Source organism: Sminthopsis crassicaudata, chromosome 4 (genome assembly GCF_048593235.1).
Source record: "Sminthopsis crassicaudata isolate SCR6 chromosome 4, ASM4859323v1, whole genome shotgun sequence".
NCBI classification, from domain to species: Eukaryota; Metazoa; Chordata; class Mammalia; order Dasyuromorphia; family Dasyuridae; genus Sminthopsis; species Sminthopsis crassicaudata.
Window position 1 is genome coordinate 34,483,765 of NC_133620.1, and position 143,056 is coordinate 34,626,820.

Genomic DNA, 143,056 nt, shown 5'->3' on the forward strand with positions numbered 1-143,056 from the left:
GCTTTGCTTAAAGAAATAAGTGGTTTTCCTAGATCCTCTGTACCTTAGAAAAATGAATCTCCTTGGATTTGGAGTCCCCAGTTACACGATATAAAACAATTGTACGTCATACATTCCATGAATAGAAAACTTTGGGGTAGATTCTTTAAATGAGGCTTTGGGGAAAAATGGGAAGAAGGGAAAAGATTTTTAAAGAGCATGCAAGTTTTTCACCTCTCCCAAATACCCTGTTCTAGAGTTTGTGCAATGGCCTAAGGCAGGAGATTTGTCAATGTTCCTCACTTTTTCTCTCCTGCAGTGAAAAGAAGAGTAAGGAAGACTCAACCAATGAAAAGAAGTTAAGTGTTAAGAGGTGAAAAAAAATCCACCTCTTCAACAAGACATCCAGGCTAATATGCTTTAAGAATATTAATCAAAGTCAATGGTGAGGTCATTTCCAGACACTTATCTTGATGATCTTGGTCTTAAATGTGAAAAGAGAGAGAAAGCCATTTAAAACCAGAGATCTCAGATGGGTAATTGGGAAGGGGAGGGGAAGAATCCCACTCAGCTGTTCCAGTTCCAAAGACAAGTTGGGGATGGCTTCAATGGCCGCCTCTTCCCACATCATCATAGGCCTGTCCTATGTGGAGCAGCTCAGGGAGTTAAAGGGTGATTATTCCCCCAAAGCACATACTCTTCAGTGTTATTCTTTTTACCTGTGGGGTTTAGGGCTGGCCGAGGCATTGTGTGTATGTGTCTGATGCATAGATCCTCCCTATTTTCAACTAAAAAAAAAGACATTAAAAAAAACCCAATTTTTCCAAGTCCCAAAGGATGTATTTTTTTCATAATTATTTTGAGACATAATGAATTTCCTTCTTTAGATCAACATTTATCCAAGCATGTCTGCAACCTTTCTGTGGGGGGAGGAGATAGAGTATTCAGCAGGTTTTCTTCAGCAAGCACACAGCTCCGCTTTAGGGACGGGCATGCTTCCAGCTCTGGAGGGAGGACCTCGAGGTGGTTTCCAATGAGCTCCAACTGTGTCAGGTTTGTCAACTCCCCAATGAGAGGGGGCAGAGTCATCAAGCTATTCCTCCCCAAGAGTAAGGTCTGCAGCTTTTTGCACTGAAACAATCCACTTGGCAACGTTTCAATCTAAGAAGAAAAAAAAAAAAGGTCAGCAACTGATCACTCAGCTCATGAAGGGTCTCCCTTGCTATACCTGATGCTTCAGGAAAGATACTCCCCCAGAGAAACCCCTGGAGCATATCTTAACTGCAGGGTCTGGGAACTTTTAAAAAATACATATTTCAATAGCTGAATTTCAATATAATTGGTTTCCTTCATAGTCCTTTGTATTTTACTTTCTGAATCTAAAAACAAGTTCACAGGGATCCATGATGATATAAGATCTCTATCATGAATCTTTCTTTTCTCAAACAGGGATTGATCCAAAAAGCTGAAAGGGCAGGCTTGTGTGTTAGTCAGTACCTAGAAGTCAGGTACTGAAGAGCTTAACTGAACTCATACCTAGTACCAATCCCTTGCCTCCTCTTTCCATGTTTACTGTATATCATTTTCTGGTACACATTTTGTGTTCTAGACATAGGCTGGACTCGTGGCTATTCCTCATATGAGTTATTCCATTTCCTGCCTCCATCCTTTTACAAGGTTGAACCCAATTTTCTTCTGTACTACCTCCTCCTCTCTCAGAGTGAGTGTAAATCACAGTTGTTTCTGTTGTCCCGAAACTCTGAGAATCCTTCAAGACAGATTTTTTTTTTGACTAGGTAGAAGAGGCCTTTATTTTCCTCATTTCTTACCTAGCCTTAATCACTGGTTGGGCATTGCTTCAGATAAAGACCTGTTAAAGATCTTAGTTTCCCACTGCATCGAGGGTCATTTCTAGTCATCCTGATCTATATCTTGTCACTAGACCTTACGGCTCCAGAGAATAAGGCTGGTGATTGCACAATCCTCCCTCACTTAAATCCAATTCGCTTGCAAATCATGACATCAGCTCCTCGATGCCACGGTCCTCTTTAAGAATGAGGGACAAACAGCCAACAACCACCTCCTCACTTCCAACTTCTTTTAAGGCTCAGTAAAAGGTTACTTTCTATGAGACTTGTTCTGGTCTTTTCCCACCCATTACTGATGTTCCATCCCATCTCAAAATTACTATGAATCAGCCTTCAAAAAGTGTTGGGCAAACCTGTGATTTCATTAGTTGAAAGTGAGGGACTTGCTTCACCAATGTCATTAGGGACTCCCTCTGCAATTTAAAGTCAAAGTTAGCTCTAAGCTTGAGAAATTAAATCAGAAACAAGACTTGAGAGTGCCTTCTGTCTCCAAGGCCAGTTTTTATCCACTACTCTGTGCTCTCTCTGAACTATGGTTGAGGTAGACAAGTCCCAACTTTGACTTTCTGTTTCCATGAGATTCATCCAGCACCTGCTGAGGCAGAAATCTGCTCCTTTTTCTTTATTTCCCCATATCCTCATCTTTATCCACAGCAGCCTTCCCTCTCCAGTTAACATCCTCTTCCAGCCTCCCTTTGCTTTGTGTACTCCAGAATTCCTGAACAAGCTCCACTTCATCTGGAATCTCATCATTTCATCATCTATCATCTTGTGGTAATGGAAACCTATTCTTCTCTAGAAGCCCCGACTACCATCTTGAATGTTAGCTTGGCTCATCTCTTAAAGTGGGCCAAGACACATTGGATCAAAAGTGGTTGAGCCATTCCATGCTCTTCATGACTATATTTCGTCTTTCTTTCTGGTACCATCACTCAGGAACTTTTCTTCTAAGAGGGGCACTCCATTTATAAGCAACTAAGAGGTACAGTGGATAGAGAGTACCAGACCTGGAATTAGGAAAGCCCCAGTTCAAATCTGGCCTTGGACATTTACTAACTCTACAGCCCTGGGCAAATAACTCAATTGTACTTGCCTCAGTTTTTTCATTGTAAAATTAGTTAAGAAGAAAATGGCAAAAACACTCCAGTATCTTTGCCAAGAAAATCTCATGGACAAAAGTTCATGGGTCATGTAGTTTGACATGATTGAATGATTGAGCAACAACAACATCCAGTCCAGCTTGAAAACACAGTCATTTATAATCCTGTGTCACTCTTCTTAACCCTTTCACTTCTACACCTCCCTTTTAGCTCCTTACAATCTGATGTCTTTAAAGGATTTTCAAATTCACTATGTCTGGCCTTCTGTAATGTGCATAGGGAGAGAGTTCAAAACTTAAAATGCAACATAAAAATAAAAAAAATCAAATTAAAAACAAATTCAACATGTCTAAAACAGATATTATTAACATTTCCATTAAACCCACTCTCCCAAACTTCCTTATTTTTGCTGAGGGCACCATCACCTTTCTAGTTACTTAGATTTGCAACACTGACACCCTTATCCATTTTCTGACAGGAGGCAAATTGTTGTATTTTGTCTTCTTAACTATCTGGCTACTCTTTTATGTTTTATTGAGGAGTTTAATCAATAACCAAAGTTATAATTGTTAGATATTTATTTTCTTCTATTTAATTATCTTGTATTGATTTTCTACCTTCCTAAGTCAGTACATAGTGTGTGTGATTAGCTTTGCTTAGGATAATTTGATCCCAGTTCCTACTCCCAGGCTTTCCCTATCTTCCCCTTCTGTATTCTTGTTGTATCCCAAGTTCCTTAAATTTATTTAAGTTTTTCTTTCTTTATCATTATAATTTCCTTGCTTTTCAAGAGTCTGGTATAATTCAGAATTCTTAACATCTCATTCCATTTCTATCTAGTCAATTATTCCTTTTACATTGAGCAACATTCATTTGTGTAAGTGTTCCAATAAGTATTAATTTACTTCTCAGTTTTTATTTCTTCTTTCTTCTAGTCTAAGCTGAAATCTAGTTTGTAATTCACATCATGATAGGACCATAGATTTAGTTTATTCTGAGAAACCTGCCTTCTAAGATATACACCCCTCCCCAAACAAAATATATTTTAATCTCCCTTTTCCCTATTCTCAGGCAGGTCAAGGTATCCAAAAGATGGGAGCGATTGCCTTTCCATACCACCTTGCCTTTGAGAATAGACTTGACAGTATCTCCATGTAATTTCTATTTCTTACCTCCTTTCTTCCAACCTGAGGAATTTTCCTTAGAGTTAATGTCCCACACATTTGAAGCATTTCTAACTCCAGGCCTAGTACTCTATGCCCTATGGTGCCATCTAGCTGCCCAATCTTGACCTTACAGTTAATTAATTCAATTTACAAGTTGTCTTTTGCTCTTGCACTTCTTACCCCTCTTTCTTATCACAGATCAGCAGCTGTGAATTACTGCCACCATATGCTCTTCCATTCTAGCACTCATGTGCTGAATCAAGCTAGACATCATACAACTGTAATTACTGCGTATACTACAAATCCACATTCATCCAACTTTGACTGGGTCCTTTATACAGTAAGGCAATTCTTTTAGAGCTCAACTGATTTGCTGCTTTGTTTCCTAAAGATGCTATGTAAAACCTTCTCTTTTCTCCTTTCAATTACTGACTCTCTGACCTCACCTTCTCTTCTTCCTTAACCTCCATTTCTTCTCCTCAATCCTTTGTAATCTGGCTTCTTACCTTATCATTCACCTGAAATGCTTTTTCCAAAGTTATTTTCTCTCAATAATTTGATGATATTTTCTCAGTTCTCATAATTAAAGAAATCCCCAAACCTCTTGTGTTTTTCCTGTTCTTCCTCAATTCTAGTGCATTCCATTTGAGATTATCTTCAGTGTATTTTATACATACAAAATTATTTGCAGATTGTTTCTCCCATTAGATTGTGAGCTCCCTGGGCTCAGACAGAGACCGTCTGTATCCTTAGCGCTTATTACAGTACCTAGTACACAGTAGTTGCCTAATAGATGCTTGGTGATTTGACTCTGCACTAGCAACTGGGGCCAGGATGTGGGACTGAGGACATGAGGGGTCTAAAATTGGGACATCATCAATCAGGGGTGTGAAAGTGGGGACAGGAATGGGGCTAAAATTGGTACATCATCAATGTCTACAAAAACAAATTCCAAACGTGAAGGTTGGTTGCTGATCGGTACAGAATGATGAAGGATGTTCAGTTGCTTCAGGCTAATCAGGGAAAACTCCTAAGAGAAGCAGATTTTTAGCCAATTTATCAAAGATAAAAATGTACAAAAGTAGCAAGAAAGCTGGCACTTGGAGAAGAACACTGACCTTGGAGAGGAGAACAGCAGATAAATTGTAGGGAAGAAATGGCTGGGACAGGGGGGGGGGAAGGAAAGGGGGTGAAGAGTGTCTTCAAGCACCATTTACTCTATGTATCTAGTGTATACTCAGTTGTGTACACATTGTCTCTTCCATGAACATAAATTCCTTGAAAGCAGAATCTATTTTTGCCTCTTTAAATTTTGTCCAGAACATAGCAGGGTGCCTTGCCACACTCAGTGGGTGCTTAGCAAATGACTGATTGACTGCATGGCTCTGTATAGACAGATCTATTCTATTTCTCTATATAATCTCCTATACATAACATTTATTAAATATCAGCTTCATGTAAGTACAGTGTTCAGTCCGGGGGCTAATGTGAAATCATAAAGAAAAGGTGCCCCCTGTTCTCCTGCAACTGAAGGGCTTCTAAAGAGCCCGTGTTCCTAAGGAGAATCCTACCAGTGGGGAATAGAGTTATTCTGACAAATAAGAGTCCACTTGAACAAAAGAACCTCATATGTTCAAGGTACTATTTGTTTCCACTGAATATATCTGGATCCTATTCCCATGACTCACTCATAGAACATAAAAGCACATACTCTGATGGCCAATTCATTTTTGAGTCTTTGAATTTCCAGGCTTGGCAAATGTTAACTACTCCTTGGGCTAAACTCAGCCTGGACTCAAATAACAAGTAAATCAATTGTGATCTATGAATTCTGCCCTCAATGACACTAAGCCACGTTTTGGGGAGTTTCTTATAAGGTCATTCTCAGTTCCTCTTGGGAAGTAGTGTGTATATCTATCCATCTATCTATATGTCCATCCATCTATTTGTATATATGTGTATATATATGTGCATATATATTTATATGTGTATATATATATATATATATATATATATATATACACATGTATGCATGCATGCAGATATATATGTATTTGTAAGAGGATATATCTTAATACTTAAGCTTCCTTGGCCAGGAACCTCTCTCCAGCCAGTCCTAAGTAGGACCATAAAACCCTATAATCTTTTAAACACTTGAGATTTCCTTCCATTTTCAGAACCCTTTTTCTTTCTTTCATAAGGGACCAACATGTCAAAGTGATGGATAACCTAACATACTTATCTTGCCTTAAAAAAAATCAATGTTATTACTTGCCTTCCCAATTTTCTGGTAAATCTCTAATGCTCCATGTTATTCTCAAAGTAACTGCATGGAGACTGATGCACTTTTTAAAATCCAAACCCCATAGAAGAAAGTACAATAAAGATGGCTTAAAAAAGGAAATTCTGGAAGACAGAACAAGATGACATTTTTTTCTCTTTTCTTTTTTTGCATCTTTGAACTCTTCATTCTTTTTCTTTTTTTTTTGCTGAGGCAATTGGGGTAAGTGACTTGCCCAGGGTCACACAGCTAGGAAGTATTAAGTGTCTGAGACTAGATTTGAACTCAGGTCCTCCTGACTTCAGGGCTGGTGCTTTATCCACTGGGCCATCTAGCTGCCCCTAACAAGGTGACATTTTATAAAAAAGGGAAAACAACAATGATCAATTGTCAGGTCTGGGATTCCTTTACTGTAAGAATTGGAATTCTATGATTTTTCTACTGATGGATAGAACTTAAATAAGAGTACTTATCGGCATGTACTCTAGGCTGTGACCAGAATGGATTTCTTGCTGTCCTCACTGCATCACCATCTAGCTGTCACAATGAAGAGAATACTAGTCCTGGAGTCAGAAACACCTGCACTCAAATAAAGCCTCACATTGTCTGATCTTGGACAAGTCACTTCATTTATGCCTACCTCAGTTTCCACATCTGTAAAATAGAGATAACAGAAGCACCTACCTCCCACAGTATTGTTGTGAAGATCAAATAAGATAATGTTCATAAAGTGCTTTTCAAACCTCAAAGCACTATATAATTACTAGCTCTCATCAGCTCTTAATTGAACAGCTCTCAAATTCAATGTCTCCAAAACACAGCTCATTATCTTCCCCTCTCTACTATCCTACTCCTAACTCCACTCTGTCTTTTCAAAAAACCCTCATCCTTTCAGTTATCCAGGTTTTCAACCTTGGGAGTCATCATCCTCAAATCTTCCCTCTTCCTCCTCCCTCATATCCAATCAGATGCCAAGTTTTGGCAATTCTTGCTCCAAAATAAATCTCAGTCTCTTCCCCTCTCTTCACCCTCTTTCTGGCGTACTGTCATAATCCTCCTAAGAGAACATCCTGAATCTAATCTCCATCAACCCTTCTTCATTTCATCGTCCAATTCAACACAAAGTTATTCTTTCTTTCTTTTTCTTTTTTTTTTTTTTTTACAAAGTTATTCCTAAAGCAAAAAGTCTGGATGGAAAATGCCATCCACATCCAGAGACAGAGAGCAAGCTATGGAGACTGAATGTGAATTGAAGCATAGCATTTTTACCTTTTTTGTTGTTGCTGTTGTTTATTTGCTTGTTTTTTCCCCTGTCATGATTTTTCCTTTTTTTGTTCTGACTTTTCTTGCACAACATGACAAATATAGAAATGTGTTTAAAAGGATTGCATTGAATCTATATCAGATTGCATGCTGTCTTGGGGAGGGGGGAGGTAAGGAAGAAAGAGAGAAAAATTTGGAACACAAAAGTTTTACAAAAGTGAACATTCAAAGCATTCTTTACATGTTTTGGGGAAAATAAAATACTATTGGAAAAAAATAAGGCCTGATCACATTGCTTTCCCTGATCAAAAAAATTCCAGTGCCTTCCTCTTGTTCCTTGGACAGAGCATCCCCCAATTTGGCCTAAGCATCTGTTGCTGTGGTTCAGTTGTTTTTCAGGTGAGTTTGATTCTTGGGGTTTTCTCGGTAAAGACACTGAAATGGTTTGCCATTTTCTCCTCCAGATCATTTTACATATGAGGAAACTGAGGAAAACAGGGTTCAGTGAGCTAGGAGGTATCTGAGTCCAGATTTAAATTCAGATCTTCTCGACTCTAGGCCTGGCACACTATGTACTATGGTGCCACCTAGGTCGGCCCTTCTTGCACTTGATGTTCTGAGGCAAACAAGTCTAACTGTTGCACCTCCCAGGTGACGTTCCTTCTCTTACCTGGGCTTTTGCCCAGGCTGCCCCTATGCCCATAATATGATCTAATGTCCTTCTTAGCTCTAATGTCGCTTCCAGGAGAAATTCTATTCTGACCCCCTCCATTAATCAGTGCCCTCTGCCCAGAAATCACTTTGCATAAATTTTAACATACATGCTTCATACTGTTATCTCCTATGGCTGGTATACACTAAGTGCTTAATAAATGCAGATTGAAAAAATCTTCTGGGAATAGGCTCAGAATTTTCACATCTCACTACTACTGTTTTTTTCTGTCTGAGATGAATACATGTTCCCGGTGCTTTTCCTGCCCCATCTTTTTAAATCCTCCCCTGCTTCAAGACCTAGGTAATATTTCCTTCATAAGAAGTGATCTCTCCCTGAGTTGGACTTAGAGCACATTATCCTCCTTTTATGGCTTTGATCACATTCTGTCTTGCATCATCCTTGCACAAGTTCCCCAGCACCCTCACCAGAACGTAGCTTAGACTCCTAAGGCTGTGCCTGAATCTTTTTAAAAACAATTTGTATTCACATCAAGTCCTTTCTTCACAACAATCCTTTGAGTTATGTCAAATCTTCCCTCCTATTTTACACAGGATAAAACTAAGGTTCTGACAGTAAATTACCAATGGCTACACAAGGTTCCAAGTTCGAAATCTCACTCTTTTGACTCATTCATGTTCAGCCACCACTTATTGATTGACCCTCATCCCCAGTGGACAGAGCAGACAAATCACAGCAAACAAAGAAGGGCCTGGGCTTTCCACCTCCAACTAGAGCTCCCAGCCCAACTATGCCTCCAGGATAAAACGTAGGGAGCGGCTGGAAGCACATAAAGGCAAAGTGACTTATTCATAGTCACATAGTCAATGGCAGAAGTGGGGATTCAAATCTGGGTCTTACGGGGGCAAGCCCAGAACTCTAACTCATATGGCATGTCACCTCAATATCCACGACACATCTATGCACCAGAAAGGTTGTTTTGGGTCAGGACATGTGCTTTCATCGGTGGGAAAACTGCAGGTGAAGAAACTTCCTCTATGCATGTAGCTCTGCAAACTCTGGGCAACTTAAAAGTCTTATAGAGTGACTCAATATATATCAGAAGTTAGATTGAACCCAAGGGTTCCTAACTCCCAGGGCCAGATCTCTATTCATTATACCATTCAGTTTCTCATGTAGCATATACAGTAAGCACTATCTACTTGTCTATCCTTAGATTTACCTGTTCACCTGCTTACTTTTCTGTCAATTTATCTACCTCTCTTCCCACCTATCCACTTCCCACTCCACCTATCTGCTTCCCATCCCATTTATCTGCTTCTCTCTCCTATTTATTTGCCTCCCTCTCCTACTTATCTGCTTTCCTCCCATTCTATCTGCTTTCCTAACTTCCTTGCTCTCTTCCTGCTTCCCTGTCTCTCTTATCTGCCTTCCATCCCACCTGCCTCCCTCTCCCACTTCTCTGCCTCCTTTCCCAGTAATCTGCTCTCCCTATCTACTTTCCCACCTACCTCTCTCCTTCTCCCCCTACCTACTGAGATCCACCCATGTCTACCTTCCTTGGCCTTCTGATGATACAAGTCATGGAAAATGAAGTCAGAACACCGAGATGAGGAGTGACCCAATGCACTTACATAGTTGCTCGTCACCGCAAAATACAGCAGGTTTGTCAGAAACTGAATCTCCTCGGGAATGAAGGTCAGGTTGTTGTAGCTGAGATCCAGATGGGTCAGTTTGGTGCAGAGGAAGAGCTGCAGCGGCATATTCTCGATCTTGTTGTGGTCCAGGTAGAGCTGCTCTAGGTTGGAGAGGGCACCTATCTGGGCGGGAATGTAGGCGATGTGGTTGTGCCACAGTTTTAAGCATGAAAGGTTCTGGAGATGCTGGAAGCTGATGATCTCTTCGATGGTTTTAAGATTGTTTTCTTTTAAGTTTAATTCATGCAGATGGATGAGGCTGAAAATGGAGTGAGGAATACGCTCTAAATCACAATTGATGAGCTCCAGGCTTTTCAAATTTACCATCTTTTTCAAATTATTCAACACCACCAGTTTGTTTCCCTCGTTATCGAGGGACAACTTCTGCAGTGCCGGCAGCGTATCGGTGATCACCTGGGGGATCCGGGAGAGAGTGCTCTTTAAGTACAGTGTCCTCAGGTTCCTGAGGTCCTGAAAGCCTGGAGTGGGGCTCTGTACCGCGCTCAAGGAGCTCAGGGTGTCAGATATAATGTAGCCGGACAGATAAAGCTCCTTGAGGTTTTTTAGGTGAAATATCCAACGAGGAATCTTGCCCCTTTCCGTAAATTTCAGGCGGAGTATTTTCAAATTGTCCTCCAAGAAGTTCAGCGCGGGGCGGTCCACCAGGAGGGAGGAATGATAAAGATTCAGCTCTTTGAGGTTGATGAGTGTAGAGATGGCGGGGGGCAGCTTGACCTCAGGGATCAGCTCGAGAGTGAGCACCTCTATCTCGGTCAGCTCAAAGACATTATCTGGGAGCCCACTCAGCATAAAGAGATGGAGTTCCACTTTGTCCTGGCAATTTTTCACCAGCTTGTTTTTGAGCTTCTCCATCGTCCATTCGTTATTGAGGTTGATCTGTTTCAGCTTGTTCTCGCTCACCTCTGAGAGAAATATGGAGAAGCGCTTGGAGTAGAGCGGATCGTACTGGTCTGCAAGGTGAAGAATAAATGCAAAATCATTCTTAACATCGGGGATGTCGCTGTAGTTGCTTTTCTCTCTCAGCGCCTCAAAGGAGTATTCCTTCAGGGAACTCCTCAGCATCCACCACAAGCTGTACGAAGAGGTGAGGCCATAGAATAGAACCATAATCACATAAAACGAAGCGAGTACCTGAAATATCTCTGCTAAGGCATAGACGCAGTGGTAGCGTTTATATCCCGTGAAGGCCTGCATGTCAATGGGGCAGTCGATTTCTAGGGTGATATAGGTCAAAAAATATGGGACGTAAGCTATGATAATGAGAAATAAAATGACTTTGATTATGATCTGCTTCATGTAGACTCTGTAGATGACATCCTTCTGCTCCACATGCAATCGAAATCTTTTTACTTTTTCAAAAATGGCTTTCGCTTGCTCTCCTTCTTTTTTGTCTAGGACGCTGGAGGTTGGGCTTTCGAGACCGGTCTCCATGTTTGCCTGCCCGATGTGTAACGACTGCTTGCTAGCACTGGTGTTTGTAGATAAGCCAGAGGGTGAAAAAAGAACTCTGGACTTTCGGAGGGGGACACTTACAGACTGTTCAGCTACGGTTTCTGAAAGAGCGCGAGTGGTCCAGGGAGAATCAAAACACTTATGGAGGATGGAGACGAAATGCTCGATTCTAGAACTGGTGCTGGGGTAGTGAAGCCAGAAGTTACTGCACGCGGCAAAGATGAGGGTGTGCAAGAGCACCAGGTAAGGGAAGAACTTGGCGAACCAATGGAGCTGCTTTTCGTAGCACACCGCGTCAATATAGGCGTATTGCTGCTTGTGAAGGTCGTTCTGGATCCGGATGGGTGGCGTCACTTGGGACACAGAATTCGAGGGGGTGTTGTTGACTTTAAACATATCCAAAGGCACTACACAACGATCGTTGAGTTCTACTTTACAAGGAAGACAGCACAAGATTTTGGTATCAGCAAGCTGGAGAGCTCCAGACAACACCGCAACCAGCAACATAATCAGGGTGAGATAGTACCAGAAGACATCCCACCATGGTTTCAATATGTGACAGGATGACTGGGAGTCTGCTATATACTTGAGCTCTGATAGTGAGAGCATGGTGTTCACTTGGAAGAAGACAGCAACTGGAAAAGAACAGCGAAGAAAATCAGTCAAGCAGGGATCCCCAACAGCTGCTTTTAATCACACGACTCAATAGCTAGCATTTACAGAGCCCCTGAAGGTTGGCTTTAGAAATATTTTCTTACTCGATCCTCACAACAAGCTGGTTGGTAGGTGCTATTATTATTTCTATTTTTCAGATGGAGAAACTGAGGTTGAATGAGGTTTAATCATTTGCTCAAAGTCACAATGTTTTGAGGCTGAATTTAATTTTTCTGAATCTAAATCCAACAGTCTTATCCATTGTGTCATTTACCTATCATCATCATCATCATCATCATCATCACATTTATATTGTGTTTGGAAGTTTTAAAAATGTGCTTTAAAATATCATGACCTTTTATCCTCATAACAACCCTCATTTAACAGATGAGGAAACTGAGGCAGGCATTAAGTAAATTACCTCTTCAGGGTCACAGCACTAGGTTTTGAGGCTGAATTTGAACTCAAGTATTTCTGGTTCCAAATCCAGCAGTCTATCCATCATCATGTCATCCACCTGTCATCATCACCATCCTCATCCTCATATCCATTATCATTGATATCATCCTCATCACATTTATATAATGCTTGGAGGTTTTAAAAAGGTACTCCCAAAATAATATGACCTTTACCTCATAACGACCCTGGGAGGTAGGTGCTATTAGCACTCACTTGCTTTACAAATGAGGCAGGCAGAAGTGAATTAAATGACCTGTCCAGGGTCACACAGCTAATAAATGTTTTGAGGGTGGTTTTCCTGGCTCCATGGCAAGGGCACTCTATCCACTGCATCTTCTCCTTTGCTTCCTTTCAGTTTTTTTCCCCTGTAATGTCTGATTCTTTATGACTCCATTTAGCAGAGATAGTTGGATGGTTTGTCATTCCTTCTCCAGCCCATTTTACAGATAAGGAAATTGAGGCAAACAGGATTAAGTGGCTGGACCAAGGTGACACAGCTAGTAAGTGTTTGAGGCCATATCTGAACTCAGGAAGAGGAGTCTTCTTGAGGTCCAGCGCTCTATCCATTTCACCACTTACCTGCCTCTAAATAAAATCTTGGTGCCCAGAAGAGTGACAATGGGCAGACAAACAAGCTTCTTATCAAACATGCTGCCTTCTTAAGAAGGAATAGGTTGAAGGCAGGTGGATGGATTGACTGGTCAAAGAGAGACCCACTTACCTGATTTTTATTGGGACTCTCAAGGCAGGCCAAGTCCTTGGGAAGGAAGAGCACGGACTTGGTTTGGGGATCCTGGTACAGAGCTTTCCTTCCTGCCTAAATCCACACCTAAGCCTCTGTGAAAGCAGGGAAGAGATGCCACTCAATAAAGAACCATTTACCTTCATCAAATTGTCTTCAAAATTGAGCTTCTAAAGAAACCCAAGCCACCTTCTTTTAACTGACAGTGGGTACGTTGTTCTCAGAACATTTCCAGCCCACTTTCTCTTCCCCAAGGAATCTGAATAAAACCCTCAGAATTTGGAATTCATTCAACCCAGGGGATCTCCTTTGCCACACCCCATGGATAGAATTCTGGGAGGGCGTATGTGTCTGTGAACTTGAATAGGAAAAAAAAAAAAAAAAAACTTCACATGCATATTTCATCATAATCGGTTTCTTTGATAATTCTATGCTTTTCATTTTAGATATTTAAATACATTTTTCTTAAAGGGGATTCGTAGATTTCACAGGCTGTCAGAAGGCATTCAGGTCACAAAAATAGTTAAAAATTCTAACTCCAGGAAGCTTCATCTGGGACTTATCAATGTACTTTTAGCACATGGTCTCATTTAAACTCTACTCAGAGAAAATGTCACAGCTCTATTCTCCTTTAAGCAAGCTCTCTTTGAACAATATGGTTCCACATTGGACTTCAGAATCTTTGAAAGCTGGGCAACAACAGGGTCAGCCGCCAGGGTCAGAACTGTTCTGAATAAATAAATGGCCGCATTCTGAGAAATGTCTCTCGTGCACAAAATTATCTGCAGTTTTAAAGATGAGACCACTGCTTCTGAGTCACAGATTATGACAAATGATTAAGTGCTTGGCACAGCTGGACTGTATTCTATTATTTAAATGGTGTTTTCTCTTTAGGAAAACAAACTGAATTTTCCAGTCCAAAATTAGAAAGCTTTTTGTTCAATCCTAAAAGGAAAATGTTCTCTTTCCCCTTACTTCTTTCCTTGCTCTGCTTTGGACTCATTACTAAGCTCTTCCAAACTCATTAGTTCCTCAGGACAAAGACCACCACTCACTGGGATGTGGCAAGACCAGTAAAGTGGAACACGGGATGACCGGTGACCAAGTCTACACAAGTAGCTCAATTTGACCAAAGGCCTACAGAAGGGTCAGTGGGAGATGTAGGCTTGGTTAAGAACTTCCATCACAACTATGTTCTCAGAGGATGGGTGGTTACAGAGGGACTGAGATTTGCATCACATTCCCATGGAGAAGAAGATAAATCCCTTGGAGTTCTGCACTACCATCATTGATGAAGGGCTAAAATAGTGCTAACATTTTATTTTTCCTTCTTTGAAGCTACTGAGGGACTCTCGGATGAGATTTAAGATGTATAAAAGACTAAAGCAGGAACATTACCAAGGCCCAAATATCCTAATTTGACATTAACCTATACTACTAATACTGCCAGGAAGGCAAAAGCTTATGATGAGATAAGGCTTGTGAAAAATGACTTTCCAAATTAGTCTAGGAAGAAAGAAAACAAGTTTGTCTGGAACACCTACTATGAGCCAGTACTGGGTTAAATTCTTGGGTCCTCACAATGACCTTGGGAAGCAGACACTAATATTATCCCCATTTTACAGACAAGGACACTGAGGCAGACAGAAGTTAAGTGAACTGCTCAGGGTCATACATAAATCTAAGTCTGGATTTGAATCCAGGTTCAGTGTTCCACAATTATTGACATGAAATCGAAGCTGAAAAGTGGAGATAAAAGGGTAAGAGGGTGACCAGCCACTTTAAAAATATGCAAAGGTCTAATAATAGGTAGCATTTCCATAAAAGTTTAAGGTTTACCAAATTATATATGTGCACATGTACAAGTATGTATGTGTGTTCTTGTTTTAATAGCTTTAAGCTGTGCTAAGATTTTTGGGATACCCTATATGATCTCAATAAATGTCAAGCCCAGATAACTTGGGAACAATTGGAAAGACATCTTCAAGGGTTTGAAGGTCTGTCTTCTAGAAGAGAGATTAGATTTATTCCCTTTAGCCTCCCATTACAGAACGAGATACTAGTAGGAAATAGAACTCCATGTAAGAGAAACACATTGATTAATTTACATATCATGTCTTCCACCCCACTACCCAGATGATCTGGGAAAGATGGGAAAGACATTTCCAATTGTTAGCACTCCACCTACTCTTTATATTTCTTCTCTATGTATTTAACTGTGCACATGCTGATGCCTCCCAGAGGAAGGTAAGATGCTTGAAGATGAAGAATTATTTCATATTTTCTTTGCTACCTGGTACCTAAGTGCTTAGGAAATATTTACAAAATTGAAGGGAAATTTTCTACCCAAATTATTTAAGTTTGGAGGAACTGGTTGTCCTAAGGGGGCTCCTGTGCAATTGAGGTTGTCAAGTCAACTGGCTGGAAGCCCATTACAGATCCTTTCTAACTCCTTAATATCCTGCACTGTATCCTTATCCTGAAAATGGGGCACAACAAAACCGATCAGAAGATGCCATCAAGTAAGTACCATTGGGGGAAATTAGAGAGAATGGGAAAGATGCAGTTTTGTTGTTTAAATGAGGAAGTGAAATAACACTCCAGAAATTTCAGAATGGTAGTTTTGAGAACAGCTTCTGGGAAAAAAATCTATAAGGAAACAAGTTGATGAAAAAAAGGATATACCAAATTAATATCACTGGTCCCTCCTCTATGTCCCTATTTTTGGCATGGAGGCAACCTGGAATTTAGAAAAGGGAAAAGGAGAGTTCAGAAAACTTGAGAATGGTAATCTTGACATCCACCTCTAGAAAAATTCCAGAAGAGACTGGAACAGACTGACTACAAGATACCATGCTATGGCTTCTCAAAGCATGGAGTCCTAGCTTGGGATTCTAAAAGGTTAATGTCTAAGAAGTTTCAGCAGGGAGAGCTCTTATGACTTTCTAATCTAGGACAGACTGTGTGTCTACTCTCTAAGAAGCAGCCTGGCTATGCTCAGAGAGGTTAGATGCAAAGAGATGGCTTTTGATTTTGGCCACACTACTCTTGAAGGTCACTGAAAGTTTACAATCCTTACTGGGGGAGAGGAGACCCTGATTTTCAATTCTTCAAGGTTGGGCAATTTTGAAAATGTGGCTACTCCCTCTGTTAACACTGATCAAATCTACATCTAAACTGGAAAACTGCAAGACTACCAAAGATGCAGGGTCCTTGATTTAAACAAGATGTAGGAAAATGTCTTTCAGGGTATCTTTGTGGAAAAAGATGGAAAAATGTAGGGAAGAGAAGGCAAGACGCATTTCTTAATTGCATGTGGTATTAAGTGCTTTGCAAAGATTATTTTGTTTGTAAAAAGCACAATCAGCTGGAATTGGGTATCCACTTTTGGTTACCACTTTCCAAAAGGGTCACTGATAAACTAGAGTATGTAACAAAAGGATATTGGAAGACTCCAAATTACAGCCTTTATAAAATGGTTGAGCAAACAGGTATTTGTTGTGCAGTAGAGAATGCTTAAAAAGAAAGGCCTGGGAGAGCAAAATTGTCTTTAAATATCTGAAAGGCTGTTATATAGAAGGAACTGCAAGGCTTATTCCATATTTAAATACAGAGGGTACAAGTCAAAGGGGATTAACATCTCTAAAAGAGACCAAAGAGTTTTAAAATTGATACTCTTATATAACCCATATTAAATGTTTAATAATGGTTTTACAAAGTATTCCTGTATGTTATTGGAGTTTAGGACAGTACACATGGAAATGAAAATATAGAAATGTTATACTTACTACAATGATAAAAGGGGGAAAAGCAGATGGACTACTCTTCAGTCAGGAGGTCTACACCTTTTGAAGTTTCTTAGGCACACCATCTCTGCCTTTGTCTTCATTCTGCATGGAAAAAAATATAGGTATCTTGAAGGGCAACAACAGTTCCAATAGTTATCATTTCTATTGCAAGGCATCCCCTACACAAGACAGATAAGAACTCCTAACATCAGCTGACATTAGCAAACTCTTTTACTCAGCTATCCTTCCCAGATCAGCCTTAGTCTTCTGGTCTGCAGCTAGAATACAAGACTTATCAGCCATTTCCAGCCTCACAGAAGGTTGTAAAGATTAGATATTACCTAAAATGCACTTAAAGAGTTAGTAAGAAGTCAATATATGAACATACACACCAAAATAATACTATTTTTTTTTATTCATTTTTCCAAATTATCCCCTCCCTCCCTCCACTCCCTCCCCCCATGGCAGGTAATCCCATACATTTTACATGTGTTACAATATAACCTAGATACAATATATGTGTGTAAATACCATTTTCTTGTTGCACATTAAGTATTAGATTCCGAAGGTATAAGTAACCTGAGTAGATAGACAGTGGTGCTAACAATTTACATTCGCTTCCCAGTGTTCCTTCTCTGGGTGTAGTTATTTCTGTCCATCATTGATCAACTGGAAGTGAGTTGGAATAATACTATTTTTTAATTAAAAAAATTAAATCCTTTGAAGACACTTAATAAATGTTTATTGATTGGGCAACGTCTAACAAATTCAAAGCCTTAGCATAAAGAATAGCTAGGAAATTTTCAGGCCAATAAAAATTATTGATTTTCTTTTTGGTTATATAATTGGAAGTAAAAAAGAAGTCAACTTGGGCAGAACAGATGAGAATTAACTAGCTGGAAGTGACTGCTAGAATTAACATAAGCTAGATTATTTACTTTGAGGTCTCTAGGTCATTTTTTAAAGACATAGAGCAAAAGGCTCGTCTTTGAAAAGGTGAAGGAATTAGGCCCATCACTTTTTTTTTTCTCAAAAAGGGAAATAAGAGCTCTCTTTAAAATGAATCTTCATAATGAACTGTATTGTGTCTAAACATTGGCATCCCCCCATAGAGAGTTGCTCAGGGCTTTGGGGCTGTGGTTGTTTCCTTTGGGAACAGACCACTGCATTTCAGCAAGATCAACTAGATTCTGATGATTCCCTTAGTTGACAATGGAAGAATTCAATTTGACTCAACAAGCAGGGTTTTTTTTTTTTTTTTGGCACTTAATAGTATTTTTTCCCCAATTAGATGTAAAGATGGTTTCAACATTTATTTTTGTGAGATTATGAATTCCAAATTTTTTCCCTCTCTGTTCCTTGGGATAGTGAGCAATCTGATTCAAGTTTTACAAGTTCAATCATAACATATTTCATTCATTAGTCATTCAACAAACATTTATGAAGTGACTTCTGTATACAGTGCTGAAGAATGGGAATAAAAAACCCAAAAGAAAAAATCTTTGTCTTCAAAGAGCTTATGTTCTATTGGGAAGGAAAGAAGAGATACAACATTTACATGGATTAACAATAATAATAATTAGCATTTGTATAGCATTTTAGCTTGGGAAGCATTTTATAAACATATTTTTTCTTCAATATTATTTTATTTTCCCAAAATACATGTAAAGACAATTTTCAATATTCATTTTATAGGATTTTGTGTTCCAAATTTTTCTCCCTCCTTCCCTTACTTCCTCTTTCCTCAAGATACTTAGCAATCTGATACAGGTTATAGATGTACATTTCTTTTAGATATATTTCTCTGTCATATTGTGCAAGAAAAATCAGACCAAAAGAGAAAAAAATCATCAGAAATAAAAACAAAAAATAAAACAAGAATATAAACAAAACAAAACAAAACAAAAGGTGAAAATACTATGCTTGGATTCACATTCAGTCTCCATAATTCTCTGTCTGGCTACAGATGCTGTTTTCCATCCTAAGGCTATTGGAACTGTTTTGGACTACTTCCTTGTTGAGAAGATCTAAGTATATCATAATTGATCATCACATAATCTTTCAGATAAACAGTATTTTAAGTAAATAAAATAAGAACAATTTAATTTGAGTGTTCATTAATAACCAAAGGAGAATGGGAAAACCTTTCAGAAGTGGAGGCACCTGGGCTGAAGTCTTAAAAATCTAAAGATTCTAAGATTTCAAATGTGAGAGACACAACCTGGGCAAAGACCCTGAGGAAGTAGATGGGAAAATCTGCCATAGAAGTGGCAGACTTTGGGAAAAAATAGTTAGGCTAGGTTGGCTGCCCTGCTGAATTTGAAATAAGGAGTTGTGTGAATCCAATGTGGAAAGGCTTTTAAAATGCCAAGGCAAAGAGTTTATTCTTTTTTGTAAAGGCAAGAGAGGGATACTAAAGACTGTTCTTAAACAGAGGAGTGACAAAATCAGACCAATGCTTTAGGAAGATGATTTTGGCAGTTGTGTGGAGGATGGATTAGGGAAATCAGGCAGGTAATCCTTTTTTATTTAATAATAACCTACTATGTGCAAGACACTGTGCTAAGTAATGACACAAATATAAATAAAAATAATAATAGTCCCTGCCCTCAAGATACTTAAAATGTAACAAGGTGGTGGAAGAGAGAGAACATACAAAAGGAAACAAAGGGGGAAGAGGAAAAAGGTCCCTGAAGTCCTTAGGACCATATTAGAGAAGTCCAAAAAAGTTCTAAAGCAGTGGAGGTGGTGAGAAATGGAGAGAAGATTGGGCTGAGCTCCCTCCTTAAACAGAGAACCTGAAGCCTATGGCTCTGTCTTCTAGTCAGAAAGCCAGAGGGAGTTTAGGAGATGTTGAGTGAGAAGATGATGCAGAACCAGGACACTTCTTTGAGATAGAATCTCGCTAACCTCAATGTTGTTTGGAAATTACTCTACCTGCTTGCTTTCCTTTATAAGATTGGATCAAAGCAAGAGGGAAACTATACAGTTTATGAAAACAAAGTGTTTATTGGTTCTACATTCCTTCCAGGGTCTGAGGAAAGAGGTACTGATTATAAAACAACCAAAAACTAGTTAGAGTTTTATAACCGTTCCAAGGCCGATGCACAATGAGACCGCCACTGGAATAGTTCATGTAAGTGGTGGCTTATGGGCCTGTGTCCTTGTTTGCAGTAGCAATAATATTTTGGAACAGCTACTGCCATAGCCTCCTGCCTAAGGTTTTAACTCTGAGAAGTTTTATTTTCCATTTATAGAAAATAAGATAAAAATTTCTTAGGTTTGACCCTAAAAGGATGACTAGCCATAGAGTCTAAGATTTACATGTTAACTTAGCACAACCATCAACTGTGGTTAACATAGCACCATCTCATTTCACTACGTGAAAGAATGACCCCAGGCATAGATACACTTAGAAGCTAATAGTGCTGACTGCCCCAGAAGATGCAGTTCAGAAATGGACACCCTCCTTGGGCACAAGGGAAACTTCAGAACCAAGTGTAATGTATCTCTGGAGGATTCATTAAGGCAAATGGACAGTGTGACTTGAAAATTCTGTTAAAAATGTTAAGTGGCAAAAGATACAGTCACAAGAGAGGCTTTAGCAAAAGAAAAATGATACAGGCAAGCAAAGGAATGGTGGGGGAGACTCGATTTATGTGTTTCCCCTAGAGGGGATCGTGTTTGGAACAATCACAGGGATTTAAGGAAGAAAGAAATAGGTCAGAGTATTAACTATTTTCCTAACACAAGAGGAGTAATACACCTCTCACTATCTCAGAACACTACCAAGAAACCAAAGTGGTTGATGAAAATGATACATTTACTCCAGCTACACCCTCTCTTCTCTTGATGAACTCGTCTATACAAGGTTCTAGGGATTCCACAATCAAGCACTATCCAAAACAAACCAGTAATATCCATATAATAAAACCAAACTGTCTTGCCACTTTCCATCCTCCTCCTCAAGGCTACTGGCATAGGACTAGAGCCCTGGCAAGAGGGCAAAGGTATTGGTTATGACATGTTTGACTGTTAATAGCTCATAATTTCATGGAATTAGCTTAAAAAAACCCAAGGTCCAATCCCAAGCATGTATGGAGTGTGTGGTAAAGAAATTTTTGAGAGGACATTTGTTGCACATTATGTTCCATAATGGAAATCCAAGAAAATTAGGGCATGATTCTAAAGTCTGATTTGTTCTTTGCTTTCCCTTAATATATTTTGTTGAAATACTTTCTGCACTATGCTCAAAGGGCTATCAAATCATGCATACCCTTTGAACCAGCAGTGTCTCTACCGGGTCTATATGCCAAAGAGATCATAAAAAAGGGAAAAGGATTCACATGTGCAAAACTGTTGTGGCAGCCTTTTTTGTAGTGGCAAGGAACTGGAAATGGATGCCCATCAATTGGAGAATGGCTGAATAAGTTATAGTATGTAAATTTAATGGAATATTATTGTTCTATAAGAAACAACCAGCAGGATGATTTCAGAAAAACCTGGCGAGACTTACATGAACTGATGCTAAGTTAAGTGAGTAGAACCACGAGAACATTGTACACAGCAACAAGATTATGTGATGATCAACTGTGTAGATTTGGCTCTTTTCAATAATGGGGTAATTCAAGCCAATTCCAATAGACTTATGATGGAGAGAGCTATATGGGCACTGAGAGTGAATCACAACATAATATTTTCAGCTTTTTTATTGCTTTTTGTTTTCTTTCTTACTTTTTTCCTTTTTGATTTGTTTTTTCTTGTGCAATATGATGATTGTAGAAATACATATAAAATTACACATGTTTAACATATATTGGATGACTTGCTATCTAGGGAAGGGTTGGGGGGAAGGGAGGAAGAAAAATGTGGAACATAAAGGTGAATGTTGAGAACTAGCTTTGCATATATTTTTCCAAATTTTTTATTTTTTACTTTCAAAACATATATGCACAGATAAATTTTCAACATTGACCTTTGCATAACCTTGTATTTTAGATTTTCTCCTCCTTCCCCCACCCCCTCCCTAGATGGCAAGCAATCCAATTATGTTATACATGTTAAAATATATGTTAAATCCAATGTTCATAAACATATTTATACAATTATCTTATTGCACAAGAAAAATCAGATCAAAAAGGAAAGAAAATGAGTAAGAAAACAAAATTTTGCATATATTTTGAAAATAAAAAGCTTATTTTTAGAAAAAAAAGAAATATTTTCTCCAAAACATGATTTTCATTCTCTTCCTCTCCACAACCAATTGTGTTCAGTCTTTTTTTTTTTGCTGGCTCTTCACTTTTTTCATATTCCTCATCTCCTTTCCTTCTCTCTCTCTCTCTCTATATCCCTTCTCCCCTTCTTCTCGTCTTTCCTTCTTCTCTTGCCTCTCTCCCTCTCTTCTCCCCAAGTCTCTTTTTATCTCCATGTCTCTCTATGTCTGTCTCTGTCTCTCTTTTTCTCTCTCTGAAAATACAATAAACATTAATAAGAGGGAAATATGAGCTCCTAGAAACTGGTGATATTCTCAAATGATCTTAATGAGATCACACTGTAAACTGATCTCCCAGGGAACGGGATAGGAACAAACCCTGGGGGATGCAATCTGAGCATCAATTTTTTTTCCCCAAGTTTTCTTTTCACCAGGTGTTTTCGCATGTGTGTGTGTGTGTGTGTGTGTGTGTGTGTGTGTGTGTGTGTGTGGATTTGTGTGTGTGTATTTGTGTGTTGTGTATGTGTGTAGTAAGCTAAATTCCTACATTTGAACTCCTGTTGACATGATCTTTTATCACACAAGAAATCGCAAAAACCCAATATAAATTTCCCTGTTTCTATCAGGATTTAGCCAAATCAGTTGTTCCACATACAAGTCATGTTTATAGTATTCTTCTCTCATTAAAATAAGGGGAAAGGAAAGAGGGCTGTCATCTTTGGGACTCAACAATATGACATGATATGTTTTCTACTTCTAGAGAGGAGGAAAAGAATTTGGATGTTGTATTTCCTATGGTATGCCCAGACATAGGTATAGTATGAGGGATAGCATAGGCATTTAGGATGGTGGACTTTGGGACCAGGAACACCTAAGTCGACTTATTAGTTGTGTGCACCCTGGACAAGTCACTTAACTTCTGCCTGCCTTGGTTTCCTCATTTATAAAATTGGGGATAATAACAGAACCTATCTCCTAAGGTTGTAAGGATCAAATGAGATACCATTTGGGAAACACTTTATACTTGAAACATTTAAAAAAAAACTTTTCATAAATGCTAACTATCATTATTCTAATCTACAGTATGTTTTCTACTTTCTCAACATAGAACCATTGCTCTATTACAGAATTCCCATAAGTCTACAGTATTAAGATTTTTTATTTACCCTTCAGCATTGTGAAGATCAGGGTTTTTGTTGGTTTGGGGATTTCCTTTCACCAACACTGATCATCTCTTGCTATGAGCTTAGTAAAAGGTTTTTTATTTTTTTTTAGTTTTAAATTTTAAAATTTTCAGTTTGGCTGAAAGTTTCCTGTTCCTGAAAATGACCTGGCAATGAGTTCCTCTGACCTTCACTAGGCTGACTGGTCCTTGGACCACAGAGATATAATTCATTGCCAGGATCCTAGTAAAGGCTTTTTGAGCTTGGCATGGACTATCGGGTCTTGTGCTCTTCTTCTGGCATAGACTCTGAGGTGCCAAGTCTTTCTTATAGCTATGATCAGGGAACTGTGTGGATCTTTTATGGAGTCTCCAAAATTCTAACATTTAAAATTAGATCCCATCTGGATCTGATGATACATAACAAGTCTTAAAGACCCTTGTAATATAGACTTAATCTATAGACATATAGACATATGTAGTATGATACTTATTTCTCATTCCTGTGCTAGTTGGAGAATATTCAGAAAATACCCTTTTCTGCTCTTGATGCAGTTTAGTTCTGTGTTTTTAAGGCACTCCCTCCTTCTTCTCAGCCCCCAATGGTATCTTAGCAAACTACCAGGATTCAGTCCAAATCAGATCTTGGATTTGAATACATGGATATACTAAATCAGATCAAAGAAACAATGTGAAGTGAAAGCGGTTTTATGGTTTTAATCCCATTCCCTTTATTTTTTACCTTCATTACAAAGCCATAAAAGCTTTTCAAAGTGTATAAATTCCTTTAGCAATCTTACCTCTAAGTCTCTCAAACTGGAATAACAACAATAAAGAAAGGCATATTTATATCCCAGTAATCTTTACTTTATAGTTAAAGCTCTCTAAAATAATCAAAGAAAAGTACACAAATATGAATTACAAGTATTTATATTCATAAAATCCCAAGAGTTTGGGGCAACTTCAAAGATCACTTAAGTCTTGGTCCCTCGTTTCTAGTCATGACTACAACATAATAATTGGCATAATGGATATAGGTCTGGATTTTGGAGTCAGGAAAACCCGAGTGTGACCTCTATCTTGGACACTTCTTAGTTGTTTGACCTTAAACAAATCAATCAACCATTCTGTACTCAGTTTCCTTATCTGTAAAATGAAGTTGGAATAAATGGCCCCCTCCAGCTCAATCTATGAACCATCAAGAACTTTTATTATTTAGGAAGGTCTTAAAAGATTTCAATTTCTTTAGAAAAAGCTTATTGTCAAAAACTTTTCTTGTCTCATCCTATAACATTTCTCTAGACCATTCGTTTATCCCCATCCCTCCTTAATCTTTTTTCTTTCCAATAAATCATCAAGTATCCTGAAATCCATTTAATTTACTTCTCTTCTTTTTTTTCTCTCTACACATCTCCCAGTTATTCTCTTACCTTTCTCGATGACTTCTGGATTATGATGATGGTCTTTCCTCATTACCTCATCCATCCCTACCATTATTCTTGATCAACTTAAGTTTTCACATCAGTAACCCTGCTGCACAGCTCCAGTCCAATGACTTCCTTTTTCCATACCATTCTTCAGGATTTTAGACATGGATCATTAAAGTGATTAAAGTTCACTCTCTTACCTCCAAGACTCATAAAGCTGAAATGGCACTTTCTTCAATTGCAGCCTTTTAACATTTTTTTTGCTCTCTTATATTCTCACTTTAAGCTTGTTCTTTACCATTTCCACCCTAATCCCATATTCTAGTTTCATACTGGCTTACTTTTTGACCTCTGATTGCATGGGGGTATTCTCAGCACCATACATTTTTGCATATTGTTCTCTATCTTTAGTTCCCTCCCTCCCCCTAAATTACTACTCATTCTTCAAAGCTCAAGCCACATGCCAACAAGAGATTTTATAAAGTCCAAAGTCTACTGCCACCAAGATAAAATGTTTTACTGAACTTATGATCTTTTGGGCAGGAAGATGGAATGACTGAAGTAGTACATTCAATGGACTGGAATGGGAACAGACTGAAAGCAAGAGGGCCAAACAGGAGGTCAACAACAGAACAGCAAAAAGTTCAGGGCCTGAACTGAGGTGGTTTGTAGGAGGAGTTGGAAAAAAAGAAGCATGCTAGCCTTTGAGCAATGGCCAGTGCTCACTAATGTGACACCATCTCCATCCATTCCCAACCTCACAATATGAAGTCCTGTGAATATTATGAATTTCTGTTTTTAAAAGTAGAGTTAAGTTATGCATCAAACCAAGTGTTGATATTTTCTTTGCTCCAAAATTGAAAATGCAACCCACATTTTGGGAAATTAAGTTTTCCAAGCAGGAGAAACATTTGAATTAGGCAAAACTTATTGTAATAAATCACACAAAAGCAGCTGAGCAATTGAGTTGCTATCCATTCAAGATCTGTCTGGATTTAAGTCATCTCTGCAATAACATATTCTACTAGGATATATGCGAGTTGTGTATTGTTTTTTGCATTCACAATTTAGAGTAATGTTTACCATATGACTATTAACTCAAAAGAGCATTAGCTGCTAAATGTTGGGAAATGGCAGGAAAGTATGATTACCTCTTTAACTCATGAACTTTGAAAAATATAAGACTTAGTTAAGGCAGACAAGACTTCGAAGTGATGTGATTATACAGTGGGGGAGAAAAAAGTCAAATACACTTCTGAGCTTTTGAACCTGAATGATTTAAGGGGATGGAAGCACCATTGACAGAATAAGGGGAGTTCAGAGAAGGAATCATTTGAAGGTGAAAAATTTGGGATTTCTTGTGTTTGAGGTGCTAACAACATTAAGTAGGAATATTTAACAGATAGTTAGAAAGTTCAGTATAGGATCTCTAGGGAGATATCTGGGATGGGAATCGAGAGATGATAGAGCAATGAGAATATTTAAGATCTTTAAAGGAAAGAGAATGGCAAGAGAAGGACATTAATGACAGTAGCTTGGAGAAGCTATGATTTAAGAGATGGGGAAAGAATGAGAAACAAAGAAAAAGAAAGGAAAAACAATCACAGAGATAGGAGGAGAATGAATGCTCAGAGTGCCATGATAGGGAAGTCAAGGAAAACAGTGATATCAAGAACAAGGGCATGATCTACAATGGTGATTATTGTAGAGGGGCTCATCTTGAGAAGGCGATGGGTTTACTGATATGCAGGGCTTCATTCCACTTCAGAGAGGGGTCTTTTAGCAATTGTAGAGATGGGTATAGGAGTCCCATGACTGATGCAGAGCCATCTTATTAGAAGGCTGGCACTTGAAGGTGTGGGCACAATCAAGGAAAGAGTTTGTGTGTGTTTGTTTCTAAAACATGGAAAAATGGGAGAATATTTGCAAGCTGAGGTAAAAGAAAAATCAGCAGACAGAGATAGAGGGATCTTAGGAACAAAAAAAGCCAGATTAAAGGAAGATGATCATGGGCAGTGATAGAGAAAAATAATTATATTGAATTTATTATGTACTGGACACTGTGCTAAAAACTTCAGAAATATTATCTCATTTAATTCTCTCAACTCTTGAGAAATTGATACTATTCTTATTACTAATTTCACAACTGAAGAAACTGAGGCAGACAGAAGTTAAGTGACTTGCTCAGGTCTGAAGTTGAATCTGAATGGCACCCAATCCATTGTTAGAAGTTAGAAATGGGATGAGATGAGATGAGATGAGAAAAAGGGGATAGGGAACAGGATAAGTTTTTGTAAGGAGGAAAGTAAATTTTTCTCTAAGACTAGAAAAAAGGAAGAGAGAAAAGGTGAGGATACTTAGAGGATTGAGGAATAAAGGCAACAGTACATGTTGAATAGTCTCCGTCTCAGAACCAAAGGTAAGGAAAAGAGTTGGGTGCTTGAGGAGGGAAGATTTGGAATGGTATGAGTCAATACAATGTATAGTAGCCTCTAGTAGCCCAGGAGAGGAATAGAGGAGACCAATAAGAAGAGCTTCTTGGGACTGAAAGGTAGCAATACTGAAATGGCAGAAGTTCAAGGGAACAAGGAACTCAAGAGGTAAAAAGGAAGGGTATTACCCAAGTGGATGGCCACAGGGTCAAGAGCGGATAACAAAGAAACATGGCTGATAGATTGAGAGGACAGGGTGAAATTTAAGGGGGCAAATACTTTAATCAGGAATGGGGATGAGAGGAATGAGGGAGTGAAAGGTGAAGAGACAAGAGATTGTGGAGAAATGGGAACTTGGTGGTACAGAATTTTAGAGGCACAGCAATTTTGTGTGAAGGTGATATCACAGGAGGTGAGTTTTTAAAATTGTAAGAATAGGGTATGAGGAAGAATATTGAAGTCTTTAAAATTATTATTTTTGGTCTGTTTTATTAGGATTAAAATAATTAGCTCCATTAAACATTCTATGACTTTTTAATGCTGTTAGTAATATTGTCATCTAATATGTTATCCTACTTTGTGGCTTTTAAAAGTAGTTTTTAATTTTATTTTTAAAATATATTTAATATTTTCCCCATTTACATTTAAAAATGATTTTTTACATTTGTTTTTAAAACTTTTTTAAGTTCTGGATTCTCTCCCTTATCCCCACTCCCACTTAAGAAACCACAAGTGAAATAAAACAAAACATTTCCATAAAAGCCATGATGTGAAAGAAAACATAGATCCCCCACACTAATGAAATAACCCTCAAGAAAAATAAAGTAAGAGTCAAGAGATAGAGAATGCTTCAACCTCTAGAATACTGAAGTCTTAACAGTAACAGAAGGAACAGGAGTGACAAAGATAGTGCCAAATTCATAGAGAAAAATGAGATTGGAAAGTTGATAGAATATGGTAAGAATTAGGAGATGTTGGTTTACCCCAAAGATTTTTAATCTGGGATCCCTAAAGTTGTTTTTAAAAATAGTTTGATAACTGCATTTTCATAATTGATTTCCTTTGAAATTCTATGTATTTTTGTTAATTTTTAAAAAACCACTATGCTAAGAAGGGATCCATATGCTTCATCAGATTGCTGAAGAAGTTTGAGATGCAAAAAGTCTCTGCTCAACTGTATAAAAGAAAGGACAGTTGTAATCTTCTCCTTGTGTTGAAATGAGCTTTATATTTGATTCTCTATGTCTATGAATAGAACCCAAACTCACTGAAGCAGAGACTTTTTAAAATTTTGTGTCTACACTGCCCCATCCTTAGTAACTACTAAATTGATGTCTGTTGAACTGACAAACTGAAGTTCAATACAAGGAAAATGAGTAATGAGAAAGTTTAAACATTCAGAGTAAAAAAGCAGGGAACAGGGAAGGTTTCCCAGAGGAGACAGCAGGTAGCCGGAGCTCTTTCTTCCAATGAGTTATATTTATTACTAGTGTACAAATGGAGGTCCAAAAGAACCTCACCATTTTGTGATTTCTATCTCCATACCATTTGGAATGTTCTACTGTCGGTCTTGTTCATTTCCAGGTCTGGGCTCATAGTTTTTTCCATCTTCTTTCTTCACTTGCCTGAGCCTCAGTTTATTCATTTCTAAAATAAAAGGTTTGGACTAGTTGAGCAGTGCAGCCCCTTTAAGCTCTGGAATTTTTCAAACACTCTCCATTTCCCCAGCTGTAAAGATGCCGTCTTCCTGAGAATTTTTCAACTTTTCAATTCAAATTTTTCAATTTCAATTCATATTTTCAATTTTTCAAAAATTTCAAAATCACAATTCATGAAAATCTTTTACTAAGATATATTAGTATTATGATTTGCAATCATGGAAAACACCTATAAAATTAGAGTTCTTTCAATATAGAATTATTTTCTTATGCAGTTTTATTAGAATTACCATGCTGATTAATTTCCTAATACAGGTTTATTAGTTATTGCAGATAATTAATTTATCCAGTGATAGTACATCAGCTCTATATGCAAACTAACCATTGACCTGCCAAAGTGCTGCCTATAACATTTAGTCTTAGGAATTAACAGTGATCCCAACCTTCTGGTTGGTAGACTTTTAGAGTCTATTCTGAGCTACATTTCCTAAGATATATAAAATTCTGAGACATATTTGATTTTTCCTATTGTAAACATGGTCAACATTTAAAAAAATAACCAAGCTGTACATGTTTATAGAGAAAATCTTAGAGGCCTTTAGATATTTGCAGAGCTCCTGAGGAGCTCTCAGGATTCAGAGCAAAATCAGGCTTGTGACGCTCAATTATTTTTCATAAGCTGTTGGCACTTGAACACAACTTCCCAAAATGCTTGAAGCCAATGTATAAATTATTCATCATAAGAGATTACAAACTTCTGTCACAGAATTAAAGGCAAGATTTATCTTTCAAAACTTTAAAAGCAAAGTAAAGCTTTAAAGCAGTAAACCTAATGACCTAGGATTTATAATTTTCCATACCAGCCTCTAGAGCTAGAAGGCAAACCAATGGCTCTGGCAAAGAGCAATGCTTTTAAATCACATGAGTCATGGTGATAGGGGAGTTGATTCAGGTCTTTCTGACATTTTAAATTTCCCAGCATTTTAAATAACTTCTTCTTTTTTTTTTTTTTTTGGCTGAGGCAATTAGGGTTAAGTGACTTGCCTAAAGTCACACAGCTAGGAAGTATTAAGTGTCTGAGGTCACGATTTGAACTCAGGTCCTCCTGACTTTAGGAATAGATTTTAAATACTCTTAAAGCAAGTTTTCAAATGGGATGGCTTCTTGAAAATAAAGATCATGCAGCTGACTTCTTTACTGGATGACTTTTTTTTTTTTTTGGAACCTCAAGAGGTTTATTCAAAATTTCTTAAGCATAGTAATAACTATTATTAACTAATAGTAATAACTGAATGGTTAAAAAAAAACTAATCAATGATTTTTTTATGTCCTGAATTCTTTAAAATATCATAGGCTAGTCCTAGAGTTGGAAAAATTAAAGAAAAAAGGTAATACAGGTCCCTGTTCTCTAAGAGCTCGCACAATAATAGGGCAACAAGGATGTACACATAACAAAAAATAGAATGTAAGAAAAGTGACAGAACAGAATAGTAGGTGAAGGAAGCAAAAGATCTCTTCTAGGTAAGGGGGTGTGTGTGTGTGTGTGTGTGTGTGTGTAAGTTTTCAGGAAAGAAGCAGCATTTTGGCTGGGGCAATGGAGAGATTTTTATAAGTGAAGAGACAGCTGGAACAGGGTACAAAATTTGTGGGAATAGGAAAAACAATTGGACCACAGAATTTTAGGTAATCTAATTTGGCAATTATGAGTGATAAGGTAATAACCATTATAATAATAACCGACTTTTTTGCACAGTACTTTAAATACATAAAAGCAACATGGAGAGCTTGGCTGCAGCCAGATTGAAGACATCCTTAAAGGCCAAGCTAAAGAATTTGTACTCTCTCAGTAAAAATTGAGAGGTGAGCTCATCTGCTTGAATAGTGAATCTGGAGGTTCAACAAGAAGGGAAGTGATCTGGAACAATCAATGTGAAGAATTCATTACAAAGTCTATCAGAAGAAAACCCTAGATCAACCGAGTGAGGGCTCAGGGGAGATTAACTGAGACAATTTTTTAGTAGAACCAATGAGTAGTTTCATGACAGAGTTACAGAGCTGAAAGGCCCACTAAGAGATCATTTAGGACAATGTCTCTGAACAAGACTTGCGTCAATGAACAGTCATCCAGTTTGTTCTTGAAGACCTTCAGGGAGGGGGATAGCCACCATCATCTGAAGCCTATTACTCCACTTTTGGATAGCTCAAAAATCTTCACACTGAATCTAAATCTATCACTTAGTGAAACTTCTACTTTCTGGCTTCAGAAAATTAGAATATTCCCTCCTGAGCAAATAAGAATATAATCCTCCCACATAACAGTCCTTTGAATACTTGAAAACAATAACCAGAACTTTCTAAGTTCTTTTGTAGACTGAACAATTCCTGCCCTAAAAGAGCTTATATTCTCTCTGGAGAAACCTATATATACCTATAAGATGATTTTAAAAATATACAAAGTAAATATAAGATTTTTTTTTCAGGTGAGGGTAGGCATTCATAAAAAAGATAGTGTTTCAGCTGACCTTTGAAGGAGACCAAGGATTCTAAGATCTGAAAATGAAAAAGAGTGTGTCCCAGGCATGAAGGACAACTGGTGAAAGATCTTGGAGAAAGAATATAGAATATCATACATGACTGACAGCAAGTCGGTCAGTGTGACTACACTATGAAGTGTATGAAGTATGTGATAAATTTGGAAAGGCAAGTAAAAGCCAGTTAGAAAAGGCTTTCAAATGTCAAGCAAATTTTTATCGGAACTTGAGTCAATGGGAGTCACCGGATTTTCTTAAGCAACAGAAGAACATGATCTGACCTGTGCTTTAAGAATTGGCAACTATATAAATGGATTGGAGGGAGGAGAGATTTGAGGAAAGGGGACCAGTCAGTGAGCCATTATGATAGTCTACGTGAGACATGTCAAGGATCTGAAGTAGGGTGATGGTTGGTTGTGTGAGCATAAAAAAAGGAGACGGATGTGGAAAATGTTGTGAAGGAAGAATGAGATGACAACTGATTAGATGAGAAAGCTGAGGGAGTATGTGTTGAGGATAATTCCAAGGTTCCAAACCTAGATTATTAGGATGGTGCTGCCTTTAACAGAAATAGGAAAGTAGGAAAAGAAGGATGGGTTTGGGGGGAAATATGTTGAGCTATTTTGGACATAGTGAGTTTGAGATGTCTGGATGATCTAGTTGGTAAAGTCCAAAAGGCAACTGATGATGTGGAACTGTAGCTCAAAAGAGATCGTTCCTGGATTTGGGATACATCTGCTTAGAGATGGTAGTTGGATCAATGGGAATTGAAAAAATTGTCATGCACTGAGAGAATGTAAACAGATAAGAAGTTCAGGATATAGCTATGAGGTCCACCCACAGTTGGTGAGCCTTAGGTAATGATAAAGCAAAGGAAAGTGGAAAGGATTGGTCAGAAAGGTAGGAGGATAATCCAGAAAGGAGTGTTTCAAAACCCAGGAAGGAGAGAAGATCCAGGAGGACTATGTGGCCAATAGTGTCACATGCTAGAGATATTAAAAAAAAAAAAAAAAAGGCCCGAGAACAGACTATCCAATTTGGGAACTATTCTACTGGTAACTTCAGAGAGAGAGATTGCAATTGATTGTTGAGGTTAGACAAATTATAGCAAAAGGCTGAGAAGAGGAAATGGAAACAATCAGTATAGTTAACTCCCCCCCCCCCCCAGTTTTACTGTAAGAGTAAGTAGAGATAGGATGATATCTAGAATGGAAGATAAGTAGATCAAGTACCTTTATTTTTAAAGGATGGGGGAGACCTGGTTGTGCTTATAGGTAGAAGTAGTCAATAGGTAAAGAAAAAGCCTTCCTCTATTAGATTATAAAGACAAAGAGGTCAAGGACATATTGATCTTTGTTTCTCTCTCCAAGTATCTACAAATGTACAGGCTAAACTCGCAGCTAAACTAACACCTGCTTTTTTGCTGTATTTGTAGGTTCATGCAGAGTGGAGGGTGAATCATAGATATGTATTTCCTTGTCTTTTTTTCATTATCAGTGAGTACAAGGAAGTCAGATACAAATGACAGTGTAGGAATACTGACAGAATATTCCTAAACCTGACATATATTTAAGCTTCCTCATAGGCAAACAGTGAACCTGGGACTACAGATTCATTTCAAAATAGGTGAGGGTATATTCTGGAATGGAAAACATAATTTCTCTCCTGGTTCACAAGAGATCTTGACATTGTGATGTGAGGCTTCAGTTCTGCAGAAGATCATCAATGATGCAAGATCTGGGAACTCTGGCTAGGCAGACTTAGAAAGTTTACCTATCCTGAGGTAATTTTCCTTACTTCTAATAAACATACCATACTATTTCATTTCCGATTTATGTAATCTCCTTGTCCTCATAAATAAAATATAGCAGCACAGTTCTTCTGATCTTGAGCATGTGTTCTCAGGGATGTGAAGGGAAAGATGGTGAAGGGAAGGACTGAGTGTGAGCTTCTAGGGGCAGTAGCAGAAGTGGGGAAGTTTGGGTTTTGTCAGCTCTCTGGATGCAAAAAAGCTAAGCAGAGTCAGGAACTAAAAGTTTATGGAACCTAGATTCCTCTAGCTAGAGTTCAGGAATAATGGCAAAATGGCGGGGGGGAGGGGAAGGGAGAGTAAAAAGTAAATAGCCTTAGAGTCAAGATAAAAGTTCCCTTAATCAAGATGATTCCTTGGCAGAGGAAAATGCTTTTTCTTTTTCTCTTCAACCTAATATGCTGCTTTCTCCACAAAAGACACTTATTTATTAATAAGCATTTGTTGAATTTAAACTGAATGCCCAGAAAATAGGCTGAGACTTGAAAGCCCTAAAAGGTAAAACTAGATCCCTCCCAAAAGACCTTTTAGATCTTATCTGTCTATTTATCTGTGTCTATTCTTCTACTATTAAAAGGGCTTTTTTTTTCTTTTTTAACTCTTTTGGGGTCCAGTATTGGTCAGAGACATAGGAAGAGAGCAGACAAAAGATTAAAAGTGATTTTTGTGCTTTGGAAATCTTGGGACCCTAGAGAATATATAGGGGTGAGACTAGTTAGTAATGGATTACTCCAACAGATGGACAAGGCTGGGGGAAGTGTGAGTGTCAAGGCTCTAGTGGAAGTCTGAAGCTCAATCACAAGGAATACAATTTCCCCTTCCCTCAGTGGATTCCAAGTTCAGGCTGCTAGACTTACCCTCTGAATGCTGGTCAACAAGAACCTCAGCAATTACAGTTTCTGATGCAGGAATTCCTGAAGAGAAATCAGAGACATGTTGTTATAGTTTCTGTGTGCAGGAGAAATATCAAAGACAATTTCTTTTTCTGTTTTGTAAAAGTTTGCAACACCCAATATAAAACAGTTTTAATGATTTCTATTATTTTTAAAGAACTCACTACTTTAATTTTTTTTTAAGTTTTGGAAATGAATGACTTTCTGAATATACTGTGCCAATTTCACTATGTAAGAATTTTGCAAGTTTTATCATCAAAAAACTGAACTAAGACTCCATTATTCATGCAGAACATTACAACTAATAAAGTATGCATTATACACCTGAGGCCCAATCCATTCTGAAACTGCAGGGTCCAGCTGCTGTGCTCTCAAAACATTTATCCCTATCCACTGGGACATTTTGCTGGGAATATATGCATAATGAAGGCTCTCTCGTGGTGATGATAAACCATCATCCTGAGTTCCGGCTATTACTCTCCAATGGTAAAAACAATGAAATGTGGCTCCACTTTCCAATTAAGGTTAATATCATTTTAAAATGCTTTGTTGGCGCCTTTTGTCTGTACATCATAGTCATTAAAACTATTCTCTTCTCGACCCCTATGATCCTCCCCCAGGCTCACACACAGACTAAACTTTCCTTTATTCCATGGAATAAAAATAATTAAGGAGAAATGCTGGATATAATTAACCACATCTAGTTGGACATATAACATTCTGCTCAGTTAATACCCTATATAATTTAGCCTTGAGGAAGGAGACCATAAAAGCCATCTATCTAGCCATCACTCCTCTTTCTTTCTTCAGCGACACACATAAAATAAAAAGTGAGGAAAAATGAAAAGCTGCAAATGCTTAGTCAGACAAAAATGAGAAAAGGATACGTGGTTCTGAGAGAACCAACTGCCCGCACAGTCTGCCAAGATGGAGATTTTGTTGCCTGAATTGGAGTGAAGATTGCTGAAAAACTCGCTTTACCCAATTCATCAAATCCATCTCCTCTCCCCAAAGAAAACATCAAAGAATTAAAGGAGGTTAGGAGAGTGTTTGTTTTGTTCAGCTCTAAGAGACAATCTCCAAAATGACTAAATCACATGTATATTGGAGGACCTATAACTGATGATTAGAATGCTCCTCTTTTCAATTTATTACCTCCTATTCTTAAGTTTAAGTTGCCAAATGACACCCCAAAGAGAACAGCAGCTCTTTGCAACAGGCTAAGAAAGCCAAAGGAGGCTAATCTGCTTTTGAGTAGAACACAAAGCCCAGATGCCTTTATTGGAAAAACTGAGAGATCTGCCTTTGACACTCCACCTGCTTTCTTCTCACTAGCTGAGATCTTATGAATTAACCACATCTCCTGATATTTCAACAGTTATCTTTGGGGCAGAAATGCAAAACCCTGCTTTACATCTTGAAGTCTCGTAAACATTTGTCTTTTAGTTTGAGTTTGGAAAATCTTGCAAGACAGAGGACCAGAAGATCCATGAAAAAATCCAAAGAGACACTCTGAATGATATGCAAAGGATATGTCTCTTCCTCCATCTCTTCAGTCGGATTAGAATGAACAATCCTTCAGAGTTAACTCTTCTGGGCTCACCAATGGAGCTAAGCTTAGTATTTTCTAAGAAAATAATCTTCATGAATAATAACAAAAGGATTCCCAGACTAGCTCTATTAGATCATGGTGGGATGTTAGAATGAAGAGCTGAACTTTGAAAAAAAAATATGACTTCAAATTTCATCTCTACGTTTTAGGAACTACGTGATCTAGGCAAGCATCTCTCAAATCTTACTTTCTCATCTGTAAAATGGGGATAATAGTATCAAAGGGCAGGTATGGCTTAGCAGATAGAGAAGTGACATCAATTAAAAGACCTATGTTTAAGTTTCATCCACCACATATATAACCTCTTTGCCTCCTAGACAACTGTCTAAATTCCTCTAAGTTGCAAAGAGAGGACCAATTTGCATTGATAACAGAAATTTTCTTTGCTGGAAGTTCCTTCTACCAACAAAATCAGAGTTATAGTTTTAAAAATATATACCTGTAAAGTACCTGCCTCACAGTATTGTTGTGATGAGGAAATAAGATGATATCTCTAGGTTGTAAAAATTAATTCAGTAGAAATGTCTACCATTATTATTAGTGGGGAAGTTACCAACTGCCTGCCTTAGGCCAGGGCATTATACATCAAGCTATTTGCCAAAAACTTATAATCAATTAAAGGAAGTTTTGTTCTTAGCTGAGACTTAGGAATTTTAATCTGAGCCCTGTGAACTTTTAAAAATATATTTTGATAATTATATTTCACCTTTTGGTTTCTTATGTTATCATATATATTTTATGTAAGTCAAAATGTTATTATGAGGAGTACCTAGCCTTTAAAAAACTGCCCAAAGGGGTAGTGAAACAAAAAGAAAAAGTTAAGAACCCCTTGATTATTTTTATAAGCCATTAGTTTATTCTTGTTCTTTCTAAAACTCTAGAGGAGGAGGAGGAAGTTTTGGTTGCCTTATAGTAAAGCAAAGGAAAGAAAATTTGGTCTGGTTGCCCAGGTGCAAAGGGCCTGAGAAGGACAAATGCAGCTAGCTGATGATGCACCTTTCCCTTCCCCACTCCACCCCCAAAAGAGGAGTTTACTACAGCAGTCTGTAGTGGAGTTATTAGTGAAAACAAAAAAAGACCGAGGTTCTCCTTTCAGGCAAGGATGGAGTGAGAGCACAGAGAATTCTGTTGGCAAGCGTACTATGTGAAATGTTGGAGTTTCTAATGTGGTCAATAGCTCATGGCTATTCAGAATACTGGTGAGTCATTAAAGAGGCAGCAAGATCTGCTGGAAAGAACAGAATTTAGAGGCAGAGGATCGGAGTTCCAATTCTAAGCCCAACTCCTAAACCCATTCATTTATCTGACAAAAGGAGGACTTTGGATTAGATTACCTCTAAAATCCTTTGTAGCTCTAAGTCTACCATACCATGATCATTCTCTCTTAAGAGGCTCAAGGAATGACCTTCAGGTCTCTAGATTGTCAGGGAAAATGAAGTATTCCTTAAATCCGAATAAAACAGAAGCAGGAAAGGTTTCAATGTGAAAATGAGGAAGGGATGGAAGAGAATTCTGACCTATGTGAAATGGGCTGTGTGTATAGAAGAATGTGTCAGAGGAGGAAAAGAAGTAGTAAACATTTGGACCTAAGAAATAGATGAGGTTCTTCATGAAGAAGAGGGAATTGGTTCGTCTGATGAAGAAGCTGATGACTTTCAGGAAATGGTGATGAGGAGTCTATTACAAGTCTATTACAGTTGATCATCACATAATCTGTATAAAATGTTCTCTTGGTTCTACTTGGTTCTACTTGCTTCACTCAGCATCAGGTCAGGTAAATTTTTCCAAACTTTTCTGAAATCAGCCTGCTTATCATTTCTTATAGAACAGTAGTAGTATGTTCCTACACCATAACTTATTCAACCATTCCCCACTAATAGCATCCGCTCAATGGAAAAGGCTTCTTGTAGAAGATAGAATTTTAGTAGAGACTTGAAGGAAGCCAGAAATTGCCAGGAAGCAGAGATAAGAAAAAAGAGAATCCTGGGTAAAAGGAACATTGGATGAAAATGCATCAAGTCTGGAGATGAGAAGCTATGGAGACAAAACCAAAACCAAATGATTCTCATGAAAAGAGTACAAGGGAGTTGTCTAAAGAGACTGATATAAAATCACAGAGAATGCTTCAAACAACCTAGCTTTAAAAAGATATTGAAAGAAATGGAAGTCAAGGACAGTAACAGATGATGAATACTTTTTTTATTATATCTTTTTATTTACAGAACATATGCATCCATAATTTTTTCAAAATTGACCCTTGCAAAACTACCTGTTCCAAATTTTCCCTTCTTCCCCCCCTCCCACTCCCTCACCTAGATGGCAGGTAATCCAATACATGTTAAATAAATTATATGTCAGATCCAATATATGTAAATATATTTATACAATTATATTCTGCACAAGAAAAATTGGATCTAGAAAGAAAAAAAACCTGAGAAGGAAAACAAAAATGTAAGCAAACAATAACAGAAAGAGTGAAAAAGCTATGTTGTGGTGCACACTCCATTCTCATAGGTGTAGATGGCTCTTTTTATTAATGGACAATTGGGACTAGGTTGAATCAACACATTGTTGAAGAGAGCCACGTCCAGATGATGAATACTTTTGAAAGCACATCATAGTCCGGTGAAAACACATCAGCAATGCTACTGCTCACAAGGACTCACATGTGCATGTATGCATGTATGTGCACATGCTAGCGTAAATAAGAAAAAGAAAAGCTTCAGAGGAAAAAATAAGAAACTATGCCCAAGGTGATGAGAAACAACAGAGAGAAGATTGTGGCTCAAAAATTATCTTCTGTTTCCTGTCAAGAAGAATGATCTTTAATCCATAGAGAAAAGTTAAAAATGACTAATGGGCAGCTGAAACTCAAGATAAGTAGCGAGATGGTAAGAGAGCACTCAGTTGCCATAGTAAGGAAGCTTGATGAGTTCCTATGATGAATTCTCAGGTCTCCAGATGCAAATAAAATCATATCCTTTGGTATTAAAAGAACTGGCAGAAGGATATGAGTGCTGAGCCATTCTCGGGGGATATTGGAAGTATTGTCAAGAAGAGGAGAGGGTTTGAACAATTGGAGATGGACAATTGTCCTGATATATTGCCCACCCCCAATAGGGTGAGGGTGGAGCAGAGAAGAGATTCTACAAACCAAGATTTTTGAGTTTGATTTTAATTCTTGTTGCCACACAGTAGGTCCATGGGCTGAGACCCAGCAAAGATTGGGCCATTACAAACCAATCATTTTGTACAAAGAATGGGAGAATACAAAACTAACCATTATTTCCCACAAATCTGAAAGGATACTATCTATCAAAGTCAGTCCTAGTGGTTTCAGTAAGCCAATGGACTGAGCTGCATGTAGGACATTTGTGGATAGTCTATATAACCTAGCATGAAAATCAAGGTTAGGGAAATCCAGTGGCACACTAGGGCAATGAGGTGACAGTATATAGAGCACTGGGCCAAAAGTCAGGAAGATTCATCTTCCCGAGTTCAAATCTGGCCTTAGACACTTATGAGCTTTGTGATTCCAGGCAAGTCACTTAACTTGGTTAGCCTCAGTTTTCCTATCTGTAAAATGAGTTAGAAAAGGAAATGTCAAACCACTCCAATGTCTTTGCCAAGATCCAAATAGGATCACAAAGAGTCAAACATGATTGAACAACAATTATCAGAATAAATATGAAGGCAGCATTGATCCCATGTCCCAACAAATCATCTCAACTCATAGATTTCCTGAAAGTTCCAACCAAAATCCCACCTCCCAAGAGAAGCTTTTCCTGATCCCCCTTAATGCTACTAACTTTCCTTTGTTGATTACCTCCATTTTCTTGTCTCTTAATTTTTTTTTTTTATATACATAACTGGTGTTTTCATGATGTCTACTTCATTACATTGTGAGCTCTTTGAGAGCAGGTTTTGTTTTTTGCATTTCTGTGTATCCTCAGCATTTAACACATCATAAAAACTTAATCATCCTGGCTTTTCTAAGATATTGAAAACTGGCAGATCATATCAGAAACCGGGAGTCAAAAGAGACGATAGATATGATATAGTCCAACTCCTATCACATTCACAACAGCCATCTTATCACCATCATTTCTTCCCCCAAATGCTTCATGTGCTTATTCATTTATGCTAAATAGCATCTGATTCCCCAAGGATGAGGGAGTTACCACTTAAGCACGACACCTAGCACATAACAGATACTATGTAAATGTATATTTTCTTCGCTTCCCCTATATTCTGATGATGGAGAAGTAACAAATTTACTACCTCAGGAGTTGGCTCATTCTACTCTGGACAGCTCCAATGGTTAAGCCCTCATTTTCAGATCCTTGAATGTGGGTGTTTCTCCAAAAGTCTGCCCTTCACCTTTCTCACAGCAATTCCTTCTTTCTTTCTTATCTTTCTTTTCTCTCTCTATTTTTTGCCTCCCTCCCTCCCCTTCTTTTTTCTTTTCCTTTTCAAGACTGGGTCTCCCTATCTCACCCAGGCTGAAATGTAACAACCAATCCCACTACTGGCTGGCATAAAGCTTTGACCTTCTTCCTTTCTAACCTGATCTCATTTGCGTCAGCTTGGGCAGCCTAGTTTCCCCTTGTCCAACTCTTCCCTGCTCCCAGACTCTTATTATATCCATGCTAGATTGAATACAGATGTCTGTCTGACTTTGGTCCTATCCCAGCTTAGAATCACAGAGCTCAAGTGATCTACCAACTTTAGCCTCTCTAGAAGCAGGGATTACAAAAGTGGACCACCATTACTGGCTATGGCAGTACTTTTCACTTGCCATGGTCTCAACCACCACCTTACTGCAGATGATGCAAATTTTGACCTCAAGCCATGACTTACTTGAGCTACAGATGGTTTTCAAAACATATTCACCTAGATGTCTTTTAACTCCAATTCAGTGACTAAAAGAAACCCCCAAATCACTAAACTTCTTAGCATCTCCATTAACTCTTGTCCTCCTTCTCAAATGACTTTTTGTTAAACAGTGAATGCAATATCATTTTCCATGTTTGTATCCTCAGGAGGTCATGATTGTGACCCTTCTCTTCTTTCACTTCCATTCAACAAATACAGAATAAATATTTCTATTAAAAGCACTATTCAATTAACTCTTGTGTACAATTTTCAACATCAGTCTTTTCCTTTCTGGTCCTATGTCCACCACCTCAGGAAAGTTCTTCATTACCACCTGCCTAGACAATTTCAGACTTTTTGGTTTCAGGATTACTTGACAAGTTTAAAAACACTGAAGTCCTCAAAGAGCTTTGGTTTGTTCAGATTATATACATTGATATTTATCACATTTGAAAATAAAACATCTAAGTATTATTATTAAAATGGTCTTTGACCTTGGAAATATCACAGGAGTTCTTAGTCTTATTTTGGGAACCAATGATGTAGATTACTGACTCTTTAAAGCGCTTTCTGCCTCAATTCTCCTCCTACCTTCTTCCAATATGTCACGTATCAGCCTAACATACCAAGATGCTGTGTGCCTTTTTGTTAATAAATGACTGGAAAGAGTTTATTAAACATTTCTTATGTGCTATTTTTCTAAGCTTTGGTGATACAAACAGAAGAGGAAGACAGTCCCTATCCTCAGGGAACTTATGCTCTAATTTGGAGACAACCCATATAATAGTTTAACTGCTGAGAACCAAAACTTAAAAATCTTGTCACTCCCTATTAATGTCCAAGCCAAGTTCAACTTCCTTCCCCTGGCATTCAAGGCCTTTCACAATCTGGCACAACTCTACCATGGCTCCCCTCCAAGAATTTGACATCCTGCCAAACTGTATGACTTTGCTCTCTCTCATACTCCTGTGCTTATTACAGAATTCCTTTTTCCTAGAATGCTCTCCTTTTGACTTCTTTACTTGTTGAATTTCTATCTTTTAAACTTTTGGGGGGAGGCAACTGGGATTAAGTGACTTGCTGAGGGTCACACAGCTAGTACATTTCTAAGGGGAATTGAACTCAGATCCTCCTGACTTCAGGGTCAGTGCTCTAATCACCTACCTGCCTCTCATCCTTTACATTTGAATCAAAATGCTACCTCTTTCAAGAAGTCTTCCTAGCTTCCCTGGATCAGCTATGAACTTTTCACTTCAGATTTCCCATTGCGTACTGCCCTTCTCTAAGACTAAAGCAGGGCTCAGCAGATAAGTGGACCTGTTCAAAGGAAGACTTTAATTCAAAGTAAATCTCATATGAGGTCTAGTTATTAGCTATGTGAATTCAGGCAAGACCCTTAATCTCTCTGCCTCAATTTTTCCATCTGTTAAATGGTGCTAATAATAGCATCTACTTATTACTGTTATTGTGAAAATAAAATAGCAGTAAAATGTTTTGCAAATCTTAAGGTGCTACAGAAATTCTACCTCTTATTCTAGTGTGGTGCAGTGGTTTCAGCAATGGGCTTAGAATCAGGAAGATTCATCTTCGAATTCAAATTTGGCCTCAGACATTAAACAAGTTGTATGACTTTGAGTAAGTCACTTAACCCTGCTTGCCTCAGTTTCCTCATCTATCAAATGAGCTAGAAAAGGAAATGGCAAACCACTCTAGAATCTCTGCCAAGAAAACCCCAAATGGAGTCACAAATTGTGAGCATGACTGAAACTATAACAACAATAATTATTTTTATAATAGTTTTTTAATTTTCAAAATACAAGCAAAGATAGTTTTCAACATTCACCCTTGCAAAGTCTCATGTTCCCTACTTTTTTTCCTTTCCCATATCTTCCTTGCTAGAGAGCAAATAATCCAATATAGGTTGAACATGTACAATTTTTCTAAATGTACTTCCATATTTATCATGTTGCACAAGAAAAATCGTATCAAAAAACTCCCAAAAAACAGAAAAAGCAATCAAGCAAACAACAAAAGTGAAAATATTATGAACAATAAATCATGACACTAAGAGATAACTATCTCCTTTCCTTAACTGTAAGTTCCATGAGAACCAGGACTCAGTCTCCTGAATTTGGCATTTCCCTTTTATTTTGCACAATGCTCTCTCAGAAGTCAGAATAATAAATGTTTGTCATTATTTACTGTACTTTTTTGGCATTCCCCCAAAAGACCATGTACTGGAACTGCAAACAGTGAATGTTTAATTCATGTTGCTCAAAAGTTTGGCTTCTTGTGCCCACCCATCCAATGGAAGTAGGTGTATAAGGGTCTAACTCCCTGAGGGAAGGACTTTAATAGGTCCTTGGCTGGCAAACAGATCTCTTTTGCAAAATGGTTTGAACAAGAGGTTGTCTCTGACTAGGGGGCTTTATCTTGAAAGGCAACAAAATTATATGGAGAATAAATTTTATTTTCAAAACTTGATCTCCAAAGAAGGCAAAAGAATGAAGACCGATGACATCTCTGGGTCTAAACTCTTAGTTGTAGTCAAAAGAAACCTCCTAAGAGCTCAGTCTGAAAGAGAAGTTTCTTCTTTCATTGCTGAAAATTCTGGGCCATTTTGCTGCTCTTCAATCCAGTTATGCAGGGTAGTAGTAAAAAGTCATTAATTTTCTTTAAACATTTCCTTCAATCAGATGTATTCAAATCCACAAAATTTTCTGGCTCATCTGTCAATATTTCATGCACTTGTCATAAATGGATATTGGTCAGTCTCTCATAACTATGCCAGAAAAATCAAAGACTTTAAAAGCACTTTCCTGAAAAAAAAAATGCTCAAACCGATCCTTGCACATCAAGCTGACCAGTAGAGAGGATATACTGGACAACATAGGATAATGCAAAGGGTGCTGGATTTGAAGTCTGACAACCGGTGTTCAAATTATTCCTCTACCAGTTACTTGGACAAATCACTCAAACCTATCTGGGTTTAAAATAGGAGAGTTAGTTGAGATGCCCCTAAAGAACCCTTCCACCTTCAAACCTGTGACCCAGTGACACCAGCAGGAATTACTAAACAGATCAAGAAGGCATATTGGAAAGAGGCAGCACCCACAGAGAAGAGCTCACAACTCCATCAAGGTCCAAGGCTGTTGCAAATAAGGCAAAGTTGATCAAACCCTTCTTGACCACTTCTATGAGGAGAAAGATGGAGAGGTTCTGAGTATGAGCAGTGGGTTAGAATCTGGCCTTTGTGTGGAAAGAAAGTTCCTAGAGCAATTAAGTTTTTCTTCTCTTTTAATCAGTCAAAGCTACACAGATATCGCCTCTCTGCCTAATTTGCTTAATTCTGCTTCAATTTGTCAAAATCATGGGTTGTCATATTACTGCTCCTGTGGCGTCAAAAGTACTCCTGAAAAGCCTCCTAAAAGAGAGTCTAAGTTTTTCTCATTTTTTTTTAAAACGTCATGGCATGAAAATGATCTCATTTAAAGTTTTCTTAATTCAGAACAGCGGGTTCACTGAGGTGTTGTAAGTAGCACATGGAACATGGAGCCAGAAAGACGGGTTCAAATTCTGTGTTGGATATCTAATAGATGTGTACTCTTGAATGTTAAGAAACTCTTTGTGTTTCAGTTTCCCCAAATGCAAAATGAGAAGGTTGGACTAGCAGTCCCCTATGTTCTTTTTCAACTCTTAATCTATTATTCTTTAATCAATCCTAATCTGTAAGTCATTCTTTTTGAGACCACATCAAGGTCATCTCAATCATTGCTTAGTAGCTTTAATTATTTATTTATGCTACATAAAATCTGATCTCTCAAAGAGGCTGGTGGATGCAACTGCCATAGTCACCAAAGGCATCTGCTACAAGTTTAAGTGCACTAAAGCCCTTGTCTATACTGGCTTCCCTGAGAGTTCAAGAATAAGAGGAGAAAGAGACCTAGGAACATATTAGAAATGCAGAGTCATTTCTGTTATTTGTTTGGGACAAAACCAGCCCCACCTGACAGATGGGCAGAGTGATATTTATTCCTGTCAGGAAAACACAAGTAGTTGAACATCAAACCCAATTATACTGAACATCAGATGTCTGGATAAACTCTTAGATCTCTCTGTAGATGACTCCTAAATCTACCTATCTCACTCATCTCTCTCTCTCTTGAGCTCCATTAGCATATCTTCAACCACTGGCATGATACATCCCATAGGCATCTCAAATTCAATAGATCCAAACAAAATCTAGCATCTTTCTTATAAAACTCACTACTCCCTAACTTCCTCATTTCTGCCCAGGATACCATCCATGGTATCACCACTCTTCCAATCACTCAAGTTTACAACCTTGGAGTTCATCATTGATTTGTATTTTTAATCATCTCCACATCTAATCTATTGCCACGTTTGTCAATTCTGTATCCATAATTTCTCTTACATCTTTCCCTTTTCTCTCTGCTCTACCACATTCATTCAGTTCAATTCCCCTCTCTCATCTGCATTATTGTAAGTGGTTCCTTAATTCATCTCCCACTAGCACGTCCTCCACAAATGTCAAATTCTTATTCCTAAAGCCTAGATGTGCCCACTTTCTTGCTGACAAAGCCTTAGAGGTTCATTCTTGCCACTAGGATGAAGAATAAATTCCCCCTCACATTTAATGCTTTTAACAATATGACTCCAAACAATTTACCCAGGATAATTACATATCACCTCCCTCATGAGCTCTATATTCCACCAGATTAGCCCACCTGCTATTCTCCATATGTAACATTTCACCTCTATCCTCCATGACTTTGTCCAGACTGTGCCCTATGCCTGGACTATTTTCCATCCTTAAGTACCTTGAAACCTGAATCTTTAAGATTTAGTGCAAATTCCACCTTCTACCTAATGTTTAAGGGAATTGAGGGTATTGGAAGAGTGGGAATTGAATGAACCACACTTACCCATGTTATGACTCAGTACCGGAGCTAGCTCAGTTCTCATTCTATTCAATTATTCAGTTAAGGGTTTACTCTAATTATTGACCTATGAGAAAACTGGTCCACACTGATCAATCAGTTATTGTTTCCAAGTTACCTTGACAGTTTACAGCTATGTGGGGAGTGGGATACCTCTTTTTTTGCATTCAGGAAATTGTATCCCAACTTGGAAAGTACTTAATCTTTCATCCAAACAGAAACCAAGATTACCTAACCATGTCACCTTACATCCCCATTCAATAAAGTCCAGAAGCTCCCTGTCACCTCCAGGACCAAATATAAAAATTATCTGGTATTTAAGGCCTTAAATAACGGGGCCCCTTCCTAACTTCTAAGCTTCATCACACTGTCCTTCACTCTTGACTTAAACCAAATAGACCTTTATATTGCTCACATTCTTCTTCTGTCACCCTGTGTCCAGTGACCATTATCTATCACTGGACTGAACTCATCATTACTTACATTTGTTAGAAAATCCCTACTTCTTCCAACATTCAATTTAAGCACCACCTTCTGTATGAAGCCATTTCAGATTCCCCTAGATACGTTGTGACCCACTCCCCAAATTATATATATATATATATATATATATATATATATATATATATATATATATATATATATATATATATATACATATATATATATGCATATGTAACATATATTTGTGTGTGCATGCATATAAATACATATGTATGTATTTGTACACCTACATGTAGAATGTAAGTTCTTTGAGGCCAAGGATTGTTACATTTTTATCACTATTTCTTGAACCCAACATAGTATCTGGCACATAGCATGTGATTAATAAATTTTAATGGTTAATTTGCTGGTTCTGACTAACCAGCCACAACACATCACAATAGGTAGTTGGAAAAGAGAAAGTGCTTTCACTTCTAGGACTAAGCTGGGTTTTATGGATGTGGAATAAAGTGTATAGGAAGAGTATCTCCACTTGCACAATAAGTTAGTGATGTCCTTCCTTATAGAAAGCCAGGGAAGGTAGGCCTAACCTGGGAATGTAAGTATAGGATTTCAGAAAGAGGGCAAGATTTTGCTGTGGTGCAATGACCCAAATTACGTCAAGAAACACTAATGACAAAGTCCGGAAAATAATTTACCTTCCCTGGGAACTAATGTTCAGTGATTGCCTAAGAAACAGATGTATGAAGAATTGGAATTTTACCCTAAAATGGCTATGACATACTTTCTTCTGTTTTCCTTCTATAAAGTCTTGATTTTATAATCCATATTCAAGAAATATTTTTATATTTATATTTGAGAACACCATCTGTTTCTATTCTCCTTCTCCCAGAGGAAGAAAATGGCTGTGGAGGGTTGGCTTCATCTTTACAGACTGTTCTGATGGGATAGAGAACTGTATGTGTGAATCTCAAATATAACCAGTATCATAACATTGGGGGATTTTAGAATTGGAAAGACCTTGTAGAGAAGATGAGAACACCAAGTCCTAGCCAAATGAAGTGTCTTATTCTAGTTCCTCCAAGAATAAACGGCAAGACCAGAATTCAAATATAGGTCCTTTTGACATTGAATTTTGTGTTCTCCCACTAACCATTAAAATCTTCCAAAATTAAAATGGACTATGACTCAGGAGGTAGTGAGCATCCCATCACTGAAGATTTTCAATCACTGAAGGTCGCTTGCGTCAAAAAATACAGATCAAAGATTTGTGGGACACATCTGAACAACATTTATTATTCATGTTCAGTGCAGTAGGAGGAGAGAGGAGAAATCAGTCAATAAGCATTTATTAAGTGCCTATTCTATGCACAGACTTGACCCTGATAGAACATTACTTGCCATTATGAAACAGAGGATTGTAGTTTTAGAGCTGGAAGGTAACTTTAAGGCAGTCTTGTCCAATCTATTTATTTTCTAGAAGAAGATAATGGAGCTTTAAAAAAAAGGACCTGCCTAGCATCATACAATAGCAGACCTAGGATTTAAAATCAAGATACCTAAAGTCTCTGAATGCAGTGCTCTTTCCATTGCGATCCCATAGCACTAGAGTCTATATAGGGAGATATGAATGTGAATGAGAGAGCTGTAAAATAAAGCTGCTGTACCAGAGGGCTAAAGGAAAAATAAGAATTCAGCATCTAAAATGTATAGCGTGGGATCTGGGAGTCAAGAAAATTCATCTTTTTGAGTTCAAATCTGGTGTCAGACACTAGCTATGTGATCCTGAGCAAGTCACTTTACCTCATTTACCTGTTTTCTCATTTGTAAAATGATCTGGAGAAGAAAATGGCAAATCACTCCAGTGTTTCTACCAAGAAAACCCTAAATGGAGTCATAAAGGAAAGGTTCCACTGAAAAATTATTGAACAACAATAAGAATTCAATAGATAAAAAGAAAGGGAAAGATCCCCCTCCCCTAATTCAAAACAGCTGACAAAAAACCATGCAGTAACTGAAGATCTCCAGTGATGAGAAACTCACCACCTTCTAAAATAGTCCATTTCAATTTAGTACAACTGTAATGATTAGGAAATTTGTAACCATACCAAGATATGCTCCTAAACACAATAGATAACTCAAGAGCATCCAAGTATTTCATAATTTTAACCTCTTGCTGTATATCTATGTGTATGCATGCATGCACACATACATACATGTAAATCAATATGATGTATTTTTGCATGTGACAGTGCACACAAATATGCCATGTATGGGTGTGATGCATATGTGTATATATACATAATGCATGTTCACACATGCACATACACACACATATCACAACCAGTCATACCTTTACAAAGTAGACAGTATTTACAGGCAGCTTCCTATCTTCAAGAAACTAAGTATACTGGGAAAGCAAGGCATACATAAATGGCAAATAGGTCTCAAGTTTCCTCCTCTGTGAAAAAGGGGAAATAGTAGCACTCACAAGGCTCTTGTGAGGACCAGCTGAGATAAAAGGCTCTGCCATCCTGAAACTGCTCTACAAATGTTAGCAATTGTTATAGGAATGGGCTAGTTGGCTTCCAAGATCTCTTTTCAGCTCTAGAACCCTGGACTCGTGACCTCCGACTTCTAATAAATGAATTTTAAAAAAATTATTAAGCTCTTACTATGTGCTAAGGCTGGCAGAAACAAAAAGAAAAGTGAGAGTCCCTACCCTAAAGAGACTTACATTCTAACATCTCTAGATACATGAATCTCATCAGTTTCGCTCCCTTGCTCAAATATTTATGGCCAAACCATATAGGATAAACTACAAACTCCTTACCCTGACTTCCTAAAGCCTCTGAAATCTAGCTTCAGCTTCCATGTCCAACCACATCCATGTCCATGTTTCAACCTCATCCCCTTCATACATTTCAGGTGTTCCAGCTGAACAGGCTACTGTTAAAACTGATTGTTGTTCAAATGATGGTAAAATGTTAAAAGTTGGGTACTACTGCCAGAAATAATCTGGAAAGGATATCAGGGAAGAGATGACCAAGTTAAGCTTTGAGAAATGGTTAGAATCTGGATGGAGGAGAAAAGGAGGAAGGATGGCAGTGTGAAGCTCAAATGGCCATAGATTTTCAGTTGGAGAAAACTTTAGAGAACTACTTCTTTTTACAGATAAAATGAAGCCTAGAGAAACTAGATGACTTGCCTCAGATCAAATGGTTGAATCCAAATCCATTGCATCATGCTATTTTTTAGGGAGCAAGCATATGAGTAAAACCCCAAAGGGTATTCATTTGGCATCAAGCAGGACAGTTGGTTGGGAAAAGATTTCTATAGAAGGGAAACAAATTGTGGTAGAGGCACAGAATGGAAACAATAAAATGATGAAATTAGAGAAGCCTGCAAAGACTGATATAGACTAATGTGACTATAATGAAGTCAGCAGAGCCAAGAAACAAAATGCATTGTGACTGCTTTAATGTCAAGAGAAAAAAGGACTACAAAACAAATGAATCAATAAGCACTTAAAAAAATGAAAGAACAATTAAGCATTCAAATAAGTGTTTGCTAATTGATTGACTTGAACAAATGAAAATGCACATTGAAAAATTACAAAAAATTACATCTTAGTACCCCAGATAAGAAAAGACAATGTCTATCTTAGTGATGTAATATAGCTTCTAAGGGAAACAGCAATGATTTTGAAACCTTCTGATCTAAGAGTGCCATTATTCTGACAATCTGTCAATGATTGTAAATGTCTTCTAGCCTAGAATTAGTGATCCTGAGTTTCTCTGACCTTAGAGTCTAGATTACTCTAACAATCTGTCTGTCAATGCTCCTAAAGTCTTCTGGCCTTAGGATAGCCCTAGATCTGCTTGTCAGTGACAACCAAATTCCTGAGAGTACTCCTCAAACCTATCTGAAAGCCATAAAATTAGCAAATAACTAACATAAAGCTATCCCTTCTCTTGGGTATCTTGCAAATCCCTTCTGGAATTTAGCCCGCTATAGTTGGTGTTACAATTACGATAAAACTTTGCCCCTTCACTTGACTTGGGTTCAAGCCTGCAGTTTCTTTTGAGATACCTTGAGACATTTTGAGACACCAGCCTATGACCCCAAACTTTGAGGGGGCCCCTTTTCCAATCTCAACATTAGTCCACTCCTTTGTAAAGGTAAAGAAGCTCATAGCTATAGAACACTACATAGAACATCAGATGGATTTGATTGGCTTTCCTAAATATTTTTCTCTTAAAAAATCCCTTGCTATATAAAGGATGGCTCTCCAAGAAAGGAAGAAATGAGCATTCTTTTAGTGCCCATGTGCCAGATACTGTGCCAAGAAATTTACAGATATTAATCTCATTTGCCTCTCACAACCACCCTGGGAGGTAGATGTTATTAAAACCCCCATTTGGTAGTTGAAAGAAAGTTATTTGGATACAGGTGAAGTGATTTAGCCAGTGTCACAAAGGTATTTAAGTGCCTGAGGTTTGAATTGCAGTCATGTCTAACGGACTCTAGGCCCTGAGTTCTAACCATCTGGCAGACTACCTGCCTCATGTTAGGGGGAGAAATTGAGCCACAGAGGAAAAATTAGGTAATGTTAAGAAAAAAATTAACAAAATTTATTTTGAAAAGTTTTAAAATGAATTACAGGGATGGTCTGAAAATGTGATGTTCAGAAATTTGGCTTTTTCCTCTTTGGTGACAGGAAGCTACTGAAGTGTTTTCAATAGCAGGGTATCATAACCAAACATGAGGAAGATTTGGCTAGAAGGATGGATTTGAGCAGGTAGAGACTAAGGGAAGGAAGTGGGTCAGTGACATTAAGCTTAGAGGATCATAAAAATGACAATCTTGAAGGAGCCCCCAAAGTTTCTTAATGCCTTTGAACACAGCAAAATAGCTGTGCTATAAAAAAGTAAACTATAAAAATAGAAGGTTTTATTTGTTTGTTTTTTCTTTCCAAAACAGTATTTTAAAGCATCAGGTCCTTCTTCAGATGCTTCCTACCTGGATAATCTTGGATAACATTTTAGCCTATACAAATATAAAAGAAAAGTTCAGATTGGATGAGTTTGGAGTTTCTTTTTAGTTAAATCAGTCAGTAAACATATATTAAAGCACCTACTATGTTCTAAATACCAGGGAAACAAAAAAAGGCAAAAGACAGACCCAGGTCTTTAGGAGTTAATAGTCTACTGGGGAGGACAGCAGGGAAACAACTTTGTATAAACTAGATATAGATGTGATAAGTTGGAAATAAATCACAGAGGGATGTACCCTGAATTAAGGGGGACAGGAACAGCTTCTTATAGAAAGGGGGATTATATGTTCACTTTAAAACACTCATGGAGTTGATACAACCCCTCCCCAAATCCAATAAATCCAATACCCCCTAATTTCAAAAAATACTTAATAGCAACACATAGGTCATCTTTATTTTTACATGAATCACTGGACACTTGTCACCATGAAATACACTTTCCACAGCTTCCAGGATCAAGTTAGAGACATTGTAATTAGATAACCAACATTTTATTAGTTTCTGCAACTAGTGCTTCACCTAACAGCTGTCTGGAGGAAGTGATGATGATTTTACAAAGTAAAAGTACTTTACCTCAGGGCTCTAGAAGAGATTTCTTTTCATGTGGGGTTGGGTGGTTCAGATTACCCGCAGGTTGAATTCTGAAAAATTAGTGCAAATGCAGAAATCTAATTTGAACTATTTTGAGAAGTGAAAGAACAGTTCCCTTCATTATCTTACACATTCATTTCCCAGCAGGCTTGGGGGTAGGTTGGGGGTGGGGTGGAAACCAGGAAATGAAAACAGAAGAGGCTATCCATTGTGAAAGCCAAGTCAAATAAAAGAGGGCCATTTGAACGAGCTAAGTTGCTGTTAGATTCCTTTTAAAATCCATTTCCTTGGAAATATCAATTTAATTACAGCACTAATAAGACAGCTCTCAAAAGCCCAAGGTTTTGTTTTGTTGTTTTGGTAAATCTACTGCTGAGAAACATCCTTGAAAATTCTCTTTTCCCTGGCAAGCAGGCTCAGCTAGCATGCTGGAATTCTTTGGCCATCTTGGGTGTGGCCCTAGGTATCAACTTATTTTCTGATTCTATTGTGAATTTCCAGGAGAAGTCAACTCTAAAACTTAACATAAATAACTCATACTTATTTATACAGAGTTTTATGATTTACTAATCATTTTCCTTAATACAATATCTATCACCATTTATCAATCCCTGCCTACATCCAGGGCACTGTGTTAAGTGCTTATGGAGCAAAGACACAAATCAACATCCTAGCATAAAGACAGCATAATATAACCTAGACATGCGCAAAGCAAACACTACTTGTATTCACCCATCATAAAGACACTTTGTGACAATTGTTAACTCAACAAAGAATCTAGGAAGAAATACAGGTACATAACCCACTAGCCCCTTGTCACACAAATTCCCAGCACACTGAAGTACTGTCGATGAAAACTAAAGAAGAGAATTTCCTTGTTGCATTAGCAAATGGCTTACTAGAAGGAATACTAAAGAAGAGAACTAAGAATTACAGTCAATTGTGCAGTTTTCTTGCAAGAGAGATCAAAACACAAGACTTATCACTAAGAGCCTGATGGCAGAGGGACAGACCAATTAAGAGGTCACAAAACTTACCCAGGTACAAGAAAAATCTAGTTTAAAGTTGGAAGAGGTATGTGCCAAAATGTTTGTGGCAGCTCTTTTTGTTGTAGCTAGAAACTGGAAGGAAGTTGAATGGATGTCCATCAGTTGGAGAATGGTTGGGTAAATTGTGGTATATGAAGGTTATGGAATATTATTGCTCTGTAAGAAATGACCAGCAGGAGGAATACAGAGAGGCTTGGAGAGACTGACATCAACTGATGCTGAGTGAAATGAGCAGAACCAGAAGATCACTGTACACTGCAACAACAATACTGTATGAGGATGTATTCTGATGGAAGTGGAAATCTTCAACATAAAGAAGATCCAACTCACTTCCAGTTGATCAATGATGGACAGAGGTAGCTACACCCAGAGAAGAAACACTGGGAAGTGAATGTAAATTGTTAGCACTGCTGTCTATCTACCCAGGTTACTTATACCTTCGGAAGCTAATAATTAATGTGCAACAAGAAAATGGTATTTACACACATATATTGTATCTAGGTTATATTGTAACACATGTAAAATGTATGGGATTACCTGTCATGGGGGGGGGGAGGGAGTGGAGGGAGGGAGGGGATAATTTGGAAAAATGAATAAAAAAAAAAGAAAGAAAATAAAGGATGAACCACAAACAAAAAAAAATAAAGTTGGAAGAGATCTTCAGTATCACCTGCTCCACTGGACTCAAAATACATAGCTCTTTTCATTATATACTAATTTGTGTCTTCACTCGGGTTAGGATGGAAGCTATGGGAATAGAAAGGAAGGAAGTGGATCCAAAGAGATATTAGGAAGGATGACTTGGAGATAGATGAAATACTGGTTGGAAGGGGGGCAATGAAAGATTTTTTTTAAATGACTCCAAATTTTTCACCCCCAATGACTAGGAACATGAAGACAAATTTTAAAGGATAGAGATACATATACTATAGATATAGATGTATGTGTACTTATTATATATATATATATATATATATATACCCACATATGTGTATATTTATGCATGTATATAAGTATTTATGTATTGGCATAATATATTTATGTAGGCATGTATATATATATATATTTATATGTGTGTACATATGTATGTGTATATATTTGTATATGTTTCCATTTATGGTTACGTGATACACACACATATGCCAGGAAAGGCAGTGATTAAGTTCAATTTTAGACACTATAAATTTGAGCTGGAATAGGACTTCTAAGTAAACATACAAGGGGAATTTGACATACTGCTTTGCTAGTCTGCATAGAGAAAAATCCTGCAGACCAGGCAACAGTTTGGGGACCCTGGTATTGAGTCAATGAAGCTATGAATTATGGGGCTATCCCTTTAAGCTTGGTCAGCCAATGTGCAAAATGCACCTTTAATCTTAAGGGAAGAAAAGATAAATCCCTAATTTACTGGGGAAATGACCCAAAAGTCAGGTATTACAGAAGTCTTGCCATCCATCACAATGTAAAGGAGGAAAAGCAGGATGGTGCTTGAAGGGAGCACTGGACTTGCCAATAGAGGAGAAATAAGTCTATTGAATCAACTTGGTACCAAGTCACAGACTGTTGAAGGCCATATAGTCCAGTCTTCCCCCACCCTATTTTGCAGATGAGAAAACTCAGTCCTGGAGAGGTAAAGAGACTTCCTCTCCCCAAGAACACAAGTGGCAGGAGTTGAATCCTAGTCTTTGAGACGAAGTAGGGAACAAGGGTGCTAGATTTAGAGGCAGAACATCTGGGTTTAAATCCTAATTCTGACACTCCTCCAAGCCTCAGTTTCCCTTATGTGCAAAACGAGGAAGATGTGTACTGAATGGCCCCCAAGATCCCACCGCACTTTCTATCTATGTTTACATCATTACATTCCAGTAACTTAAAACTATTTAAGACTCAGTTTCCTTATGTGCCAAATAAACATGATTATGTAGTCTTTATTTAGAAAGCATCTTGTCAGGGATGAAATGCACCATAAACATGATTGTTATACAAGGTAGCACTTCCATTTTGTTCTTGCTTATAAAGGCAAAAGGATTTTTATGTTCACCTGGGCTATCAAATATGGGCAAGCCAGTATAATGACCTGGATACTAATCAAAATAGTCACATTTGGAGCACCAAGTCATGATTTTAAACCCTATTCTCAATGATGTTGCTTCCTTTCCTCCCTGCTTTTTTTGGCCTTTTCACTATAATGGTTACTGGAATTGGAAAGAATACACCTTCCACACCGCCTAAGGTTTAAGTTCTGGGAGTACAAGGCAACAGAGGTAATTAGAGATCAGATTTGATTGGCCCTGGGAGCTGCTGACTGTCAAACCCCATCAATCAGGAGAAGCTATCAAACTGAGGCAATCGGGAAAGGAGAGACTGGGGCATGCTTTAAAAAAAAGGGGGGGGGGAAATTCTCTCCTCATCTGGCTCTCTGAAACAGATTCTGCAGGACTGCCTCACTCTTACAGGCTCATCTATAGGTGCTCCCTACATCCCCTCCTCTCCTTAGTGACATATACATTTCCTTATTAGCTCCAAGGAATCTTGTTGAGATGAGGGTGTATGGACAGGCGGATCATGGCTAAGAGGTATTCTTGAGGATTGGAGACTCTAAAAGAAAGTGGGTGATGACTTATCCTAAGACATTAAGTTCCAATAGGACATTTTTAAATGAACAAGTCTCGAGTTTGTGACTTAACAGGGAAAGCAGTCTGTGCATGTGGGTGAGTGGGCATGTTTCAACTAATATAGCCAAAGGGTGTGAAAGGTACTGGAATATAACCCAGCCATATTTTAGTATCCCCCACTTCAGATTCTTACAGCTATAGAGGGAATTTTAACCTTTTTATATCACGGACCTCTTTGAGAGTCTAGTAAAAACTAGTGAAAAACAAAAACTTCAACATGAAAGCATGTGAGTGTCATGCTTCATAATTTGAAAGAATTCACAAAGATTCTCTTAAAGATTCTCTTATTTACCTCATAGTCTCTAAAGGAAGTCTAAAAAATTAGAAATAGTTTGGGAAGGCTTTATACATTGAAAATTTGGGGCTCAGCTAGCAGGCTAACAATGTACAAGGTTATAAAATTCTAGAGGAGAGATAAGGAGGAACAGTAGGATATTTTTTCCTCCAGGTGAGAAGACAGGATGTCTTTTAGCAAGGTATTGTCAATCAGAGAGAATGGATGTTTTGCAGAGGACAAATAAGGAGCAACAGACAAAGGGTTTTTTTGCTCCACATTTCTTAACTATGTATACAGTTTTGAGTAGATCATCAGCTCTGACCATTAACTCTCCCCTTTCTGTCTTTTGGGGAGAGGAAATTCTAGGGACAAGGGCTGGGGATCCCCATCAGAATGTTTTTAAATACATGTGCTGAAATACACAGAATAAACTTATTTAGAACACTGGGTCTGGAGTCAGGAAGATTTCAATTCAGATCCAGACTTCATGTCTATGGCTTTATCCCCTAAACTTAAAAAGGGGGCCATGAAAGAAAGAAATCACTAAGCTGAAACTTTCATAAAACTATGTTGCTAATGAATATGAAACTATTTTAAGAAGAGTTGCACATGTTTAATCTACATCTGATTGCTTGCTGTCTTGGAAGGGGGAGAGAAGAAGAGAGGAGAGAGAGAAAAATTTGGATCACAAGATTTTGCAGAGGTGAATGTTGAAAATATATCATTGCGTGTATTTGAAAAACAGAATGCTATTAAAAGAAAAAAATCAAAAAATTATAAAGCTCTACTGCACCATCTGGAACACCATCTCTTCCTGAATGAAACTGTTTCTATCTATGACAAATTCAAAATGACCGTCTTCACTGCCTAAAATAAACAAGCCTTACTGATTTTCCTTAGTACTGAAGCAGATTTCAGTCTCTTGCTCACTCAAATTTTGATGCCAAAATCTTTTGATAAGATCTTACTATGCAATTTGGAAGCCATTATTCTCTTAACTGGTTCACAGAGATGAAGCTGGGTTGGAAAGCTGATTCTCATCAGATAAAACCAGGACATTGCTATGTGTCATTTACCATCCCATTGGACCAAAGGAATCAAACTGCAGACTCCCTAGGGCACTGGGAGAAAAAAAATTAAAAATCAAAACAAACTAAAAAAATAAGCCATCTCTCTCTCTCTTCCCGCCCCATCTTTGCAAAGGGGATGGGTTTGGGGAGAGTTCATGTGGCAGATGTCAACCATGTATGCAGCACCAGCAGCCCTAAGCAGGAAGAAATGAAAGCAAGTTACTGCTCAGCTACCCAGAGCCACTCGACAGCTGTGAACCCCTTGGATTTATTTTCAGTTTAGCAGAACTGAATCGTTGCCAGAGGAAAGGAGCAGCACTAGGATAGTGGGAAGTGTGGATGTCAAGTGAATTGCCTTTTCTGCAGATGGCCTTAGCCTGCTCCAACAGACTGATGCATCTGGAAATGAGTCAGGCTATAAATTAAATTAAGGCTCCACTGGAAGAACTGAGGTCATAGCTTAGTTTACACACAGTCCGGGTTTTCAGAGAGCCCAGTGGGGCAACAGGTCTATCTAATTAGATGTATGGGCATTAGGGAGAACTGGAATGCATTTCTCCTGTCTCGTCAAGTGTAATCTGCTAACTTAATGGATGCATCTTTCTCTAACGTTCTTCGATCTACTTCCTGATAAGAAATTCATCATGTTGTGTGGTTTTCCAACCAGAAAAACTGACTTCTATAGATTGTACCCAGATAGATTCCAGTTACCTATGCAAAAAAGCATGCTGAGGTAGGAGTGGGATACTCTCTTTTAACTAGATAGAAATAAAATAAAATTAATTTGCAGCTTAAAGAATCAGGGCCATGGCTGTGAGAAAGAGATTTGAGACACTCATAGAGATATATATATATAAACAAGGAATCCTGACTACTCAACCATGATGGAGGTGGGGTAATAATGTGCCTCCATGATTAAGACAAAGAAAACTCTATTGTCAAGCAGCGAATGGGACAGCAAGAGTCGTGTTCAGGTCACCAGGATGGAGAGAGAAAGAAAGAAAAGTCAGGACATGGATTAAAGTAGATATGTGATCAGAAATGAGGTCAAGATCACTGGAAGTTAGAGTTCAGAGGGGAAAATGAAAGACCACAACAACCCAGAGTAGATAGAATATAATTGGTTGTTATTCAATTATGTCCAACTCTTCATGACCCCTTTTGGGATTTTCTTGGCAAAGAAACTAAAGTGGTTTGCCATTTTCTTCTCCAGATAATTTCACCAAAAATGAGAGCAGAGTGAAGTGACTTGTCTAGGATCTCATACCTAGTGGGTATCTAAGGCTAAATTTGAACTCAGAACTTCCTGACTCCAGACCCAACACCTTATCTACTCTGCCCTCTAGCTGTCCTTACAGAATAAGATAGGACCAGAGAAAACACACAAAGAAAATTTTAAGGTGCTCAGTTGCCTCAATAAGCAACTCTGTGGCTTAAAACACCATTGTGTGCTCTCTTACCTGCAGAGTGCTGGTACTATGACATATATAATTCCTTTACAACATATGAGGAGAAACTACAAGAGTTTATTAGAAAATGGAAGAAGAAATTAAATCAGAGCTGTAAAGGTCACCTATGTCCAAAAGAAATAGCTGTGGTGTCGTAGGAAAAAACCCAGCATGGGAGCCAAGGGACCATATTTCTAATCTCATCTGGAAACTGAGGGTGACCTTGGGCATTGCTTGGTTTTTCATCCTCCAAGCCATCTTGGGGTTTAGAGGATGTGATTTCTAAAATCCCTTTCAGTTTTATGATTTTAAGTCTAACTCACCATATGGTCAGTTGAATAATGGTATCTAAAATGATACAAGAAAACACCTGGTTTTAGAGGGGAAAAATCTGATCTTGGATTACCTAAAATATATTTTTCAGTTCATATTTATGAAAGAGAATGTTGCACATTTTAATTAAAAAATTTAAGCCTCAAAACATACTGGCTGAATTTGAGATGCTAGAAATTTTTCTAAAAATCTATTTAAAAAGTATTTCTTCTCAAGGATTCAAGGATCTTGTCTTAAGTACACTTTGTATCTTCTCCATGTTCCACAAACAGCAGGCCCCAATAAATGTCTGCTCCCGTGGTCTGTATGACAATCAATAATGTGAAAAATACAATAATGGTTCTCTAATGTCATTATAACAAACACAAGCTTCTTAGGCTTGGATTTACAGCCCTCCCTAATCTGGCTCTCCTTGACCTTTCTAGTCCTTTTTCCATTTTATTCCAGCACAAAGGACAGAGAATTCAGCCCTGGAGTCAGGAAGACCTGAATTCAAACCTCATATACTTCCTAGTTGTGTGGCCTTGGACAAATCATTGAATCTCTGTCCACCTCAGTTTCCTCATCTGTAAAATGGGGTTATTTCTAACAGCACCTCAGTTCTGAGGATCAAATGAGCTAATGTTTGTAAAATATTTTGCAAACCTAAAAGTGTTAAATGGATGCTCATTACGGATTACAATGATTCTCCTTTGAGTCCTCTTGGTTCTAGTCAACTCAACATGCTATTAGTTATATACCAAAGATGATGCTCCATCTTCCACCTCAATACCTCTGCATAAAGAGTCCTCTATATCTGGAACATACTCCAGTTTCACCTCTATCTCATATGATCTGCGGGATGTAAGGGGTGCATGCCCCTTTTCTAGGTGGCTTTTCTCAGGTGCCTTATTGGTTAGTGTTTCTTACCTCAGGAAATTGCTTTGTATTTAGTTTGCTTTGTCGTACAGATAAAATGAAAATGCAGAGTGCTTTATAAATTCAAAGGTGCTACATAAATGTTGGCTAGCAGCATTTATTGACTCCTGTACATGTACATCCCCTTAATAGAATGTAAATATATTCCAGGAGGCAGGGAGCCTGTAATAATAATAACAATAACAACTCACATATACATAGCCATTTAAGGTTTATAAGATACTTTACAAATGTTATCTCATTTGATCTAGATAACCCGAGAGAAAGATGTTTTTGATCTCCATTTTACATAAGAGGAAAGGTTAGGTGACATGTCCAGGGAGCATTGGAAGCTGAATTTGAACTCAGTTCTTCCTGACATCAGATCTGGTGCTCTAGCACAGTTGATTCCATCTAGCTGCCTTTATCAGAAGTCTCTTCCCATTCTGTGATGTTTTTACTTGAGGGAAGGAAGCTCTAATGTTTATATATTATCACTGCCTCATTACCACAGTTGTCAAGGTTAATATATTTGAATGCCTGTGTGCATATTTATACTAAAAAGCAAAGAAAAATTGCTTCCCATGGCATTATATGGTAGCAAAAATGTGGCATTTACAATAAACCCTAGAGTTTTAAATGCTTTCTATTTCTCATGTTGCTTCTAGATCAAGCTTAATCTAAGATCCTATTGTTTGAGGCAGTCCTCTGAGGCAGAGCACATTACATAGCTGATCCTGTTTCACTAAAAATAAATGATGTGGCTGACACAGATATTTTTTTTAAGATGTGAGCATATAACTATGTTACCAGAGCAATAAATGTTGAAAACTGAGCAATGGGAAGAGTTTACTTATTTATAACAAGTAAAACTTACCAATGTTAATCTCTTATTATTTTGTTGCACTATAATTAGGAATAGATAAAAACATTTCATAAATGATAACAGATTGTACAAAAGTAATTGTAACCCAAGAATTTCCTGGAGTTTTTTCTCTTCTTTTAAAATTTCCTCATTTTATAATCAGAGAGAATGTTGGAGAATTTCTCTTAATAACTTGTATACACTGAGATACATAAATTAAAAGATAATAATAGTAATTAAAATAATAACAAGCTTTTATGTAGTGCCTTAACAATTTGTAAAATATTTTACAAATATTATCTCAGTTTATCCTAACAACCTTGAGAGGTAGGTGCTATTATTATCCCCTTTTTGCAGCAGAGGAAACTGAGTCAGGGATAGGTTAAGTACCTTGCCTAGGGTCACATTGCTAGTTAAGTGTCTGAGACCAGACTTGAACTTAGGGCTTAGGGCTTCCAGAATCCAGGCCCAATACTCTATTTACTACGCTAACCAACTATTGCAAAGATAAAAGATCTTAGACTTACTATAACATCTAGGGTTCCCTTTCCTTTCAGGGGCCCAAAGACAAGATTTCCTGGTAAGACCACTGAAACTATACCTAGAAGGTCTTTTTAAAATGACTCAGTCTTGCCCCCTTATATTGCAGCTGACCAATATGACTCACCCAAGAGTCACATGGGTAAGAAGTCATGCAGCCAGAATGAGAACTCAATTCTCTGACCCAAGTCTAGTGTGTTCTCTCCTGCAGCCCAATGTTTTTCCCTTCCCTTCCCATACCAGCCAATCTTCAGCCAAAAGGCAATATGGACAGAAGGAGGGGGCCTTAAAAGGCTTAAAATCCAACAATGTCATATCAGATATGGTGAGTTTTTAAGCCTGGTTCTATAGGGCCCAAATTCAATTCATTTCAACTGAGAAAAGAAATGAGAGCAGTCATCCAACGAGCATTATTTAAGAGCCTACTACGACTGCTGGTGCTATAACTGCTATTATCCACATTTATTAAATGCTTACTATGTGCCAGATGTCCGTGCTAAAGTTTGTGAACACAAAGAAAGGTAATAATGTGGTGGATGCCCTCAGGGAGATCAATCTAACAGAGAGAGACAATATAAAAATAACTACATACAAGCCTTATATAGCCTAAATATGGGAAGTCACCTCAGAGGGAAGGTTCTAGTTAGGGATGGAGTAAAGCCTCTTCCAGAATTAGAAGTGGGAGAGACCACAGGAGCTTTCGCTCTACATTTAGAATAGAAACTTAAAACGAAAACAAGTCAGGACAAAAAAGACAGGAAAGGTAGCCTATTGCCCAAAATGCCAGCTGCCGGGTTCTTTGCTCTTATAATTAAGAGGAGGAGAGTAAATAATAAAAAGAAATTAAAAATCTGAAGGAGTGACAGTAAGAGGAGAAGAGTAAATCTGAAGGGGTGGCAGGAGGGCCCTAGAAGAGGAAAAAGGCACAGAATGGGAAGATCACTGAAAACAAACTGCTTCTTTCAAAATACTCCCACAACTTCGTGTTTATTCTCAAATGGGAATTGAGAAAAATAAATTAACTTCCTGTATAACATCTTTCTGGAATACTTAAATTTTCTGGAGGGAATTATGGCTGTAATCATATAAAATTTATTACCAAATTTGAATTATTCAAGAAAAATGTTCAGAAGGGAGCATTCTAAAATCATCTCCTTGGAGATGGAGATATAGGTGGAGTTGTACTTATTTATATTAAATTCACAAGCAAAATTTTAAACTCCTCTGCATGCGCACCTAAAAACCAATATAAACTTGCCATCTTCAGCAGGAAAGAATAATTAGCAAACTCACCAGTGTTTTATTTACATTTCTATTCCCAAAACTAATTATTTAAAGAAAGGGAATTTATAAGCATGAATAATTAAATTTATAACCATTCGTAATTCAAAGTGTTTTCATTTTCATAAATTTTGCATTTGATACCAGAAGGCCAGAATTTATCGATACTTTTATGTTTTTACAATCTAATTTTTTAAATCTTTCACTTTTATTGATTTTCAGTTAAAAAGAACTTATTTTCTTTCCTTCCTACCCCACACCCAATTTAAATGAAAAAAAAAAAAAAGAAAACCAAACCCCAATAATAAGGACAAAATGGTTTTTCCAAAGCTCACTTTGCCAAATATAGAAGCTGCTCTCTCCTAGCACAGAAATGGGACAGTCCCCTTCTGTAGGCTTCCAGCGTCTTAAAACTGATAAGGCTGAGTTGATCACTCCCAACATCGGTTTAACAACTCCACCCTGCCTCTCATACAGGGTGAAGCATTCATGGCCACCAATGACAAGAGAGTACCATAACAGTGGGTTTTGGGAAAGGGGTGATGTTCCTCCCTGGAGCAAAAACTATTTGTAATCCTTTGTAAAGATCAGCTGAAGAAAGTGCAAAACCCACTTTGGGCTCCAGTCCCAGGCATTCTGGTTTCTCAGGGCTTCTATTGGACCTAGTTGGCTGCATTATCCCTCTTGCCATTTTAACTTCAAGATCACCATGACTCAAACTATCAGTTAGTTCTCCATTGGAATTATCTCCAGCACCAGAAACTGAGGACAGCAGAAACAAACAGAATAGAGACATAAACTTCCAGACTCATTTCTTGGAGTATGGGTAAGAAAGGGAGAAAAGAGAAAGGCAAGTCCCTTCCCCTTCTCAGTGGTTCAGTTCATGGTGTCCAGCTCATTTTACAGATGAGGAATTGAGGCAAAGAAGATGAAGTGACTTGCCCAGGGCCACACAGATAGTTTAGTATCTGAGACCAGATTTGAACTCAGAAAAATGAGTCTTCATGACTAGCACGCTGGTCCCCTATCCTCTGCACTACAAAGTTTTAAAGATGCTGGCAACCACTCAAAGAAGCTTATTTCGCTCATGTGGTGTAGAAACACCTTGGGCTTGATCTAGGCAAACTGAGCACACTCAGAACCTGGTTAAGATGTATGTAGTCAAGCTAAAAAAAAATCCTATACTGTCTATGCCCCCAAACAAACTCCATTCTGCATCTGGAGGTCATCACATCTCCAGGAAGACATAGGTTTTCACCATCATTTCTCTGGAAATAAGTCTGATCATACATGAATCGGAATCTTTAAGGCTATCAATGCCTCTAATATTAAGACATATTGCTTTAAGTCAACTAAGTATTGATATTAGGAAATAAAAGAGAAACAGAACTGTGACTTTGCTAATTATATTTTCTTGTTCCTTAATGTCTGTGTCCTCCTGACAAACTCTCTTTCAAGACTATAATTTGGGGAGTAGTTGCTGTTCTGAATTGCTAGAGTTCCCTGTCTTGGTTTTCAACCTTTCTCAACACATAGCATACTAACAAAACTCAGTTCTCCTTTTGCCTTTTCCTCTAACACATCAATTCCCATTTTCAGTTAATTTTTTCTTCTCAATATAATTTGGCATTTTCAATAATTCCTTTCTATTCTCAGTATCACTAGGCCTGTCTGGGCCTTCAACATTCCAACTGCTCTCCCTGCTTTTAGTTTTTCCAAGTCCCATGTGTAAGAACCTATCACTACTGCATTAATCTTCCTGAAATACTTTCAATATATCCCTCCCTCCTTTAAAAAAAATCCATCTATGGTGGATCCCCCATTAAGATCACACTCTTAATTCTGATTTGGCCCTATGCAATCTGCATACTCCCCTCCTCACATTATCTGGACAACCTCTTCTCCCACTGTTTCATATTGGGAATCCTCTTAACCTATATCTCTCCACGGAGACATCAAGCTAACAAAGCTACCTCCGCCCCTTTTTGTTTATGTTTTTCCCAAACCTGAGATGTTCTCCTTCCTCTTTTTTGCATATCTAAATTCTACCTAAACTTTACATCCAGTCTTATAAAGCCTACCTTTAAGTCCAAGTACTTCAGTTCAAAAATCTTTAGAAATATTGTATTTTTAAGTTAAGAATGACATTCATTAAGTTCTTACTATATACAATCATTGTGATGGGTGCTAGAGAGATATAAACATTTTACTTGCCCTTAAGAATCTTAAGATCCAATAGAAGTGGTTATATATGAGCACATATACATTTAATAGGTGACAATTAATGAGAATTGTTCAGCTTTTCTTCTTAAAGCAATCTCTTCTGAGTGACACTGATACTTTTTTTGCTTTTAAAATGTCATTAATATTTGTGTTTTTTTTAAATTAGTCGTTTTAAAATGTCTGTGTTTCCTAAAAAAAAGAAAAATAGTTCATCAAAATCAACTAACACAGAGTCTGATGAGGCATGCAGCATTCAGCACCCATAGTCCTCTACTTCTCTCCCAAGAAGAGAGAAATATATTTTATTACTATATCCTCTGGAAATAAGATTCATAACAGATTTGATAGTAGGGGAGCAAGTAACTAAAATTCAGCAGTCTTTTACTATTATTTTCATCTCCATAACTGTAGTTATTGTATATATTATTCTTTGATTCTATTTTATTCACTTGACTTAAGTTCCTACAAATCTTTCCATGTTTCTCTGAATGTCACATTCAACAACTCTTATGGGGCAATAGTATTTCCCATTACATTCAGACACAGTTTGTTCAACTGTTCTCAAATTTATGACCTTCCACTTGGCTTCCACTGTTTTGGCTTCTATAAAAAGGTCTAGCTACAATTTCTTAACCTTCCTATTTCCTTCAGTTTTCTCCTTCTAGATGATGGATTTGATTGTCTGGGCTCCTTGATAACTCGATCATCCAGAACTTCATCAATCCTTAGCTCCATTTGGGAGTCCAGTGTCTATAGTGGGCAACATTTTTTCTTCTCTTCCCTGCTTCCCTACTACCAACACCCTCCCTCCTCCTGAGTTACCTTTTCCTATTGCCAGAATGTGGACCTGGGAAAGTAATGACCTAGTTCCCTGGATGCCCAAGCAGGAAAATCCCTATCTAGCTTGTCTCTCAAACTATCGCCTCCACAGTATACCCTCCCCCTACCCACTGCTGCCAGCCTTTAGGCCTTAGTTGCACATCACCCATTTCTAGGGATCTTGATGTTCTGTCCTAAAGAGATAGTCTATGAGTATTTAAATATGGAAATCATGATTACTGGAGCTTGGCTTGACTTGCTCCTGTTGACTCTGAGTTTAATTTCTCATTTGAGTAGATTAGTATCCTGACATGATAAAATTACTGAACTCGGGAAATTATTGTTGTTCAGTCATGTCCAACTCTTCATGATCCTTTTGGGGTTTTCTTAGCAACAATACTGGAGTGATTTGCCGTTTCCTTCTCCAGCTCATTTAATAGATGAGGAAACTGAGGCAAACAGGATTTTATGGCTTGCTCAGTGCCACATGATAAATGTCTGAGGCTGATTTTGAACTCGGGTCTTCCTGACTCTATCCTCTGGGTCACCTAGTCAGGAAAACCAGGTCCAAATTTCACCTCTGACATATACTAGCTCTGTGGTCCTGGCAAGTCATTTGTTTGCTTCAGGGAGCTTCTTATCATTTATCTACCAGAATAATGAATCCATTTGGCAAGAATTAAGCTCTAGGCTGAGAATGCAGGAAACCATCAGAAAACCTAAAACATGGACCCTGCTTCTCAAATTTTTATAATCTAAGGAAGAACCAATAATTTACACGTAAATAATTAGGTATATCAAAGATATCTACCAATGAGATAGAAGAAATCTTAGAAGGGTAGTAGCTTGGGAGCTTGGGGTGGATGAGGAAGGGAAGCTGAAAAGGCCTGGAGTAGTTAGATTCTTAATTTTTTGTTTGTTTTCCCTGAGGCAGATGCAGTTATGACTTGTCTGGAGTCACATAGCTAGGAAATCTAGAGCAGATTTGAACTCAGGTCCTCCTGACTTCAGGGCTAGTACTCTATCCACTGTACTACCTAGCTGCCCCCTCAATTTTTTTTTGAAGAAAATGAGGATGGTAGGTGAAGAAAGTAAATGGAGATAAGAGTGGGGAGCATTCCAGGCTTAGGGAACAGCCAGTGCAAAAATATGAAGATTGGAAATGAAGGATACTGTCTAAGGAAATTCAAGCAGGTCAGTGTTACTGTTATGTAGAGTGGGGGATTGTGGTCCACAACTGATTCCTACTGGACCAGTGGTGATCGATCTAAGGCTGAAGCTCAGCAGAAGAAAGCCCAGGGCTGGAAATAAAAATCAGAATATTATCTATATAGAAAACTGAAACCAGGGGAGCTGACCTAAGAGACCATGGTCAGATAGGAAAAGAGGAAGTAGTATCACAAAATCTGAAAGAATATCCAGAAGGAAGTGAATGGTGTCAAAGGCTGCAGAAAATCTGAAAGGATGAGGACCATGAGAAGGACATTAACTTTGGTAGTGAATTTGGAAAGAAGTTTCAGCTGAAAATGATGTCAGAAGCTAAACTAGTTGGGGTTTGTGAGAGCAGGATAGAGAAGAAAATGGAGGTTTCAATGTGGAGTAGCTTTCTCCAAGACTTTAATCACAAAGGAAAAGAGAGGTACTGGATGATGTCCAGCTGAAAGACAGGGTCTAAAGATGTGTTTAAGGATGGAGGAGACATGAGCATTTTTGTAGCAGCAGCCAAAGTCAGGAGAAAAAGAGAGAGAAAAGATAAGAGTAGGAATAACAGTAAGGGATAGAATAACAATAGCATGTAGAAAACTGATTTTGGAAAGAAGGTGGAGGACACAGTGGGAGGGAAGATGTTTGAATGATAGGAGATGAGGATGAGGGGGAAAGGAGGATCTCCATGAGTAGGTTCAATTTTTGCCATGAAGTATGAGGTCAAGTCTTCAGGGGAGGGAGTAGGGGCTAGAGTACCATGGGAGACTTTTAGGAAAGATGAGAAGATTTGAATTAGCCAATGTAGGGAATAAGATAGTAAACAGATTAAAATCTGAATCAGCAAAAGTGTTTTTCATGTGCTGGTAAATCCAAGACCTTTCATACATTCTCATATTATCCCGGCAGATGAGTGACCCAGGAATGGATCTTAATTTTACATAATTAATCTATACTGATTTCAGCAATACACATATAATAAAATTTCTCATGATATCCTAATGAGCAAGATGGACAAAAAGAACCAGATGACAGCCTAATTGGTGAATTCATATATCATTATATAATTGCATCTAAACTGTTTGGAAGGAGGGTTCTAGTAGTAAGTCAGGGTCCTTTCCTCTCCCCTCCTCTCCCCTCCCCTCCCCCCTCCTCTCCTCTCTTCTCCTCTCCTCTCCTTCCTCCCTCCCTTCTTTCCTACCTCCTCCCTCCCTCCCTCCCACCCAGAAACCTTGCTTCCTAGCAAATATATAAGAAATGCAGGTAACACAAAGTTGGGAGAGAAGACAATTATCAAGATAAAATTTGGATGGGGAAAATTTAAAGTACTTTAATAGACTAAATGCCGTATAAGAAGGAGGAAGATCCTGTTTAGCCACTCTTCATATAACAAGCCCAGGATCTGTTAGCAAACCAGAGAAGCCCCCCTCCCCCTAATTTAAATCCATTTTTGAAAACAATAATGTGTGTCTGGTATGAGGAAGGTGACAGTACCACTCTAACTCTGACTGATCATAGCACAACTAGAATGCCATGTTCCATTCTATGCATCACATTAAAAAAACATATTTAAAATTATAAATACCTAAAAATAAAATACCATATAAAGGATATATGAAGAAAGATGCCATCTGCATCTAAAGGAAGAATTGATAGAAATATGTATAGAATAATTTTACATATTTATACCTATATATGCCTAATAGTCACCATCTCTAGGGTGGGGAGAAGAGTGGCAGGAAAAAATGATTTGTAGTTTCATATACAATCATCTTTCTTATGGAAATACTTGTTTTATTCCAAAAATTAAAAAAAGATTATCAAGCATTTATTTTCTCCTCCTTCAAGAGAAATAAGACCCTTCTAACAAATAAAGATAGTCAAGCAAAACAGATTCCTTTCATGGTCATGTCCAAAAATGAATCTCTTATCCTTCTCCCTGAGTCTATTACCTGTCTGTCAAGAGGGAGATACCAGTTTTCATCTTCCATCTGCTGGCATCATGGATAAATCATTGTAATTGGTCAGAATTTTTATGTCTTTCAACATTTTTTTTTGGCAATACTGATACTGTTATATAAATTGTTTTCGGTTCTCACTTAGGTCTGCAAAAATCCATACCAATTTCCCCAAGTTTCTGTGAAACCATCTATTTCTATTACATTCACACAGTATAACTTGTTCAGTCATTAATGAACACTCTTTGGATTTCTAATGCTTTGATTGCCACCCCCCACAATACACACACCCTGTTATATTTTAATACACACAGGGCCTTTACTTCTTTCTTTGATTTCCTTAGGGTATAAGTCCAGTATTGGTATTGCTGGATCAAAAGGTTAAATTTAGTGACTTTTGGCCCATATTCCAAATTGCTAGGCCAACTTACAGCTCCCACTAACCACTTTGTAGCAGCAATTACATTTCCCCCTGAGCCTGGGGTTAAGTGACTTGCCCAGGGTCACACAGCTAGGAAGTTAAGTGTCTGAGATCAAATTTGAACTCGGGTCCTCCTGAATTCAAGCCACCTAGCTGCCCCCAATTGCTGTTACATTTTAATGCCATTGACAAATTGGAACTCTTATGGAAGAGAATGGATGTGAGCTCTGGATGAGATCTGAATTAAACCATGTCAGGAAAGAAATGGTTGAAGGAAATGAAGGTGTTTAGCCTGAAGAAGAAAAGACATCAGAGCACGATAAATCTTTAAGAGTTGAGAGTTTCACTGTGGGAAAGGGATTGGATTATTCAGTGAAAAGGATGGAGCTAAAAATTCTGGGGAAATATATAGTATTTGATAAGTTTGGAGAGTTCCAAGAATAGTAGCCTCAGCCCCATAGCCACAGTCAATCCATCTCCATGTATACACAACTGTCCTGGTAGGAGTTAAAGCCCTCAACGCTTAAGTAGCCACAACTATCAATTCAGATCATTACCAAAGTCTTTGACATCATCAAGTGATTCAATATCACAAATAGCTATAAATTTGTCAATGAAAATGACATTAAAGAAGATGCATTACTATCTGCTTTGCTGGGCCACTGGACTTTTCTATTTAACTTGCAACTGAAACCGCCTTTGTGTCTCTTCTCCTGGTAATGGAATATGAGCTCTTTGACAGAAGGCACTGTCTAGCTGAGGAAACTGAGGGAATTATAGGGTTTAGAACATTAAGTGGTGGTGGGAAATGAATGGCTCATATTGTGACTTAATTCTGGAGCTAACTCAGTTCCTTTTCAATTCAAATTATGAATCTAGCCCAATTTCTGTCTAGTGAGAAAGCATTATTCAATGATGGGATTAGAAGAAAATTTTGTTGCATTGTTTGAACCCAGACTTATGTGGCTGGAAAGCTGAACTATCTCTACCTGCTAGTTAGAGATCCTTAACCAAGGACCTAGCTTATGTTGACCAGAAACTTAGTCGGATTCAAAGATTGATGCAAGGAGTTTTCTCACAATTGTGAGAAAGCAGCCCCTAAGTATTACCTGAAAAATTGGTCTCATACTGAGCAGTTACTATTTCCATGTCCATTGTGTGCAGACACTTGAGGGAGGAGGTTATCTAATTTTTTGAATTAAGAGAAATGAACCTATTCATTCTTTCCCTCCCAGCTTGGAAAATCACTCATCTTTCCTCCAATTAGAAATTAGATTAGCTAATGTTATATTTTATTTCCTTTAAATAAAATAAATATTTTATTTAATTTTTTTAATGTACAAAAGTCTGTCTCCTCCTATACTCAGGATCCGGTGCCAAAGTTGAATACAATTGGTCGTAATTTATTGGGCAATTGCCATGCATTGCTTAATAAACCAATATGCTTCCTCAGTCGTTTCATCTTCCTTTTCTTTTCTTTTTTTTCTTTTTTCTTTCCTTTCCTTTTCTTTTTTTTTTTTTTTTTTTTTTTTTTTTTTTTTGTGCTGAAGCAATTGGGATTAAGTGACTTGCCCAGGGTCACATAGCCAGGAAGTGTTAAGTGTCTGGGGCCAGATTTGAACTCAGGTCCTCCTGACTTAGGGCTGGTGAGTCATTTCATCTTTCACTCAACACATCACCTAGCACAGTGCCTAGCACATAATAAGAATTTAATATGTGAGTTCATTATTCATTCATGGGCAACATAAGGACAATCAACAATCAAAACTATCTAAAATTATTATTAAATAATAAGTTATCAAAACAGAAGATGAATAATTACCTTTCAGGGGACACTGTTAATCCCAACATGAGGGAAAACTAGGATTAGACAGCCCTCTGGACCATTTCTACTCCATGAGCTTGTAGTTTCTATTAGTTATGCCCCAAATCAAAGATAAAAGTTAAATAGTCTGTGCATCAAGAAACTTAGATTTGCTGGGGAATCTGAGACTTATAAATAATATAAGAAAATAAGAAATGGGAGGAAATAGAAAAACTATACAAGCACAATAGGAATATTTGAGGTGAAAACGAATATTGAGAGCTAGAGGAGATCTGGAAAGGCAATCCTGACAACCTTTCAAGCTAATATCAATCACTGAATAAGCATAAGCAGGTCCCATATCTTTCTCATTCACAGAAAAACTCCTAGAAAGTTGTCTATACTCATTGCCTCCATTTGCAAACGTTCACTACTCAAGTCCTTTGAAATCTGGCTTTGGATTTACTAACTACTGAAATGGGTTTCTCTGGTGTTGTCAGTGATCTCAACTCTCCACCAAATGGCCTTTTCCCAATTCCCAAAGGATATACTTTTCTTCTCTGCAGTTTTTGAAATGGCAGACCATTTTTTCTTTCATGAGATTGTCTTTTCCTTGTCTTTAATAAAACTGCTGTCTCCTGGTTCTCCCCATTTGACACTTCTCAGTTTTATCTTGTTGAGTCATCATCCACATCCCACCAACTAAATGTGCATGATTCACCAAGGCTCTCTCTATCCTAGATCCTCTTCTCTGAAACCTATGCATGATTGTTTTGCAGATGACAAACAGTAGAAGCTTAATAAATGTTGCTTGTACTTAATTTAGCATTTGGTAAATTAATAGATTTAGAAGTGGAATGAAACTGAGGCCATTGAGTCTAACCCTCTCAAATTACAAAGAATCTGAGGCTCAAAACACATGGAAAGTGACCTGTCCAAGATCACCCAAGTGCTAGAAAAGGGGACAAACTTAGATCCTTTGAATCCAGAGCCAGCATCTGTTCCCTATACTATGCATATTCTGTTCCACTCAGCCCGCTCCCAACAATATTAGGAATGATACAAGGGTAGATGGGAAAAGGGAGGAATCCCATCTGGCACCTAGCATGGTCCTTGAAAGCAAATGATCATTTAACCAGAGCTAGAAAAAGTCTTGAGATTCCTGCTAGTTAAATCACTTTCAATTAAATGAGGTTTCCGGTGGCCAGAGGACTTTTCTTTTTCATTATGCCATGCTGCAAGTAATTAGCCAAATGAATAAATACCACTTGATGAGAGCCATGGAGTAGATCTCATTCTAACCCAGTTTGGAGGGGCATAGACTGGATCACAAAAATCTCAGCACCCACAGGCAATCCTGTTGAGATTACATCTCGTGACTTCCACAAGGCACCCACTGAATCACACTCTTTTATCATTTCTACTATTATCATTCTTCATATAACTGACTTCCCAACCCCAATTATAAACAAGTTCTTTGAGAGCAAAGCTGTACTTTATTTTCTACTATACCTAATTCTGAAGCCACTGGTGGCTCGATGGATAAAGTGCTGAGTCCAGAGTCAGAAAGACCTAGTTCAAATCTAGCCTTGGACACTCACTAGTTGTGTGACCTTGGCCACCTATTTAACCTCTGATCACCTCATTTGCCTTAAAAATGTAAAATAGGGGGTATCGAGGTGGCACAGTGGTTACAGCACCAGCCCTGAAGTCAAGAGGACCTGAGTTCAAATATGATCTCAGACACTTAACACTTCTTGGGTGTGTGATCCTGGGCAAGTCACTTAACCCCAATTGCTTCAGCACAAAAAAAAGTCAAATAGGGATAATAATACAGCACCTTTTCAGGGTTGTTGTGAAGACAGAATGAGATAATATTTATAAAATGCTTAGAACATTACCTGGCATGTAATAGATGCTATTTAAATGCTTGTTTCCTTCCCTTCTTTTTATTTTATTTTTTGCATCCCCCATATTGCCTTGGGTCCCCCAGCTTCAGAAAAACAAGGGTGAGAGGATCAGAGACATGATCAAATAAGAGATAGAGTGCATTACGAAATGCAAAATAGACCATCTGATTATATTAAATGAAAAAGCTTTCATACAAAAAAAAAATCAATGTAAAGCAAAATGAGCAGAACCAGGAAAATAATGTACACAGACAGTATCAACAACCTTATGTGAGAATCAGCCATGAACTACTCAACAACGCATTGACCCAAGACAAGTGTAAAGGACTCACTAAGGAAAATACTATCCATATCCAGATAAAGAATTGATGGATTCTGAATGCAGATAGAAGCATTTTTCTCACTTACTTTATTCTTTCTCATTTTTTCCTTTGATCTGTTTCTTTCACCACTGTGACTAATATGGGAATATATTTTACTTGATAGAACATGTATATACTATAGCAAACTGCCTATCATCTTCAGAAGAAGGAGGGATGGAGGGAGGGAGAAAAATTTGGAATTCAAAATCTTGTAAAAATGAATGCTAAAAATGTAACTGGGGAAATATTATATTAAACAGAACGTGCCAACAGAAAAGAGAGTTAGGTGAGTTCCCTCCATTACTCAGGACATAAGATCTTGTAGAGGTACCTAACTGATCGTGGAAGCTTCAGAAGGGAAAACAAAAAGACTTCAGATAACTACTTAATGCCTAGTGTATCACAAATGAAACAAAATCCAAAGTTCTTCAATATTTGGCTCCCATTTTCCCTAACACATTGGAAACAATGCAATTAGCATCTTTGAAGCACTTTTTAGTTCTTTAACTTTCAAACTCTATTCTATTATGTACACTCTCTTTGTTAAAAAGCAATCCATTAATACCAAAATATAAAAGTTGCGAGATGATACCTTCATCTAGGAGAAAAGAAATGGCTCTTTCAAAAAAGCTGTAGAAATCACATTAGAATGCTTTGTATGGAAATGAGAAGGCTGGTTTTCTTTCAAAATAATAATAGCAATTATAAGAATAACTAGCATTTGTATAATACTTTAAGGTTTGGAAAGCATTTTATAATGTTATCCTACAGATCCTCATTAAAAATGCTGGGAAGTAGGTGCTGTTATTACCTCCATTTTATGGATGAGGAAATTGAGGCTGAGAGCAATCAAGTGAGTAGTCTTGTCCAGGATGACCCAATTACTAAGAAGAGAAATTTGAATTCAGCTCTTTCTGACTCCAAATCTAGCACTCTATTCACTTTGCTACTTAGCTGCCTCAAAAAAGAAAAGACTTTTTGCAATTAATTTAAAATGGGAGAAACATTCACATTTTTCTTTAAAAAAATAAAAACAAATAAACAAAAAACCAAACTATAGCTCCTATGAGGCTAGAACAAGGAGAGGTTATTTCAGCAATGAAAATTAAATACCAAAAAGAGAAAACAGCTGTTAAGCCAGTAAAGTCAAATGATATTAGCAGGTCAAAAATGACAGAAATACACACAAATGTCAAATTCCCAGGATGCAAAAAAATCCAACAAATAAAATGGACTCTCATGAGTGAAGGAAACATGTCATTTAGAGAACCTAAAATCATGTCTCATCCTGTAGACAGCTTCCTCTGGGGAAAAATACACCAGGACTTTTTCCAAAAGAAAGCACAACTACGGTTTTCCCCTTGATTATGTGCTGAACAGAGCAAGTAACTCTTGAACTACACATTACAAATGTCAGAGTTTCTGTGAAAGGTGAATAATGGTAGTGTTTAGTGGCTTTTTTGATCCAGTCCTGAGATGGCCATTTATTTTACTGTGTCCTAATTGTTCTTGTTGGGTCAACAATAAAGCAGCTCTAATTTTTACAGTATCAAGTAATTTGGCCACACTTCAAAAACAACCTAGGAAGATTAAATACAAGCATTGTAGAAAAGGCAGGTTCTGAATCGCAATAAGTAAATCCATGAGATCTCGCCCAATAAGTCAGTGGTAAGGTATGCGGTGGAGGAGGTAAGAACAAAATCAGTCAAGGATTAGCATGTACCTCCGGGGGAAAAACAATTTGATGCAAGTCTGAAAGATTTGGATAATCCTATATTTAAAGGGCTACCTGTGTAGACAAAAGAACTCACCCCAAGAAGCAAGAATACCAGCATTGGAAAAACTTGGCTAAATCTTAAATCAAATGACCTGATTTCAAATCCTGGCTTACAATGCTTATTTACAATCTATGTAGTTTTGGTGTAGTTATTCAACATTTCTAGGCCTCTATTTCCTCAGCTGAAAATAAGGAGATTGTACTGGATGATGCACATAACAGGACTTCCTTCCAGACCTAAAGCTATGACTTCTATGGGACAATTTGAGGAAAGAAGGGCAGAATTTATTTTTTTATTTTTTTGTCTGTCTTTTTTTTTAATTTTAATTTTTTATTTTATTTATTTTTTAAATTTTGTTTATTATTAATTTTTATAATTATAACATTTTCTTTGACAGTACATATGCATAGGAAAAAATTTTTTTTTTACAACATTATCCCTTGTACTCCCTTCTGTTCCGAGTTTTTCCCCTCCTTCCCTCCATCTCCTCCCCTAGATGGCAGGCATTCCCAAACATATTAAATATCTTATAGTATATCCTAGGTACAATATATATGTGCAGGACTGAATTTTATTGTTGTTGTTGTTGCAAAGGAAGAATTGGATTCGGAAGGTAAAAATAACCTGGGAAGAAAAACAAAAAATGCAAACAGTTTACACTCATTTCCCAGTGTTCCTTTTCTGGATGTAGCTCATTCTGTCCATCATTGATCAATTGGAACTGGATTAGCTCTTCTTTATGTTGAAGATATCCACTTCCATCAGAATACATCCTCATACAGTATTGTTGTTGAAGTGTATAATGATCTCCTAGTTCTGCACATTTCTCTCAGCATCAGTTGATGTAAGTCTCTCCAAGCCTCTCTGTATTCCTCCTGCTGGTCATTTCTTACAGAGCAATAGTATTCCATAACATTCATATACCATATACCCAACCATTCTCCAACTGATGGGCATCCATTCATTTTCCAGTTTCTAGCCACTGTGAAAAGGGCTGCCACAAACATTTTGGCACATACAGGTCCCTTTCCCCAAAGAAGGGCAGAATTTAGATCACAACACCTAAGAGTCCCAAACAAGAATTCCAACAGTCTTGGACAGTAGTCAGTCACTAAGCCTTTTTTGAAGGCTTTCTGTGAAAGGGAAGCCATTTTTCTTGTGGATTCAACAGAATGTTACTTAGTTTTTCTTCCACAATGGCAAAAAACATGAAGAAGCATGTGCATGTCTCTCAAGCTGAGATAGACTACAGTGAGTCACAGGAAACAATCAGAAGATATGGAGCTCAAGGCCAAAAAACAGCTGCAACTCTCTAAGCTTGTCTGTTTACAGGCTCATAACCATTGCTCTTGACCCCAAGGCTTGCCATAGTCCAACACTGCCTAGCTTGGAGAATACCAGTCACTGATTGACAAAGCTTTTCCTTTAAAAGTGACTAATAACCACTTCCACAGTTACAGGATCTTCAGGTGGAGTTTTCCAGAACAGAGAGCCTAAGGACTCTACCTGGTGATCCTGTAACTGGCTTCCTGCTCATGTAACTCCATGGATTCAAAGCCTGATGTTTCTTTACATAGCTTCCAAATACTTCACGCCCCTTTTAGTAGGGTTACTTCTGATTGAGGGGATGCCAAAGCCAGTTTATGTTATTTTTTTTTAGCACCTGACTGTCTCAGAGTAGCAGTATGGAGAAAAGGAAAAATGAGGGTGGATGATAGGACAGTTAAGTGGCTTAGCAACTGGCTGAACAACCATACCCAAAGAGACTAAGACCAAACCCATCACAAATCTTAGTGCCTCACAGTGGATGATACTTGGCCTTGTCCAATTCAACTGGATAACTGGACATAGTCAAAACACACAAGCTGTAACTGGCCTATAGTCCTTTTCATTGTTCCCTCTTTGGACTATCCGTGTCTCACAGTAAACATTTATTTGTTGTTTAAATCCTGAAATGGTTATTAATAACCAATGATTTGGGGAGATCAGAGTTCCTACTTTTTATAATTTCCTCGTTTTTGAAAATTTAGTCTCCTGAAGGACATTACTGATAAAGAGGTTGAATTAATGCTCCTCAATCTTGATCTTCCAATTTTACAAGAATTTAATCCCATTATGTTCTACTCAGGATTGAATGGGAATATACTCTTTGGTTGGATTGTCCAAGTCAAGATGGAAAGGGATAGTAGTAATTTAGGAGTAAACAACATGATCAAAATTCATAGAATAGGTTTACTCCCCATTGTAATATTCACTGTTTCATTAACAATCAAATTTGATTGCCACCCTCAGAATCATCCTCCTCCAAGGGTATATAATCCATGAGCCTGCCTCCGTGATGTTCTCTGGCATTCAAGAGTGCCACTGACCTTTTTTTTTTAAATGCTAGCATTATTAATAAAATACTTAATTACTCAGAAAGCATGTCTTTCAAACTTTTGAAATATCACAATCTTATAGTCAATTTTCCTTTGCTGCGTTAGAGATACAAAACCATCATGTGTGACCTAAAAGAAAGGAATAGAAAGGGAAGAAATCAAAAGGATTAGAATAGGAAAATAGAAAAGAATGGAAAGTACAAGAAAGGGAAACAATTGTAAAGATTTGCTAAGAGAGAAAAATCTCAGAGTTCCTGCATAAAGACAGGAAATTAATTTCAAGTGGCCATACACTGAGATAAATGCTTTTCACTTAACGAAGACTTAGGTTATATTATTTGTAACTTAAAACCCTGAGCTTTTGTCTCCTTAAGCAATGCTGAAATAAAGACTGAAATCATAATCCAAGGTACTCTTTTGTTTCTAAGAGAGCTCAGAAGGACCATGTAGGATTTGATTTGTTTAAACCTCATACTACCTAGGCTGTGTTTTCCTCAAAGAGTTACAAGATCTCTACCATTATGAACTCCATGCAGAAAATAGGTCAGTGTTCCAGTTCCATTTGACTTCTCTCAAATAAATTATGTTGGTCATAAAAAAATAGACAGTGGCATCTTTTCTCCCATTTCACATAATTAGATAATTAGCTAATAGAGAATGATTGACATGATCACTTTGGAGAGAATTTTCTCAACCAGTTCATTTATCTAACATTTTATTATTGTTTGCTATGTACACACATGTTATGTGACGTGCTGTAGTTTGGGTAAACCCAAAGTTTAGATAATAGCTTCACACTCAAGGAGGTTGCAGCTGGGTGAGCAGAAGACTCACACAAAAATTATAATATACAATATCAAATAAGTTCACATGAAAGTCATAAAACTGAATGTTACACGAGGATCAAGGAGAAAGATTGCCACTGACAAAATGAATCTGGAAAGGGTCACAGAAGAGGTGACATTAGAATTGAGAATTCAAAAATGGAGAACAAAGTCAAACCATTAAGGAGGGTGAGGTAAGAACACCCTAGGTATGGACAACAGTGGGAGCAAAGGCATGGAGGCCAGAATGTGTAAGATAGGCACTCATGTAAGGTGGGTGGTTGGAGTATAGAATGCCCAGAGATGAATCATATGACCTAGGGCTAAAAAGGCAAGATGATCTCAGGAATGGGAAGGCAAAGCATCTGGACTTTCCTTGTAGACATCTACTGAGTCACTGAATACTGTTGAATAAAGACCTTTGAATAAAGACCACATCCATTCACAAGGAAGGTTATTTTGGCAGTGGTATGAAAGGCAGAGGCAACAATAAAGAATGATGGATAGAGACCTGGCCTTGGAGTCAGGAAGACAAGTTCAAATCTTGCCTCTGACCCATACTGGCTATATAACCTTGGACAAATCACTTAAGTACTACTTTAGGCTACTAATGAGATTTGATTATAGATTGAAGAAAAAGTGACAACTTACATTAATGGAGTTCCCTAGAAATGAAATCACAGAACCAATCCTTATCGTAAAAGGGGCAGATTGGAGGCAGGAAGAGAAAAAAGACTAGAAATTGTACAACTCTAATAAATACTCTTTGGTGAATTGAAAGACTTTGGAAATTCAAAAAATAAAGATGTGAAAAGTGATTCTTAGAGGGAAATGTCCATGTTAGTTCTCAAGAATTGGTCACTTCTCAATTTAGGATCACCATGCATCTGTAGCTCCCTTTTATTAAGAAAAGGGAGGAAAAATCTTGGCGTGGATCATGCAAACCTATTACTAAGAGAAGCACTGCACAAATATATGAATTGTTTCTGTGTTTACTTTTTTGAAACTTCTAAAATTTATATTTTTAAGGCAACAATCACTACTCAAAATCATACAATCTGAGCTTAAAGGACTCTAAAAGATATCTTATCCATCAGTCACTCAACAAACATTTACTAAGTACTTACAGTGTGCCAGGTACTGTGCTAAGTTCCCTTAGAAACAAAGAAAGGCACATCTTCTCTACTCTCAAGCTCATAAGTGAATTGGGGAGAAGATCTGCAAACAAGTATATACAAACAAGATATATAGAGCCTAAATTCAGGATAGTCTCAATGGAAATGCACCAAAATTAAGGAGAAATAGGAAAGACTTCTTGCAGAAGATTCTTTACCTAGAAATTTAAATGAAGCCAGGAAACAAAGGTGAGGATGGAGAGAGTTCTAGTCACATAAGACAAGTGTGATGACTGACAGAAAAATTCCAGGTCATGATATCCTTCAACATCCAGTTTCTACCTTTCTATTTCCAGAGACAAGGAACTCACTAGCACAAGTTATTGTACTGTGCTACTGAATAGCTATGATAATTTCAGAAAGAGAAAGACAAGTAGACAAAGAGAGAGAGAGAGAGAAAACTGAGCTGAAATCTGCTTTCTTTAACTTTAGGGAATCTTTTCAACCCTGGACCAACAATTACCAATCTATTTTCTCTATACCAGTCCATAAGTTATTTGAAGACACCTTCTAGGTTTCTTCTTAACTTCTTTTGCTGGTTCTTTCAATTGCTAATCAAATAACGTTGTTGCTAGGCCTCCACCACACTGGTCACTTTCTTTTGCTTTTTCCACCAATATTTAGGCCCTGACCCTATCCTTGGACCATATTCTTAGGAAGGAAGGAAGGAAAGAAGGAAGAAAGGAATACTTTTTAATGTCTTTTAGTAGATTTGTGAGCTTTTAGTTCATTAAAGCATTCCTGACTCTATTCTTAAAGTTTAAAAATATTTTTTGATCAGTGTCCAACAAGTCAGTCCATAAACATTAATTAAGCCTCTATTGTATAGCAGGACTGTGCTAAGCACTGATGATACAAAGAAAGATATAATAATATTAAGAAATCCAGCTCTCTGTATTATGTTTTAAAAAATCATTGCACTCAATTATCTCTCTTTTTTAAAAATCTCTTTAAAAAGTCCTAAAAACCCAACCCAAACCAACTAAACAAAAGCAACCCTTCAAACATGTCACAGGTGAAGCCCAGCATCAACAGGGTTAAATTTCTTGTGCCCAGTGGAGCCTACATTGTCAGAACTCTCTGTTCCTGCCTCCCACTGCTAAGATCAGGCTGCTTCATTCATTCAACAAGAAGGAAAAGTTGCCCAGGGGAGACAGAAGCACTGAGATGCTAAGTAGATTCCTAAGTGGTTTATTAAGCAAAGAGCTGGAATAGGCCAGATGACTCCAAAGAGATTTTCATGGCAAGTTGATAACCAAAGAGTCATCACGCAACCTCCCCAGAAAGAACAGCAGTGCTACATGTTGAATCTCAAACCTAACTTTGGTGGGATCTCAAGCATCTTTTCACTCATGCTATCCATTCTGGAAGAGGCAGGAAGTCTAAACTACCTCACATTAACTTCTGTATTTTTTTTTTAACCTGAATTGCTTTTTTATCAGGAGTTTCTATCTCCAAGTATGCATGCTAAAGTAGAGGACAAAATACTTAATCAAGGGTTGTGGGGAATACTTGAAAAGTAATCACATTATCCAATTGAACTATTTCCCATGTGAATATACCTATGTATATTTATGCATAGGTAAATTCTGGGATTTATAGCCTTTTGTAATGAATATGGGGTATGGCAAAGAAGGTTGTATTGAGAGCCAACAGGTAAGGGAATTGAAAAAGTTTGAGAAACCCTGCTTTTGACAGCAAACCTTAGTGTAAGCAAGCAAGTCCTGTATGCACCACATATTTGAGGGGTGATCTGTCATTAACTTAGAGATTCAGATCTAAAATCCTCTTCATTCAACTTTATTTCAGTCTCCTAGATGTTTCATCAGCCAATTCTCTAAACGTAGAAGTTGCAGATGAGTTAGTGATTTGCATCAGCATCAAGGGAGTTTCTATATTGAGGTTCCTTGAGATACTTGAGATCCCCACTCCACTACCCAACCCATCACATACATACAACTCCAAAAATGAAATACCCTTTATTTTAAAATCTTGTTTTTGTAACTGATTTAAAATTATGTCTGATTCTATTAACTCCAAAAGATATATCAAGTTTTATAAATTCAAAACTTATTCTCCCCCCAAAAAAGCACACCCAGAAAACAAAAGAAAACTGAATGAAGTATTAAAGATGCAGGCTCATAAAATCTTACTAAAAGGTCACTCACTGGACATTAACATTCACAGGGTTCCTGAAGCATCCTGCTCTTGAAAAATAAGGAAAACCTATTAATAAGATTGCTATTTTCAGAGTAAAACTGCTTAAGTTCCGGTTAGAAAAGTTACCTGTGGGTAATTAATCTACACCTAATCTTCAGCAAGATGGTGCCTTTCTTTGTAATTTTTCCCAACTCCCTGAAAATATTTAATCAGATTCCAAAATGAGCAGAAATCATGGCTCTAGGCAAAACTTATTAGTAATTTACCAGGCCTGTAAAAATTCTGAGCCAGGCCCATAGTTAATAATGGGGATCTGGTTCAGAAAAGGAGCACTGATGACTGAAAGAGAAAGGGCCTAGGCTAATAAATGCTTGCAGCTGGACAAAACATGAGCATCAGGATGATAAAGATTTGGGGGTGAGGAGAAGGGGAGTTGCCAAACTTCACATCCAGTTCAAAATTTCCCAGCATCACTGCTCAGAAGAACCAGTTGACTGAGCATTTGTGTTCCTTCAATTGCTAAAGGACGAAAAGTCAGGGACTGGAGTACCCAGCAGTTCCTTTCTCAATTCTGTGCATCCTAAGTGAAAGGAGGAACAATGCAGGGAGAGATGAGATGGGACTACCAGGGGTTTCCCACCATTCCAATTATGCCTGTGCCCTGAAGCGGCTGTATCCAGCTACATTGGTCTAGTGATACCACTGATAAGAATAAGTCATGCCTGAAAAACCTGATCTCTTTTTAGAATTGTAAAACATGTTGGGAACATATATTCCATCTGCTTTGTTCTCTATTTCTATGGTGCCCATTGCCATAGTAACAAGGCACAAAGATGGAACAGTAGGCTAGAAATACCCCCCCAAAAAAGGCACAAGGGAAAAGAGAGCCAAAAGCAAGATCTAATCAAGCAGTAAAAGGACTGGATCTAGTTGATTCAATTTTTAGGAGTTTTAGGAACATTGAAAGGGCAGCATGGATGAAAAGTCAATTCAATAAAAATATTTAAAACAAGGATCTATGTTTGGCATTGGAGAGTCAAAGACAAAAAATAGACTCTAATCTCAGGGATCCAACATTCTACTGGGAGCATACAACATGTATGTGTATTACATAATCACAAATATACATACATTTGTATACATGCCTATATAGACATGTTAACATATGTAACAGATGTAACATATGTTACATATGTGTGTATACAGAGATATATACATACACATATCTATATACATGTAGAGATATTGTAAGTACATATACATACATACCTATTCTCTATATCTTTCTCTTTCTCTCTCCATATAGATGTGCATACACCCACAGGTAAATATAAAGCTAATTTAAGAAGGAAGAAAACATTAAACAAGGTGGAGAGGGTGAAGTGGGTGAAAAGGAATCAGTAAAAACTTGAAAAGGACATAGCCCGGAGCTGAGCCTGGGAAAATGTTATAGATTTGAAGGGGCAGAAATGAAAGAGTGTCTTTTGGGCATCTGGGGAAAAGCATGGAGGTAGGAGATAAAATATTAAATTCATTTAACAGTTGGGACATAAGTGACTTAGGGAGTGATTTAGGGGGCAGAATGCATCATATATATATTTTTAAAAATATAACCAAGTAAGAAATTTGTTTTTATTTTCTTCTTTTTCAATGGGGTGAAGGGTAAGAAAGAGAGAAAATAGATTTCTGTTACTTAAAAATAGAGAAGTGAGGGTGCTATAGCTATGGACTATTGCATGCACTTTCAAAAAATGAAGTCACTATATTGTTAGTTTTGCTTAATTGTTTTTACTTTGTTATAAGAGATTTCTCTCTGAGTGGGACAGGGGTAATCCGTAAAGATTTATAATATAAAACAAAACATCGAGTAAACTTTTTAAAAATATGTCTGGAAAAATAGGTGGGAATCAGATTGTGACTAATTTTAAATACTAGATGAGCACTTGTATTTTATCTTGCATTATGTAAAGGGTTGTTGAAGATAAACAGAAAGCAAATTTTATATTGCATATGGGGTATGTTAAGGAAGGTTGTATTGAAACCCAACAGGTAAGGGAATTGAAAAAGTTTGAGAAACCCTGTTTTTTGACAGCAAACCTTAGTGTAAGCAAGCAAGTCCTACCTGAAATACATACTTGAAGTCTGATCTGTCATTAACCTAGATATGTTCTAGAAAGATTCATTTGGAAGACTGTATAGAAACTAACGTTCAAATTCACCAAACTGCCACTTAATGACACTATTTCTAAGCCTATACTTCAACAGAGATCCCCCTCAAAAAAGGAAGGGGGATCCATATATACAAAAATCATTATAGTACTTATTTTTATTATAGAGAAGATTTAGAAACAAACAGGTTGCCCATATTGGGGGATGAATAAGCAGATTATAATATGTAAATACAAAAGTATATTATTGTTCCATAACATATTGTAGAAAGAGGTAACCTAGGAAGACATTATGGAAAAGGGAGTAAAAGAAGAAGAAAACAAAGTACCACAGCAATACTATAAAGAAACTTTCTTTGAAAGCCCAAGGCTTTGATATGTAGTCAATGGTCAATAAACATTTAGCAATTGCTTATTCCCTACTAGTAACAGATACAAAGAAATACAAAAGATATTTTGCATCTCCCTGCCCTCAAGGAGCTCACTGTGTAATAGGCCAAAGCAATACATAAAAGGAAGATGACATGGGGAAAAAGGTTTGTTGGGATAAAATTCTGCTACTAGATTGGGAAATGGTGGAGGATCTGGGAGGAGCTCTCCAAGGTCTATCTTCTCTAAATAGAGGAAGGGAAGGAAGAAGGGACACAGGGTTAGAGGATGCTGAAGAGGTGTTTGTTTCAAGATGTTGTTTTGGGGGATTATGAAGATCAGGAGAGAAACCAGGTGGAAAATTACAACAAAAATAACTAATTATAATTCAAATTCCAAGAGAAGGTGTGCTACCTAATTCCTTACAAAAAAACTGAGGGACTTAAGATACAGAATAAGTCATATATTTTTTGGACATGGCCAATGTGGAGATGAGGATATGATTTGTCTGAGTATGCTTGCTCATAAGGGTTTTCTTTTGTTCCTTTTTCTGATGGGAAGAGGAGAATAGGAAGGAAAAGGGTGATATCTATAGGGTCACTAAAAAAAAAAAAAAAAAAGGAAAGAAAGAACATAGGGTCATTGAAGCATTTTTCAAATGCACAAAAGGGAACATAAGGCCAAAGAAAACACAGACAGCTTTGATAATCATGAGTTGAATTTATTATATACTTAAAAGCAACTTTATATATAATAGAGATTTTCAATTGCATGCCCAATCAATCTTCTTTTCAGTTCTAATACATATGTGTGGGAATGTTCATTTTTTTTTTTTTAGTTTTTTAGTTTAATTTCAGAATAAAAAATAAAATTAAAAATGATTTGGATGGGAAGAAAAAGTAAAAGAATGTAAAGATCATTTAGAAAGCCCCCTAGGCAAGAAGTGATAAGTATTTGAAGCAAGTGGAAAGAGAGAAAGAAACAGATATGGAAGATGTTTTCAAGTATAATGGATAAACTCTGGCAATTGGTTGGACACAAAAGGCAAGAGGATAAGGAACGTTAAAGGTAGACAATAAAGTTATTAACTAAAGTGAGTTTGAGGAACTTGAATGATGGTAATCCATGGACAGAAACAGTCAAATTTAAAAGAGACTTGGATTTAAGGGGTATGATAAGAGCTGGGTTCTCAATTCACTTTATTGCTGATTCTTTCTTTGGCTACCTTACTGATGTAACAGGCAATTCTAAGGGCACCAAAATTTGTGAAAGGACACACATAAAAACTTCAACATGGAAATCTGAATCTTTTCTGCTTTCTTTTTAAAATGGCAATAATGGAGCTCATTTTTTCAAGAGTACATTGATAATTGAACACTTTTAATCAAATCTACATTAGTCTTGATTTGAATCAACAGATACAGGAAGCAAGGAGTAGTGAAGTTCATCAGTTAGGCATTTTCCCATGAAAGGCCTGGTTCTATTTGGAGTTTTCAAAATGCCAGTCATGAGATTAAGCTGTATCCACCTTTGGAAAACATGTGCCTCACTGCACTAAAAAGAGATGACTACTGCTTGGGAATTCTTTAGTTTTGCAGGAATAAATACTAAAGACATCTGTAAAGGAAGTGTGCTTGGGAAGATAAGTAGATACAATGAATGCTTTCTTGAAGTTAACAAATTTATCTTCCAAGTATTATTTTTGGATAAAAATGTGCATATTCTGCCCAAAGGAAATCAGCTGGTGGGGGAGAGGGGAAAAACCTCATTTCATACTCAGATGAATGTCAATGAAATTCAGGAACTCACTCCCCACCTTCAGTCCCTTCAAGGCCCTCAGATGCAGCTGCAGAATAAGTATCCTGCCTGCAAAGTCATCAGTTCTCTCTATTCTCTTTAAAAAGAGAGTAAACTATAGGAGTGACTCTATAGAAGGAATAGAAAGGACAATTCTCTCACCTCCATTCAAGATTTGCCTAATTTATGTCATTTCTTTTCCATTTTTTCCTCTACTCACACTCAATTCTTTTTCTGATCATCTTCCTACCTACCCCCTTGAAAACATCAAAAATATTTGGGAACCAAATGATGGTTGAATTTACTGATTTCTATAATATCTGTCTCAGTAACAGGAAAAAGAATGGGTGGGTTATATACAAATTATTAAGTTTTATATGATGAACAAAATAAAATGCACCTATAAGAAAAGGTGTCAATACTCTTTACCAGCCTTTCCCAAACTGCTCTGGCTAAGGAACATTTCTGGACTTGATATATTTTTATAGAACTCATAAATGTTGGTCTGAGAAGGCTGGGAGTATGGAATATTGCCTAAGATAAAAGGAGGGTTAGAAAAATTTTAGTCCAAAATAAAGAAAAATTAGCTAGTTTTCAAATTGAAAAAAAATGACTGCATTATGTTTTGTACTCTACACAACACCAGGAGTCCATAAAACCGCACTTTGGGAAATGTGGCTCTACAATAACTCAGTTTTTTAAAAAAGATCCTCCTATGTCTGCCAAGACTTGGTATGAAATGATTCCCAGGGTCACTGATCTTGGCAGCTCTAATTTAAAGCATTTCACATTTTGGCACTTATAAACATAAAAAAGGGGAAAGTCTTGATGTGTATATACAAGGGAGGAGCAGGGAATGAAGGAAATTTTATAAGTTAGAAATAGGTGTTCAAGATCTTCTAATACAGTATTTCTTTTTTTTAATGCTTAATTTTTAAATTAATTGACTATATTGATTTTTTTTTCATTTCCACAAAGTCTTGATTTTTTTTTTTTCTTTTTTTTTGGCTGAGGCAATAGGGGTTAAGTGACTTGCCCAGGGTCACACAGCTAGGAAGTGTTAAGTGCCTGAGGCCAGATTTGAACTCAGGTCTCCCTGACTTCAAGGCTGGTACTTTATCCACTGCGCCATCTAACTGCCCCCACAAAGTCTTTTGAAAGAAAACATAGATTTCTCCCTCCCACCCCAGGAAAAAAATCTTCAAGAAAAATAAAGTTAAAAAAAGAAGTACTCTTCAATCTGTATTGAGACACAAATCAGTTCTTTTTCTGGGTATGGATAGCATTTTTCATCTTAAGACCTTCAGAGCAGTTGTGGATCATGAGAGTAGCAAAGTCATTCACACGGCCCATCATCCTATAACATTGCTATTACTTTGTACACAATACATTTCACTTTGGTTGAGTTCATGGTAAACTTTTCAGGTCTTTCTGAGAGTATCCTGCTCATTTCCCATTGAATACATATCACAGATTTATTCAGTCATTCCCCAATTGATGGGCATGCCCTCAATTTCTAATTCTTTGTCCTGAGAAGAAAGTTGTTATAAACATTTTTATACAAGTTGGTTCCTTTCCTTTTTTAAAAAAATCTTTTTTGAGGATTTATGCCTAGTAGTAGACCTATTGTTAGATCAAAGAATATGCAAGATTTTATAGCCTTTTGGACATAATTCTTCACATCCTTTGCCCATTCATCAATTAGGGAATAGCCCCTAATTTTTTTTTTATTATAAACTTGACTCAGTTCCCTTTAAATTGAAAAACGAGACCTTTATCAGAAAAACCCACTTCAAAATTCTTTTTTCCAATTGCTAACTGTATCCCCGATTACTCTATTGTCTCTTTCCTTTCACCCTTACCTTCCTCAAAAGTGTTTTGTTACTGACCATCCCTTCCCCTAATATGGCCTCTCTTCTATCATCCTCCTCCCTTCCTACATCCCCTGATTTTCTTGCAAGGTAACAAAGTTCTTTACCCATATTTCATATAACAGGATTTCTTAATTTTTTTTTCATGTAACAATCTTTAACAGTCTGGTGAAACCAATGGGCTTCTCAGAATGAAATTTTTAAATGAATAAAATACACAGGCTTATAAAGACAAATAATTTGAAATATTTGTCAAAATATTCTTAAAAACAAATGGACAGATCCCAGGTAACAAATTTCTGTTCTAAGAGGAAAGGGGGGTAGGAAGTAGCTGAAATGGTTTAAGAAAAAACTGGAAGGTTTGTGATAACTTAAATGAACTACTGTGATAGGTATAGTAAGAGAACCAAAAAGAGAGGGAAACAAGGAATGCCATTCTGTAATGAAGACCCAGTTGAGATTGGATTATAAGAAGGCAGTATGGTTATTGTTGCTTGCCCTTCAATCTGGAAGTGGATGTCATGACCTGCAAACAAATTGGATTTAAGTGAGAGAGGTTTGTGCAAAGTCACCACTCTCACTTTCTCCTCCAGAGCCATCAGGGTGCAGTGGCCAGATATAGTTTAGGATGGCCCTGGATGTAATGAGCCTTTTTAAGCTAAGGTCTTTGTCAGGTCTCAATTTGATCCAGGCAATGTCTATTCAGTGATTAAGTCAAATGAGCAAGGAAAAAATGGCCTCTTTTACCTAGTCTAGACACATTATGGCACCTTGAAAGCTTGGGAAGGTTAGGGTGGGGAACCTTTGCATAAAAGCAGTTGAAAAGTTAAAGAAAAAGATAAGAAAGATAAAGAAAAGTTTGCTTAAGGGTAACCCTCCAGAAAAATTAATTGATACATAGAGTTAGAGCTCTAAAAGTCCTTAGAGACCAAGTTTAACTTAAGGCACATACAAGGTAAGCAACTTACCCACAGTCACACAAAAAGCTGATGAGTAAGATGGTATTTGAACTCATGTCTTCTGACTTGAAGTCATGTCCTATGCACTCTGTGCTATCTGTGATACCATGCCAGGAGGGGAAAAAAAGGAGGAAATTCTCTTTTTCCTCCTGATTATGACCCATGTTTCTTGCCTGTGAAGACTCAGAATCCAAATGAGTAGTGTTAGTGTAGTGTAATTTCAAGACTCTCTGATTTTATCTGGGTGCATGCTCACCACCAGTGCTGATGCCAGCTCCTCTAGTCCTCTATAGACTCATGAGTTTCAGCAAGAGGACCTAGGCTCAAGTACCAACTTTGCCACTAACTAGACATGTGGTTTGGATAAGTCATTTTACTTTCTAGGGCTTAAGTTCTTTAAATGAAAAATGAAAAAAAAGTGGTTGATTTAGATCAAAGGTTTCAAACATAGCTTTATGTGGGCCACAACACTTCCCAATGTGGACCAAATCAGATAGATTTTGTGTAATTGGGGGGAGGGGGAGGATGAAACTGTGTGAACCTGATCAAGTTACTTAAGCCCAATTGCCTTTCAAAAACAAAACAACTAATAAAAATATAATTGGGAAATATTTAAATAAATAAATATAGTACAACTAAGTCAATATGGGGTTCATAAGCATTCTTCAGTACAAACTACTGGCCTCCATTTCTGAGTTTGATATAACTGGCCTAAGTGATGTATAAAATTATATCTACCTCAAAATCTATTATCCTATATATTCAAAAAGAAAAAAAAAAATCACACCACAGCTAACTTTCTGGGGATGAACTTTTCTACATTTAGCTATTCTCATCCTCAGTCAAAATACAAACATATTATAGAGTAAATGAGCTTTTATAAGATTAGCCTGAATTAACCACCATTTACAATATTCGTTTTATGGGAAGGGGTAAGGAACATACTTCATGTTCCAAACAAACAGATTACAAAATCACTTTTGAAAACTACACATTCATCAGCCAGGAGCTTAACCCAAGACCTACTTCATGTGCATGTATATGTGCTCACATACAAACATAAACATGACAAAACTGTATGTGAAAGGTTCTAAATATGGGTAAAAGATTAGGTGTTAAATAATTCAGAGAAGAGGTCATTTCTAATTGGGATGGCATTTTTTTTATCACTATGAATTTTTGAGAGGCTGAATAGAAAGACAAATTACTTATTCTAGAGTGAGCAAGAGATGGAGAAGAGTGGGAGAGTGAAAGCATTTTGAACAAAAGTAGAGGCAAGAAAACAGATGGTATGCTGCAGTGGGGTGTAGCAAAAACATACCATATATAACCAGGAGCAGAAGATTTACATAGTACTCTTGTGGGCAATAAGGACAGGAGTGGTAGGTTAAGGCCAGTTCATAGTGTCTTGAATTTGTAAGGCAAAGAAACATGGACCTCTTTTCTATTAGGGGAAGGGGGGTGGAGAAGCCATTAAGGGTGATTGGACAAAGGTTATGAAGGAGATGGTAATGAGTAACCTAAAAGAATTCTCAGAAGAAATCAGAAGGTGGAATTAGAAAGACTAATTATGTGGTTAAATCAAGGAATCTTTAAGCTTTATTCCCAGATATTTCAGGGTAAGCCTTTGGAGCGTACCATAATTCTTCTGCAATCTGCATTCTTTGCCGGGAATGGTGTGTCTGTCTCTGTATCTCTGTGCCTCTGTCTCTCTCTGTCTCTGTCTCTCTCTCTGTCTCTCTCCTTCCCTCTCTCTGTCTCTGTCTCTGTCTCTCTCTCTCTGACAGAGAAACAGAGAGAGCTAGAATGCTTTGATTTTTAGCAAAGTTGGATGAATATCAATCTGAGTAAGTTCTTTTTGCTTAAAAAAGGAAAGCAGTGACTATAATGAGACCCCTTTTTTAGTATGGCTTGAAAAAAATCTATCTGGAGATTATTCTAAAAGATTATTCCTAAAAATAGTTAAAGCAGTGGCAGCAGCATCAGAGTAAATGTATAGCCTCCCAAAGTGAACATTTGAAAGACAACACTCTTAGTTTCATAAAAACTGGGCGCATGTTCAAATAATCTCATTACTTTATAGCCACCCTAAGTAGAATCAGACATTGTTGTGTAGTGAATAGAATACCAGATTTGAGAGTCAGGAAGACCTGCCTTCAAATCTCTGCCTTTGAGTGTTATTAGCTATGTGTCCGTGAGAGCTCTTTGTATCTCACTTTCCCTATCTGTAAAATAAGTTGAAACAAAACAAATCCATTTCTGTAGTTCCAGCACCAAAGGAGATCATTTGCAAACTTTACAACTCAGAATGTCTATGCATTTGTAAAAGAGACAGAGGCAGAGAAAAAGAGAGGTTAAGAAAGATGGAGAATGAGAGAGACATAGAGGGAGAATAGAAAAATTTTTTAGGTTTCATTAGTAGATTCAGGCAGATTTTGCCCACAATTGTGTGATTGGGGGGGACAGAGCTACATGACACAATGGATAGAATACTGGTTTTGGAGTCAAGAGGCCTACAAGAAAGAAGGAAAGGACTTCTGTATTACTAATCCTAGAGAACCACCATCTAATCTTATACAATAGTCATTACCCTGTTCAGGACACAGAGAATCTCTATGAGGAAGGTGGGGCAAGTAGAGATTACTGTTCCCATCAGACAGATGAAGAGGTTGAGCTCTAATTTTTAAAATGCAGCTCAGGACAGCATGAAAGCATATGCAGCTCAGGGAGAAAAGCATTAGGAGATGGGAAAGAAGTACCAAAAGAGTGAAGAACGGAGACACTGGCCCTATTTTAAGATTTTGCCTAAGGCCAAGCAGCTGGGGGAAGTGAAGGTTCTCCAAAGATCCAGATGGTGCTAAACTGGAGGTGGGCAAAGGCACTGGTTAATGGCTACTTTAGGAAACTTGCTGCCTGCCAATCAATGATGACCCTCTTCCTTTGACACTAATCGACCATAGTCTGTATCTATCAAGATACAGGCAGGACAACAAATTTAAAACCAATGAAGTGGCAATGGGGATACACCAAACTAAGCAAAAATCTAGGGTTCATATAATCTGTACATAATGCAATATGGGAGGGGAAGGGAAGGGAAATCAGGCTATGGGGAGGTAGAAAGTGACTACTATAAATTGTGTGAAAAAGTGGGATGGCACCAACTAGAAGGACTTTAAGTGCCAGAAAGAAGTCTGCATGTGAATTAAAACGATCACTTTGGCAGCTGTGTAGACCCACAATGTAGCAGATAAACAGGAGATTGGGAGACACTTGAGTCAGTGAGATTAATGAGAAGGTTGTTGTAATAGTCAGGTTAAAGGACAAAAGCCTGAACTAGAATACTTATAGTGGGAGTGGAGAAAAGGGAACAGATGGAAGACATGTTTGGGCTTGATATGGTGAATAGAATATTGGCTCTGCAGGCAAGAAGATCTGCATTCAAAGCCTGTTTCTGATATTTGCTGCCCATAAGACCTTGGGCAAATTCACTTACCCTGCCTGAGCCTCAGTCACCCCATCAATAAAATGAGGGGGTTGAACCTTTATAGGGTTAGTATCCCAGAATCCACTTGAAAACCGATTAGGTATGAGAAGTGAGGAAAAAGAAGGCTGAAATGGGGGTTGGGAAACTGGGTCAAGTCAACAATCATTTATTCAGCACTTAGACTATAGATGCCAGGCACTATTATAAGCTTTGAGGATACTTTAAAAAACAAAATAAAGAAACAAACAGAAAACATAGTTCCTGTCCTCAAGAAGCTCACTAACCAACAGGCTGGTAACAGACAAAAAAGATGTAAATAAAAGAAACATACAAGGTAAACAACAGTTCCCTAAACAGGAATAGAGCTGGGTTTGGGGGGGGGGGAAGAGCTACAATGTTGAAAAGGAAGGCAACATTTCTTCATACAAACACACTTGGTAAAATACTGTCTGTAAGGATATTCTCTGACCTGTTGTGTCTAACAAATTCAATTTTGGCAGGGAAAGATCTAAATTCAGTCTGTGGGACTCTCCCTGTATGATACTCAGTTGGGGAAGCACATGATATGTGAAAGGAGATGAAAACAACCCTGCAGAAATCTACAATAAGAATGTTTTCACTTTTAATCCTATCAGTATCTTCCACAGGCATATATGCTGGAAAGAGACTGGAGAAGGAAAACTAGGTGATGGAACTGAATTGTAAGAAACTAGATGTGTACCAGGGAGTGATATTGAAGTGGGTTTTTGTCTTTGAATATTTGGGGAAAAAAAGCATGAGTAAACTTAAACATGATTATCTTTAGACCCCCACACACTAAAGAAATTACACCTCCTTGGAGCACCCCAGTTAGGATTCTCACAAGGTACTTATGCACTGAGTTAGAGAATTGTTAAGTACCAGACAACCGATTTAGCACCTAGTAATAATCCTAAATCAATTGTTTGGTACTTAACAATTCTCCAACTCAGTGCATGAGTACCTTGTGAGAATCCTAACATACCCCAATAAAGGATGTCTGGTAAAGCTTATTTTTCAGATATTTTAAAGATTTACATTGTTTCCTAGGTAATAAGTAAAAAGCATTGCTCATTTCAGACCAGTACCAGACAAATAGGAGATCTTAAATACCCATACAACTTGGTGTCTTTTCTATTGCTGGTGGAGGAACGTTTTTATTATGTCTCCTTGCCTTCTTTTGAGAATCCTGACAACCCAAAGAGCAGGACTCAGATGAATCTCTTCCATTTTAAATAGCAACTAGTCAAGTCCAATTCACCTATAAAATGTGAATGAATATTCATCTCAAGGTTGGACATGTTGGAACATCTTTCCAATTCTAGAAACAGGTCTGGTTTTCACTAGCTATGGAGTTCGGTGCTAATTTGTAAGCAGAAATTTTGAATAACGTAACATAGACAGAAAGAAGATATGAGGAGATTGCAAGAGCTCCACCATTCAAGAAGTCACTCATTTGTGCTTCTAGGCTGTCTGAAGCAGCAGCTTGCCTTTTAGCTAAAATAAATTTAAACTCTCCTAGATAGCACTGAAAAGCCTTGAATTACCTCTAGATCACTCATAAAGGACCACTTGTCACCTTACTCTCAGTCCAACGAATATTCCAGAAGGGAGAAGTGAGCTTCTAGAATTCCAATAAAGGCCCATTCAGCAACCACAATCCAAGCTGATCAATTTTCACTTGGAGCGTCCAGGGTGTGAAGGGTTGCTTCGAGAACTGGCGATCTTTGTGATATTCCCTACTTATATTGCAGTGAAACTGCTTTTGTGTGCTGGAGTGGTAGACTAGGAGTGATAGAGAGGGAATGATTTGTTTTGGGACATTGGAATATTTAGGTTCTATTTTCGAATATACTGAATAAGCTGTCTGTTTTGCTTTGAAATCATACGGTTTTAAAATTTCTTACAGATACCGGTTTACAGGCACACACTTAAAGAAAAATGAATCCATGAAAGTAAGTTTGTTTTTTGTTGGGTTTTTTTTTTTAATGTTATTTTTTTCCCATTTGCACACAGGCAAGTCCTGGACAGGTATCATATGAACCCGAAGACAACCTATGGACTTTGGGAAGTCACTTGAGGACACAGGGCAGCGAGCCAACACTAAACCTTTGCTTCTGACCCCTAGGCACCTGCTTTCAGCAAAACCGCAGTTGACGGATTGGGGGCGGGGAAAGGACTAGGATTCTACAGCAAAGAAGCTTTAATGTGTGTTAAATAAACAGTGGCTTCTCCTCGGCACCACCCACACACCGACAACAAGCATTAAAACAACATAAACCTCACCAAGTTGCAGGTGGACCACTAAGACCTAGAAGAAGTTGTTTGTGCACGAGAAAGGACCTGGGCCGGGATACAGAGAGCGGGACCACACCTGGGCAGCATCCAAAGCCTCGCTCAGCTCACCTGCGCGGGTCAAATTTGCAGCGGAGGAGTGGTCCAGTGTCACCGACGATGCCACTGGAAGCTGGGGGAGGGGAGGGCTGCGGCCCCAGAGCCTCCGTTTTGGGGGTTGATAACCTGTTATTGTACGGGACACCCCCGGTCCTATGAGGCGGAGCACTCCTGTCCAAAAGGGGAGGGGACCTCCCCTAGTCCGGCCGTATCTCAGTGCCCCAGCCCGAGTGACCCTCGCGCCAGGTGCCAGCAGGCCCCGGGAGCACTCAGGTGAGCCCCCGGCAGGTAGCTGCAGCAGCACCTGCCCGGCCGACCCACCTGCTGCTGCTGCCGCCGCAGCCCCAGGTCTCGGTGGTCCGCCCTCCTCCTCCTCCTCCTCCCTTTTCTCCCACGTCTCCTCCGTGCCGCGAGCCCCGGCCCCCGCGCTCCCGGTTACCTGAGAGCCTGGGAGGGCTCCAGCCCCGAGCCGCGCCGCCGAGCCGCGGCCGCCCGCTCCGGGGCCGGCTGCGGGCAGACAGGCAGGCTAGAGATCGGGCGGGCAGGCAGCGAGCCCTGCGCCCGGCACTTTCCCCGGTTCCCCGTGGCTTAGTGGGAAGCCCCAGCGCAGCCCGGCTCGCCGCCTCCAGCCGGCTCCATTGTGACGCGACGCGTTCCAGCGGCCAATAGGCTTCGGGCGGCGCGAACCGCTGACTAAGTTCGCTGTGGGGGGTGTGGGAAGGGGAGGGGACGTAAAGGGGGGGAAGAAGGGAAGAGGAGGAGGAGGAGGAGGAAGGAGCGGCAGCGGTGCTGGCGGAGGCGCGGGCTGCGAGCCAGCCCCCTGTTGCTGCTGCCGTCGCCGCCGCGGTTCGTGCTGCAGCCCGGGCGGCCGAGGGCAGCTGCCCGACTCGGGGGCTGCGGGGGCCGTGACTCACTCGCTGCGGGAGACAAAGCGCAGCTGCTTTCTTCCTGGGGCGCTCCACGTGCCACTCCGGGCTCCTAGAGCCTCCCGAGTCGCAGACTGGCAGGTGGTGGCCGAGGGCTAAGCATCCCCCGACACGAAACGGGGCCAGGGGGGAGGGGGGAGGGAGGCAGGCAGAAGGAAGCTGGACCCTCCTTGAGCCTAGCTCGGCAGCGAGCGCTCTCTGCGTACCTCCATGTCTGGCTTGGGCATCTCTCGGCCTCTACCCCATTCCCCCCCCCCCCCCCCCCCCAGCACACACACAAACACATACACCTCCCCAGGGGACCACAAGAGAGTTACTGGAAAAACTCCTCTGCTTTTTTTTTTAACGTTCTACAGAAACGGAGAAAGTTGGAGATGTCGCCATTTGCCCATTGGGCATCTTTTCCTCCTCCCTTCGGATTTGAGATCTTAGGTCAGGTCAAAGGCAATTCTGAAGCAACCTCCGCCCAGGGCGGTTTAAGATCCATCATGAAATTCAGGTGTTCTGATAACTGGATAGGACTTCGGAAGCTACCTGTGGGAGAAGCCCACGCCAACATCACCCAACAGGTGTCAAGCTCGAAGACCTCCAGTAAGGGGAGACCTACTTGAGGGGCGACACCTTCCACTTTGGGACAGTGGCAATTGTTCGGAAGTTTTTCCTTATTTCTATCAGAAATCTGCCTCTTTCTGATTATATCTGGGTGTAGAAGTTAAAATTCTGAGTTTCCAAACAAATAATGAAGACTTTGCCCATTCCCAGAATACCTCTCTCCTCCCCACAATAGTCCATTCTATGCATTCGGTGGTGGGCCTAAGCACTAGACTCTGCTTCTTGGGCTCTGACCCATGCCTAAAGGAAAGTGATACAAAGTCAAAAGGACACATTGTTGTTGTGGTCCTTGTTGTTGTGTCAGAAATCCTCAGCCCAAATCAGCCTTTGGTGCTTATTACCTTTGTAATTTAGGCTAGGGACTTAATCTACCTATCCTCATCTGTAAAATGTAGGCCTCGGAGGTTTATAACTCAATACACCTATAATATTATGATCCTGTTCCACATCCCGTCTCATATTTTCATCTGAGTAACAGGAAAGAAGTTGAGGTCTCATTGGCTGCAACACTATATAGGGGTCCTTGAGTTGAAATTCTATATAGAAGGAATTCCACAATTAGAGTGATCTTCCTTAAGTGCACTTAACATTTCTACCACCCACTTTCTCGGGATTCTTTTAAGTCAGGGATTTGCTTCTTGTTTCAGCTCGGAAAGTTCTTTCCCCAGAGTACAATCTACAGCACAATAATTCAATTAGGCAAGATTTATATCTCTGGGTTGCTATGGAGATTGAATCTCCGTTTCTTTTTCATGTGTGTTCCGGGACTCTCTCAAGAAAGGAGCTGCAGATTTTAAGGACTCAGCATTTGTGGCTGGATAGGGTTGGATAAGTCCAGGTAAACGTGGGAGGAGAGTCCATGTTGTGTCCCATAGAGACAAAGTTTAGAATAAAGACCTCAGTCCTGATAACCCTAGAAACTAAAACAAAACAAAACTTTCTCTGGGGGACTGTTGCTTCATTCTGAGTAATCTCCAGTGCCTTGAAGAGAGGGAAAGATGGGAGAGTGTTGTGAACGTTCTCCTCTCATCTTAACCTACTAAAGCTCTTCTTCTTTAGAGGTGTGATACAAGATTAGCTTCTCTGAGTGCTTTCAAGACTCAAGTCAAATTCCCACTTCTTCAGGATGTCTTTCCAAGCCTCATGTTCCCCCCTAAATTGCCTTCCCCCTGAGTTTATTTTCTGCTATCAAAGCATAAATTTAGAGCTAGTTCTGTGAGGTCTATCAGGCTCAGACTAGCACCTGAGCCTAGCCAAAGGCCTCTTGCTATCTGGTGACCTACCCATGAGCCTTATCACAGGTCACCTGAATCCCAGGTTCAGTCAAAGATGCCAAATACTTTCTTCTTCCTGGAGAAAATTATCTACAGAGCTGGGCCCTGATGATTGTAAGGTGATTAAATCAATCATGAACAACTAGGAGGCACATGGATAGAGTGCTGGGTCTGGAGTCAGGAGGACCTTGAGTTCAAATCTTGTCATAAACACTTACTAGTGGTATGACCCTGGGCAAGCCACATAAACCTGTTTGCCTCAGTTCATGAAGAGTTGAACATAGCTGAAAATGACTAAACAATCAGAAAAATAATCATACTTTGGCTTTTGAGAATCATTGAGAACCCAAACATAGGCCTCTTACAACCTTGCCTCCTGATCCTATGTCTTGCCAGTAGGCCACCTGACCATAAGGGTTAGAATAAAGTGTCAACTTTCCTTCCTCCCTCTCTTTTTTACTTTTTCAGGAAGTAATCCTTCTACTACTCAGGAAGTAATAATCAAATCAACTCTTAGCTGATATGTACCAGCTGAATGTTAACAAGGTCTCCTTTACCTAGAATCCTTCACTTAGAGTTCTAGACTCCCTACATTTTAGATCCTTTTTTTGTGCTATTACAATGCCCGTTCCATAATTCCACCTATAAGCATTTCTGGTTTTCTATCCCCAATACTCTTTCCATTAAAATCTGTGGAATGATTATTATAATGTTCACAAAATGCCTTTGTATTCATACTATTCCTCTCCTGCTGCTTCTTGCCATGTCAAAAAGCACTCACAAGACTGTACATTTCTCTGTTCACCCTCTCAAGTATTTTGGCACATTCATCTCCTCTCCTCCTTGCCACCATCACATACATTTGGTCCAAAAGGGAGGAAGGTTGCTTCCTGTTCCTCCCTGCCACTTCTCAGACTCTCTCCCTAAAAGTGTCACTGACCATCTCCTCCACTGTGGTTTCCTTAATCTGGGTATGTTACCAGATCCCAAGCCTACTAACAATTATCTTCTTACCCTTCTCATTCTCCCCCCTTTCTGAAAGAACCCTTGCTTCTCAAGAAATTCAATACATTGTATAGTTTGTATGCTGAGAATATAAGATATTGTATGTCCTCATGGATTTTCTAAATATATAAATGTATTGCCCAAAGGGAGGTCTTGGATCATTCTGAGGAGAGAAGGAAAGCCAGTATTGTAGCTGCCATGGGATTAGAGGGATAGGAACTGAAAACCACAAAGTGCTACCAGTAATTACTTTCCTCCAATTTCTGGTGGGAGGTGCCAGGCTAGAATCTGTTCCCCAAAATATTCCCTGTCTAAGAGTACAGTAGGTTCAAAACAAAAACTGCTAGCTTCCCTGGCTACTGTCCCTTAAAAAAAGAGTAACCCTTAGCTTAAATTGATCGATTTGCTTCCTTTCTACTAAGTATTAGATAACACAAAAGACAATCATGAATAGTGAAAAGCAACTGTCCAAATAAGAAACAGAAGTCAGAGAAATTATATGGGTTAATACATACCAGAAAATACATAAAGAACTGGCTTCAGTGTAAGAGCAAAGCCTGAAGGAAATCACACCTGAAGGGAAATCCCTGGAAGTCTATTAACTGAAAATCAGAGACATGGACCTTTCAAGGAACCAGCTTCCCCTACACATCTGTTACTTCTAAAGCATTTTCTCTTTCCCATATGTTAGAATCATATGTATATATGTGTGTGCGTGTGCATGTATATATGTATTTATGTGTGTGTATATATATATATTTGTATGCATATTTGTGTGTATATATGTATATATGTGTATGTTTCTTTTGAATAGGTGTATATTTCTTTTGAAGAAAGAATGAATATCTTGTCAATCCAAAGCTTTTACATCAGCCCATTAAATGTCACCTTGTACTCAGAATTCTCTCCACTAATCCAGAGTCAACACATGCAGCACACAAACAAGACTTGTCTTGAAACCAGGTTAAATTTATTCACAGCCTTCTCAGCTTCAACCATTACCGTTGTCCTTGAGGACCCTGATTTATATGGTGATGTCCCCTCAAACTCTCTGACTTCCCATATTAATATCCTCCTAAATCCTCTTGATTTATAATTACTCCGTTTTAACTAAATAAGCTATGGGTCATATCCTTTGCCTCATCAAACCCCACAAGAACTCTACTTCTACAACCCTGAAATTGCTCATATAGTCTGTAACCTCCTATCCTTTCATTTCTCCCCATGCCTTACCTTTGGGAATCCATCCTTCATGTTCACTGCAACCCTAGGTTAGCTATCGCTAATGATTTTCTCTCTAGGGACTGATCATTTCCATTCACCCCTCCATTTCTACAATGACCTGCCAGAGTGCCAATAGCTTCAGCTTCATCTCCACCATGTTAAGGGTCTGTGTGCTTAATCATCCCAGCTATACTGAAATTATCAAGTGAACCCAGTTATTTTCCAACTGTTTAGAATGGGGGAGGGCAATATAAAGAACTATTCTTCCCCCGGTTAGTTCCAGTAAGAATAACAGGTCCCAGAAAAGTGATCCCCAGGAAGAGACATGAGAAAAGACTGAAGAGGCAACTGTCTATCACTAAAAGGGCAAGCCTGTCAGTGGGTTAGGGGGATATTTTCCCCAAGCATGTGAAGACTTCCCCTAGCAGAATAAATAGATAAAAACAATTTGTTCCAATGATCACAAAGGAGGCTGAATTAGGCTGGGTGGAGAAGTTAGAGCTTGGTCAGACACTTGCCAAGGTCATCCACAGCATCTCAGGAGGTAGAGCTCAGGGCATCAATAGTTGTTTTGACTTTTACCTTGCCATTGGACTTCAACTCAAGAAAAGATAATGAGGCTGAAGGCTTTGTGCAATCTAATCTCACTTAAATTCAATTCACATGCAAGCTAAGACCTCATCCATTATCTACTATTTTATCCCAACATCATGATGTCATTAGTGCTCTTTGAAAACAAAGGATGAACAACAATAATAAGGTCACCTCCAACCCTCCAAGATCAAACAGGCCTAGATCCTATATGGAAGGAAACTGACCACAGCCAAAATATGGATAGAGTTTAAAGACATGGGTTGTCCTGAGATTCTGGTTGCTGCCTCCTCTACTTCTTCCTGGACAATAAAAATTCATTCTTTAACACTTCCTCTTTTCTCTGATGTCCATAAGAGATCCAATACTGGGGCTAGAATAGATGTTGACTGGTCATCCACTTTCATCTTCCTTCAGGAATACTTGTATGTCTCTCAGCTTCAAAGTTAATGTTCAATATCATAGTCTCACTTTATAGATGCCATAATAATGGACTTGGGTATTTGAACGAAGCTAGAAATTTCCCTGAAAAAAATCAAGTTCTTGCTGCTTTTCCTCTCTTCTCAAAAAAAAAAAAAAATTTACTTTATTTGATCAGGGTTGAGTTTAATAAATATCCTCTTGTTCTTGGGTGATAAGATCCCGGGATAAGAAAGTGATGGCATTTCAATCAACCAATCAGTTTGTCAACATATATATTCAGTGCTTACCATTGGCCCAGGTACTGCTAATGACTAGGGATACATAGAAAGGCAAAATTAGTCCCTGCCGTCAAAAAGTACATTCTAATGGGGAAGACAACTTTTAAAAATCATGCTCACACAAAATATAGACAGAGTAGATGAAATGCAATCTCAGAGGCAAGGCACTAGCAACCCACTTATTAAGAATAATTAAGTAGCTATTATGTACTGAGCACATTGGAGTTATAAATAAACAAAGGAAAATATATCTTTACCCCCCAAAAGATTACATTCTATTGGGGGAAACAATGTATACATGTGTGAGTATAAATAAAATACACTGTAATTGGGTGGAGGAAGGAGAATCACAAGTAGGTAGAGAAAGGATCAGAAAAGACCTCATATAGGAAATGTCATTTAGCCTGAGCTTTCAAAGAAACTAGGGATTTGAAGAGACAATGGTGAAAAGAAAATGTTTACCTGCAGCTGAGTGGAGCACCAGGCCTGGAAATGGGAAAACCCCAGTCTAAATCCATCTTCAGACATTTACTTTCTATGTGCCTCTAAGCAATTCACTTAATCTCTGTCTGCCTCAGTTTCCTCATGTGTAAAATGGGGATAATATTAGCACCTACTTCGCAGGGTTATTGTGAAAAGCAAGTGAAAAAATAATTGTAAAATCTTAGCACAGTACCTGGCACATAATAAATGCTATATAAATATTAACCATTATTGGTATTTACACACATATATTGTATCTAGGTTATATTGTAACACATGTAAAATGTATGGGATTGCCTGTCATGGGGGGAGGAGGGAGTAGAGGGAGGGGGGGATAATTTGAAAAAATGAATACAAGGGATAATATTATAAAAAAATTACTCATGCATTTATACTGTGGAAAAATTCTAAATAAAAATAAAAAAAACATTAACCATTATTTTTATCTACCCCCAAAGATAGTTGGGAAAATAAAATGAGGTAATATTTGTAAAGCACTTTGCAAACTTTAAAGTATTATATAAATGTCAGCTATTATGATTGTTTGCCCTAATTCATAGAGCTAGTAACACCTGCTGCTCCACCTTGAAAATATTGTCTCAGAAGTAGCCACCAACCTGCCCAGCCTTCCTATCTGATACCCCTTGTGGAACTTCTACCTTTCTCACTGCAGACTGGTCTATCCTAGTCATTGTGACTTCCTTTATAGAAAAAACCTAAACCTCATTTATGTCCTTGGGTACTTTATATGTAGTAGAATTTAACATTTTAAAATTACTTTATTAATATCATTGTTATGACTGGGTTTCCCTATCTTGCCCAGAATGGAAGCGCAGGGGCTTTTCAAAAGTTCAGTACCACTTTGATCAACATAAGACCTTTGAACTTTTCTGTTTTCAACGTGGGTTCACTAGGATACCTAAAGCCCCTTCTTAGGCAATCTAGTGTCTCCCAAACTCTTGGAGTTCAATATTTGATGCCAGACTTAGTTTAGACACCTATGTTATTGGCTACAAGAGTAGAAACTGAGGTCAAGAGATCCATAGGCCTCAGCTTCTCCAGGAACAAAGATTACACTCTATATTATGAATTTGTTAGATACCCACAAACATGATCATTTCTTTTTATTTTTTACTTTTTAAAATTTTTTAAAAAGTATGACCATTTACAAATGCAAAGGAGAACAGAATGCAAGAATTCCATCTGAAAAACATGAATACCAAGTAAATACTGCTTGAATTTAAAAATATATAATAAATTAACATGGCAATTTCAACACTACCCTCCTTGTCTATGTCTCTTTGTGGACTTCCTCTTGCTCTTTTTCATATATTTTAATATAATGTATATTTATTTGCCATTTTCTAATATTAAGCCTGTTCCTCATTCAGTTCCCACCTTCCCCCTCAAACCATTTGTCACAGTGGTTTGGTAAAAAAAGGTCATAGACCTTTGAGTCACAAGATCTGAATTTAAGTTTTAACTCTCACTTACAAGATGTAAGATCTTGAGCAATTTATTTAATCCTGCCTTGCCTCAACTGATTTGCAAAATGGAGATAATGTTAATTATCTACCCATATTGTGACCCCCAAATTCTAATCCAATATGCAACAAAAAGTTACTGAGGCACTCCAAGTATTTTCAATTTATTTTGAGGAATCCAGGAGTCATTCATCAATTGGGTCCAAGATCTTCCTCACAATCAAGGATCCCTCCCTTTGGATGGTAACTACTTTTATATGTGTGGGAGAGCACTAAAAATAAAAAGAAGTGATGCAATTTCATGTTTAGTTAACAACAGAAGGAAACTCTATGACTGGTTGAGGAACGTGTCTATCAATCATAACCTCTTTGTCAGTTGGGTTTTGAGCCATTAACTGCAGGCTTCCACCTGCCACCTTGGTGGGGGTTTTCTTAGGAAATCAAACATTTGGTGTTTTGGTTATTGGTATCCTAGGAAATAAGGAAGTGGTGGGTGAAAAGAAAGGTCACAATGGAGCAGTGACAGTGATTCATAGGGCTGAGAGGTGATGCTGCTGCTATAACAAGCTTCAGGGGTAAATATAATGTATCTGTATATAACAGTCAAATTATTTCAACCTATAATCTACAATGGTACCATTAATATATAATATCATTATGGCTAATATATAACAAGTTATTTGGTCTTAACATATATGACTCTTCTCCTAATAGCATTAACATAATTATTAACTTAAACTTTATCCTATCCTGCTTATTAATTCACTACACAATCACTGATCCCCATCACATCACAATAAACTCAGTAAATGCTGTTTAAGTAGAGTATATAAAATTATTATCACAATATTATAGGGATATTTTAAGTATCAAATGTAATGATGTGTATACAATTATTTTTTTTAACCTTAAAACACTATTGTATTTTTATTGTGACTATAATCCTTTCTGGAAAAAGGTACCCAGCAGCAGTTCCAAGAAATTCCTTTAGAAGAGGCAGCTGAGAGCTGAGAGAAGCATATGGGTAAATTCCTTTAACAATTCCTTTTTTTTTTAAATTGTCATTCTGAATGCAGTAGACACATAAATCCTGATCATAAACAGTAAAGATTGAAAACAGCTCTTAATTGATTAGAAAGAAGGGGAATTTTTCATGTTTTTTGTTTGTTTTTCTTTTTCTTTTGCAAAGTCATCTTTTAGCTATGGGAAAGGAAAATATCTCTGGCTCACAATATTCCAGAATGTGGCAAACCAGATTAAAATGTAACTGGAAGCTATTTAATAAAATAAATAAGAATACAATAGAATATAGATAATGTTAATATATAGTTTTCTAAGTCATTATGTGGCTCCCAAGGATCCTTATATACAACTTAGTCCCTCCCTTTCCTTCCACTGAATTTGACTTTGACACTACTAGAGAATTGTAACTAAATTTGAGTCTAAGTGACTGATAGCTATGGGACTAGTCATGTGACTGTGAGCGAACGCCTTTCTGGGCCAAAACTTCTTCATCTATAATAAGAAAAAAATTGGATTAAATGATCTCAAAGTCCTCTCTGGCTCTAACATTCTGTGATTTGCTCATCATACCTGAGGGAAACTACTGATAGCTGGAGTATATTTATGGCTGCTTGCTAGTTAGTAATTATTAAGTGCAATTAAATCATAAGATTGAATGGCCTTTGATATCTGAGTGTCATTAAAATTGTACATTAATATCTTCTTAGGACATGTTGAAAAGAAGAATACAGGTGTGACTTCCTTGAAAGGCTTCTTCTCCCTCTTACTGTATTGAGGGTCACAACCCCAGGGGAAGTAAGTAGCTAGATGGCTCAGTGGCTAGAATGTTGGACCCAGAATTGGGAAGACCCATATTCAAATTTAGCCTCAAATACCTACTAGTTATGTGATCCTGGGCAAATCTCTTATTCTGTCTGCCTTAGTTTCTTTATCTGTTAAAAAGATATAATAGCATCTATCTCCTTACGAATTATTATGTGATGGACAGAAATAACTACACCCAGAGAAGGAACACTGGGAAGTGAATGTAAATTGTTAGCACTACTGTCTATCTACCCAGGTTACTTATACCTTCGGAAGCTAATAATTAATGTGCAACAAGAAAATTGTATTTACACACATATATTGTATCTAGGTTATATTGTAACACATGTAAAATGTATGGGATTACCTGTTATCAGGGGGAGGGAGTGGAGGGAGGGAGGGGATAATTTGGAAAAATGAATAAAAAAAATAAAATAAAATAGTTGCAATAATTTCAACAGATTAAAAAAAGAATTATTATGAAGATCAAATGAGAAAATACTTATAAAATGCTTTTTAAACCATAAGGTTCCATATAATGCTATCATCTTTATAGTCATCATTAGCATCATCTTTTCTGCATAGTCTATTTAGGCACACTGAATTATGAGGTTTTAGAATTGGAAATGAATACAGCGACTATTCCAATCTCTACTTTGAAAGATTCTTCTCTACAACACAACATAAAAATGGTCATCCTACCTGCAACCCCAGATAGCCCATCCATGTTAGGATAGCTCTAATTCTTTCGAAGTTTTATCCTAATGACTTAAATCACTCTCCTTTTAGCTTCTCCAAATTGCTTCTAATTCTACTGTCTGGAGCCAAGCAGAATAAGTCTAATCTCTTTCACATGATAGCCCTTCTGACTAAGCTTGACACCAAAGAAGAGATGAGAAAGGCACCTTCTTTGCAGAGAAGAGCAACTATAAATGTGCCAGACTTTTCTGAGGATTTAATGATTTTTGTTGAACATATTTTCCTCTTTTCTTCGTATTTTGCTATAAGGAATGCATCTTGAAGTACAGAAGTAGTAAGGGATATATTTGAAAATGAAAGTGATGTAAAAAGATGTCAATTACAATACTACCACTTTTACTTCTATTGTGGCTGCTACTTTTACTACTACTACTTTGGAAGCCCAAAAATCACTCCTGAGATCATTCATTCCTGGTTTCCACAATTTTAACTAATGAGAATACATTTCTGGGGGCCGGGGCAGTGGGGGGGGGGGGGGAGGGAACCAGTATACATGCTTCATTTCAAGGCTATTGGTCTTTTATCTCCCTATGCTTTCCAGAATCTAATTTTTAGTTAGATTTTTTGCCAAGTTCTCTTAAAGTTCATATTTATTTAATTTCTTTGTGAAATTTTATCAGGTAATATACTAACATAAGGCTTGGAAAAGAGCTCATACTCTAAACTTGTATTTCTCTTGGTTAATACACATCTACTTAGCAAAGCAGATAACTTTTTATAGGTTGAGATGGCTTCTGGGTTCTTTCAATATACTCATTGTTACCAAGTGTTTTTTGACTTAGTTATGCATCTGTTTGGAACTTGTGATAAAGAGTCTGTATCTTTATTTTTGCTAGTGACCTTCTTTGTTTCTCTCTCTGGATTATACCCTTGCCATCTCTCCTATTCTCTTCTATTAAAATATAAGGTCCTTGGAGACAGAGATTGTCTTACTATAGTATTTGTTGTTCCAGTCCTTATCACAATGTTTTGCATGTAGAAACTGACATTTTTTTTATTTATTTCTTCAAACAGGTGAGATTGGGGCCATTGTAATATCACAAAGTACTATCTTTGTCCTTTTATTTTTTTTTTACTTTGAGCTTATCTTTAACAAGTCAGCCATTTGAGTAAATATAATTTATTTTGAATTGTTATTTCTATAATTAATCATCACTTGTCCATTGAGACATAGCTACTTTCATTTGGAGAGGAATAGGGATGCTTGCCACATCCAGTACCATCAACCTCTTTTATTATTGTCAATATTCATAATATGCAAATAGAAGGGGTTTTTTTTTGAGTAGCACTTATGTGCCTTTGTTCTCTTTAATTTTTGCTTTTTAACCATATTTTCCAGTACAACTTTCTCAAACTTTCTGTATCTAGCACTGTATTAAAGTCATTGGATGTCAAAGAATTGACATAATCTGGGAGATTTTTCTAAATGTTCTTCATTTATTCATCCTCTTTAGATGTAAGCATATAAACTTAGATTGTTTTCATAGTGGTCTCTGTGTTTACACTCATCATGAAAATTTTACTGCAAGACAGTCAAGAAAACGGTCAAGCAGACTAAAAATGATGGTTCTTATTAGGTGCACAATAAAGCCAACCTCTAGATTGTTATGGGAAAATATATCAATATGGATGTGGTTTAATTTTCCCACTAGTGTGTGAGCTTATTAATCATTGGTCAACTGTTATATATTGGAAGGGCTAATAATTAAATTAATTTTTGCCAAGAGTTTAAGAACAGCCTTATTCCTAATATGTTCTTCCTCCATTTCTACCGTTATGCTATCACTGGAGTGCCTCACAGAACTGGTAGCCATTTGTTATTTTTGCTGTTTCATCAATTGCTGTACATATTTTTTCCCCAAAATAATATAAAAAATTATAAGGCTCTTAATTATTATCTCCTTCATTAATAACATGAGCTCCTCGAAGGCTAGAGACTGTCTTTTGCCTTTTATTTAATAACAGTTGCTTAATAAATTCACAATCAATCAACAAGTAAACTCATTATCAATTCTCCTTCTCCATTTCTTTCTTAGTTTTATAAAATCTTTAACTGGAAACTACATGGATGCCCATCAATTGGAGATTGGCTGAATAAATTATGGTATATGAATATTATGGAATATTATTGTTCTGTAAGAAATGACCAACAGGATGATTTCAGAAAGGCCTGGAGAGACTTACATGAACTGATGCTGAGTGAAATGAGCAGGATCAGGAAATCATTGTATACTTCAACAACAATACTATATGATGATCAATTCTGATGGATGTGGTTCAACAATGAGATGAACCAAATCAGTTCCAATAGAGCAGTAATGAACTGAATCAGCTACACCGGGCAAAAGAACTCTAGGAGATGATTATGAACCACTACATAGAATTCCCAATCCCTCTAATTTTGTCCACCTTCATTTTGGATTTCATTCACAGGCTAATTGTACACTATTTCAAAGTCTGATTCTTTTTGGACAGCAAAACAGCTGTTTGGTCATATGTTGTACATATACATTGTATTTAATTTATACTCTAACATATTTAACATGTATTGGTCAACCTATCATCTGGGGGGGAGGAGGGGAAAAATTAGAACAAAAGGTTTGGCAATTGTCAATGTTGTAAAATTACCCATGCATATATCTGGTAAATATAATATAATATATATATATATATATATATATATACATATATGTATGTATGTATGTATGTATGTAAATAAAAGAATAGCCTTTAAATCATCAAGGCTACAAAAGAGAAACAGATGGGATGAGTAGGGTCTAGTTGTGATGGGATAGATTCAGCTTTCTAGATATCTGAAGGTAGCTCTCCACTAAAAGCAGAGGAACTGAACGATTCTTGACTTAACTTGGTGATATATTTATATTTGCAAAGGAAGAGAAAATGAGAAAGGAAAGCTGCCATTCTAGATTTGATTACATTCTAGATCATGAGTGAAGTAGAAAGATGGGAGTCATAGGAGGTAGTCAGTATATCATCTTCGATTTCATGATTAAATAAAGAAAGGTATACTATGTCTAGTCTGTCATATTCTAGGTTTTAATTAGTATTGAGGTGCTTCAATTTACTCATCTGTAAATTGGAGATAATCATACTATACTGCTTATATCATGTAGTTATTATGGGATTCAAAAATGATGTATATGAAACTATCGAAACTGTTAAGCATTATATAATTATAAGGCATTCTTACTTTAGTTATTCTGCCTAGGGAAAAAATATCAAGATTTTAAGAGCGTAGTTTCAAGAGGTTAAGATATAGGATATTTAGGATACCATGGCTCAAGACTATAGAAGTAAAATATACTCAGGAAGGACAGATGACTCTCAGGAATGAAATTCCACATGTAGATCTATAGCTGATCCCCAGGAGAAAGAAAAGGGGCAGGTATTAAAAGAAATCAGTGTGGCTGCTTATAAATTAACTAGCTCAGATTTTGAGAGAATGAAACTGAAATTCTTTTATACAAAAGAATGACATGTTCCTGCAGGAACAATGTGAGGAGGACTAAAGCTTGGAATGAAAAAGTCAAATAAATATTAATGCAGGCAAAAATTAACGAAAGTTATTCTGGTGATGAAAGAAAGAACAATAAAGGACTAAGAATTGTTATTTGGAGTAGATGGGATAATAGTAATGGACCAAAGAGGAAAAAAAACAGTACAGGACACACAATTTAATTAGTACATTTTCTCCACAGAGGTGGAAAGATCCTTGGCAATCCTCTAGTTTAAGCCATTCCTGAAAAAAGAATTCCCTGTACATAATATGCTCAAGAAGTGGCACTCTTGACTCCCAAATGAGAGGGAACTTGCTACTTTTAGATATCATCTATGCTCTTTTGGGGCAGTCCTACTTGTTAGGAATTATTCCTAATAGTTGTCCTTTAATCCTGCATTCAAACTCTCGATCTCTTCAGTTCATATGTATTAGTGAGTGGTGAAAAAATGACAGTAGGGCAGCCTAATCTTCAGCAGTATGTTTCCTGACCATTTCATGTGCATAAGGGTATTTCTGAGGGTCAGTGAGCTATTATCTCTTGCTAACATCAATTGATTTTTACAAGAGATATTTGCTGAAAAGATGTGGTAAGAACATAAATACAAAACAGTTTCTCCCCAAAACTGAGGCCATATTCTTGTTTAGACCATCTTGATCCCTGGGGAGAGTGGGCTCTCACTTAAAACAGTTTCTACATATCATTAACCTCCAAAAGTTCACTCCATACTTATCAGAATTGATGGTTAAATCACTGTAACTCATCTTTGGAAGCCTGGGACCTATTTTGGAACAAAGGGTTGACTCAAAACTTTGTTACTTACCATTTGGCTTCTGGCAAATTCTAACCTGGATTCTGGCTCCTAGATTTCTATTCCAAGTTTTTGGAGCTTACAGGATCATAGCCATTTCCAACACTTCTTTGCCAAAAGCAAGAAACAAGTATGAAGAAGCAAAGAATAGATTAATATTCCTGAGCCTTAAGTGGGCCCCAGAGAGGGAGGCCTCTGCCTCTCCCTCTCCAGAGGCTCACAGCAGTCAAGCAGGAAAGAAAATGGCTCACTTTGGTCAGTTTGTACCTTCTGAATCGGTTCCCATTACAGCTCAGAAGCCAATCAGAAGTCTCTTTCGTCATCACACAGTTAGTAGAGTGGAACCAGTTACAGAATGTCTGTTCATGTTCCAAAGTTCATGTGAGAATTGCATCAACTCCCCACACTGCACATGTTCATAAAGATTGGACTTGGCCAGTCTTGTTTTGGTAGAATGGTGGATTTAGAATTGGACCTCAAACTGAAAAATTGAGATATAGAGTTAATTGAATAACTTGTCCAGAGTCATGTAAGTAATTAATAAAATAGAGATGGATTTGAATCTAAGTATTATGCCTCCAAATTTAGGGCTCTTCCAGCACCATCCTCTGTCCTCCAGATTGGAAGATGAGGCTCTAATCTCCATTAGGAACTCCAAAACTTCCAGTTAAGGAGGGAGCTAATTTTTATCTGACTACACTACTGCAGGACTTCTTTAACTTTTGATTATGCCCCTGAATTGAATACTTCCCTCTCCCCAATCTTTCAACTTTCATTTGTCCTTATTGATTGAAAGTTCTTGGAGGACAGGGGCTATCTTTCTTTTCTCATATTTGTATCATTAGTGCTTAGTATAATGCCTTGCACATAGTAGGCATTTGATAAATATTTATCAACTGACTGACTATGCCAACCTCCCTTATTGATAGTGGAAAATGACCTATGAAAACCTTAAAGTACTATATAAACACAAATTATTATTGATGTTGCTATGCCCTCCTTATCAAATTCCCAGATGTCAGGAAAGTGGGAAAGATGACTAATGGATTGGAGGAAAAAACTGGGATTCACAAAGTTCTCCATATTTCTTATAATGCTCCTTTTCTTTCTATTCTTACTCACTAGGCCATAACCAACTCGTCAGTCTTCCTAACTTGACTCCGACCCCCTCAAAAGTATTCTTCAAGTCACCTAAGTCATTCTTTTGCTCCAATCCTATAAATTCTCCCCTCTATTGGCTGCTAAATAAAGTTGAAAGTCTCTACCCTGGAATTAGAGACCTTCCTCGATTTGAAACTTATCTTACAACTATATGTCCCACCTTTATTATTTTTTACTTCCATCAATTTTGCTTCTACCCAACTAGATTACATAATATTTATTGTATTTGTCCTTAAATAATTCCACAAGTGCAGAATGGGCTCAATACGTATTAGAGAAGGGAACAAGCATTCATTATATACTGTTTTAAATGCTTCATAAATATTATCTTATTACATCCTATAACAATCTATAAAGTGGAGGTACTGTTATTATCCTTATTTTACAGATGAGGAAACTGAGGTAGACAGTGGTTAAATAACTTGCTCAAGATTGAATAGCCAGTAAGTATTTGAGGTCATATTTGAATTCAGTATTGCTGACTACAAGGCCAGTGCTCTGCCCATTGTACCACCTGGCAGCCCCTAAAAAGCTAGAAAACTATTTGTGTAAAAATGGCCTAGGAATTTTATCAAACTCATTATTAGTTAGGACATAAGGCTGCCAGGAGAATTAATGCAAATTTGAGATACATTCATAGAAGTGTAGTTGTTAGAAAAAGGGAGATGATAATTTCGCTTTTCTCTCACCCAAGTCAGGCCACTGAAACAATGAGACTAGTTCTGAGCTTAATGGTATCTAACATTTTCTCAATGGTAGCAATTAGTATAACCACTATTGTAAAGGTCCAAACCATTCTTTCTTTCCCAATACTATTTTATTTTCCCAAAGACACAAAAAGATAGTCTCAACATTCATTTTTGTAAAACTTTGTGTTCTAAATTTTTCTCCCTCCCTATTTTACCTCCTCCCTCTCCAAGACAGCAAGCAATCTTATATAGGTTAAATATGTAAAATCCTTTTAAACATATTTTAATATTTGTCAAGTTGTGCAAGTCATGTTGTGTCCCCTTCAGACCAAAAGGGAAAACAATAAGAAGAAAACAAAAAGTTGAGAATACTATGCTTTAATCCACATTTAGTCTCTTTTTGGATGTGACTGTCATTTTTCATCCCAAGTTTTTTTAATTGCCTTGAATTACCTCATTATTGAGAAGAGTCAAGTCCATCACAGTTGAACATCACATAATCTTGTTGTGACTGTGTACATTGCTCTGGTTCTTCTCACTTCACTCAGCGTCAGTTCTTGTAGATATTTCCAGGCTTTTATGAAATCAATCTGCTCATTGTTTCTTGTAAAACAATAATATTCCATTACCTTCATATACCATAACTTATTCATCTAGTCTACACTATTCTAATCCCAGTCTCTAAAACTTGACAATTTGAGGGACCCAAAAATCAGTCTATTGGATAATTGCAGTTTTATTGGATTAAATTTTTATTGTTGTTTACTTTTCAGGTAATACTTTTTGCTATTGTATTACTAACACTTAGCATGGTACCTGACATACAATAAGAGTTTAATATATACTTGTTGACTTGAATAATTCATTTAAGCAACTTTGAATAAAGTTTAGTAGAAGATTTTAAAAGCCAGTTAACCCAGTCATTCCCAAGAGCTTTAGTTTCAGAGTCAGAATTTCTTCTGGGCAAAAGGAATAGTTAGGGCTAATTGAGAGAAACTTTAATTCAGGAAGAACAACTCCGACAACTATATTAGTTGTTTCTACAGCAAAATGAAGTTTATAAAGTACCTTCCTTCCAACAGATTGAAAGAAAGGCAATAAATTATCATTATCCCCATTTTACAAATAGGGAAATTGAGGCTCAGAGTACATAAGGTTGGTATGAATCCAGGAACATGGTGGAACCATCTGTTAAGAGAACCCATTGGTAAATTTCAGTGTCTTAGCAATCAGCAAGTGCTGCTGATTAGAACTTGATTTCTTGTTTTGTTGATTGTTTAGACTTAAGAAAGTGATGGAGAAAATATAAATAATGCAGATTAAACTTAAAAGAATTTTTGGAGAGCCACTGATTATACACATATACATGTATACACACACACACACACACACACATATATATATATACACACCATCTATAGATATCTATATATTCATGCCTACATACACACACACACATACATATATACACACACAGAAATATATGTCAATATTATCATCTACCCTCTTTTCTCTACTCCACAGCTATCACCCTTATTCAGGATCTTATCACCTTTCTAGTAGCTTACTAAATGTTATTCAGGAATATGTATACTCCTCCTCCATTCCATTCTCAGCACAGCTTCCACATTGATCATGGTACTCCCCTGCTCAAGAAGTTTTCATCACTTTCACTAACCTCTGGGATAAAATAAAAATCTTCTTCGTCTTTTAAAAAGTCATTTGAAAAGACCTGTGAAAAGACCTACATTTCCAGATTTATTTCACATTATTTTCCATAGCACATACTACATTCAATGCAAATTGGCCTGCTTACTGTTTCCAGTACCCAACATTTCATCTCTCCTCTCTATGCCATTGCTCAAAGTGTCGCCCATGTTTGAAATACCCTCTCTTCTCACCCTGCCTCTTAGAATCCTCTATTGGTCTTCAAAGCTTGGCTCTTATGGTAAGTCTACCCAGATTCTCCCTCTTCCTTCTTCAACCTAGAAATATTTTGTATTTACTTATTGTAATGCATGTCTCCCTCAATAGATTATCAACCCCCAGAGGACAGGGATTGTTGCTTTCTTGCCATTCTATGTCTAGCAGTGCAGCATGATAGATCGAGAACCAACCTCATTTTGATTCTTGCCTCAAACACATCTTGACTATGTAACAACCTTGGGCAAGTCATTTAATTTAGCAGTACTCCTGCTGCCTCACTGAACCTACACATTGTAGTTTGTATTGGCAAAGGGAGTTTCTTCTGCCAATAAGACTCCCTTGTTTGCCTTCTGAAGCCTAGCTCTAACCCATCTTTCCAGGCATTTTTTACATTAATAAATGTAATTGAATCTCTAAATTCAAGCCAAATTGCCCTGCTCACTTTTCTAAGTCCAGCTAATCATTCAACAAACACTTACTATGTGTCAGGCACTGTGTGAAGCACTGGGTATACAAATTATAGTAATAAACAAGACTTTTGCCCTCTAAGAGTTTATAGTCAACAGGTAAACACATAAATAATCAGATACCTAGCAGATACAGATGGGTAGATAGAAGACATCCTGAGAATGGAAGCCATAAAACTCCCTTACAGAAAATGGCATTTGAGCTGAGTTCTAAAGGCAACTGGGTAACTTAAAACTAGAAGTGAGACAGCAAAGTATCCCAGGCCTGGGGAATAGACAATTGATCAAAAGGTACTAGAGCAGGGACTGGAGTGATCTGATGAGTGGTGATGGAATGATGTAGTGTAATCAGATTGCAGAGTTTGTGGAAGAAAGTAGAATGTGAGAAGATAGAAAAGAAGGAAGATTAAGGCTTTTAAATACCAAATAAAGCATTGTATATTTTATCCTGCAGGGAATAAGTAGCCACTAGAGTTAATTGAATAGAGGATAAGGAGTGACATAGTCAAGTATGCCCTTTTGTAAAATTACTTTGACAGTCAATTAGATGTTGAATCAGAATGGGAAGAAACTTAAAGAAAGAAAAACCATTGCAATGATCCAGGTGAAGAGTGAAGATCACCTCCCCTCTCTCAGGATAGTAAAAATAAGGGGGCATGTATGAGCCATGTTGTGAAGGTAGAAATGATAAGATCTGACAACTTATTGGATGTGTGGAGTGAATGAAAATGAGCTAAGGTTGACACCAAGGTTTTGCACCTTGAAGATGGGATGAGACATCAAATCCTCCAAGAAAAAATAGAAATTGGGCTCAGGCCATGGAAGAATTCAAAAGGGATTTCAAAAACCAAATAATAGAGATAAAGGAAAAATTATGAAAAGAACTGAGAGTGGTACAAAAGGAAATACAAAAAGCTAATGAGGAGAAAAAATAACTTAAAAAAGCAAAATTGGCCAATTGGGAAAGGAGGTACATAAGCTCATTAAGGAAAATAATTCCTTAAAAAATAGAATTGAGCAAATGGAAGCTAATAACTTTTTGAGAAATCAAGATACAATAAAAGAAAACCAAAAATTAAAAAAAAATTAGAAAAAATGTAAAATACCTCATTGGAAAATCAACTGAGCTGAAAAGTAGATCCAGGAGAGATAATTTAAAAATTATTGGTCTACCTAACAGTCATGATAAAAAAAGAGCCTAGATATCATCTCTTAAGAAACTGTCAAGGGAAACTTATCTGATATTCCAGAAGCAGAGAATAAAATAGAAATTGAAAGAATTCACTGATCACCTCCTGAAAGATACCAAAATGAAAACTCCCAAGTCCAGAACTCCCAGGTCAAAGAGAAAATATCACAAGCATCCAGAAAGAAACAATTCCAAGTATGGTGAAGCCACATTGAGGATAATACAAGATTTAGAGCTTCTACATTAAAGGACTGCAGGACTTGTAATATGGTATTCTAGAGAGCAATGGAGCTAGGATTATAACCAAGAATCATCTAACTAGCAAAATTGAGTATGATACTTCAGAGGAAAACATAGTTATTCAATGAAATGGAGGGTTTTCAAGCATTTGTGATGAAAAGCCCAGAGTTGAATGGAAAATTTGATTTTCAAATACAGGACTCTGGAGAAACATAAGGAGGTCACCAGGAAAGTGATATATAAGGGACTTAATAAGGTTTATCTGTTTACATTTCTACATGGAAGGTTGGTACTTGTAACTCATAAGAACTTTCTCATTATTATGGCAGTTAAAAGCAGTATATATAAACAGAAAGCACAGGTGTGAGTTGAATATGGAGGGATACATCTAAAAATAAAATTAAGAGGTGAGAGAAGAATATATTGGGGAAAAGGGAAAGGGAGAGGTAAAATGGCATAAATCAAGTGCCATAAAAGAAGCAAGAAAAAGTCTGGAAAGATTTATATGAATTAATGCTGCGAAAACCAGGAAAACATCGTACACAACAATGGCAAGATTGTGCAATGATCACCTGTGACAGACTTGGCTCTTCTCAGTGGTTCAGTGATACAAAGCAATCCTTATAAACTTTGGATGCAAAACTTTCTTCTTTTATAGATATTTGATGGAATAAGACTCCAGGGACCACTATTTAAAAAACCTGGACTTTATTACATTTTTTAAAGTAAAAATATCCAAATAAAAAAGTGAAACTGATACTGAAATTTTAAAGTTGCAATGATATTGGATTTCATTGTATTAGTTTAGCCTACTGAAAGGATAATACCACTTAAGCCATTCAATTCAATTCAGTACAATAAGCATTTATTAAGTATTGTAGATGCACAAGACTCTATACAAAGTACTGTGGAATATTATGACAAATGGAAAAACAGATCCTATCTTCGAGGAGCTTCCAGTATAGTGAGAAAGCATTGCCCTTTGACCTAGGAAAGCTAGGATTCAAATCCTACTTTAGACACTTAACAGCTGTGTGATTTAGGACAACTCACACCACCATTGCCTTTCTCTGTTTCCTCCATAAAATGGGGTTGGATAATAAAAACCCCTATCTCACAGGATTTTTGTGAGGATCAAATGGGATAGTATATAAAAAGTGCTCAAGGCTTAAAGTACTATACAAATGCCAGCTATTGTTAATACTGGGGACTTACAACATTTAAACAGATAATAGAATATAATTTAAGGAGGAATAAAATACTAACAAATAGCTCAAAACAGGTTTTCATTAATACAAGTCTTAATCTTTTTGTATCATTGACCCCTAGCTATCTAGGAAAGTCTGTGGACCTCTGCTCAAAAACATATTTCTAAATGCATAAAACAAAATATATGACTCCAAAACAAAATTAAATTGAAATAATAATTGAAATATTTTTAAAATGTTCGTAGACCCCCCAGGTTAAGAATCCTTATAATAGGAGAATTAGACACAAGCACAATATAAATAGCTATAATATATAATACAAGAACAAGCAAGGGATCCATGATTTCTTCAGTGGGAGGAATTCCTGATATGGGAACTCTTTTCACCATGATCCACAATGTGTTTATTCACTACTAAATGAATCTTCGGAGTTGCCTGAGACAAGGAGTCATTAAGCTACTCAGGTCACATTGTTAGTAGTTTTCAGAGACAGGATTTGAAGTTAAAGCTTCCTGACTCCAAGTCCAGGGTTATTCAGCTGTCATTCTGTCATTTATAATAGGCAATATTACATGAGGAAAGAAAGAATATGGGAAGGAAGGAAGGAAAAAAGAAAGGAAGAGAGGGAAAGAGGGAGGAAGGGAAAAAGAGAAAGAGATGAAAGCAAGAAAGATGAAGGAAAGGAAGGAAGGAACAAAGAAAGGAAGAGAGGGAAAGAGGGAGGAAAGAAAAGGAAGGAGGGAAGGAAGGAAGAGAGAGGGAAAAAAGGAAGGAAGGCAGGGAGGGAAGAAATAAGGGAGGAAAGGAAGTGAAGGAAGAAGGGAGGGAAAGAGAGAAGGAAGGAAGGAAGGAATGAAAGGAGAGAAGAAAGCAGGCAGGCAGGAAGGAAGGAATGGAGGGAAGGAGGGAAAGAAGAAAAGAGGAAAAGGGAAGGGAGAGGAGGGAGGAACAGGGAAGGAAAGAAGGAAGGGAGGGAGAAAGCAAGAAAGGAAAGAAATTGGCATTTATGAAGTGTTTATTAATTGCCAGGTACTGTACAAAGTGCTAGGTATATAGATTCAAGCAAAATGAGTCATTGTTTGGCATTCAAAACTCAGTGCCTTTCTAGTCTTCTTTTTCTTTCAAAAATGGGAACTGAAACTTGGTCCTTTTGCCATTCCACTGGATGCCTTCTGAGATCTCTTCCACCTGGGATTCTGTGGGCATAATTAGATCAGGCTGGAAAGGTGGGAGGCATCAGATTACAGATTATGATTGAGGGATTATTCAGAGCTGCAGACGGTCAGCCATTTCTGAAGTTTTCTGATTCCACCATATGGGATAAGGGTGGGATATGCTCATCAGATTCTAGAGCAGGTATGCTGGGTAGTCTGCCCACTGTTCTCTTAATGCTCAGTTTTGGGAGCAGCATGAAAAGGACTGAGCTCTGAGTTGTTACTCAGCCTAAATAGGGAGAAATCCAATTGGCATGCAATTGCATTTGGTGTCCCTGTAGGCTTATACCTGAGGCCTCAAAGGTTTGGGTTACTCTAAGAAACTAACTGAAGCTCTTGTTTTATTTTGAGCCCAGAAACCTGAGAAAATCTCTCTACTGAAAGCTGGCAGCAGTTCTTATTTGGGAGCAAACTGACCCTAAGGTTCACATCAAAAGGTTTTGTTAAAAGAAAAGGAATTTGCAAATGAGGGATTTGGACCACAGACATACTCACTGGTCCCCTTAAAGTTCCAAATCTATGATCCAATCATGCGTTCCTATTTTAGGAGCCCTGAATTCGTTCCTCTCTAATTATTTAATATCCATCATTAGGCAAAAGTATGAGATGGTGGGATCTCTTCCACTCATTAGCTGTGTGACCTGAATCACTTCCTCAGGCCACAATTCTATTGTCTACATTCAAATCTCAGTTCTTCTACTTGCTATGTGGGAGGCAGCCTGGTGGGTGTACTTGAAACCATACTGCTGTTGGAGTCTGAGAACCCAGATTGGATTTTGTAGTGTCCTTGTTCCTTTCCTACTCCCTCTATCTAGATATATCTATATACTGATATCTATTTATATCTATATCTGTATCTACCTATCTATCTACCTGTCTGTCTGTCTATCTATCTATCTTTCTATCTATCTATCTATCTATCTATCTATGATCCTACCTATGTGATCTTAAATCACTTCCTTTCTTGAGGTTTCAAATGCAGAGAACAGTAGGGAAGGTTAGACTGGGTGACGGATATTATGTAGTAGATGGTTCTTAAGAAGGTGATACCTGAGATGAGAAAAGATTAGTGAAGTGTCAGAGGCAGGGATTAGTTCTAAGTCTTATGGAGCCTATTCTGTCCAATGGGGTTCACCAGAATGTATTTTTAGTTAAGATTACTGGATGTTGTCTTCCCTATTTCTCTTAGAGGTATCTGTCCCTGAGAGTCTAATCTATAAAAATCTACAGGCTAAGGATCATCAAATATTCTACAATGTAATCTTTTAGGGAAAGTCAAATTAAGTGAACACACATTTATTAAGCACGTATAACGTGCCAGAATCTATACAAAGTGGGGATATAAAGAGAGGGGGGAAATAATTCCTGATCTCAAAAAGTTCATATGTCTAATAGAAGAGACAACATGTAAACAGCTAAGTGCCTAAAATATATGTATACATGCATATACATGTAAACATATTTGCAGATATTTATACATTGATATATAGATATTTTAAATCTAAAAATATATATACAATTGTATGCTTGCATTAATACCAAATAAATTAAAAATAATCTCAGAGGGAAGGTAATCAAATCAATCTCTATGGGTTCTTTTTCAAAAGCAACTAAAGTACAAACAATACTCTCAGATTTTGCCCATAATTTTGTTCAGTCCTATACTCCCAAAATAATCTTTTATTTCTCAGTGTGAAGAATGCTAATATGAGGGAAGTGCATCCTGATTCTTGGGGGGGATTGGAGGACAAGAATTATAATACTCATATATACATATACATATATATATATATATATATATATATATATATATATATATATATATATATATATAACAGTTCTCATCCTTTCCCATTGGTTCTCATCCACCCATTCCATCAAGGAAAGTCTTTACATACCTGGAGTAGACACCTCTCCCAACTCATCATAGGATTTGAGACCCTTTGGTTACCCTCAATCTGGTTTAACCCATCTGCCAAAATGATTTACTGGGGTGTGGTTGCTGTGCGTGTTTCTTGGAGCCACAGATGAGAGTAAATGGATCAAGCAGCCACAAAAAGTGGAAAGCAGCCCTAAAAAGGTCTTGGCAGCCTTCATACCAGAGATATTAGTCTTCCCTGAATAAACCTTACACCTCAGGTAGATAGGTAGTTATAGACAGTTGTACTTGTTCTTGTTTTGAACCCAACTCAGGTACCACCTCTAAGAAGCCATCTCAGATTCTCCAAGCTAAGCATCTCATCTACCCAACAAATTAACACCCTGCCTTTACCACTCTGCCATCTGACTTTGTGCCTTCCTTCTTGCAGGTCTCCTCCTTGTATATAATCAATGCTTTATTAATAATCTTTTTTGTTGAATTAATTGAAATGAAATGAAATAACATTCTCTTTTGTGTGGCAAATATAGTTTTTAGATTTTTCCAGGAACTATTTTAGGAAATCTTAAACTAAATTTTTTTCCCCTTTGGTGTAGAGGAGCTTCTCTAAGCCACTATTGGCAAAATTCATGCCAGAGTTTTCCTTAATAGGCTGACCGTACACCTAAAAAAAAGGCCATCTACCTGAGAGCCAGTATAGCTTCAGAAAGAACAGTCGATATGATATTTACTGCCTGACAACTCCAGGAAAAATTCCAGGAGTAGATCAGAGATCTAAAAACAATAATGGTAGATCTGGCCAAGGCTTTTGACACTGTTAGTCATGAGGTCTTATGGAAAATTATGTCAAAATTTGGTTTCCCAGAGAAGTTCATTAATATAGTACATCAATTTCACAATGCCATGCTTTCCCAGGTTCTAGACTAAGGGCAATGCTTTCAAGATTTTCTAGTCATCCAAGAAGTGAAACAAAGCTATGTGCTTTCTCCCATGGTTTTTAGCAAGATGTTTTCAACCATGTTGTCAAATGTCTTCAGTGAGGACAAATTGGAATCACAGTCAGCTACCATACTGATGGTAAATTCTTCACCTTGAAAAAGCTACACGCTAAAACCAAAGTGGAGGAAGTGTTAGTGCCTGATTTTTTGTTTACAGATGATTGTGCACTCAACGCAGCTCCAAAGCAGGGATACAAAATTATGGAGCAATTCTCTGATGCTTGTGCTAATTTTGGCCTAACAATTAACACCAAGAAAACACAGGCCCTCCATCAGCCAGCACCATACCATCTATATATAGAACCATCAATTTTAGTGAATGGTGAAATTTTGAATGCTGTGGATAAGTTCTCTTACCTTGGCAGTAAACTTTCCAAAGATACCATATTAATAATAAGATTGACAGACACACACTGCCAGTACTAAGTCAACATTTGGGAGGCTCCAAAAGAAAGTATGGGAGAGGAGAAATATTAAATTGGCTACCAAACTGAAGGTGTACAGAACTGTTGTGCTGACCTCATTGTTGTATGCCAGAGTACATCCACACCATGCCAAGAAACTGAATTGCTTCCATTTGAATTGTCTTAGAAAGATTCTGAAGATCACCTAGCAGGATAAAATGCCATACATTGAGTCTCTTTCTTAAACTAAACTGCCAAGCATTCCAACTGTATTGTAAAAAGTATAACTTCATTGGACTGACCACATTATTCGAGTGCCAAATATACTCTTGTAAAAAAAAATATTTTATGAAGAACTCACATAGGGCAAGAGCCCACAAGGTGGTCAGAAAAGGTGATACAAGGACACTCTCTTTTTTTTTCTCTTTTTTTATTATTTTATTTTTTTATTCATTTTTCCAAATTATCCCCTCCCTCCCTCCACTCCCTCCCCCCGATGGCAGGTAATCCCATACATTTTACATGTGTTACAATATAACCTAGATACAATATATGTGTGTAAATCCCATTTTCTTGTTGCACGTTAAGTATTAGATTCCGAAGGTATAAGTGACCTGGGTAGATAGACAGCAGTGCTAACAATTTACATTCACTTCCCAGTGTTCCTTCTCTGGGTGTAGTTGTTTCTGTCCATCATTGATCAAGTGGAAGTGAGTTGGATCTTCTTTATGTTGAAGATTTCCACTTACAAGGACACTCTCAAGGTATCTCTTAGGAACTTTAGAATCAATTGTATGATGTGGTAGACACTGACATAGGACCACTCAGCATGGTGTGCTCTCATCACAGAAAGTGTTGTGCTCTATGAGCAAAGCAGATAGGAAACACAAAACACACAAAATTAGAGAAGGCATCCCCAAATGTTCATAGGGACCTGTGGCAGAGAATTCTAAACTCATATTGGTCTGATCAGCCACAATTGGACACACCGTAACTCTAACATAGTGATGTCATTTTGGTCCTCTTCAAAAATAAAGGAACAATACACACACATCTACCGACTTACCTAGCCATTCATCCACCCATCATCCATCTATCTGTCTATCTATCTATCTATCTCTCTATCGATTTGAAGAAACACCCAATAAAAGAAGTGGATGTGTGGGGGAACTGTGTCTGTAGTAAGACAGTCATTTTATAGTTATAGAGCAGAGGACCACATTGGGATTATAAACTGAATCTGCTGGAACAGATTGGAAAAATATTGTAATGTATAAAATACTTCAGTCTTCCTGAGAAGACATACCCAGTGACTATATGAACACAATTACAAAACATTTTTTTCATGAGTAAAGACAGGTCTAAACAATTGGAGAAATATTTACTGATCATGGGTGGATAGGCTAAGTCAATAAAATAAAAATGACAATTTTATCTAAATTAATTTACTTATTTAGTGTCATACCAATCAAACCATTAAAGAGTTATTTTATCAAGCTAGAAAAAAATCATAACAAAATTCATTTGGTAGAACAAAACATCAAGAATATCAAGGGGCTCAAGGAGTTTGGGTGGGGAGAATCTGAAGAAAAGTGGCCTAGCAATTTAAACTGTATTACAAAATGGCGATCATCAATACAATCTGATACTGGCTAAGAAATAGAGTGGTAAATCAGTGTACATTAGGTATAAAATACAGTAGTAAATGACCATATTAATGTAGTATTTGATAAACTCAAAGATTCAAGCTTTTGGGGTTAGAACTTGCTATTTGACAAAAATTGGTAGGAAAACTGGAAAGTAATTTGGAAGAAACCAAATATAGATCAACATCTCAAGGTCAAAAATGGATAAATGATTTAGACATAAAAGGTAATATCAAAAGTGAATTAGGGGAGCATGAAAAAATGCACCTGTCAGATCTATACATAAGGAAAGAGTTTGTGACCAAACAAGAGATAGAGAGTGTAGAAGGCCACAGTCACTGGGGGAACTCTGGGTAAGGTATAAGACTCTTCAGCCCAGAGGGAACTTGCTAACAATGTCTGGTTTGGCTCTCTATCTCCCCTAAGGGCTCTCGGTCTTCCTGAGAAGTTAGGAGGCTGTAACAACCTATGCTGTGATTGAAGCAGAATGATACCACATGGCAAAATGATACCGGGTGGCAAACTACATACAATAGCAAGTTGTTTATGTGGTCGCAGGTGCATAGTATATACTGGGCACATGCCCAGTGTTTTAGTTACATAAGGGTAGGATGGCATAAAAAGGAGAAAGTTCTTGGAATAAATGGACTCCATTTTCCCACCATCCTTAGGAGTCCTGCCTTATCACTTCCTCACTAGGCCGGTATATTTTAATCACCCTGGCATGGGGGCTCTAGAAAGCAATGGTACTTAGGAAGCTACAATAAATTACATAAATTACATATCAGAAAACTAAGTTGAAATTTGCAAGAACTGTTTGAATGAGAGAATATGCCCCTGCACATAAGAGCAGTGAGGAATCATTATCCTCATTTACTAGCCACAGTTACTATAATAATATGATTATAACACAACTATAGTAATAACAATGATTACCTTTATTAAATTATCTTTATTAAATACTAATAATTACTAGTATTTAATGTGATAATAGTGAAAGAAGAGGATCTAATAATCCCTAATTCTTGGGGGATGCTGAGACTAGTGGGTTCCGTGAGTAGTTCTGAGCTGCAATAGGGCTAAAACATTATAGGTGTCCATCCATTATATGATGATTCTCAGGAACAAGGGGCCAATAGTCTGCCTAAGGCAGGGGAAACCTTTCTAGGTTTGGAACAAGTTAAAGCTACCTTACTAACCAACACTGACTTGTGAGTAGCTAATGCAAAAAAAAAAATGGCAAAAAAGGGAGACTGAGTCAAGGAAAGAAGGAGAGAAGGGGGAAAAGAAGAAAGGAGAGGAGATGGTGGCAAAGAACTAGAAATCACACAGCTTTCCATAAATCAGGGAATGGCTGAACAAATTGTGATATGATTGTACTAGAATAGTGCTGCACTGTAAGAAATGTTGAACTAGATGATTTTAGAAAAACATGGAACAACTTGCACAAAATAACAAAAGGATGAAATGATTAAAACCAAGAGAACATTGTTTTCAGTAACAAAACTACTTTCTAAGAATGGCTTTGAATGATTAACTCATTTTGACTATTGCAAATACCCAAATTAATTAAAAAGAAGATGTGAAGAAAATTGTCACATGTATCTAGGCATTTTTATAAATGGGGATATGTATAGAATGATTACATATGTATATATATATATATATATGTATGTATGTGCATGTGCATGTGTGTGTGTGTGTGTGTGTGTGTGTATTTGTATTGAATAGTAGCCATCTCTAGGATGGGAGAAGGGAAGAAAAAAAAGGAAAAGAAGAAAAAAATTAATTTAAATGATAATGTTATATATTTAAATGAATAGCAAGTTGTACATAATAGATTTTCAGTTTTGTGTGCAATCTTTTTTTTAAATGATACTATGTTATGAAAATGCTTATTTTATTCCATAAATTAGAATAAAATAAAATTGAAAAATTGAAAAAATCATTTATTTAAAACTAAATACAAAATAAGAAAAAATAGGAAAAAAGAAAGAAAAAGGGGGAGAACATTGTCATATATCCAATAGAAACCAGGGAGGATTCAAAATATGTAACAATAAATTTCCTTTTCAAGAAAGCATGTATAATGATAGAAGACATTTTATTCATGGCTGTCCCTCTTTTCTTTGCTTCCTTGTAGATTATTCTTTTGTTCTCTGTTGTGCACTTTTTATTCTTTTTTTCCCTTTTCATGTCCTTTACCTCTCCAAAGCAGGGTACAGCTAATTACAGGTATATTCACACACACACACACACACACACACCTGCACCTACACACATACATAAAACTATATACACATTTGTATACCTACATGAATACAGGCACACACATACATACATATGCTTTTACACATACACATATAAATTTAAAATAATATTGATATGGCTGACACATGTTTCTTGACTGAATTTTTAAGTTTGAGATCACTAGACCTTTTTTTTTTTCTGATAAAGTTCTTGTTCCTGATCTTTATTGTGTTTGTGTATATCTCTTATTTCCGATCTCTGCTAATTCTTCTACTTTAGTTCTACTCCCTAACTTTCCTAGCTATTACTTAACTTCCTCTCCACCCATGGATCTCTCCCTTATTTTCTCCTCCTCTTGCCTTTCCCCTTACTCTTTAACCTATTCTTATTAATCTACACACCTTATCCTACTCCCATTAATCTAAATACTCTTCTGTACCCCACCAGTAATTATTTTTAAAAAGAAGGAAGGAAGGAAGGAAAGAAGGGAGGGAGGGGGGGAGGGAGGAAGGAAGGAAGTGTTTGGGACAAAAAGAGACCTACCCTTGACTACTATAGAGATCACTCATAGAAAGCAGAATTATTTATTAGAATTACAAGAATTGGACCCCATCCTGGTCTGTGAGCTGAATTCACAGCAGGAGAGAGCCACTCCCTTGAAAATGTTCACAGTATTTATACATTTCAGACAAAGAACCCCCAAAATCCCACCCTCTATATGGTGTGATTGGTCACATAAGCTCTATTCCCCTATTTAGTCAGTGGAATGTAGTAGACAAGGTGATGTATACATTTCTCACTGGTGTCCTTCTTTGAACAATGGAATATATAGTCCAGGCCTTATCTAAAATCACATGCTTCCTAAACTGAAACCTTTAAGGCTTTAGCTAACAATCCCTGATCAATATGTGCTTGATCTGTAAATTCTTCCCCTTTTTCCCACATGGAAGGAGAGAAGGAAGGAAGGAAGGAAGGAAGGAAGGAAGGAAGGAAGGAAGGAAGGAAGGAAGGAAGGAAGGAAGGAAGGAAGGAAGGAAGGAAGGAAGGAGGGAGGAAAGGGAGAGAGAGGAAGGAGGGAGGGAGGAAAGGGAGAGGGAGGGAGGAGGGAGGGAGGAAGGGAGAGAGGAAGGAAGGAAGGGAGGGAGAAAATGAGAAAAAGAAAGAAAAAGAAATTGAGATAATCCAAACTTTTCTAGTTAAACAGGTTTTTTGATTGAAAAAAATGCAAATATTTTTATAGCTCTTGCTAATCAGCCCATTGTTGATAGATTCTTCTCTGAGCAGGTGAATTCTGAAAACAACCCCACTCCCAAAGAAGCATTCCACAGCAAATTAATTTATTAAAGGCTATTGAAGAAAGAGATAATTGTCTTTTGGAAACTAGCTTATTTAATGGACTTGTACCTCAGAAACAGTCAAGATGAGGAACTATTCAAAACAATCTTTGATGTCCTTCAAGATGACTAAGGAACATCAAGATGACCGTTTCCTGTACCTCTTGGACTGTGGTCACTTTCAGGATTACTCCAATATGAGTAGGCTGCAGATGGACCAGACAAGGATGACCTAGCACAGCAGAAAGGGAGTTCCCAACATTCTGAGGGGCAGAAATCAGAAGCAGCAGGACCTGTCACGGCATAGGAACAGTGACAAGACTTTTGTCCAGCAGCTGCACTCAGAAGAAAGCAGCATAAGGGCATAGAAAGGAAGGAAGGAAGGAAGGAAAAAAGGAAGGAAGAGAGGGAGGGAGGGAGAGAAGGAGAAAGAAAAAGAGGGAGGGTGGGACGGAGAGAGAGAGAGAGGGAGGGAAGGAAGGAGGGAAGAAAAAAGGTAGGGAGAAAATGAGAAAAAGAAATTGAGATACTCCAAACTTTTCTAGTTAAACAGGTCTTCAGTACAAGGTCTCAGAAATGACTTTTCAGTATTTAAGTACTTGCAACTCTGGGAGAAAGTCACTTTACAACAGGGGTTCTTAACCTGTTTTGTGTCATGGACTCCTTTGACATTCTGATGAGGCCTCCGAAGAATGATCTAAAATCAATAGACTTCTGAATAATGATTTTAAATCAACTTTTGAAAATATATAAGCTTACAAAGGAAGTGAATTGTATTGAAATAATTATCATAATATCCAAAGTTGCAAGTTCCCCAAATCCTTTGAAATCTATCCATGTTCTTTGTAAGAGTCTGGGGACTACAGGTTAAGAACTTCTGCTTTACAATAAATTATAAGAGAAAAAAGTGACATATTTCCTATGAATTCTTTTTATAAAATAACCATTTTTATTATAATTTATTTTTATAACATTTATATGACATACAGATATATTAATTATAATATTTGTAACAATTATAATAAAATAAATATTTTTATTCTATTGGTCAGGCAAACACTTAGCTTTCCAAGTATTACATTATAATATATCAATTTTTGTTCATTAGTGATGTACTCAGAGCCAGCCTAGGGCAAAGTTTGTCTTAAGCTAACTTCCATTCCTTTTTCTTTGCCCCTCCCGCTTTTCAGTTCCTTATCTACTTAACCTATCATCTTAACTGTTGCCCTTCATTCTCCAAAAGGATCAAAATGACATCACTATGTTGAGGTCAAGATATAATGTGTCAGACTAGACCAATATCAGATCAATATGAACCTCAGTTCAGGGACAAACAGTTAATATAATATAATGTAATATAATATAATATAATATAACATAACATAACATAATATAACATAATATAATATAATATAACATAACATAACATAATATAATATAATATAATTAATATAACATAATATAATATAGTATGTGATATAATAATCCATACCTTTATCTTCTAGACCAGTGGTCCTCAAATTTTTTAAATAGGGGCCAGTTCACTGTCCCTCAGACTGGGGGAGGGCGGACTATAGTAAAAACAAAAGCTCACACTCTGTCTCCGCCCCTCAGCCCATTTGCCATAATCAGGCGGGCCACATAATATTCCTCAGTGGCCGCATCTGGCCCACGGGCCATCGTTTGAGAGCCTCTGCTCTAGACTTTGTTAATAAACATGAGAAATCACTTTATTGAAGGACATCTGACCTACAATGAACAGAAGTTTCTTTATCTATCTGATTGACCCCAGCCAAAAAGAGGACATAAGATGGATATGACTTGTCTTTGAATTCAATATGACAACTCTAGCTGATTGCTTTTTAATCCTTTGTCAAAGAAACTTGATCCACACTTTAGTTTGCTTGTCCCATTAATTCTCTTGTTCTTTGAATGCTACAAAGAAATTTCAGGGAAATCCATTACATAAAAATGTTTTATATCACATGCTAAAAACCTAACAGGAATTTCTTAACCTGGAGCCCATGAACTCATTCTTTTAAGATTTTGATAACTATTTCAATATAATTGGTTTCTTTTGTGCAATTGTTTCTTTTCAGGGCAGCTGGCATACTGAAGGCTGGTCTTGGAGTCAGCCTCAGTCTTGCAATAATTCACTTAATCTCAGTTTCTTTGACTTTAAAATGGAGATATTTTACATTGTTATTGTGAACATCAAATGAGTTAATATTTGTAAAAAGTGTTTAACATAACGACTGACGCAAGGTAGTATTATATAAATGTTCATTCCCTTCCCCTTTGTTAAGTCCCCATGAATTTTATTTTATGCATTTGATAACATAATTCTGAGGAGATCATAGACTTCTACATGACACAAAAATAGTAAGAAACCCTGAATCTCAGTGAATATAAAATACATAGTGGTTCAGATCATGCATGTCATTGAAAGAGAGTGCCAAATGGAAAGCAGAACATGGATTCAGGAAACTTTCCTGAATTCCTGCCACATAAGACTTGTTAGCTGTGTGAGCCTGAGTAAATCACTTAACTTCTCTGAGTTTCAGTTTCATCATCTATAAAATGGGGATAATAGTAGCACCTATCTATCTTAATAAAATGCTTTCCTAGTAGTAGGAGCTTAATAAATGATTGTTCCCTTAACATAGGCTTGGATTATAAGATTGTGCAGATGTAATGAGATCACATCTGTAAAGTACTTTGCAAATTTTAAAGGACTAGGGAAATAGAAAATTATTTTTATAGAATGCTAATGGAAGAAAGATTTTCCCAGAAATCACAGAACTTTTGATTTGCAGACTAAATCACTTAGCTAAAGTGAGGAGGAAGGGGGAGTAATAATTTTCTTTTTCAATTGATTGTAAGAAGAGGAAAGAGAAAAGAGGAAAGGATCTGAACTCTAGAATGGAACCGATATAATACTGCCAGTAATTTCCCTTTCCTTTTCCCTTTCTTGATTATTAGGTAAGGTGCACAGCTTGTTAGACTACATGACTGTGGTCCCCTACTCCCATCTGGTGGACACATGCATGAACTTCAAGAATTGTAATTACTCATACACAAGCCAAGCAAAATAATCTCTTCATAGGCTATCTCAAACAAAAAAAAAAAAAAAAAAAAAAAAATGCTGTGTGTGTGTGTGTGTGTGTGTGTGTGTGTGTGTGTGTGTGTGTGTATTTAGATGATCCAATGATTTTTAAATTACTTTTGCTCAATAGTTTTTCAAGGTCAGTTAGTTTTAATAAGAAATTCCTTATATGTCCATTTCTTCCATCTTTTCACTCTATTTTCACATTTCTTGTTGTCCCATAGAGTCATTAACTTCTGTTTAGTCCATTCTGATTTTCATGGTATCTTTTGTGCTAAGCAGTTGATTCTCTTTCCTTTTGTCCACAGAGCCATTTCTTTTATGGTTCTTTCCTCTAGCACTCTTGTTTCATTAATAATGTCATTTTAAAATGATTTTTAAAACTTGCTTTATTTCTTCTAGGAATTCTAATTATTTTGTATAGAGTCTATTTTTATTTTGCACCTTGTTTATAAGTATTCTGGAGTTATTTCTCTTTCTTGGTTTGTATCTTGGACATCCCTGGCAAAATGTAACTTTATCTTGGTTGTTGTTTATGCATTCTTCCAATCTTATTTCCTGGCATGGGACATGATCTAAACTCTGTACACTCTAGTGGGACCATAATGATCTCCATTTGTCTTAGACCTTCTTATTTGATAACCTGTTGCTGAGACCAGAAAATGCTACAGTCCTGCTCTGCTACCAGGATCTGGCTCCAAGATCCTGACCCAATCCTTTGCCACAGTTCCTGCCCTGGTCCTTGCCTGTTAATTGAATTTGTGACCTTGGCCTGGAAAGATGAATCATCATGACTTCTTAGATTTACTAACTACTACTCAATCTGGAATTTTTCTTAGGTCTTTGTTGGAGCAGCTGTGAGGGAGCTAACTGCAATTTAGTGCTTTCTTCTCCACATCTTGGTTGATTTGCCAATTTGTCAAGTCTCCTAAGAGCAGTCAGTAGTCCTTACAAGATTCTAAACTCACAAAACTCAGTAATAGTATATAGAAAACCTGCTCACAAAACCACCCGTCACTAAAAAGAGCCCCATGACTACTGTGATTTTTATAGATCCTAGCAGAATTTAATAATTTAGCACACATATTACAAGTTTTTAAAAAATATTTTAATAGTTTTTATTTACCAGATATATGCATGGGCAGTTTTACAACATTGACAATTGCCAAACCTTTTGTTCTAATTTTTCCCCTCCTTCCCCCCCCCACAAGATGGCAAGTTGACCAATACATGTTAAATATGTTAGAGTATACATTAAATACAATAAAATATTACAAGTTTTGAGAGCTTTAAGAATTACTTGGAGTCTGTGGTCTGTGATCTGAATACCATGCTCCAAAGCAAAGAACAGTGTTCTATAAACTATAGATACAGACTCACCTGTTATCTTCCTATATTAAAGGATTCAGTGTTTATTTCAACAGTAATGAGAAAAATGATTATTAGTAAATAATGATTGAGGAGATCCAGATTTCCCCTTTTTTCTTTAGTCCTTATTTCAAAATTCAGTCTCTTGGAGGATATTATTAACAATGGGATTGAATTAACTTTTTTAGCAGTCTTATTTCAGATCCCACCCAGATAGTGAAGTCTCTTGTGTTCTACTCAGGTTGGGGTGGAGATAAATTCTTTGAATATTGTCCAAGGATGGGGGAAACTTTGAAGCAAATAACACAATCAAAATTCATTAGAATAGATCCAGCCCCCATTGAAATATTCATTCTTTATTAATTGTTAATCAAAGTTGATTAGCATTCTCAGGAATACCCCTCTTTCAAGGACATATGAGCCATAAGCCCACATGAACAAGCCATGATGATATTTCTCATTCGAGTGCCACTTTTAAATTTTTTAATTTTTTTAATTAAATTTTTATCTGTATTTCTTTTTTAAATAATGAGATGAGAGCGAAAAACAGATATAAAAGGAGATGGTAAAAGAAGAAAGGAAGGAAGGGTGGAAGTAAAGAAGGAAGTAAGTAAAAAAGGAATATGGAAGGAAGGAAGTAAAGAAGGAAGTATGGAAGAAAGGAAGGAAAAAGAAAGGGATGGAGGGAGGAAGGAAAGAAGGATGAATAGAAAGAAGACTGGAAGGAAGGAAGAAAGATGTGATGGAAAGAAGAATGAAAGGAGGAAAGGAAAAAGGGATAGAAGGAGGAAAGGAAAAAGGGATGGAAGGAGGGAGGAAGAAAGAAAGGGAGAAGGAAGGATGGATGGAAGAATAGATGGAAGGAAGAATGGAAGGAAAGAAGGAAAGAAGAAAGGAAGGAAGGAAAGTGAGATGGAAGGAATAAAGGAAGGTAGGATGAAAGAAAGAAGGGACTAAAAACAAGGAAGAACAGAAAGATTTATTAAATGCCTATATTCTATGCACTGTGCCAAAATATTTGACCCTTACAACAACCTGGAAGATGAATGTCAATATTATTCCCATTTTACAATTGAAGAAATTAAGGCAGATAGAGATTAAGTGACTTATCCAAGTCACACAGCTAGTAAGTGTCTAAAGTCAGATTTGACTTGGGTTTTCCTGAACCATTTACCACTTAGCTATCTAGGGTAACAGGACATTGTCTTAAGGGAGGAAAAATGGAGCTTCTTAAGCATTTCATTCTTTTCCTGATGCTTTGCCTTCACCTAACATATATGGTTGAAACTGATTCCGAGTAAGGTTGTCAATCTGACATCAATTATCCTGCCTCATTGCTGACTCATAGATATTGCAACTGATATGGCAGGAGTCAGTCATTCAACAAATCCAGCCTTTTTGCTTGGCATCTGTATCTCTGTCTGTTGTGCCTTGAATCCTTTCATGAGGCTCTTTTTTACACTGAGTAATACTTTTAAATAAATATTCAACAAGAACCTCAAAGATTAGGCTAGAGATGCATGGTAAGTAAACAAATACACATAAAAAATGAAATGAGAATAATAAAAATGAATGAAAAACAGATAAATTAGAAAGACACTATTTGCTTCATCATTAAGACTGTGGTTTGATAAAAAGAATGTTAGGTTAGCAGTGTAGAGAGTGTGGGTTCAAATCTCATTTTGCTGCTTCCTATTACTCATGTGACCTTTAACAAGTCATTTCCTAGCATCAATTTACTCCTCTGTAAAGGAAGAAATAGACAAAATAGCCTCTAAAGTCTCATCTATCTCTATATCTATGATGCTATGATATATCATAAGATTCCATTAAATAATGATACACCCTAGTGTTTTTAAAGTATAATTAGATTTATAAAATTTCAGGATGTATATAAATTTCGAGAATCGGTTGGGTGGGTAAAGTGAAGTATTTAGTATTATGGATTTTTTCTTTTAGGTGATGAATAGAAAGGGATTTTAGACTTGTAATCTTACCAATGTAGGGAATTTCCAGTATGGAAATTGCTCCATCTATTCAAGCAGGAAACTATTCTTATAATCTTATACAGGTGTCTGGTCAATGAAAGGTTGCTAATGATAATAAGAATGATAGCTAGTATGTATTTAGCATTTTAAGGTATGAAAAGTATTTTATTCATATTATCTCAATTTTATTCACACAACAATACTATTTTGCCTACTGAACAGATGAGGAGACTGAGGCTCCAACAGGAGTTGTGAGGCAGGATTTGAACTCCATGTAATCTATTGCACTGCCTAACTATATGTAAATGGTATGCATATGAGGCCAGAATTGAACTCAGACTAGCCTGATTCCATCCCTCTCCATTATGTCATGGCTCCTCTCAAAACAGGGTATATACCCCGGTACAAATACTGTTGCATAGTGTTATATAGCTCAACCATTTCCTTAAATACAATGTAAGCCAATTTTCTTTTTAACAGAAGGCTAAGTATGACAGGACATACAAACACCCCTATATTATCTTAAAATAAAAAATACTGAGATCTTAAAGAAACTTTAAATAAACACATATGGTGCTAGCACAAGTATATATCTTCTGATATATTTTAAATACTTTCCCTTTTCTAGTGAACTAAAACCAAGACAAAAAGATTTTATACACTTACAGAATGAGGGCTCCCCTTCTCAAAAAGTATGGATGATTTTATAAACACCAAGAAAATATTTCTCTTGCCCATGCTGGTCTTGAAGCTGACTGTTTTAATTTACCAACTTACATGATGTCATATGTGTGGTCTTTGGGGTTATTTCAAGCCTTTATTGCTTCCAAATCCTGTTTGAGTTCTTTACTAATGTTTTTTGCAAGTAGCAATGGCTGAAAAAAATTAATTACATCCCTGTAGCCATCGTGGTCATGAGTATTTGCAAACTCATCTATACTTGATCTTGGACAACACTCATTGCCTTTTTTTAGGCCCAAATCTCAGCTTGGTAGAACTTGTCAGAACCTGTGCCTATTTTTCTGATGTTAGTGACATTATCTAGCATCATGTAAAGTACTATTTTATTCTTTAAAACATGAAGAACCTGGTTAGATAGTTTAGCAGGGCTTCTTAAACTGTTTCCACTTGTGACCCCTTTTTGCTCAAGGAATTTTTATATGAGCCTGAACATATAGGTATATTAAAAAAGGTATGCAAATCAAACATTTATTGATAATAAATAATAATTTTAGAACTCCCACATTCAGTTACAAGATCCCATGTGGGGAGAAACTGGGGTTTAGAGTACCATATCATTATCCACTATCTTGCCCAATGTCACATACTACCAATGGCCAGTCATTTACTTTCCTTTTGATTTGGTTCACTGTGAATATTCTTCTCCCAACAAAAGGCATAAAATAACTTGTTTCCACTCATCTGTGGTATTGGACTGGAATTCATGACTGGCCTCAGGCTCTGGCATTGCTAACTAGTTTCAGAATGTCTGCACATATCAACGTAAAAAAAAAAGCTCTTTGTTCCTACTTTCTGGCATGCTACGGTGTTGTATTTTCTTCCAACAATTGATTACAACTTGCTAAGTTTGATAAAAAGCACTTTGCCATCTGAATACCATATTATTCTTTTTATATTTTATTGCACAATGACACTGTTTTCTCCAATCCAATCTGGGCAGCAATTCCTATAATTTTCTTTTTTTCCCTTTTTCCTACAACTTCAATTATCTGCATTTTGGTTGCTATGAGACCTCTCGCCATCATTCCTGATAATTTTTAATACCTTAAAAGATGGATTGTGAGTTTCTGTTCCTGAAAATTTCAACACCTTTTCGCCAGCCTAGGGATAAGTGTCCCTGACCTTAGATGGAATGATCCTAGTGTAAGGACTGGGTTTCCTTTTAACCTCAACTAATCAGTCAACAGTCAAGAAATTTTAAATGCATGGGCAAGATTGTTTTCAAGGTGTGAGCACTGGGAGAGAAAAAAAAAACAGAAAAAAAGAAGTGAACACAGCACATGTTGATTTACATTCAGATTCGTTAGTTCTTTTTCTGGATGCAGATGCCATCTTCTGTCCAAAGACTATGGGGATTGCTTTGGATCACTGAAACACCAAGAATAGCAAGTCTTTCATAGATGATCATTGTATATTCTTGCTGTTACCATGTATAATGTATTCCTGGTTCTGCTCATTTAGCTCTGTGAATCTTTCTAGTCCTTTCTAAAATCAGCTTGTTCATCATTTTTTATAGAACACTAATATTCCATTACTTTCATGTACCACAACTTTTTCAGCCATTCCCCAATTGATGGGCATCTACTTATTTTCCACCTCTTTGACACTACATTTTGTACATGTGGGTCCTTTCCCTCCTTTATGATTTCCTTGGGATAATGGCACTGCTGGATCAAAGGGTATGCATAGTATTATAGCCCTTGGAGCATAGTTCCAGATTGTTCTCCAGAGTGGGTTAAATGGTTTACAACTCTACCAACAATGCATTAGTGTCCCAGTTTTCCTGTTGTAATATGGGAGTCACCTGGCAGTGGCTGCTGGAGGTCTAACTCAGACATGTAGAATGGATCTATTCATGTGAGAGGATGATGATGCTGCTGTTGCTGCTGCTGCTGCTGCTGCTGATGATGATACAAGGAGACTGAGAGGCAGTTGTGTTCTCTGACTTCTCTCTTCTTCCCTCTGCCTCCAATTTATTTCATTCCCAATCCACAAGGAACATCTATATTAGTAAAGGCTGCTTTGCAATTCCTTCAAATTTATGATTCACAGATGTGGAGGCTCTCAGAGAATTGACCTGCCCCTTCAGCCAGGTATGGTCCTTAACATTTTCCTACATTTCCTCCAACATCATCATTATCTTTTCCTGTCATCTTAGACCATCTGAGGAGTGTGAGGTGGTACCTTAGAGTTGTTTGAATTAGTGATTTAGAGAATATTTTCATATGATTATAGATGACTTTAATTTCATCATCTGAAAATTGTTCACATCCTTTGACCATTTATCAGTTGGGGAATGATTTGTATTCTTATAAATTTGATACAGTATTTATATATTTTAAAAATGAGACCTTTAACAGAAAAACTGACTGTAAAGTTTTTTCCCAGCTTTGTGCTTCCCTTTTAATCTTGTTTCTGTTGGTTTTATTTGGGCAAAAGCCTTTTAGTTTAATATAAGCTGACCATTTTATCTTTCATAATGTTCTCTAGTTCTTCAAACATCAGATAGGTAAATTATCCCTTGCTCTCCTAATTTGTTTATGGTAAAAGCCTTTATGCCCAAATTATGTAACCATTTTGACCTAATTTGGGTATGGGATGTGAGATGTAAGTGTATGCTGGTTTCCTTTTTAGATTTAGATTTAGATTTAGATTTTCCCAATCCCCCTGCTGCTGATTCTTTCCTTTCTAAGATTACCTTCTAGCAGCTGTGACTTGCCTGTGGTCACCTATGTCTTCTTCATTCCAAGTTCAATATTGTAACCACTTTTTGAACAATCTTTCCTTTCAGAAAGAAAGCAATTCATCCAGGAAGGTATTTTGGCTGCTGGTCTTGCTCTCTTTGGAAATTTCTCTTTCATTTCTCCTACATTTTATTTGGAGTAACATTAAGAAAAATCTACATAAGCAGAATAAATGACTCACAGGTTTTGATTCAAATAGAAGCAAAGAAAAGATACCTCCAAATAGTTGTGATTACTTTTTCCTGAGGGACCCTGATCCTAAAGAAAAGAGATTAGGGTTTTCTCTAATTTTCTGGCTCATTGTATTCCCATCTGAAACTATTCCAAGAAAATTCTGTTTGATTTTCTCTAAAAGGTTCATAGGATTCCTTCTAGAAAGTGATCCAATGTTAAAAAAAAATCAGGTATCAGGCAAGATGTAAGTTTATAATACATACATACATATAATATATATACATATATAATGCATGAATATAATATATATACATATAATACATATATACATGTATACATATGTTTAAAAGAAAAGTTACTTTGTCACAAAGTAGTGTTTTAAGAAGGATATATTCTCTGACACAAGAGCTCTAGAACTTGGCTATCCTTTTCCTGAGTGTTTTCTTTTTTGGGATCTCTTTCAGGTGATTAGTAGATTCTTTCAATTTCAATTTTAATGCCCTGGTTGTAGGATATTAAAGCAGTTTTGTTTGATCATGGCTGTCAGGTAATCTAATAAATCTTAAATTATCTCTTATTGATCTGTTTTCTAGGCAAGTTGTTTTTCCAAGGAGACGTTTCATATTTTCTTCTATTTTTTTCATTCTTTTGACTATTGTTTCTTGATGTCTCATGAAATCAATAGCTTTCCACTTGTACAAATGGTGTTTCACATACCACACGGGCTCCAGGCCAGCCTCCATCCCTGTATCACAGAGCTCCCCTTCTAACTTCCCAAGCCTTGGAATAGGAGATTGTCTCACCCTGACCTTTTGTCAGAATTCTATTTGAGACATTATTTTAAAGTTGTTTGGAGGAGAATGTTGGGAGAGTTCAGCTGAATGATTCCCCACTTCGTCATCTTGGTTCCACCCCAGGAAGTTAAAGAGGCTATTGTCACTTCTTGCCCATAGTAGTCTATTAAAGAAGCCCATGCTATGTGGATGCTATTCATTAAATATCACCATTAGAGGAGTATTTGGTTCACTGATCAATAAAAATAATATTTGGATATCTTCCCAGGCTATCTCTTCATCCTACTCCTGGGAAACAGTTCAGACAATTCCTGTGATAAATGTTTGGTTATTTTATTAAGGAAGAGGGAAGGGTACATTTTGTTTATTCGATGTGAAATAAATGTCAATTTCTGTCCCTCCTCTACCTCAAGAAATATTTATTTGAAGTTCTTATGGCATTTACTTTGGGGTGAGGGGGGAAGATGAAAAATTATTTGTAATGTATTTCTTTCTTCCTATGAGGACAGAATGCAAATGCCAGATACTTTGCTAGCTAAGATGGAATTTTTGGCAGCAAATTTCCTCATAAACATGCATTTTTCACGCATTGCCAGGCTTCTAGACGGACAAATCTTGTTTATATTCACTCTGGAGTTTCATGGGCATCATCTCAAGAGCTAACATCATATTTCATGATTTCATTTTCTTAAAAAAACACAGCAAGAAGCATCTTCAGTAAAACAGAAAAGATTTGTTATATAACCTAGAGCTGGTGAAGTAATGTAAAGAATTTGGGGTTCAGAGAAACAAGTTCCAGGGACCATTTCCAGTGTAAAGTCTTTGCCAACAAAGTCAGCATAGAAAGAATGTGGCCATAGGCCATGGAGGAAGTATTGCCAAGATTGAAAAGCCTCTTTCTTTCTCTAAAGAAGGACAATTGTGGGCTCTCCTCCAGTCCCAAAAAGCTTTTCCAACTTGGTCAGCTGTTAGATTTCTTGTTCCCTTGGCACACTCTTTGAAAACTTCAATGTTTTTCAGGTTTCATGAATATTCCTACAGGCCCTGCTATCAACATGAGTCTTCAAGTTCTGCTCAACCCTGAAATATCATGAAACATCATCTACCTACTTTCTTAATAACACACATTGTTTTTTTATTCTGAATTAGCACTAGAGAATTTTAATTTTTAAAGCTTTAATTCAGCACTTCTTCTCTACCAACCCCCACAACAGTAGAAACCCATGCAGATTCAGATTTGTACATAGAACCCATCAAAGGATTCTCCTGTGTCTACCCTAGACTCTTTTTTTAAAAAATTAATTAGTTTTTTATTTATATACATGTGTATATTTTACATACACACACACACACACACACACACACACACACACACACATATATATTTCTTTTTTAAAACTTTGAGTTCCAAATTCTATTCCCCTCCTCCATGCCCTCACTGAAAAGACAAGCAATTCAATATAGGTTATATATGGAACATATATTTTTCAATATATATTGCCTCTGACTTGAAACTTAGCCACTTCCCTGGTTACTGCCTCTCCTTAGCATAGAGCTATACCACCCTTCATCCAATTAAGCAACAAACTTTTATCAAATTTCCACTGTGTACCAGAACTGGATCATAGGAATGACAAAAGAATAATTAACGATATCAATAATGATAACTAGCTCCTATGTAATGCTTTAGAGTTTTATAACATGCTTTTACATATGTTAATTTATTTGATCCTTACAACAATCCTGTAAGAAAGGTGCTATCATAGCCCTTACTTTACAGACGAGGAAACAGACACAGAGTAATTAAGTGACTTGCAGAAGGATATACATTTAGTATGTGAAGAATGATTTGAATTCAGCTTTTCCTGATTCCAAGTCCTGTGCTCTACCCACTAAAACTGCCTAAAATGAAAGAATCCCTGCCTCTAAGGAATTTATATTAACAAGAGCAACAATAATAGCTAGTATTTATACAGCATTGGTTATATTATTATATCTCATATTAATATTACTGCTTGGAAGTCACATTGTATATGTTACCTCATTTGATCCTCTTTGATTCATCAGGGGAGATTTTACATCTTTAATATCTCCAATGATTAGCACAGTGCTTTGGCACAAAGGAGGTACTTAATAAATGTTTGTTGAATTATAGATATTTATACACATAATACATATACTCACATATATCTGCACATACACATATACATATATATGTATATATACATGCATATATATGTACATGCATGTATGTATATATCTTTTGATCTCTTTCTTATCCCATTTTTCTCTCCACTTCTTCATTATCTTCTCTATTTTCCTTCCTACCATAGAACAGCTCCTGTTCCTGGGCTCTCTGTAATTCTTTTTCCCAGAATAAATTAAACTGTGCCTTCTGCCTCAGTCTTATGTATTTCAACTTATTCACAGCCTCAATTTAATATACTTTCTTTAAACAGGGACCTGAAAAGGAAATAAAAAGGAAGGAAATGATTAGATTGAAGAAGAAAATCAGATTATTTTAGTATTTTTCCCTTCCTGTAAGCAGAAAGTGAGCAGTCAGTCAATAAGCAAGCATTTATTTGTTTATAATGTGCTAGGCACTGTGTTTAGCACTGGATAGAAGTCTATAAGCACATAAAGTGTTTCTCTATTCAAATTTCACATAAACATAAATAACATAAATGATAAAATTTGAGAAAAATAAAGTGAAATTATAAATTATTATTTTTCCACATTTGGAAAAGATAAAAAGTTCCTCCTCTATTATTATAGCATGCTTCCTCATATGTAAGGCATATATATAACCTTCAATCAGAGGCTTTTGCATGATGCAAAGCATTCTGGTATACGGGAGCTACTCACTTTCCTGGCTTTCTGCTTCTTTATATACAGTGTAGGAGCTTTATGCTTTTCTAGCAGTTAATTTAATGTCACAAGGCTCAAAGAATGAATAGCTTTGTTTATAGGTAAAAAAAAATAAAAGTACAAATCACAACAAAACTTAAAGAGATGCTGGAAAGGGATATGAGCAATCTTCTTTTAGAATCTCATAGAACCTCAATCACTGACAGTCATGCTCTGGTAGGCGTTATGGAACGTGTAACTTTTTGTAAATGAGATGAGGAAAAAAAGTAGTCACAATGCATGTATCTGAATGTGTGTGGCTTCTTTGACAATAGACTTCTTGGAGGAACATTGTACTTAAATTGCAATAATGCTATCATGGCAAAACACTTTTAGAGCTCCTCTTTTGGAACTGCTGATAGGGTCCATGGCACATTTTTTTTAAATGACAGTGCTCTCAGGGGCTGTAAATATTTGTCCTTTGAAGGTGAAGTTGATTTTAGGAAACAGCCAAGAGCAATTCAGGGCCATGCTTGATGAAAAAAGTAAGTGATCAAGCTGGTTAGTACAGTTTTTGGTTAATAATAAATGTTGAGTTTAACACAATGAAACTATTTTTCTCTCTGTGGTTTGTAAATGGGTTCAGAAGGTAATTCTGAGGTAGGAATCCCCAACACATTTTAAGCTATGCCAGTATAATCTGATTACATTCAAGGATAGACAGGTACCATTATAAAAGCATAAATATGGTGGTCCAGTTTATCATGTTCCTTTCAATGGTATATAGTACAGCAGGTTGATTCCCTCTACTGTTTTAAAAACTGTTTTGAATCTGTGGGAGGACAAAGATAATTGTAAAATGGGGGGCAGCTAGGTGGCGCAGTGGATAGAGCACCAGCCCTGAATTCAGGAGGACCGGAGTTCAAATCTGGTCTCAGACACTTAACACTTCCTAGCTGTGTGACCCTGGGCAAGTCACTTAACCCCAGCCTCAGGGGGGGAAAATTAATTGTAAAATGGGGTTATAATGATATCGCCCCTATTATAGGGATATGTGAGGAACAAATGAGATGTTTCTAAAGGACTTGGCAGAATGTCTGGCACATGGTGGCTCTTCTTTAATACTTATTTCCTCCTTCCTTTCTTGAATATGATTTGCCCTCTGCTGCCTCCACACTTTTACTTATGCCATTTTCTTTGTTTGGAATTCAATTTAATTTATTTTCATCATTCACTAAGTATTTCCTGTGTTCTAGATATTATGTCAGATGCTGGGAACACAAAGACAAAAGCAAAAAAACGCTCTCTGCCTTCAAAATGTTTATACTTTATTAAAGGGAGGAGGCAGGTACATAATGTGCACAACTGAATGTATATCAAATAATCACTATGGGATTCTAAGATGAGGGGATGAGGAGACAATAGATCATCCCTGACTATAATTACTATTGATAACTGAAACTGGTGTTGTGTATTTCATTTCTCCCTAAAAACATCTTTTAGTTTTGTTCTTCTTCAGTTTGCCTCCTTAATCATTTTTAATAATAGGGAAAAATAAGGTATGCTATACAGAAATAGCCAGGAGAGGCGAGAAAATCTCCTCTGATCTTATTTTGGAGTGATGGCATTCAAAGATCAGAAAAGTGAATAAACTATTGCCTGAGCACAGCCTGAGACACTAGTGCAATGGTTTGTAGATCCATGAGGAGCATGAGGAAAAAGCAAAGGGAAGAAGAGAGGGGGGTGGGTGGAATAGAGACAGACACACAGGTACAAAGCCAGAAATAGGGACAGAAAGACACACACAAAGAGAAGTAGCATCTGGGGTCCCACTCCCATCCTGCCTACCCCACTGTGAGCATCAGGTAATACTCAAAGAGCAATGGGCATGAATCATGGAGAGGGGCTTCTGCCAGACAATCTTTCATTTCTTAAAGCTTAAGTCATTTACACTCACCTTTGAGACTAAAGTTATTCAATCTGGGATTTGTTTTGTTTTTCTTGTTCTTTTTAGGGAAGCAGAGCATTGTATGGATAATAAAAGCACTGGATTTGGAATCAGAGGCCTTGGGCTTGGACCTACCTTCCATATGTGACTTCAGGCAAGTCACTTCCCCTCAGTTTCCTCACCTAGAAAACAAGATTAACAAGATGATCTCTAAAGCCCCTTCCAGCTATAAATCTATGGCCCCCAAATCTAATCACTGCTCCCAACACTGTAACCCAGACAAAGCTCTTTTGATGATTAGTGTAGAGAATGAGTCATAACCTAGAGCTTCCAGGTGTCCACATAGTTTCATGCTGACAGAAAGTTAAATTATAGTCAGTAAACCAAGGCAAGCATCCATGAAATAGGTCACCATGGGAAAGCTGAGGTGCCTTTGCAAGGACCACTGCTTATTACATAAGCAGGTCTTGTTTGCCCTATGCTTGGTTGCAACAATGCCAAGGTCATATCTTTGGATCTTGGTTAATTGGGGGGAAAAAATCTTCATTTAGAGCAAAGGTTTTTCATTTTTTTCTATCCTTTGGCAGCCTGGTGAAGTCTATGAACTTTTTCTCAGAAGAATGTTTTTATATACATACAATAAAATACAAAGGATTATGAAGGAAATCAATTATATTATAATGCAAAAATGAATTTTCTTCCAATTTGTTTTCATTCCCATTTTTTTCTGGAATTTAATTGTGGGTAGTTGCTTATTTTTTATTTAAATTTTTTTTGTTTTAATATTTTTATTTTCCCCAGTTACATGTAAAGCAATTTTTTACATTGGTTTTTAAATTTTTGAGTTCCAGATTCTTCTCCTTCCTCTCCTTCCTTTTCATTGAGAAGGCCCATGTGAATTTGTGCAAAACATTTCCATAAAAGTCATTCTACAAAACAAAACATAAATCTCTCCCCAAACAATAACAAAAACCCCTCAAGAAAAAAAAGCAAGTAAAATAATAGTATGCCTCAGTCTGCACTCAAACACAATCCATTTTTTCTCTAGGTATGAATAATATTTTTCATCCTAAGTTCTTCTGAGTAGTCTTGGATCATTGTGTTGCTGATAATATCAAAGTCATTCTCAGGTGATCATGCTATTACTATGTACACAGTACATTTCACTTTGCTTAAGCTCATGGAGGACTTTCCAAGTTTTTCTGATAT

The 143,056-nt window shown here is 37.4% G+C and overlaps 1 protein-coding gene across 2 annotated transcripts; it reads right to left on the bottom strand.

Annotated features, from left to right (window-relative positions):
- Nucleotides 1-797: 797 nt before the first annotated feature.
- Nucleotides 798-109,764, bottom strand: LRRC8B (leucine rich repeat containing 8 VRAC subunit B). 2 transcript variants are annotated; one of them, XM_074266285.1, is made up of 6 exons: nt 109,545-109,764; nt 34,233-34,289; nt 17,144-17,245; nt 13,335-13,450; nt 9,965-12,135; nt 798-1,140 (listed from the first exon to the last, which is right to left on the bottom strand). In XM_074266285.1, exons 5-6 carry the CDS (start codon nt 12,107-12,109, stop codon nt 868-870), a joined length of 2,418 nt encoding a protein of 805 aa, XP_074122386.1. In that variant the 5' UTR covers nt 12,110-12,135; nt 13,335-13,450; nt 17,144-17,245; nt 34,233-34,289; nt 109,545-109,764; the 3' UTR covers nt 798-867. The 2 variants fall into 2 exon arrangements, with proteins under 2 accessions (XP_074122386.1, XP_074122385.1); XM_074266284.1 differs by lacking the exon at nt 13,335-13,450.
- Nucleotides 109,765-143,056: the final 33,292 nt, after the last annotated feature.

Bases quoted from the DNA above. Each gene is read 5' to 3' on its own strand.
- LRRC8B (XM_074266284.1), bottom strand. From the start codon at position 12,109: ATGCTCTCACTATCAGAGCTCAAGTATATAGCAGACTCCCAGTCATCC. The intron at 1,141-9,964 runs GTAAGTGCATTG...TTTTCTTCTTAG, and splicing joins TTGCGGTGACGAGCAACTAT to ATTGAAACGTTGCCAAGTGG.